At 45.9% G+C, this 121896-nt stretch overlaps 1 protein-coding gene across 3 annotated transcripts; it reads left to right on the top strand.

Annotated features, from left to right (window-relative positions):
- The first annotated feature begins 18271 nt into the window (after positions 1-18271).
- On the top strand, positions 18272-121668 carry REEP1 (receptor accessory protein 1). Of its 3 annotated transcripts, XM_036076188.2 has the most exons (9): positions 18272-18400; positions 67454-67526; positions 81251-81327; positions 87739-87859; positions 90604-90717; positions 106817-106994; positions 111038-111073; positions 116232-116383; positions 118592-121668. In XM_036076188.2, the coding sequence occupies exons 1-9, from the start codon at positions 18369-18371 to the stop codon at positions 118661-118663; spliced, it is 855 nt and encodes a 284-aa protein (XP_035932081.1). In that variant the 5' UTR covers positions 18272-18368; the 3' UTR covers positions 118664-121668. The 3 variants fall into 3 exon arrangements, with proteins under 3 accessions (XP_035932081.1, XP_077912459.1, XP_035932084.1); XM_078056333.1 differs by lacking the exon at positions 116232-116383; XM_036076191.2 differs by lacking the exons at positions 111038-111073; positions 116232-116383.
- Positions 121669-121896: the final 228 nt, after the last annotated feature.

Here is a 121896-nt window from a genome sequence, read left to right on the forward strand (position 1 = left end):
TTTTTATCGTTACATTATTAATAAGAACCGGATCATAACCTCCAAATGCTTTTGCCTCCTCGTTCTCTCCCTAGCACCCAGCCTTGCCTATGGTTAGCAAAATTCTGCTCATTCACTAGCATGACTTGCACACTGGGGCCATATTATCATCTCTACTGTAGAGGGGGCAACTGAGGTGTGCAGTGTATCCTGTCCCTGGGCCCATGATTGAATTTGGCACAGAGTTATTTTCCGAGGGTTACCCCGTGGCTACCTGTCACAAACCCACGGCCCTGTATGTTCTGCTCATGTGACTGTGATTCCCACCTGGGGCCCTGCAGATGGTGCGGGAAGAGACCAGACCACAGAGAATATGGAGACACAAAGGCAGCTCCTCGGGGATTCTCAAGAAAGCCATTCATATTAGTCTCCTAGAGCTGTTTTAACAAATTAGCACCAACTGAGTAGCTTAAAACAACAGAAATTTAGTCTCTCACAGTGCTGGAGACCGGAAGTCTGAAATCAAAGTGTTGGCCGGGTTGGTTCCTTCTGTCCTAGCTTCTGGTGATGGTTGGCGGTCCTTGGCATTCATTGGCTTCTGGATGCCTCACTCTAATCCCTGTCTCCATCATCACGTGACCTTCTTCCTGTGTGTCTTTGTGTGTCCTCTCCTCTTCTAAGAACAGCAGTCATTGGTCCTAAGTCCTAAGACTGGCCTAATCTAGTATGATCTCATCCTAACTACTTTTGTCTACAAGACTCTATTTCCAAATAAGGTCACATTCTGAGGTCTGGGTAGATATGAATTCTGTGGGACATTGTTCATGCCACTACACTCCTTCACCTCCCCATCCCACCAGTGGGGTTGCTACTGATCCTAGGAGGTGGTCCTGGTCCCTCACAGAGAGAAAGAGATATATGGTTTACAAAGCTGAGACTATGCTTAGATTCAAAGAAACACACATCGATGCTCTTTTAATTGGGGAATCCTTGCTAGGCTAGAATATCATATTAGAATTGATCTAATTCTATCATTCACTGATGGATGGGAGAGCAGTGTTAGGGATGAAATGGGAAAAAAACCAAAAACCAGTATTGTGTGACAAATTTGGCCCTCACTTCAGATATTTCTGTACAAACCTCACAGTGCTGACAGGAAGGTCTCCCAAGGATCTTTGAGAAAATGCCAGATAGTGTTTAGGGATATTTGTAGAAGTTCACCAAAGCCAGAGATAGAGGGAACTTGGATAAGATGTAAAGAGGGCTGTCTTGGCTTGAAAGCTTTTCAAATACTGGGTGTTTGAGATGCTGCCTGAATGTTTGAGGTTTATAACTAAGGCCTCCTTGCCTTCTGTATTCTCTGAGACAGTCCCCTTTTTAAATATTCTGCCCAACATCCAAAGCAATATATATATTTGTCAGACTACTGTCCCATTTGGGGGGCATGAAAAGTTACCCAGTCTTTAGCACGTAGTCAATCTTTCATTCAACAAATGGGCACATATTATGTGCAGGCACCAGGGAGCCAATGGGGCTGTTTGGAATACATATTGTCCCTACCCCGGGGAACTCATCAATATCACAAAGGCATAATCATCCGTGGGGGTAGTAGGCCATGAAGGAACCTTCTGGGAGCTCAGAGGGTGTGTGAGGGAAGAGAGCACTGCTCCCATCTGGAGGTCAGGAGAAGCTTTCCTAAAGAGAGAAGATTCTGTCCAGGAAGAAGAAACAATATGAATGGACATGGTATGTGGACAGTCCGTCCGACTAACACAGCTCCCCACTAACCATGAACGGGCAGGGGTGGGGCAGAGCTGATTCCAGGTTAACCAGGGCCAAGTTGCAACAGAGGCTGTGACTACATCCCCCGCCCACCCCTTTCAGTGGCAGGGAAACCAAGAACCAAGTTTTGGGGTAGGGCCACGGGTGAGGCTTGGGGGCCGAGACAAGGGGTTGGCTGGCTTCCAAGCCCATCAGGCCTGGCTTTGCCAGGTGCATCCCCCCACTCTCACTCCAAATCCATCCAAAGAGTAGGGCCCGAAATCTGCATCCTCCCCAGCCCTACCAAGTAGTCGTGAAGCACCACGACGGCACCACACCCCTAGTTTGGGTGGCGGCGGTAGGAGGAGTGGAATGGGGAGCTGAGGGGCATGAGGTGTTAGAGGGGCGTCTGGACAGACAGATACCCCAGACGGTGGCTCACTCTGGAGTGTGGCACAGTTACCTCTATGACATTCCCGGATGGGGGTGGGGGCGGGTGGGTCTGGTGGAGTTGTCGGTGGCATCTTTGAGTCACAAGTAAGCTTCGGATTCACTCCCCGGAACAAGGCCCAGATGCACGCATAAACCAATGTTGACACAAACTTTTTGGGGTCAACAAAGCGTCTGTGGGTCCCAGGTTAACACTCTCTGTTCCAGGGTGGCAACGTACTCTGGAAATGAACATCCATGTACCAGGATCCGTGTCCCTCCCACACCGCAGACTCCCTGCTCCTGGCTTCCAGAATTCGGGCTGGAAACACTCAGCTGCTTTGTGGGTTAATCAGAAGGCAGTGCTGATCCGGACCGAACAGTGTACCGGGCAGTCCAGTTTCCCTGGGCAAATGCAAGCTTGCTTCCACAACAGACTCCAAAGGGCTCTTGCAGCACAAGAGAGTTTGTGATTTGGGGGTTGGTTGTCCTGATGGTAATCCACTTTAATGAGCTCAACAGTAAGAACAGACCCAGCGGCCTTTTGGGGGCCTTTTCTTGTGGCCCTGGCCCTGAGTGTAAATCCTTCCCACCTCCACATCCACGTGTTCTGCAAGCATTGCCCTCCTGTGCCATGGCTAGCCAGCGCTCATCACAATAACTGGACTCCGGTGGATTAATTAGAGTTTATGGTAGTAATTCACCAGCTTCCACAGAACCTGCCTCTGCCTGGAGAGAAAAAGAAATGGCTTTAATTAATTCTGAACTGAAATGACTAGAAAAAAAAAAAAGTCTCTCCAGGCTACCAATGAGAGAAAGCAAACTGAAAATGAAGCTAGCCATTGAAGCCAGAATTTCAAGTTTTACACACTCAGCTGGCTCAAATGATCGATGCTGATCTTATACTTGAGTTAACCTTTAAACTAAATCCACTAAAATATGAAAGCAAAAGATTATTATGTTAAAATAATAGTATGTGATCATGGAATGAAAAGAATATAAACATCCAGAATAAATGTGTGTGTTTATATTCATTTAAGCCACTGTTCATGAGCTTTTCTGCCCCACTGTGGTGGGATAGAGGCTCATTGTGGCAGAGAAGTAGCTGAAATTTAGGGAGCACCTCCCTTGTGTCACCCTGATACTTGCTACCTGATTCATATGTGTTATTTAACTTAATTTTATCTTGTAAACAGCCCTGTGGGAGATACAGAAACTAAGGTTTCCGAAAGCTACAGTTGATGATGATGATGATGATGATGATTTCTACAAAGACTCTTCTGTCCTGGAGAACCTAAATTTTACTGGCTCCTGAAGGTGGGGCATGAACCAGGTTTCTTTTGGTCTAGCAATTTTCCACTTGTAGAATCCACATAGTTCTCACATTTGGAGCGAGAACTACTTGTTTTTCCGGACTTGTCAGCCAGGTCTTCTGGAACAATGGCATCGCGGGGAAGCATGAACTTCCTTCACACCTCTCAGTGGGACATTACCCTGAAATCTAATCAGCTCTCTCTAGGTCTTCACCCAGAGGACCCTGGACCCTTGGGAAAGGAAGTGTGTGCAGTGAGCTCGGCTCAGCATTTGTCCAGCCCAGCTGTCTTAGTCTGCTCAGGCTGCCATAACAAAATATCATAGACTGGATGGCTTAGAAAACAAAACTTTATTTCTCACAGTTCTGGAGGCTGGGAAGTCCAAGATCAAGAGGCCGGCAGATTCTATGTCTAGTGAGAGCCCACTTCCTCGTTCACGGTAGGCTGTCTTTTTGCTGTGCCCCCACGGGCAAAAGGGGTGGGGAATCTCTCTGTGGTCTCCTTTATAAGGGCAATAATGCTATTCATGAGGGCTCCACTCTCCTGACCTAATCACTTCCCAAAGATCCCATGTGAGTACCATCACTTTGGGCATTAGGTTTTGACATGAATTTGGGGGGAACACAAACATTCTGTAGCACCAGCTTTGTGGAGTAATGAATGAACTCCTTGGGTAGTCACCAGGGAGATGCAGACACACTTAAAAGACATCAGAAAGCTATGGGGCACCTGGGTGGCTCAGTCGTTAAGCGTCTGCCTTCGGCTCAGGTCATGATCCCGGGATCCTGGGATCGAGCCCCACATCGGGCTCCCTGCTCCGCGGGAAGCCTGCTTCTCTCTCTCCCACTCCCCCTGCTTGTGTTCCCTCTCTCACTGTGTCTCTCTCCGTCAAATAAATAAATAAAATAAAATAAAATAAAAAAGGCATCAGAAAGCTAAAAGAGGTTGGGTAGAAGGTGGGCATGGGAACAGAAGACCAATCAGCTTCTTCTCTGGGTTTGGTATGTGTACCTGGAGGAATAGAGGTTCTTTCTTCTGGGACTGCCAATCCGGGGAGATGTTAGACTGGGCTGCTGGGGCCATCTGTCTTTGTCTGTCTTTGTGGCCACCACTTCCATGCAGACACAAATATCAGAGTGGCAGAGGGAGACAGAGCTCAATGGGGATGATTTGAGTGGAGAAATCCCGCTCTGGTAGAGTAGGCATAGCTTGGGAGTTTGTCTGTTTTTTCATTCAGTCTTTAATTCATTCATACAACAAATTTATATCGAACAACTGCCACATACTTACCATAGGTCCATGAGCCAAGGAGCCAAAAACCATAGATGGATATGCCAGGCCATGCTCTCTCAGATCTCCCTGTCTACTGGGATTGAAAGATATGTAACCAACTACGAGTCATCTCACCACCACCCATTAGGTGGGCAAAATAGGGAGTAATTAGATTTGCTCTAGACAGGATCGTACAGGATGTATAAGAGGTCAGGGAAATGAGGAAAGCTAGGATACGCTAAGCACAGCCAGGGTAAGTACCAGGCAGATGTTGCTGATCTGTGTGTCGTGGCGAGAAAGCCAGTAATAGGGAAAGCAGTAATAAATTCTACTTATAGGAGGGCACACGCTGTAGATTTGAGCCCCACTCCTCCTTTCCCACTCACTCATTCCACAAATACTCACCGAGGACCTGCTCTGTGCTTGGCACAAGGACCAGGGACGCAGCTAGGAACATAGCAGATTGAATAAAAAAAGACAAAAATCTCTGTCCTCGTGAGCTTACATTTAGTGGTGGAGACAGACAGCAAATAAGGTAACAAAGCATAGTCTGTTTTCTTTATTTGTGGTAGTTCTATAAAGTCGCCACAAACACTGAGTTAGCAAATACTGAACAGCTGCCTCTAGGGGAAATATAGGGTTCTGTTCTTGGGAGCCTGTCACGACACTTTCATCTACCAATCAATATATACCTTGTTTTATGTGTGTTTCTGTGGAAAGATACCCTATTGAATATACACTACTGATTCATTGACTTTGAACTCACGGCCAACAGCATTAGAATTTATGCCTGAATGAAGCTTATCCAACACACATATTTTCTCTGTAAGGCTCATCACAGACTCTTGCACTTAGGAACACCAGACAATACTTCAGCACTACTCTTGGGGCCATTTTAAACAATGAAATCACCAACAAAAAGCACAAAAACTCACTAAATAGAACAGCACTAAGTAGATCACAGAAAGGACACTTGTCTATAGAAGAGCAAAAACAGAAAGGTTAAAGCATTGTTTGTTTGACCTCCATTGGGAATGTGTGCTCTGGGTGACTTAATTTTTCAGAACTCTGTGAGTGTCCCCAAATGACTTGTAACCCCCAAATCAATGCCACATGTGTTGTAGATCTATAAAAGGGTGGGAGGCTGCCCTAGGTGTCCTGGTGGGAGGAGGTAATAGGGGCTGTATCTTCATGCTTTGTAGTTGAGTGCCACTGGAATCACACGATTCAGGCACACAACTCAGTCCTGTTGACTCAGTCTTCAGGATGTAAGGCCCTTCTCAATGACGCTAGTGAATTCCTTAGGATCTGTTCTTCTTTTATGAATATGGACCAAAATTCAAGGTTTCCATATAGCACCTGCCATGTCCTTCACTTCCTGTTCCAAACACCTGAGGGAGTATCACCATGGCCACTGCCCCTGGAGACCATGAGCATCCTACCAAAAATGCTCCCTCCCTGGCTCCCTGCTCATTCGTCCACATGCCAAAGCAGATTTGAGTTCTGTTTGAAGAGGTCAAGAATGCCCTTTCCTCTCTCCCAACACCACACATCTTTACCTTGGTCCCAAACCAGCCCAGCTGTGTCTGGGGTCCCACATAGTCTCTCATTAAATCAGGCCCTTCATCTTGTCCCACCCACCCCTCAGATCCTGCAAGCAACATTCTTCCCCTCACAAAACCAAAAGTGGACTCCACCCTCATCACCACAGCGAGAGGCAACTTCTCAAGGAGAGTGTCTTCTACATTCATTCACAGTCAAATAACATTTACCTACACCCATGCCTTAAAATAAAAGACATACAGAGAGACAGAGAGAAGGGTAGATACTTCCCACAGTTACAGGGTACAAGAGCATACAATTTCACATTCGCAACCAGCAATCTCAAAAGCTTGGATCCATAGGACAGTAATGCCTGCATCTTCCCCAAGGACAGTGTATGCACACTTGCTATACCTTCAGGAAATATAAAAGCCTATCTTGGTCTTTTATCAAGTCAAAGAAACAATATGTCCCAAAGGTTCCTTCATTCAGTACCTGTTAATAGAGTTCCAACCACATGTCCGGTACTAATTGATGGGTGCTTGGGACCCATCACAGAGAAAAACCAACCAGGAACCCTGACCTTGTGTGGTTTCTATTCTAGAATAGAGCTCTAGAGACAGAAAACTTCTTGCAAATATTACATGGCAGTTCATTCTTCTGTCCACATTTGTGTTTTCCCTTCAGAATTCCAGAGATATTTTTTAGCATAGAGTTTTTTGAGATTCATGCATGTTGTTGCATGTGTCAAGGGTTTGTCCCTTCTTAGTGCTGAGTAGTATTCCACTGCATGGATCCACCACATTTTGTTTATCCATTCACCTTTGATGGACATTTGAGTTGTTTACTTTTTAGCTGTTACAAATAATGTTATTACAAACATTTGTGTACATATCTTTTATGATCATATATTTTTATTTCTCTTGGTAGTAGAGTTGTTGGGCCACGCAGTAAGTACACATTTCTTTTTTTGTAAAGACATGCATTTTTCATATTTATGCATTTTGTGTATATATTTCATTTTATAAGAAACTGCCAACCTGTTTTCCAAAGTGGTTAAATCATTCTACATTCCCACCAACAAGGTATAAGAGTCCCAGTTGTTCCTCATGCTTGTCTGCCTTGGTATGGTCGGTCTTTTAAAATTTAGCCATCCTCATGGGTGGGAATATCTCATTGTGGTTTTAAATTGCCTTTCCCAGTTTTAAGTGTTTTAAGTGCTTCATTAACTTACTTATCACAACAATCTTATGAAATATGTACTATTATTATTATTATTATCCCCATTTTGGGGAGACAGAGGCATAGAAAGGTAAAATAGTTTGCCCAAGGTCACGACGTACCATCCAGGCATTCTGGCTCCAGGGGTCGGACTCTTTTTTTTTTTTTTTTTAGATTTTTTATTATTTATTTATTTGACAGGGAGAGACACAGCGAGAGAGGAAACACAAGCAGGGGGAGCGGGAGAGAGAGAAGCAGGCTTCCTGCGGAGCAGGGAGCCTGATGCGGGGCTCGATCCCAGGACGCTGGGATCATGACCTGAGCCGAAGGCAGACGCTTAACGACTGAGCCACCCAGGTGCCCCCAGGGGTCGGACTCTTAACCTCTCTGCTACACTAACCTCCCCAAGAAGTTCTTGGTCTCCGCCATGGGTGGTCCTTCATAAGGAGGCCTGGAAACAGCAGCCAGTCACCTGAAGAAAAGAGGTGTTGCCTAAGACAAAGCTCTATAGCCTAAAGATAGATGTCGGAAGAGCCACACACCAGGAAACAGAAGAAACTAGCCCTACCAACCCACATGTGGGGGTTGGGCCGGGATGAGGGCCAAGAGCCCCGAGCCTCAATCTCAGCCTTTCCTTGCTGAGCCCTGCCAAAGGGCAACATACCAGCTCTGCCTCCAACAGACAGTACGGTGTCGTCCCCCATCCACGCCCTTCTGCTGTTTGAATCCTGTCGGCTCCTGGGGAAGGGCCCTGTCTGACTCAGTAACAGTTACAGGCATCTGGGCTGTGACGGGGAAAGACTATCCTACTGCTTTGAATCCTTTTTGGAAACAGGTAGGGTATAAATTATAAATGAACACACGTGCTAGTCCTATGAGGGAATAGGAAACAACCAAAGAAAACTTAAAACCTGGGGCACCTGGGTGGCTCAGTCAGTTACACCTCTGCCTTCGACTCAGGTCATGATCCCAGGATTCTGGGATCCAGCCTCTCGTTGGGCACCTTGCTCAGTAAGGGGTCTGCTTGTCCCTCTCCTCTGCCCCTCCCCCCAACTCATGCTCACTCCTTCTCTCTCTCTCAAATAAATAAATAAAATCTTTTTTAAAAAAAAGAAAGAAAAGAAAACGGAAAACTCTACAAGTTTCCAGTCTTTCCACCTCTGATTCTGTGACGCTCAAGGAATAGGACAGAACAGTGGCTCCTGGACTTTTGAATTTCAAACATCAGTGAGGCTTAAAAAAAAAAAAACCCAAAAACCCAAACTGAAAGGAGTGACATAAGTTTGGTAACTTTTTACTTTGCCAAGAAAGATATTAACAAAGCAACAATCACTAATTGCTATCACCATTATGTCATAAAAGAAAGGACATATTAATAACCCCAAAGGTAAACAGGATGATCTCAGAATAAGAGATGGTCTTTTAAATGGGATATTAGCTTTATGAAAAATTCACTACATTCTCCTGATTTTTCTTAATGAAAACGCTAACACTGCCAGGTGCTTGTTTTCAGGCTCTACTAGTGAAGTAGAAAGTCCATGGTCTGAAGAGATCAGATAAGTTCAAATCCCAACTCCGCGACTCTACCTGGAGCTTTACATGGCACTAGCTATCTATTGCTGTGTAACAAACTACCCCAAAACTTAGTGGCAAAAAACAACCACCATTTTATTACACTTATATATTCTATGAGTCAGGAATTTAGACAGGGCAGAGGATGGCTTACCTCTGCTCCAATATATACAGAAACTCAGCTGGGAAGTCTCAGATGGCTGGGGTGATCTAATACCTAGGGGCTAGAATCATCTGGAGGCTTCTTTGCTCACATCTCTGGTGACTAGGCTGGGATGGCTTGAAGGACTGCCAACGGGAGTGCCTACATGTGGCCTCTTCATGTGACTTGGGCTTCCTCACAGCATGGTGGCCTCAGGGTAGTCACACTTCTTTTATGAGCCCAGTAGCTCAGTCCAAGAATGAGTAGTAGGTAAGGGAAAAACTACATGGACTTTTATGATCTGGCCTTAGAAGTCATATGGTGTCACTTCCTCTGTAAAATATTGGTTAAATCATTCACATCCTCACCCAGATCCAACAGGATGGGACACAGACCCCGCTTCTTGACAGTAGACATGCCAAAGAATTTGTAACCATTTTTTGAAACCACCTCATGGAGGTTATTGCATTTAATTTTCACAACAACACAAGTTATATATCATTATCCCCATTTTATAGATGGGAAAAAAAATGAAAATCATAAGGGCCAAGAAACTCATCCCAAACTAGTAAAGTACTGAGGTAATATCTGACTCCGTGACCTTTCTTCTGCTCATGGCCTCTCAACATGAACCTTTAGCCAATAGACCACACCCTCTCACCTAGCAGCTGAAGGAGCTGCAGGTGCCCAACACTGCTTGAAGAAAGGTCAGGGACCCACCATCCAACTTGGCTGATCTATTCCCATAAATTGGCTTCCCAGGCTCCTAGTTCTGCCTCCCATTCTTGGGCTCCAATGCTGCTCTTTGGTCTTGGTGTTGGGTTTTGCCTCTGAGTTTTAACTATCTGTTTGCCTTCAAGGACTTTGCCCTGACTTGTCCCTCTGCCTTCAGCAGGTTGGCACATGGGATTGACCCTCTTGTCTGGCACCTGGGTCTATGCTGGCCTAGCCTGTGGCCAGGGGATTTGAATAATTTGAGACATTCAACAGCCATGACACAGGTAAGATCAGAGTTAGCAGTGACTGCTGGGCCATTCTTCACAGAGGTCCCTGAGGAGGTGGGCTGGCCTGGGACCCAGGGCCTTATAGTCAGGGTAATACATTTATTTCTCAGGACCCTTACTTGCAAGTGCCAGAAGCCCACCCTATGCCCAAAGTGAGATGTGTGGTAAGGATGCTTACATAACATGCAAAGGGCAGGGATAAAGCTGGACTCAGAGCTCTAGAACCAAGGTTTTAAATGATGCAGACATTTCTTCCTTACTCTTGTTTCTGTACGTCAACTTAAATTCCTCCTAATTCTGATGGTCTTCTTCCATGCAAATAGAAAAATGAGGAGAGCAGCTTCTGATGCATCCTTCATCAGAGCAGGATAATCACATTTCCCTTATTCCAGCTTGAAAAATCTCAAGGAAGTGTTCTGATTGGCCTGTCTTGAGTCAGGTATCGACCTCTGGACCAATCAACTATAAACAGGGAGGAGGTATCAATAGTCCAGAGTTGACCTCTTGGACTGTTATTGCCAGTCTCCCAGCCGCCAGCCTCTCCTGGAGCCCACTCCAGAGCATTTAACTCATATCCATATCCATATCTGAGTATTTCCCCATGAGTCAGACAGCCACCCTATGTGTTGTGTATTTCAGGATGATATGACCAAAATCCATGGGTATCCTTAGGCAGAGACCACTGACCTTGTCGTATAATATAAGGCTGAGCACTAAAGAAAGGTTGACCATTTCTCAATTCATACTATAGTCATCTTGGTGTCCAGGGCTCCTGGATACAACCTCAGAACAGTGTGAATAGAATGTGAATGGAGTTAGTGGCCCTATGATCTACACCTTACATGGACCTCTGTTCTACTCAGTCATTTCAGCAGGAATCCATTAATGGAATGGAGAAAAAGTCCCAGGGTGTGTTTGGTGTGGTAGAGACAGCTCCATCTATTGGCTGCTTTGAGATATTCCCACTTTCTAATCTACTAGGCAGAGACTCTAAATTGTCTGCTCACTTAGTTCCAAAGCGCTGAGAGGAACTTGTTGCTCACATTCACAAGGTTGACCTGTACGCAACTGTTTTGTTGTTGTGGCTGCCTCATTCTCTGAGCTCAGTATCAAGGAGGGTCCTATGGAAGATGGTGCTGAACTTGTTGCAGTCTCCTGGGCTCAGGTGGGTCTAGAGTTGCCCTGTTAGAGCCTGGAGACAAAAACTAGTGTTGGGTCGGAGGGTACTGAGGGCACATTCAAGACTGAGTTCTTTATATACTCAGGATACTGAGAGGATGAGATGTGGGTCAAGCAGACCAGGTGGATTTCAGGGATGTCTCAGCCAGGGCTAGGGGTCAAGATTAAGTTTGTTCCACCTTTCCTTTCCCCACCATACCCCTGGGATTGCCTCTGTGGTCAGTGCCTTGATGTGTGTCTTTCTAGGTATAGCCAAAAATCCAATGAGTAGCTGAGACCATTGTTGGAAACCACTGACCATCTCCTTTGGCACCACTCCCTTTTTATTATATCTTTCTTCCATTTCTTTCTTTCTTCCCTTTCTTTCTTTTCTTTCTTTCTTTCTTTCTTTCTTTCTTTCTTTCTTTCTTTCTTTCTTTCTTTCTTTCTCTTTCTTTCTTTCTTTCTTTCTTTCTTTCTTTCTTTTTCTTTCTTTCTTTCTTTCTTTCTTTCTTTCTTTCTTTCTTTCTTTCTTTCTTTCTTTCTTTCTTTTTTGTTGTTCTTCTTTTTTTTCTTATGCTCACCCAAACCATTTAATTTTCCCTGTTCTCCCTTCCTCCTTTCTCTCCTAACTTCTTTCCTTCCTTTCTTCTCTCTAAAGCTGCCAGTAGCTCTTAAAGAAGTTACTTTGGTGTAGCTTCTTAATTGTTTTCTGAACCTGGAGGTATGAATTGACAGACAAAGTGGGATTATTTCAAGGAAGTTTCAGAATTGCCATTGGGTGAGAAGTTGATAGGAGCTAAGCTAAGTAACACATGGATGAGTCAAATGCTCTGGAGTGGGCTCCAGGAAAGGCTGGAGGCTGGGAGACTGGCAATAACAGAGCTTCTTTCAGGAAAGCAGGGAGAGTTTTTAGAACATGAGGTATTAAGACTGCCATAATGTGCAGTAGGGTACCTGACTGTTACAGCTGAGGCCACTGGCAGTTTGTGCTGAGGTCTGTCCTAGGCTTTGTTCTCTCAGCACTGCATCAGAGATTTGAATATAGGTATCGATGGTGATTGTTGGGGTTTGAATTGTGTTCCCCCAAAAGATGTTTTGAAGTTCTAACCCTCAGTTCCAAAGAATGTGACCTGATTTGAAAATAGGGTCTTTGCAGATATAATTAGTTAAGTTAAAATGAGGTCATACTAGATCAGGGTGGGCCCTAAATTCAATAACTGATTTCCTTATAAAATGGCCATGTGAAGATAAACAGACAGTCATAAAGGGAAGATGATCACATGAAGACAGAGGCAGAAATTGGAATGATACAGTTACAAGCCAAGGAATACCAAAGACTGCCAGCAGCCATCAGGAGGTAGGAAGAAGTAAGGGAGGATTGCACTCTGGAGTCTTTAGAAGGTGTATGGCCTTGCAAACACCCTGGTTTTGGACTTGCAGCTTCCATAACTATGAGAGAGTAAATTTTTGTTGTTTTAAGCCATCTAGTCTATGGTAATTTGTTATGGCAGCTCAAGCAAGCTATTACAGTGATCTTATCAATCTTGTAGATAAGACATTGTTGGTTGCCCACCCAACTGCCAGTTCACCATTCTTTCTGCCTATCTCAACCCCAATTTTGTTCAATGTCAGATAGCAAGGTGTTCAAGGAAGATGGCCGAGCTCTTGAGAAAAAAATCATGAATGAGTCAAAGCAGAGTACATTCATTCCCCTTTTGCCAGGGATTGGATGGAGTGACCATTTGGCCCTGTTCTGGCCTCTGAAACGTAAGGGGAATTCAGGGTTGGGGTGGGGAGGGCTGCTTCTCGGAAATATTTCCTCCTTATTAAAAATGTGAGAGGCCTTTGGACATGTTTGCATGAACGTATATTACTTGGTGCTGTTGCAGCCCTCTCCTAGCCATGGAAGAAAGGCCAAGTGTATTGCAGAGGGGCTGACCTAAGGCTCTGATGTCCCTGAGCTGTTAAACCCCCAACCTCTGCCGTGCTTCTTGTTATGTGAGAAAAATGGACTCCTATTGTTTGGTTGGGTGTTCTACTTGCAGCTGAAAACAATCTAATAGATACACTAGGAATAATAGTTAATAATACCGATAATCAGATTAAAAATAATTTGATTTGACTGAAACTCTTGCCCCAAATAAAAAAGACAAAATAGAACAAAGATAAATATCAAGTTTCTGCATTAGAGATAAAGATTAATTGCTGTATTAGCATAAAATATAAATGAATATATATTAAAAATTATGCTTGTCAAAAATACAATAGATTTAAAAGGCAACTGGCAGAGTGGGAAAATTCTAGCATACATGACACACAAGAGGTTGGTAACCTTATTAAAGAACTTTTGGAAACTGGTAAGAAAATGGCAAAAGCACTCCAATAGAAAAATGGTAAGGAATAAGAAAAGGCAATTCTCAAAAGAAGAAACATAAATAGCTGACTAACGGATAAAATTCAATCTCACTGTCCACAGTAGGGAATGCAAATTAAATACAATAAAACATGCAGGGGCATATTCAGGCCTGAAACTTTTGGGAGCTGGGTCCTCAAAACTATCCATGCAAAATTAAGTATGAGTGTGAATTATAAATAAAGCTACAATGAACAAGTCTTTGTATGGAGATGTGTATGCAATACTCTTGGCTGAATAAAAAGTGGAATTTCTGAGTCATATATAAAGTATACGTTTAACTTTAAAAGAAACTGCCAAACCATTTTGGAAAAACCATTTCACATTCCCTTGGCAATGTATGAGAGTTTTAGTTGTTCCTCATCCTCATCATGACTGAGTAAGGTCAGTCTTTAATTTTAGCCATTGTTGTAGATGGGTAGTGGTATCTCATTGTGGTTTCAAGTTGTATTTCCCTAATGATGTTGAGCATCTTTTCATGTCTTTTTTTTTTTATGTCATTTGTGTATTTTCTTTGGTGAAATGTCTGTTCAAATATTATATATTTTAAGATCTTGGCTAATTCCATCATTTCTGTCATTTCTTGGTCTGTTTCTATCAATCTTCTTTCTCCTGCTTATGAATCATGTTCTTTTTCTCATTTTTTCATTTTTCTTTAAGATTTTATTTATTTATTTGAGAGAGAGAGAGAGAGCACAAGTCGGGGGCAGGGCAGAGGGAGAGGGAGAAGCAGACTCCCCGATGAGCAGGGAGCCTGACGGGGGCTGGATCCCAGGACCCCAAGATCATGACCTGAGCCGAAGGCAGACACTTAACCAACTGAGACACCCAAGTGCCCCAGTCATGTTCTTTTTCATGCCTGATAATTTTTGTTTGCATGTTGGACATTATACATTTTACCATACTGAGTATTGGATTTTTCTGTTTTTCTTTAAATAATGTTGAACTGTTTGTTTGTTTTTCTGGAGCACAGTTAAGTTACTTGGGATAAATTTGATCTTTTTGGCTCTTGCTTTTAAGCTGTGTTAAGGAAAGTCCAACTCAGTTTTCAGTCTAGAGCTAATTTTCCCCTAATACTTAGTCCCCTCTTGAGAGCTCTAGCCAGTGTTTCATGTATTAAGAGGTCTCTCCATTTTGGCTTGTGTGAAGATAAAATATTCCCAGCTCTGTGTGAGCTCCAGGAATTATTTGGCACACTGCTTTTTGGTGGTTCTTCCCCTGGCCTCCTGCAATTTCACCCATGCATGCTCTGAACAATATTCAGCTAAAGACTTGAGGGGCTCCCTCTGCACATCTCTGGATCTCTCTCTCTCTTTCTCTCTCTCTCTCTCTCTGCAGCTCCCTCCTCTCTGATCCTCTGCTCCCCAAATTCTAGCTGCTCCAGCGTTTCTGAACACTGATCTCTGTCTTCTGAACTCTTTGAGATTTCTGGGCTCTGTTCAGGTTCCCCCTCATGCAGTAATACCTGGAAACTGCATTGAAACAGCAAACAACTGGAACCATTTGCAGGGCTCACCTAGGTTAGTTTCCTTTTCATAGCTGTCACAATCCTGGGCTGCCTGTTGTCCAATGCTCACAACAGTTGCTTGGTATATTTTTTTCTAGTTTTCTAGTTGTTTAAAATATAAGGACCATTCCCATAGCAGTTAATGCTTCATGGATGACAGTGGAGTCTCTTTTTCCTATTTTCAACTTTAAAAATCCTGGGGAGGAACTTTGGCACAGTTTATGTTCAGTGATCACCCATGAACCAATCAAAGTAGTAAGGACACGTGAGAAAATGACGTTTTTAAAGACTGGAGTGTGGGAAGAATCATTCTCCAATACAAAATGGAGAGGCCTTCTCAGAAGAAAGGGGAAGGTGTGGGGGCAAACACAGAAAATAAGCATCCATCATAAGAGCAGTTCATGTGAAAAAGAACATAAAGTGAAACAACTGATAAGGCTGTAAGAGTTCTGTTGTCGAGAAGGCTGTGTCCATTCCCTGGCCTCAAGTTTTCCAGGGTCAAGGACAAACTGGAGGGGGTCTAGGGTGGAGAGATGTAATATATGTAACAGTTGCCCTGAGATAAAATGAAGTAAAAATGCAACTCTCTTCTCTCTGCAATCTTTCCCCTCCTCTGCCTGTTGAAATTTGCTGTGTGGAACATTTTTTCCCAAACCTTGACTGAATTATGGGGTTTGTCCCATTACTTTTCTGGTCTTCTTCAGACAACAGAGAGACCTCCAGATATTTTAATCCTATGAATGGTCTCATTTCATGAATTAAACTGTCCAGTTGTGTGTAACAGTAAAATTCCATTTATAGGAGAATTCCATTTATAGGAATAGGGGACATGCTCCAGGACAGAAACAGTATATGGAGAGATTCTCTTGTTTTTCCACCAAAAGGGTATCTTTGAACCATAATATTCCACTCCCCAAGATTGCTAACAGCATATTCTGACCTCTCCAGGGAGCTAAAGGGCATGGATGGAGGGGAGGGGAGTTCTCAGGAAGGTCCTATTTTCTTGGTGCTATCCTGATCTACCTAGTAGGTATTCCAAGCTTTTTCTTGTGGGGTATTGTTTTAACCGTGTTAGCTTGGGTAAGGCATGGTGAGGTTAGACACAGATCCAGAGAGAAAAACCAGAAAGTTTTACAGTTTTGTTACACTCAAAGTTCCCTGGACACACAGCATGCCATGCAGGGCGTAAACCCTGGAGTACGTTATAAGGCAGAGGGAGAGAAGGAACTGTGGTTTCTGCAGGAAGGAAAGAGCAAGGCAGAACAAGCAGGTTTAGCACTGGCTTCTTTGAATCATTTCAGCGGGCTCTAGGGCAAAGGAGCTGTCTCTTGTTGTCTGGTACCTGGCTCTGGAGCAATTAGGCCTGAAGTGTGAGAACCTGATAAGGAGGTGGTTGGGGGTGTGGACTTAATGGGCTGCGCAAGAAGGGGGAACTGACCAGCTTCTAGCCAGGGCCTCAAAACTGGGTCAAGACAGCATTAAACAACAACAACTAAACTAAGCTAATTACAGGTATTTTATAGGTCCTTTGGAGACCCCTTGTCATAGATGTCTCACCTCAGTCCCCTTATTGTGGGCAAGGTCTTTCTTCTTCCTGCATCTCTGTCTCTGTCTCTCTCTGTCTCTGTCTCTGTCTCTCTCTCTCTCTCTCTCTCTCACACACACACACACACACACACATTGCTAGTACATTTCCAGCCTCTTTCTGTCCAGGTCTGAGGTCTCCATGCCTCTGCTGGGAAGCAAGTCATGTTGGGCAGGGCTCCTTTAAAGGAAGCTTCAAGCCAGCTCTCTCTGGTGCCTCTCCCATCTGACACTGAATTATACATGACACGAGCATCACTAAAGGGGAATAGTGCTCAGGAGAGCACCATGGAGGGGGGCGAGAAAGGCAGAGGCAGAACAGAGGAACAGTGGACAAAGGTTTTCCAGGCATAAGGGAATAATGTATCAGAACTTATATAATTAGGGCCAGGACCAGGGTGAGGAAAGTGAGGCATTTGCCTTAGGGGCAAAATTTAAGGGGGTGCCGTAAAATGCAGTTATCAAGATAAATAATATTTAATGTAATTTAAAAAATATGTATGGAAGTGTGTGTAGGATACACATTTTCCCTTTTGCTTATGGCACCAAAAGCAGGGCCCTGGTGCTGTGCTGTGGCAGCTTCTTACTCCTTCCTGGCCAGACTGAACCCCTGAGCCAATTCCACACAGAAATGCTGGAGCAGCCCCCTAGGAAAGGCCTTCCTCAGGAAATAACCTTTTATCTGAGCCTTGAAGAAGGAGGTGAGGCATGGAGTGTACGAACAGGAGAGAGGGAACAGCACATACGTAAATCCGAAATGCCTCAGTTGGAAAGAGCTAGATGGCTATTTGGGGAATGGTGGTGGCAATGAGTTTGCAGGCAGGGACCAGATTATGTAGAAACTCTTTAGTATTTTAACTAGGGGAGACACATGGCCAGATTTGTTTCTTACGCACATAATGCCTTGTGGGGGACAGATTGGAGGGGCCAGGCCTGAATACAGGTCAGTAGTCCCTGAGGAGGCTAGCCGCAGTGTCCAAGTGAGGGATGACCGCATCCCCAACCAGAACAGGTGTAGATAGATTCCCAAGGTCCAGGTGCAGGCCTTGGTTTCCCCACCATAACACTGAGGGTGGGGCGGCACCCGGGTCTCTGCCCCGCCGACGGGGCCACCTCAGGGTTCCATTTGAGCGGCGGGTGCACCAGGGAGCGCGGAGGAACCGCCCGAATTCAGCCGCGGGCTGGGGCGACGGGGTCGGGGCGGGTCCCGCGGATGCCCGATCCGCTCACCGCCCAATCGCCGCGGGCCCGCCGAGCCCCGGGGGGCTGGGGCCGCCGCCGCCGCCGCCGCCGGAACGTGCCGCGGCTGCGCTGACGCGCGAGCGCCGGGCAGGGCGGCGGGCGCGCTCAGTCTGGTGGCGGCGGCGGCCGTGCGCGGACGGACGTGCCCGGAGCGCCGCAGCCGCCCGCGCCGCCCGCAGCCGAACCGCGCCGCGCTGCCCCGGCCGCGCCCGCCCGCCGGCCCGCCATGGTGTCATGGATCATCTCCAGGCTGGTGGTGTAAGTGGCCTTCCCCGCGCCCCTTCCTTCCCCTCCTTCTCCGCCCCTGGCCCCCGGGCTGCGCGCGCCCCTGCAGCGCCCGGCCCGGTTCGCTCCGGCTATTAATACCCGGCGGCCGCTAAATTTAGCAGGTACAGTAGCTGCCGAGGACGCCTGCAAGCGGGCGACACAGGACGCGGCTGCTGCCCTGGGGCCGGGGACCTGCGGGCGGGGCGGCGAGGCCCGGGGCGCACGGGGGCTGCGTTGGGGGCTGCGACCCGCAGCGCCCCGGCCGCTTTTGTTCCCCGGGTGGGTGGGATTTGCAGAGGCCCCGAATGGGCGCGCCGCGGGGACACGCGTCTGTCTCCTTTGGGAGAAATGCTGGCGGGGTCTCCCGTCGCCGCGCCGCCACGCTTTTGTCGGGTGAAAATGACAGAGCCCAGACGAGCCTGGGGCGCTGCCTGGAGGGGTCGGCGCGGAGAAGGGTGGAGAGATGAAGGCGGGGCTCCTAATGGGATTGCAAGAATACTCCTTTTTAGGTTTCTCTGACAGCGGTAAAGCCAAGTAGAACATAGCGGGACGTGTATGAATCTTGGGGTAGACGCCTCGCGGACCCCATGTCTGATTCCTTTGGCCGGGGTTTGAGGGAGAAATAGGGGCGGGCATCTCCAGGAATTCACGGGAAATTTCGAAGTGACAGACAGCCGCTTGGGTGGTGGCGATGACACCCCCCAGGCCTTGCAGGAGAGCGCAGAGTCATCTGGGGTGAGGCCTGCGTGAAGTCACTGGGGGTGGGTGTGGGGGGCGTTTTTCTCTGTCAAGCCCCAGAGCTGAGTAGACGTTTGAAGAGCTCCTTCCCTCGTGGATTTATTTCCCTTTGGGGATACACATGGCTGTTCCAGTTCCTCTCCTTCCCTAACCATTTTTGCCTGAGTCAGGACAGATTTGCCACCTGCTCAGGGGGAGCCAGGGCTGAAATTGGCCTGGAGAGAGAGGGTGGGAGGTGCACCTCCGGCTTTTTCTTTGTCTGGGAAAGAGGGGCTCCGGACTCTGGTTGATTGTGCACTATCACTCCCAACGTTGTGAAACATCTCTTATCTCCTGCCCTTCTTTACTGATTTTCAAAGAAGCAGCCAGAGGCGGCCTTCTGAAGTCATTCTCAGCTTTGTATCCCCGCCACCATTCTGGGCCTTCTTCCCAAAGCCAGAGTGGATGTGCCTCTTGGCCCCCCATCCTTCATTCCATGCAGGCCTCTCCACAGCTGTTGCGGACTGCTGGGGGTTTGTGCTGTACCTCGAGGTGGTATGTTAAATATTTAGAAGATTTCTGAGGGCAGAGCTGGCATGAACAATACAGGGAAGCTACTGGAACGCCTTGCCCCACCTCATGCCTGACCAAAGCCCGTCTTGCCTTCAGGGTGGTATTTTCTCTCCTGAGCTAATGTGTGATCTTCATATTTGGCAGTGGCTTCTGGAGGGCCCTCAGGGTGTGGCCCGAGACTCTCATTGGCCTGGCTGCAGAGCTCATTTTCTAGAGGTCCTACTGGGCTGGGGCTGGTCCACTGGAGAGTGAGGGCTTTGAGTCTGGGGTCCATGTGACCATCTTTAATTTTATTAGAATCCCCCTCCCATACTGCACAAGGCAGCTGAGGGGGTTGGAGAAAGAGGCATATGTTTGGGAGGGGTCTCAGTGTTGCTGTTACTTTTTAAAACCACGCTCCCCCGAAGTGAAGCTTCAGAGGACATAAATGACCAGGAGGATTGCCCCTCAGGTCAGCCCAGGACCTTCCGCCCCAAGGGAGAATTTGTGGGATTTGGAGTTGTTATTTCCACTGTCAACTCCAAAAGGTCAGAGACACCACCTATCCCCTGATCACTGTCTTTAGAAACCCAACATGGAAGTGTCAGTTGTCAATTATTAAAAACCGATTTAATAAGCAGTACCGGTTTCACATAAATAATAACCTGCTCATTATAGGAAAATCAGAAAGAACAGATAAATAGATTGAAAATCATCCACATTATTACCAAACAGATAGCTAATGGTAATTTCAAGAGGTATATTCTTCAAGATGTTTTTCCTATGCATATATGCACATACATTTATATTTCCAATTCAAGGAATTTGTTGATTCAGCCCAAATATCCATATACCTCTTAGTAAGGAGTGGGGATACTGAATTTGGAGTCAGAAAACCCTTGGTTCAAATCCCAGGTCTGCCTCTTGCCAACAGTTCCCGGTTCACAAGAGATCCTAGTTCAGGAGCTAGTTAACCTCATGTTGCCGTTACAAAGATTTCAAGAACATGTGATACATAAATTGCAGAGCATCTTCCACTACCAGCTCTGGAAGGGGCTCTCAGACTTAATCTACTCCTGTGTTTTTCATCCAGCCTGAGTGGGTAGGCTCTGGGCTCCCAGCCCTGATCAATGGGAGTAACTCCCCCTTTGTTTGGTTTGTGTATTCGGGTTCTAAATGAAAAATAATTTGGGAAATACATGGGTTTTAGCCCTAATAAAAACCACTCATCAGTTCTCCCCTCTCATCTATAAAACTGCAGAGGGAGTGTGCCTTGCCCAAGGACACAGGGTAAGCTGGTGAAGAAAACAGGCTCTGGATTTTTGGTCCAATGCCCTTTCCACCTCTGCCTGTCCTTGACAGTTGTCCGAAATTGATCTCCCAAGACCTCTGCTATGGCATCCTGGGATTTTGTCCACCAGTCCCGTTTCCTATAAGAAGCTTTTTCAAGGCTTTGTAAGCCTCTGTGACATCAAAGAACATTTAAGGAAGACCTATCACTGTGTTCTGAGAATGGAGAGGGAGTGGCTTCCTTCCAACCAGAGGCCTCAAGACAAGCTGATGGCGTCCAGGCACAGCCGGATGGTGCTTGTAGATATGTGTCTTGCCATTGGCTCTGAGTGTTTTTAGGACAGTAACCATGGCTTATTTCCCTCTCTGACCCCTCGTCTGCTCCCAAGCCTCTTTTTTGAAGTACCTGGCACGTTGAGTGCACTCAGTTAAGGCTGGTAATGTGGAAGGAGCTCAGAGGCCCTGGGATAAGCAGGGGAGCCAGGCAGTGTTATCCCCTGGGCATGAAGGTTAGTGGGCATCAGGACAGGCTTACACCCACTGGGCAAAGCTCTTGGAGTGAGAACCAATTGGAGATGCTGCTTTTTTGCCAGTTGTCTTCCTCCTAACTCCATTGGCTCAGCCTAGGAAGAATTAAAGACGAAATATTCAGTGTAGTGGCAAGGTTGGCTTTGTTAGAACCTAGTTGATATCTGCATGGAACACAGGGGCTCATTTATGACTGGCCTGCTTGCCTCCTTTACAATACTTTGTTTTCTTTACAAAGAACTCAAGTCTTAGGCACCAGTGAATTTTAAACTGGGGAGAGAATGTTTATGTGCCCTGGAAGATTCACACAGAGGTTGCTCTCTGCCTTCTTGGGAGAATGCACTATCTTGAAGCATTTATTCCAAGGAGCAGGTGTTGCCTCATTGTCTTTGGACAGAATTTTGGCTGAGGCCCAGAATGTTGGCTAAATGAATCCAGAGCTTCCCCTTTGGTTATTAGGCCAAAACTCCAGTTCACTGTGTGGGGAAAAGAGCGTTCTAATTTTAAAAAATTCTCCAAATAACTAAAAGCTATACAGAAGAAAGCCTTATTTCCACAGTGCACATCTTTTAAAAAATGTTAGTTTTTAGAAGGTCCAGTCTAATGTTTAAGACAGAGTCTTAGTTTAATGGCTGCAGATCTGGCTCTGTCCCAGGACTGTGATTTGGAGCACAAAGTCTATTTGTCCCAGTCAAGGATGTACGAATAGAGAGGACTGGAAGGAATGTGAGTTGTCCTCAAGATATTCTCTAACTATTGCAAAACAAATGGAAATAAGTGAAAAGGCCATACATCCTTAAACATGGGCTTGCCTTTCTTTGGGGCTTGCTTTTAAAAAGTGGAATGCAGAAAAATGATCCCATTAATTGGAGGTTTAGGTTGGCTGAGGATTTATTTCCTGGCACTCTGGTATGGTAGAGGGTAGGAGCTGGGTAAATCAGTTGAATCATGAGAGGGAAAACGTTGAGCTGGAAGTCAGAGGATTTGAGATCTAATCCCAGCACTGGACTGACCCACTGTTACAGTCCTCAGGGTACCTGCTCTCACCCTGGGGCCCTGCTCCTGGCCTGTGAGACAAAGCTGTTGTCCAGCATCACGTTGGAGGTCCTGGCGCACCTCTAGACCCCTTCCTTGTCCCCTCCTCCCCCAGCTGGCCCACATGTACCATGTTTATTTATAAACAAGGGGAATATCCTCAACAAGTGAAAAATACCAGCTTCGATTTCGCTGCTGTTCTGCTGCCTTGGTCTTTGTTTATGAATCCTGCCTGCCTGCTGGGAAGTCGCTTCTGTGCCCTGTTCCCCACTGTGTCTTCTTTGAAGGTTAGCTCACAAGCGAGGGTCTTACCTGGTTAATACTGGCTCAGTTTCCCCTTCCTTCTGAAGTGAGCTGTCTTTTTTGGAGCATGTATTATTTGGAGGAGGAAGAGCCCTGGGAAGAATGACAGAAGAGGGAGTCAGGCCCTCAGTGGCCACCTAGTGAGGCTGCAGTTTTGTATTTTGTGTGTGTGTGTGTGTGTGTGTGTGTGTTTTCCAAGGAGGTTCCAGAGGCGGGGGGAAGACAAGAGTCGCAGCGCATGGCACGTTTGGATTTTCATTGTCCAGGATGAGCCATGCACATGCCCAGCTGGTTGCCAGGATTCTTGGTGTCTGTGAGAATTTTTCCAAGAACCAGCAAGAGCCCAGGGGGTGTGCATCTGGGCTATGAGGACGTTTTCCTCTCACTTCTGGGCCTTGGGTGGATTGGCCCCAATGGATTGGAAGATGGATAGTTCTATATGTTTGTTTTGAACTTTCAAATCTCATCTGTCTTCACACAGAAGCACATTGTTTTCCCCTTGGGTTTTCTTTAGTCACACCCAGGGCCTTTTCTGGGATTACAGAAAAAAAGGAAGCATAGATAAAGGACCAAGTATGTGGCACCCAGTAGGGGTGTCTGAAGGAATCTTTTTTTTTTTTTTTAATATTGTATTTATTTATTCATGAGAGTCAGAGAGAAAGAGAGAGAGGCAGAGGCAGAGGGAGAAGCAGGCTCCCCACCCAGCAGGGAGCCCGATGCGGGACTTGACCCCAGGACCCTGGGATCACGACCTGAGCCGAAGGCAGATGCTCAACCATCTGAGCCACCCAGGCGCCCCTGTCTGAAGGAATCTTGACAGGTAATCTGGTGCAGGCCTTCAAGCATGGCACGCGTACCTAGACCAGGGATTGCAAGTGAGTTTCATGTCATGATTGATAGGAGGCTGCCTGGGACACTATCTTAACAAGTAGGATTCTGGGTTGGACTCCATGGGGTAGGAGTCCCATGAATGTTTCATGCAGGGAAGAGGATAATGGGGGCACACCTGTTGGTTCATCAGCCCATTCCTGATCCGAGAATCCCACCATCAGAATTTTATACACTGCCCTCAGTTAGTAAACAGAGAGCTGCATTCTTTACCTAAGTTCACATCCCCGCCTAACATCCCACCTCCATTAGGCCTTGTCAGTCACTGAAAGTTCTAGACCAAAGGTGTCTTCTTGCCAGTATAGGGGCTGTCTAGCCTGGTGGCTCTCTTATCTGCCTCTTTCCTCTTAGGACCATCACTCATATAGCACATTTTCCCTTTTTTTCTTTGCCTTTCACCAGTCATAGCTCAGTTAAATTCTACCCTGGCCTTCTCTTGTGTGCTTATGCATTCACATCCTTTCTACCTCCTTGTAGGGTCTATGGATGATCCTCTGGGCTTCAAAATGAGTTTCCCTTCCCTTCTTGGCAACATACCCCATCCTACTTCCCTCCACTCAGCCACAGGGGTGGACACGTGACCGAGGCCTAGCTATACATTTCCCTGGGCACAGAGATTGGTCCAGAGGTGGGTATGTGACCTAAACTGAGCCACCAGTTCTTTCCCCAGAGCTTGTTGATTTGGAGCTAAGAGAAAACATCCTTGCCTATAGGGTCCAGAGCTGGAAAGATGTGAAGGTGGGGCTGTTGGTGGCTAAACCCCCTGGCATATGGAGAAGACCTGTAGGCAAAAGGGGAGAATTTGGCAATGCAGAGGTAAACGGAGAGGAGATATTGGTTTGTGCATTTGCCTCTCCTTAAGGATCACCTCTGTTTCTTTATCTCCCTCACAGCTCTTCATGTGTAGTAGGTGCCAGTGAGTGAGTTAGGACCTGGCTACTCAAAGAGTAGTCTGTGTACCAGCAGCATTGGCATCCCTGGGAGCTAGTTAAGAATGCAGAATCCCAGGTCCCACCAAGACCTCATGAATCTTCATCTTAATAAGATTCCCATGAAGCTCAGGAAGTGCTGAGTCAGATATCATCATCTCCCCTGTGAAATGAAAAGAAATTGACTTGTCTAAGGTTCCCGTCATTGGCTGTAGATCCAGAATTCAACCCCAAATGAGCCATTTGTGCTGGACTGTGATTCATCCTTCCTGGTTCTGAGAGGTCACAACCCTGACTTTTTATGAGTTCTGGATGGCATCATTGGCCTCGCCCAACCAAGTACCCAACCACAAACCTTTCACAGATGGGCTGCCTAATTGTGATCTGTGTAAAATTTAGTTTTGCCCGACTTGGGGTTTAGACTGCCAAGACAATGCCTGTCAGATGTGATATTACGCTGAGCGGATCATGCTACTCAGAGGAGAATGGGATACAGCCCATCTTGAGAGAGAGGCATGGTAAACACAGTCAGCTGATGCTGGGGACTTACAGTGGATTTTCAGGAACACTCAGGGACTTTCCTCATGAGCAGAAGAGGCCAAGAACCAGTGGTCCCCATGTGTCCCTCTTGAGGAAGTTGTAAGGATCCAGCAGGATCTGTAACCTCTTCAGGCCAGGCCCTATGTGCTGTGGAATCCAGTTTTATCAGGAAGTCCTCTTGGCTCTCTCTTCAGAATATTCCCCCATCCAACTGACTCCTACTTCCACGCCACCATCATGTTCCAACCCCATTATTGCTCTCCCAGACCATTTCAAAACCCTCTTAATTGTTTTCCCTGCTTCTACTCCTGTCCCTCCAATGATTTGTTTCAAATATAAGACAGGTCATAACTTTCCCCTGCCATTTAAAAATTGTCCAAAGAATTCCTGTGACGTTAATAATAAAATTCAGATTCCTTACCATTCTTCATGAGACTCAGCAAGGCCTGGCCCCTGCCCACTGCCCTGAACTCACCCTGTACTGCTCTCCCCACACTCAGCTCCAGCTTCCCCACGATTCCTGGAAGGTGGCAGGCTTGTCTCACTCAAGGACCTTTGTACTTGATCTTCCTCCTGCCCAGGACACACTCCTCTAGATGGTCCATGGTCATCACCCTCTTTCCGTTTAGGTCTCTGCTCAAATATCACCTCTCTAGGAAATGCTTTTTCTGACTGTCTTCTCCAAAATACATCTCACATTCCACTCTATCCCCTTCCCACTCCCTGAAATTATGCTTTTAATTCATTTGTTTACTGGCTTATGGTCCGTCTCCTCACATAGAATTTGATCTCCATGACTTTTGAGACTTTCACCTTGTTCACAGCTGTTTTCCTGGTGCCTAAAGTAGTACCATGCTCACGCTAGGTGTTATATTTGTTGAATGAATGATGATGACTCAGTATTCCCTTTGGGATGAGAAGATTCTTTTTTAAACCTACGTTCGTAGAACCTTGATTTGTGACCCCTCTAAGCCTCAGTTTTCTCATCTGTAGAATGAAAGATTTGATTTCTGTTTCTAGCAGTATGAAAAACAGTGGTCTGGAAGTCCTTTCATAAAACTAAATTTAAAAATTCCTAGGGACGCCTGAGTGGCTCAGTTGATTAAGCGTCTGCCTTTGGCTTGGGTTGTGATCCTGGGGTCCTGGGATCGAGTCCCGCATTGGGCTCCTTGCTTGGTGGGGAGCCTGCTTCTCTCTCTGCTTGCAGCTCTGTCTGCTTATGCTCTCCCTCTCTCTCTCTGGCAAATAAATAAAATATTTTTAAAAATATAAAAATTTCTAAAAGTTTTGGATAAAATATAAGTGATTCTCTCCATAGCATAGCTGAGCTTTTCAGTAAGGGAATTTGCCAGAAGACAGAACAGAGAGGGTATCATTTTGCAAGGCTGTAAACTAGTCCTGGAGCAGGTGCTTAATGGATTATCCTGAAATGTAGCTGAAATCAACAGCCATTTTGTTATCATCTCCCCTGGCTCTGTGGGTCAGGAGTTTGGACAAGATGCAGGATACAAAACTCATCTCCACTCCATGATGTCTGGGTCTTCACTGGGATGGTGCAAATGGCAGTGGCAGACTGGACATTTCTTTCTTTTCATGTGTTCCAAGGCCTCTTCATGTGGTCTTCCTGTGTGATTTTTCCAGCATGGAGGCCTGAAGACAGTCCAGTTTCTTATGTGGTGGCTCAGGACACCAAGAGTGAATGTCCAAGAAGCATCAGTAGAAACCCTAGGACTTGTTATGACCTGGTCTCAGAAGTCCCAGGATGACACTTCTACATTCTATTGGCCAAGTGAATACTAAGGCCAACCTAGATTTGAAGGGAGGCAGATTAGACTCCACTTCTCAGTGGGAGGGATAGCAAATAATTTGTAGCCATCTTTAATAAACCAAGCAAGAGGATTGGCCTAGCTTGGATTTAATATCTACGTAGCGAAAAGAGGGTCCCTTGGGTCTGTGGAGATGATAAGTCAGAGCTGAACACTTGCATATAGCTGAGAGTTGAAGCACTATTCTGCAGTGTAGTCCTGAGTAGAAGGATAGACCTACAAGCATAAGGAAATGACACCGAAGCTTATCTGTCTTGCCCTGTGTTCTTGGTGGGAGACTTTCAAAAGTCTCCCTTGGGACTTTGAAACCATCCATGGACCTGTCCTCATATGGGTTTGGGGTCTAAATGATTTCATCCTTCATGGTCTGAATACCCATGGCTGAGAGATTAACATGAAAATTGGTCCTGGGCCAGGGTTACTCCTGGATTATCTTGCAGAAATTAATCCAGTTTCTCTAAGGGCCTTCAATACACATTGTACAGAATTAGCTCAAAGAACATGAATCCACACTCCAAAATTACAAAATGCCTGAAGTAACAGCCACCCTTAAGCAGGAGTTAAACACTACCAGCAGTAGGCTTAGCCCTTTAGACATAAATAAATGAATAACACACGTATATTAATTATATATATTATTTACCTACAATAACTATTACTTAGAGTCCTTAGAGTAAGTCTTTCTAAGTGAAAAAATAAAGAATTGAAAATACAAGAAGACAACAGATCCTGGGGCTGAGTAGGGAGAGGAATGGACCCATTGGAAAAGAAGCAATTCTAAAAGTAGAAAATAGGGCGCCTGTGTGGCTCAGTCGGTTAAGCGTCTGCCTTCGGCTCAGGACATGATCCCAGGGTCCTGGGATCGAGTACCCCGCATCAGGCTCCCTGCTCAGCAGGGAGTCTGCTTCTCCCTCTCCCCCCTGCCCCTGCTCATGCTCTCTCTCTCTCTCACACACACACTCTCTCTCTCAAATAAATAAATACAATCTTTAAAAAATATAAAATAAAAAAATAAAATTAGAAAATAAAGTATTGAAATAAAAACTCAGTGGATAGTTTAAAATGATGAGAGATTGAACACCAGGGGAGGAGTGTTTTCCACACTACATCTTAGAGCTAGAAGGCATTTTAGCGATCTCAGGCTTTTGTTTGATTGAGAAAGAAGACAGGACCGGCGGGGTTAGGTCATTTATCAAGGTCCATAGCCTGATAGGCTAGGCCAAGACTTGAGGCCAGGTCTTAGTTTCTGAAAGTGCTTAGTTTTATGTTGTTACTAGGGGTTGGACTAGGGCCAGTGGTGACTAGAAGACAAACATTTGGCTTGATAGAAGGACAGGATTTCTAGTAATTGGTGCTAATGTGAGGCAACGAGTTCTTGGCTTCCAACCCTAAGACCTCCCAACTCTAAAACCATGACTTTAATATTTTCCCTTACAGTGGTAGAGGAAGAGAGAGAAGAGTTATTGGAAAGATTCTCTTTTTCGGTGGGTAGACCTTCTGTCCTTGAACAAGATTGACTGATTGATTCATTCATTGATTCACTGCCTATTTATGGGCCATTTGCTTTGTGCCAAGCTCTACTCTTGATACCAGGAATATAAAGATGAATGGATTCCAGTTCCATATTTGAGAAGTTGGTAAGGTCACATAGCCAGTCAGTGGGAAACTTGGACTTGGATTCAAATGTCCCCCCTGCCCAGCCAGCACTCTTTCCATCAAGTGGGTCTTTTGTGGGCACGTGTGAATGACTTTTCTGGCTTTGGTTGGAAATTGTGAGGAGGAGCCCTTTCAACAGGGGAAGTGGTTCATCTGACATATGAAGGCATTGACCCACTCCTGCATCTGTCTGCCTGGGGAACACTGTGGCATCCAATGTTGGGAGAGAAGAGGCACAGGAGAGGATGTACTGAGTGAAAATGGTCTGGGACAAACAGGTGGGTGAGGTTGAGCATCTTCACCCACTATATTAGTCTATAATTGCTGCTGTAAGAGCTACAAACTTGGTGGCTCAAAACAACAGAAATACGTCTCTTAGAGTTTTGGAGGCCTGAATTCTGAAATGAGCCTTCTGGTGCTAAAATCCAGATGTCGGCAGGAGTTCTGGAAGCTCCAGGGGAAAATCCATTCCTTGCTTCTTCCAGCTTCTAGTAGCTGTTGGCATTCTTCATGACCACATCCCTCCAGTCTCTGCTTCTGTCATCACTTAGCCTTCTCTCTGTCTTCGTATCCTCTTCTGTCTCTCTCCTACAAGGACTCTTGTGATTACATTTAGGGCCCACCTAGGTAATCCAAGATCCTCTCCCCATCTCAAAATCCTTAACTTAACCACACCTGCCATGTCTCTTTTGCCATAGAAGGTAACATTCATAGGTTCTAGGGACGAGGCCCTGGATAAATTTGGCAGGGCGGTGGGGTGGGGGTGGGGGATGTTGTTGGTCCTGCTGTCACTAAGCTGAAGAAAGGTCATCTAAAAACAGACCTAAGAAAGGTGAACACTCTGGGGTTCTAACATCTTATTTTGTCTCCATTTCCAGACTTTCCTTGATTTGTAAAATGCAACAGAAAAGACTGCAAATAAATGGTGAGGGTATAATGGAAAACAATTCAGTAAACACTCCTTTACTCAGTGCCTGTTTAAGAAATAGAACATTACTTTCATTGTATCAGTATACTGCCACTGTTGATGGATGTTAGGGTTCTTTCTAGATTTTTATTTTTCTCTTTCATTCTTGTAAAGAGCTCTGCAATGAACTTTCTTGTATGTGTTTCCAGGTATACCTGTGCACAAATTTCTTTAGGAACAGAATGGCCGAAGCATAGGATATAGGCTTTTTTTCCCTTGCCCAAATAACATAAATTAAATTTTCATTAGATGTGTAGGTCTTTTTCTGGGCTCTTTGTTGTGTCCCATTAACCAATTTGTCTGACCCTGCACCAGGACCACACTGTATTAATTATCATAACTTTATGGAGATTCTTGATATCTGGCCTGGCAAGGCCCCTCCACATCTTGTTCTTCATAAATTATTTTCCAAAATGGTTTTCCTTCAGCTATATATATATATAAATTATAGGAAATTATATATATATATAATATAAATTATATATATATAACATATATATAATTTCAGTTGCACCAAGACTTTACTGTCACTTAATATTGTCACACTTTAGAATTTTTGCCAGTCTGGTGGGTACAAAATGGAATCTCATTATGGTTTTAATTTGCATTTCCCTGAATACTAATGAGATTGAACATCTTTTCATATGTTTATTGCCCATTCATGTTCTCTCTCCTGTGAAGGGCCTGTTCAAGTCTTGCCAAATTTTCTCTTATCCTTACCTTATTAATTTGTAGGAGTTCTTTAAATATTCTGGACCCTAATCCTCTGTCACTTATGTGTTACAAATGTCTTCTTCCAGTCTGTGGTTTATTTTTCCATTTTCTTTATGGTGTATTTTGATGAACAGAAGTTCTTAATTTTAATGTAATGAGTTTATCCATTTTTTCATTTATAGTTTATACTTCTTATGTCCTAGGAAAACCTTACCTACCTGACATAATGAAGATATTCTCCTACATTGCTCCTAGCCATTTCATTGTTTTGCTATTCACATTTAATTTCTTGCTCCATCTTGAGATGATTTTTGTATATGATGTGATTTAGGATGCCAGAATTTGTTTTCTTTTTTTTTTTTTATAAGCAAAATGTTGTCCAAGCACCATTTATTATAAAGTTCATCCTTTTTCTTCAGATCTGCAATGCCCAGCCTTGTCATACATTAAGTTTCCATAGATGTGTGAGTTTGTTTCTGGGCTCTTTCTTCTGTCCCATTGAATAGTTTGGCTCTGCGGCAGTACCACTGTCTTAATGGCCCCAGTCTTGATGTCTGGAATGGCAAGTCCCCCACCTTCAAGAGTGCCTTAGCACTTTCTTCTTTCATATACAGATTTAGAATTATCTTAGAATTATGTGTTTTCACAGACACACACACTCACACTTGCTCTAAAATCTGTTGGGAGTTTGATTGGAATAGCATTGAATGTATGAGCCAATGGAAAGTTGATGTTCTTAAGGTGAGTGTTCTGATCCATAAACGTGGTATCTATCTCTTTATTTAATTATATTCAGTAAAATTTTGTGAGTTTTGCTGTGTCTTGTATGTCATTTGTTAGATTTATTCCCAGGTACTTGATATTTGTTGATACCAGTATATTTAGTATCTTAATAAAATTTTCATCTTCCAGCTATTTGTTGGAAGAATGAAAGCTTGCTAAACTGTAGATTCTTTTGGGATTTCCAGATAAATAGTCATGTCATCTGAGAATATAGCACAGTGTTGTGTCTTTCCAGAAATTATTCCTTTTTTCCCCCTACCCCTTACTGTAATGGTAAAAATCTCTAATGCAAGGTGACTAAAAGTGGTGAAGGCAGGCATACTTGCTTTTTTGTTCCTGATTTTAAAAGGAATGCTTCAACATTCTCCCATAAAGTATTGTGCTTGCTGTAGGAGTTTCAGAAATAAACTTTATCACTCTAAGTTTCTTTCTATTCCTAGTTTGCTCAGAGTTTTTATAATGAATGATACTTTATTTTCTCTAATGCTTCCATTAAGATGGCAGTATATTTTTCTGGCCCTTAATCTGGTAAGTGACAAGTTGTAATAATTATTTTTGCCATTAAGCCAACCTTGCCTTCCAGAAAAAACTGAATTCAGTCACACAGTTTTTCTTTTTTGTGTTGTTAGAATAATCCTGGATTCAATTTGTTAATATTTAGTTTAGTTAATATTTAGGTTTTTTTAAAGTTATGTTTGTGAATGGTATTGGCTATATTGTCCTTGTCTGGTTTTGGTATTAATATTATGCTAGCCTCATAAATGAAGTGGAGGGTGTATCCTCTTTTTCTATGCTCTGCAATAGTCTGTGTAAGATTAGATTTCTTTCTGGAATAACTTGCCAGTGAGACCATCAGGGCTAGGTGCTTTATATATAGGAAGATTTTCAACTAGTTATTCCATTTCTTTAATGGTTATAGGTCTTCTCTATTTTCTTCAATCAGTTTTAGGTGAGGACTTGATTTAAAACATTTTCCCAAGTTATCGTTAACATTGCTTCTGCATCCCATTACTTTTGACCTCTCCTTCTAGCACTCATTAGACATAAGTTAGATATTCTTACTCTGTCCCCATATCTCTTCATTTCTTATTTCTGATTCCTTTTTCTGTCATTGTTGCATTATGAATAACTCCCTTCATGTCTGTCTCCTCAGCCATTTCTCCTCAGCTGCTGAACATCCATTGCTTGTTAAATTTCAGTTATTGTATTTTCAAAATTTTATTAAGTTGTTTCAGAATGGTTTGGACATGTTTTATGGTCTGTGTTCCTTCCATCTTTTAAACTCAAGTTTATTCCTTTAAACATTTATTTTATATTCTGAATCTGATAATTCTAACATCTAAATTCTTTTTGAAGGTCTAACTCAACTATCTCTTGTTTCTGTTGGCTACATTATACGAGGTATGCATTGTATGTTTTCCAATTTAAAATCAATTGTTCTTTCTTTCTTTCCCTCCCTCCTTCCCTCCTCCCTCCCTCTCTTTCTTTCTTTCTTTTTTAAGATTTTATTTATTTATTTGACAGAGAGAGACACAACGAGAGAGGGAACACAAGCAGGGGGAGTGGGAGAGGGAGAAGCAGGCTTCCCGTGGAGCAGGGAGCCTGATGCGGGGCTCAATCCAAGGACCCCGGGATCATGACCTGAGCTGAAGGCAGACGCTTAACGACTTAGACACCCAGGCGCCTTTCTTTCTTTCTTTCTTTCTTTCTTTTTCTTTCTTTCTTTCTTTCTTTCTCTCTCTCACTCTCTCTCTCCCTCTTTCTTTTTTCTTTCTTTCTTCTATAAGCTTGTATTCTTTGGGACTTTATCTGTAGGAATACTTTGAGGCCTGGGTTAAAGGTAAGTTCCTCCAGAGGTTTGCATTTGCTTCTGCTGGGTGTCTAGAGGCACTACCAATATTAGACCCCTGGAAAGTAAATTCTTGAGATTTTTTTATTTGACCACTTGGTTAGTACAAATTTGGGCTGCAAATGGGTGAGGGCGGGCTGTGGTTACAGATTCCCAGGGGCAAGTACTGTTTTCCCTCCGTCTACTATCATGACTGAACAATGGGCATTTTCCTTTTGTGTACGCTCAGGCATGGTGGCAGGCCATCTCCGGTTCACCCTTTGACTGAGGTATGCTTCCTTGGGGTTTCTGTTTGTTTCGCAGGGCTGTTGGGAATACCAAAGTACCACGAACTGGATAGCTTAAAACAACAGAAATGTATTCTTTCACAGTTCTAGAGGCTAGCAGTCTGACATCAGTGTGATGTCAGGGCCATGTTGTCACTGAAGGCTCCACGGGAGAATCTGTTCCATGCCTTTCTCCTGGCTTTGGGTGGTTGTTAGAAGTCCTTGGCCTTCCTCTGCCTCAGGTGTCACATGATTTTCTTCCTGTGTGTCCCTTTTCCTCTTCTTATAAGGACACTAGTGATTTTGCATTGGGGCCGACTCTGATGATCTCAACTTGATTTCAGATGCAAAGACTATTTCCAAGTAAGGTCCCATGCACAGGCACTGGGCTCAGAGCTTCCTTATATCTTCTTCAGGGACACAGTTCAGTCCATAACAGGGTCCAGACTTCATAGAGGGGTGCCCTGAGGCAGTGTTACTCAAAATGTGGTCTGAGGACCCTAGCATCACCTCATCTGGGGATTTATTAGAACTGTACATTTTCAGGCCCCCTCCTCCCCTCAGACTACTGAATGAGAATACCTGAGGGCAGGGCAGGGGAATCTGTGTATTCATAAGCTCTCCAGGCTTTCTTATTCAGGCTGAAGTTCCACAAGTGTTGCCCTTGAGTTTGTCTTCTGTAATCTATAATCTAGATTTTTCATAATTATATTTTATAGAGATTTTATCAGCTTTTATAATCTAAAGCTCAATGCCTTAGTTCAGCAAGTACCCTTCATTTACCTTTCTGGGGCACTCATTTGATTTGGTGTTTGGCCTGTAAGACATCCTTACATTGATACAGTATATCAATATGTTTTAATAGATTCTTTAAATTCATTACTTTTTTATTTCAAAAACTGGGAAACCCATAGAAAACGTGAAAGAACAACACAATGAATACCTGAGTTACTTCAACCTTGGCATACCCACTGCATCTCTTTCTCCATAAACACACATATTTCCCTCCTGCTTAACCCTCTGAAAGTAAGCTGCAGACATCATGCTCCTTCATTCCCTACTACTTCAGCGTGTCACTCAAGGACAAGATTATTCTCCTGTACTAGTGGTTCTCAAACTTGTTGGTTTCAGGACCCCTTTACACTCAGAAAAAACTGGGGATCCCAAAAAAATTTCTGTGGCTTACACTTTTCACTATTTACCATATTAAAAATTTAAATGGAGACATTTTGAAATATGTATCTAGTAATCAATTTTTTAAAATAACAAACACAAGCAGGGGGAGTAGAAGAGGGAGAAGCAGGCTTCCCACTGAGCAGGGAGCCTGATGTGGGGCTAGATCCCAGCACCCTGGGATCACGACCTGAGCAGAAGGCAGACGCTTAACGACTGAACCACCCAGGCGCCCCATGGTTTACCAAATTAAATGCGGATCCTCTAAATGATGACACATTCCATTTATATAGTATTCAAAAATCACATTAATTAGTAACACCATCAAGCTCATTACAAAAGTCTTTAAGTGTTGGGATGTGCGTGGTGGTGGATACAAATTTTCCAAAATTCTAATTTTAGCTTGAATTTCAAATTTTTTCATTGGCAACAAGCACTATTTGTTTTTCTTGAAATAATGAGCTCGTGTTATTTATTTTCTAGAAAATGCTTGTCAGATACCCAAGTCTGAATAACTATAGTCTGTCAGTCATTCAAGCAGCAGTGGTGTTCCATGAACAAAATTAGACGTTCAACGCACAACTCAATGATACGTGTGCTTTTCCTCAAGACAATTGTCATACTTTGGTATGCAACAGTACTTTTTGTGTACTTTTCATTTTGTCGTAGAATACTAAAAATACCTGTACTCAGGAGTCAAGATTTAATAAAATTGATGATTTTTACTGCATTATCAGTGACATTCTTAAGTGAAGCGGGCATTTTTCTCCCTACTGTGTGTCATGGTGGCTGCCGGTAGAGATTGGGGCGCCACTGCCTTGATTGGTGCAAAGGTACCATAGCAGTTTTAACCTTCACTGTCTTTGTACCATCGATGGAAGTTCAACACAGTAAAAAAGGCACATGTCTTAGCATTATTATTAAAACTGCCTGGACCTCATGGACCCTCTGCACGGGTCCTGGGAACCCCCTGAAAGGGTTCTGGGTTCTCCCAGGAGTCTGTGGATCATAACTTTGAGCACGACTGGCTCTTCTGTACAAGCAAAAACCATTACCACACCTAAGAAAATCAACTCTAATTTTGTAGCATCATCCAACATGTATGTGGTCCGTACTCAAATTAACCCCAATTTTTAAAAGTCCTCTATGTATTTTTTTCTTGTTACTCTTCGGATCCAGTTAAAGTTCACACATTGAATTTGGCAATTTTGTCTTTTGACTGATCTAGAACAGTTTTCTCCCCCCCCCCACCCCCGCCCCCAACTTTATGAAGATATAGAGTGTTCTGGATTTGTCAGACTTGTCCTCTTGATGAGATTCAGGTCAAACACCGTGCAGATGGTGAGGTGCACCTCCTCCCGCCTTTGGTCAGGAGGACAGAATGTCAGACTGTCCCATAATTAGTGATACTAAACTTGACCACTTGGTGAAAAGATTTACGACTTATTTCAATCCAGAATTTTTAGTTGTTTTCAGTGGGAGGGTATGTCAGAACATCTTGTTTGATACTGTTAGATGGTCTCCTCTTAATTCTTCATTTTTGAAGTTTGAAGGTTCTATCAGAATTCTTTTGGTTCTAAGAGGAAATGTACAACTCATGCTGGCTTACATAACTTGAAGTCTAGAATGGCACTGACTTCAAGTGAGGCTTGATCCAGTAGCACAAGATTCGTAGCAGGTTCTCTTGGTCTCTTCCCTGCACCCGTGGTTAAAGCTGGCTCCCCTCATGGACCCAAGATGGTTGCCGGCAGCTTCCAGGCGGGTTGAGTTTCTCACTGATGTCCAGCAGAGGAGAGCATCTTCTGTGGGACACAAGGAAGTTTCTTCTCCAGAAACTCCTAGCAAGCTTCTTGCTCTCCCAATTTTGGCCACCCATCCGTCCCTGAGCCAATCCCTGTGGCTGGAGGACAGGATGTGCTGATTTGCTTAAACCAGCCAAGACCCACTCTGGATCTGGGGCTATGGTCAGCTTCTCCAAAGCACAGGGGCTGCAGAGGGCTGGGGAAGGGACACAGGCAAATATCCACCAAGGTTTAGTTTCCACGATAATGTAAAAGACTCTACTGAGCACCTGCTATGTGACAGATCCTGTGCCAAGCCATTCTTTCTTCATTCAGCAAGTGTGCTCAGTCACCTGGTATTTAGTGAGATGCTTCTGTGGGCTGAACGTTGGGCCGCCCCAAGGGAAAATGGAGTCATTGCCATCAGAGCAGTTTTCCTCTAAGGCTCTGTGCTGTCATTAATGCAGGATGAGCATTACTATCTCTCTCCCAAACGATAAACTGAAACCCAGAGAGCTAAGTAGGCTGTCCCAGGTTCCCTAGCAAATTAGCGGTGGAGCTGCATCCAGAGGAACGTGATGTGGCCAGCAGCACCACCTGGCTCAGGCCTGGGTGGGACTCGGGGTATAGATTCTGGTCCCAGCTCTACCTGGAGGGGCTGGATGATCATGGACTTCTCTTCGTCTTTGTGGCATTGGGGGGCACCTCCTGGCATGTAGGTTCCCTGGTTGGTCACACCCCCCCATCCTCTGCATCTCCTAGAAGTGTCGACCGCTCAGAGCAAGGTAGGCCTTCTAACACCCCCGAGTCTCAGGAGCCCTACAGGGTCTTTGATGTTATGATGAGGAGCTGTTGGACAAGAGACTAAGGAGGAGAGACATAGGACCTTCGGGAACTGCCTCCTCCCACTCCTGTGAGGGGAGAAAGGTGGGGATGAGGAGCACTGGATTGGCTGGTGGGGTGTTAGTGCAGCTTCGGCCCCCCCGAACCCAAGAGAATCAATGTAAGGAGCTGTTGGTTATGCTTTTGTCCTTCCTTGGTAGCAGTTTAGCCAGTGGCTGGGTTTCCTGTCCGGGCCCGCACGGCCCCGCCCGCCCGCTCACCACACCTGCGCCCGCCTCATCTCAGGAGAGGCCGGGATCCAAACTCTGAGGTCGGCCTGGGCTAGGCCAGCCCCGCAGTGTCCTCTCAGGCGGGACAGAGGCTCGGCGCTTGCCCGGAGGCGGCTCATCCAGCTTCATGAGGCTCTGGCCGGGGAGGTGGTTTCCCTGCAGGGCCTGGGCAAATCCCCTGGCTGACGTGGGTGCCCAGGTAGCCGAGCTGCCGCCACTGGGCTGGCAGACTGGCGGCCGGATGAGGTCAGCTGTGGTTGCAGCATGCCTGGCACCCGGCAAGGGGCTACGGGGCTGGATGAAGTCACCTGGGGCGGGAGCTCTGGTCTCAGGGGGAGGATTTGAAGACGGCGTCCTGGGTAGCTGAGCTATACCAGTCCCTGAAGGTCAGTCCTTCCTCTACATGCGAGTGCTACTTGCTGGTTTTCAAACTGCTCTCCTTTCCATTGTTGGATACAGGGTCACAAATGCGGTGGCTTCTAAGCTGAGAGCAGCCTGCATGTGCTTGTTTGCCTTGCCGTCTTGTCTTTTCCTTTCTTTTCTTTTCTTTTCTTTTCCCTCTTCTTTTCTCTTCTCTTATTTTTTGCCTTGCAGTATTTTATATTTGAATCCCTTACCAACATTTAACACTGAGAGATGTGGCACTTAAATCTAGATTTCTGTCTCCTGTTGGAAGAAGCAGAAGATTGGGCACCCTAGGATGATTCCAGCGGGGCAGCATCAGCTGAGCTGAGCAGTGGTTGCCCGTGGGGTACGTGCTCCCAGATCTCCTCAGCCTCCGCCTGGCCCAGTTCCTGCAGGCTGCTGGTGGTTACCGTTTCTCCTCTTACACCTGGTTATTTCCATCCCCAGTATTTCCAGAGCAAGTTGGGGAGGTGGGCATTAGTATCCCCATTTTGCCAGTGAGGCAACCAAGGCCCAAACTGGTTTCAACATGTGATGCAGGAAAATAGTCATGGCCCAGTTCAGTCATGCCTCTGCCACTTAATAGTTCTGTGACCTTGAGTGAGTCACTTGCCCTGCCTGGGTCTCAGTCTCCCCATTCATAAAATGAAGTGTGTGAGGGGGGAGGCGAGCAGGTAGCTAAATGCTCCTGGGGTCCAACTTGCCCAGACACCTGTCACTCAGAGTCGTCATCGACAGTGTGCTGCTAGGCGCTGGAGGGACACAGATCTGTGCCTTGTTCCCTTAACCTAAAGGCAAAACCTAGATCCATTTTACCACAATACAGATAAGTGCTTTTATTGACACGACCATACTCTGTATCAGATGTTGTGTTGGCAGTGTGCCCACACTGTTTCATTTACTCCTGACAGTAGTCCTGTGGGGTAGGGGGTACTATTTCCATTTTACAGATGAGCCATCTGAGGTTTTGAAAGGTGAAGGAATTTGCCCAGCCCTTAAATGTTAGAGCCTTGGATCTGTCCTGTATCACGGCCTTTGCTTTGTCTAAGCCTGAGTGTTGCTGTATGCCGTGTGCGTGAAAGGATCATTCATAGCGGAAGGCAGTGAGAGTAAGGGTCCAGTGGGACTCAGGGAAGTGCTGAGGTCCTGTGGGCTGGACGGCTGCTCTGGGGAGGCTGCATGAAAGAGGAGTAAATGGTCATCCAGATGTGCTTTGGTTATCCTTCTGCAGGGAGGGAGGCATGCTCCAGGTGGTATGAGGTTAGGCGTAGGGGTGAGAATGTGCTAGTTGTGTTCAAAGGACCAGACTGGCTTGAGTTGAGAATTAGTGTAGTGACATCTTGGGAGTTCAGATGAGAGAGGTAGATTTGAGGTCAAAATACAAATTTTGCTTTTAGGCAGTGGGGAGCCAGGGAGGGTTTTCGTAAGGGGGAGTGATGTGAGAGCAGTGTGTTGGTGTCAAGCTTGACACAGCTAGGTTGAAGCAGAGCCTGGGTAGTGGGAATGGAGAGAAAAGGGCTGAATCGGTGAATCAGGAGGACGGAAGTAATTGACCAGACCTTGAACTACACATGTGCAGAATCAGAAGGAGTTTTGGAAGCCAGCTAGTCCTATTCTGTTCTGGTGCAAGGACAGCTTTGGTGACATGTCTGGCAGTTGTGCAGCAAGTCACTTCCAGTGCATGAGGGTGGGACAGTTTCTCATGTGGCTGTTAGCTTCTAAAGCCAGTGCGTTAAGGGTGAGGGTTACTCAGTGTCTGCACTGGGGTGGTGTCCCTCCCAAAATTCATGTCCACCTGAGACCTCAGAATAGGACTTTATTTGGGAATAGAGCCTTTGCCAATGTAATCAAGTTTGGATGAGTTCATACTGGCTTAGCGTTGGCTCTAATCCAGTGACTGGTGTCCTTATAAGGAGAAGGAAATTTGGACACAGACTGACACAGGCAGGCAGAATACCATGTGACAATGGAAGCATTTTGGAGTGATGCCTTTACGGGCCAAGGGACACCAGGGATTGCTGGCAATCGCTAGAAACTAGGAGAAGGCAAGGAAAGATTCTCCCTCAGAGCGTTTGGAGTGAGCATGGCTGTACCAACACCTTGGTTTTAGACTTCTAGCTTCCAGAACCGTGAGAGAATAAATTCCTGTTGTTCTAAACCACCAAGTTTGAGGCACTTTGTTACAAGAGTCCTAGGAAACTAATGTAGTACCCATTACCTTGGAAAACCCATAGTCCCTTGCTGGCTTCCCAGCATAAGAGGAAACAATGGCTACCCAGCATGACTTGTCCTTAGAACACTGGTGCAGTCTCCAGTTTCTCGTTTCTTCTTTCTAGTACTCACCATCGTTTTAATAATCCAATATAGAATTTTGCTCTGATGTTCAGGCCCTCCATAATGTAGTTCTAAATGACCTTATTTTTCACTGCTCCTCATGACCATCCCTGCATGTGCCATGAGCTTCCCATGCTCTGACTTGAGTCATTGCTACCTCTCTGCTGAATGGCACTCCTCAGCCCCCAGCTATATCCTATTCATCTTTAAGGCCCACTTTTTCTTCCTAGACCATTTAAGGGTAGATTCTTGGTCCTGTAGGCTCAAGGCACGCTCTGCTAGCTATCACCAGTCATTGGACAATATCCTACCCCGCTGTCCTGAGATATGTTTTTGTATTTCTTAGCTCATAAATTTTTTTTTTAACTTAACCAGGATTGATGACTTGTCTCTTGGGCTCAGGTCTCAGTCCCTTGAAGGTAAGCAGCCTGTCTTTTGCTTCCTTTTCTCCTCCATACACTGTGTACATTTTTTTTTAACTCAACATACATGTAGAGGAGTTTCTAAACAATAATAGATGACAGTTTGCTTTGGGAAAGATTATAAAGAAGAAAGGTTGACTTGAAAGGAAATCTTCTTGACCTTTAGGGTAGAAAACATACTCTGGCTCCTAGAAGGTGATGATATGTCGGCATATATCCTTGGAGTACAAATTCCTTATCCTTTTCTCTGCAAGTCCAGCCTCATTTGTCCAAAAAGCAACAACAGAGTCATTGAATGTTTCCTGTGTGCCTGGTTCTGTGATGGGCCATGGGGAGGTGATAGTGAATAAGACAGGTGTAACCTTTATCCTCAATGAGTGTTTAGTTTTATGTTTTGTAGGAATACTGACAAAAAGGAAATGAATACTTCTTCACCTGCTGCCAGTAGCGTTTCATTCAGGTGGCAAGGTTAGACCTGGAGGTCATGCTAGGCCCTGGCAGCCATGTTTGTACTGAATGACCTGCCCTCTCCACTTGGCTGTGGCTGATTGGATCAAAGTGGACATCTGACTCAGACTGAGCCAGTTTTATTTTTCCTTCCCTGGCAACATAGGAGTGAGATTTCGAGGTAGCCAGTTGCTATGGACTGAATTGTGCTCCCACAAAATTCATAGGTTGAAGCTCTAACCCCAATCTGATGATATTTCGACATGGTGCCTTTGGGAGATAATTAGGTTTTGATGAGGTCACGAAGGTGGAGCCCCCCCCAATAATGGGAGCAGTGCCCTTATAAGAAGAGATACCAGAGAGCTCTCCCTGTGCTACGCGAGGACACAGGGAGAAGGCAGATATTCATAAGTCCGCACCAGAATGGGGCCATGCCAGCGCCGTGATCTTGACTTCCAGCTCTAGAACTGTGGGAGAATAAGTTTCCCTTGTTTAAGCCACACAATCTGTAGTATTTTGTTATGGTAGCCTGAGGTATTCAGTTTCTCTGGACTTGCAGAGAAAAGGATAAAGAATTTGTGCTCCAAGGATATATGCCGACATATCATCACCTTCTAGGAGCCAGAGTATGTTTTCTACCCTAAAGGTAGAATAACTGACACCAGTTATTCAAGAGGCAGGAGCAGTAAAAGTAAGAGTGAGGAGGTGTAGAGGCTGTGTTCTGCCCTGAGGAGCAGGTGAAAGGTGGGCCAGCAGAGGAGGAAGAAGACAGAGATGTTCAGAGAACTGAGGTGGCAGAGATGATGCCCGGCTTCCCAGGACTCTTCAGTCCCTGGTTCCAGACACTTGCAAGGCTCAGCTGCCCTGGGGGTCTTGCACCACCCCAGTGTCCTCCCCACAAATTCCCTTTATTGCTTATGCCAACTTGAGTCAGTTCCTGTTCATTACAACCAAAACATGGTTTTTACATTTTACAGATGAGGTAAACGAGAGCTGTGAGGCCCTGAGCTACATTAGTAAGTGACAGAGTTCAGGCTGCAATTGAGGTCTTCAGACCAGTGGTCTGCCTTTCCTGTCCTCCCAGGCTAACAATGAACTTGTTAAACAGACCCAGGAAGGTTCTGAAACCTTAAGGAGAGATGCTGTTATTCCTCTACTACCAACCTTTTAAAACGAGACTTGTGTTCTGTCATACTGGAAAGTGTCTTTCCAACATCACATGTGTTTGCCCCTTTTTTCTGTAATCCCACAGGGCTGTCCCCACTTGCATTTTTGCCTTTGAACCTTGCATCTAGGAGATTCTTAGCAGCACACACTGGCTGACGACAAAGGTCTTCCCAGTCCTTCATGTGTTCTTTGCATTTGTCTTCCTTTTGTTCTTGTAATCTGAGACACGTGTATATCACGAGCTGGTGATCTTCTTCTGAGCTATATGACAGGGAATGCCTGACACCTGTGCCCTGTTTAGTTTCTATATTTATCTTATGATATAGTTTTAAAATGAGCTCATCATTAAGTGGAAAATATCTGCAAATAGAAAGGAAAAGTTATTAGCATCCGCACCATTTCAGCACAACTGCCAAGAACTAGTAGTTTTCTGCTAATGAACTTAATTTGCAAAACCGTATAGCTGCAATTATAGATACTAACAATTTTGTATTCCACTTTTTCCCTCAACATGATAATGTAAACAGTTTTGTGCTATTTCACACACTGTGTCATTTTTAATTGCTGTATCCATTCTAGGAAGTTGAGCACGATTCACTTAAGTGTATAGCAAATCCTTTTTGGCACGAACGGACAATAAATGTGAGATGCCTCCCTGGGGGATGTTTCGTTTCCTTCTGATTTTGTGTGTGTGACTGTAGGTAACGGTACAGTCTTCGCTTTTGTTTTTCAGATGTTTTCCTTTTGCTAGATTTCATAAAGTGGAATTATGGATAAGCAGATGTGACTCTTTGAAAGGCAATCTTGGGAGTGTCTCAGTGCAAGTAACAGAAATCTGCTTCAGATCAGCTTTAGCAAGAGAGGACATTTATGGGAAGGATGCTGGGGCTCCTGGCATATGAGGGTACAGAGACCGTTGGGACCTCACGAAGGACTGAAACCAGGAGCTGAACAATAGTGAGAATGTGGACAGCTCCTCTCTCTCTTTTAATTCATGGAACCAGTATCTATTCAACTCCTAACTATGTGCTGGTTCTAGGTTACGGTGACGAATTAAAATAAAAACAAAAAACAAAACAAAGACTCCGCTCCTGCACTCATAGAGCATGTCTGTCTGTCTGTCTGTCTCTCTTTGCATGAAATGTTCTTTCTGCTTCTCTGTGTTCCATTCCTCTCTCTGTCTCTGTGACATCCATTTTTGCTTTGGTGAGCGTTTGGCCAGGCGTGGCCCCCTGGCAGCAGCTCGTCTACAGTCTTCATTTTAAGTAACCTGCAGACCTCTCAGCCCTGGTTCTAAATTCCTGCGGGGGAAGCATCTGAGAGGCCCAGCTTGGGTCCGGGGTTGGATGCATCAGCTCCAGCTTGGAGGCGGGGTCCTCGGTACGTGCCTGGGGGTGGGGCTGAGTGGTCCTTAGAGGGGAAGGGGCAGCAGGGCTGTGCCAAACAGTATCTGTTCCACAGCCCACTGTTCTCCTCTTTACTAATGTGACCTGTTGGGCGGAAATGGTTTCTGTTTTCTTTCGTAATGAACTTCTTAACAGCACTCCGACAATGATGTGGCTGCTTCCGGAGGGAGGATGGGAAGGCCCTTTGCGGATTTGTTTGCACTGATTATCAGAAACCTTTGTTGGGGAGGAGCTTGTTGGTACAGAGGGCATTGATGCATTGCTTTTTTTCTTTTGCGGGGCGGGGAGATAGCCAGAGCGTCTGACTCAGTGGGTCTGCAGTAGGGCCCGAGAGCCTGCATTTCTGACAATTTCTCAGGTGGTGCTGTTGCTGCTGGCCCAGGGACCGTGCTTTGAAGACCACTGCCCTATTTCCATCCACGCCGATACCACCATCTGCCACTCATTCAGATTTCTCTCTTTCTGTCCCTTGGCACCCACATAGAGCAGGCTCCAAGCGCTGCATTATCCTCTAAAGTGACTGTCCTGCTCAGTCCTTTCTTATTCCTCTGACCACACTGGCTCTCCTCATCATGTCTGGGGGACTTCGAGAACCTTCTAACCGTCTTTCCTCCCCTCTGCTCTGACCAAAAGCAGCCCACCTTGTACATCATAGACAGACTCATCTGCCTGGGGCCAGTGCTCCTCAGGCCACTCTCCTGCTCGTATCCTCCGCCTATTACGAATAAAGCTGCTGTGAATGGTCAAGTGAAGTCTTTGTGTGGACATATGTTTTCATTTCTCTTGGGCAAATGCTTAGGAATGGAACTGCTGTGGGGACGGGCAGATAGCCTTAGTTGCTCCCCGACCCTACGAGTCTGTGATTGAAATAATAGCGTTTGGGCATCCAAGACTGAAGGACAGGTTCGTGGCTCAGAGACAAGAGAAGAGCATCACAGTGGCTTCTGTGTTCCTTCCTCTTAGTCAGAGTAGACTTATCTTTCATCTAGTTCATGCTGTCTGTGGTGAGTTTGGATGCACCCATCTTTCTTTGCCATGAAATCTGGGGCTTGGTTGCTAATGGTTTTACAGGAATCATCCCTTTGTTGTATTGGAATCTATTGGTATATTTATGCCATAGGGCGTATGTGTGAATGGATCTTTACCCACCTTCCTTAGAAAGGGAACTTCTACTCACTGGTTTCCTTCAGTCTTTTTTTTTTTTTAAAGGCTTTAAAAAAATTATTTACTTATTTATTTGTCAGAGAGAGAGAGAGAGAGAAAGAGAGCACAAGCAGGGGGAGTGGCAGGCAGAGGGAGAAGCAGGCTCCGCGCTGACAGGGAGCCCGATGTGGGACTTGATCCCAAGACCCTGGGATCATGACCTGAGCTGAAGGCAGACGCTTAACCAACTGAGCCACCCAGGCATCATGGTTTCCTTCAGTCTTATAAATTGCTTCTCTAACCTCCTGTCTGCCCCTGAGCCATTCATTAATTCATTCGTACTTAGTGCACGTGCACTGTTCTAGGAGTGGAGTTCTTCCTATTTCACATCTTCAGTCACTCAGGCTTGCCACTGAATTTTCCCTCCCCTCACCCCCCAGCCTTTGGATGGATGCTGGCAGAATGTGCTCTGGGGAGAGAGAGCTCCCTCCAGCTGCACTGAGACATTTATAGCCCCCAACCCATGATGCTGTCTCCTGTTTCTGGGCTTTGCTCCTGCTGTTCTCCTTTTCTGGAATGCCTCCCCACCCCCGTCTTCCTCCCCAATCTACCAACCCTGCTCATTTTTCAGAATCTGCTGGAGCATCCCCTACCTAGGGACATTGCTGATTTAGAAGCTTAGCCTTGGCTCATAGAGCGTAATTGTGGGTGTGATGGTCTGCTTGAGTGTTGTCCAGCTAGACTTGAACTTGGTGATGTTTAGGACTGTCCCAGTCATCTTTATATCATGACACTAATGGATAAGGGATCAAATGCTACTGTGGGCAGTAGGATGGGGGAGAAAAGGAAAGGATAAAGAAGAACATAAAAACCACTCATAATTCCATTACCCGGAGATACATTCTGGAGGGATCCTTAAGACTTTTTGAACACAAAAATTTTATGTGAGGGACACCTGGGTGGCTCATTTGGTTAATCGTCCAACTCTTGATTTCAGCTCAGGTCATGATCTCAGGGTCATGAAACTGAGCCCCGCGTTGGGCTCTGTACTCAGCAGGGAATCTGCTTGGGATTCTCTCTCTTCCTCTCGCTCTGCCCGTGCCCCCACCGTTCTTGCTCTCTCTCTCTCTCTCTCAAATAAATAAATAAACCTTAAAAAAGATTTTATGTGAGGTTACCATGTATCTTGCTTTTCCACGGACATTAATATATTAATATTTTCTTATGTCCTGAAGATTTCTAAAGAGGATTTTAGTGACCTCTTAAAATCTTATAATCAATTCCCTTTTTTTTTATTGTTGGGCATTTATATTATTTTCATTTTTTTGACATAATAAAAAACCCATGTAATGTACTTGTGCCTTAATATTTGTTTGCCTCTGATGATTTCTTTTGGATGGATTCCCAGGAGTACAATTACTAGGTCAGAGGGGTAGCAACAGCTGTTAAGATTTGAAAAATAATGGCAACTTGCCTCCCGGAAAGATTGTAGCAATCTCTGCTCCCATCCGCAGTTTTTGATGGCTAGGCTTTAAATTCTTAAAGAAGATGGAGGCAAAAAACAAGGCACTGATGGCCTTGTAATTGTCCATGGCTTCAATTTGGAGGAAGTGGCAGCTTTTCCTGGTGTCAGGAGCCAAACTGGTGGAGAAAGGTCTGTTGCTGTGCAGAACCTTGGCTGGGAGCTTGGCCTTCCATGACCAGGGCCAAAGCTGTCAGCACAGCTGCTCCATTCCAGGCAGGACGCTGGGACTCAGGAGCCTCCTGGAGGGACTGCACAGGTTTCTGAAGCACGGAGGGAAAGAAGCTGCTGGCTGACCTCTGGGCACCAGGCTCCAGGCCACACTCCGTTAGCCACACATCTATTAATGAGCAACTCAAGCTTCAGGAAGCACGCCTGGTTCTATAAAGCTTATCAGGAATTAAAGGAAAATGGAGTGTGGATGAAGCATTTATTGCTGTTGCTGTGTAGGGAGGTCACTGTTGTGTGTTCTTCTGCGTGGGGCCCCCTGGCCAGTGAAGCCCAGCCACAAATGTGGGTGCTAAGGGGTCAGTCACTTGCCTGACAGGGAACTGGACCTGCCTGGAAACTGAGCTCACAGCCTCTTGGACGTGTCCATCTGTCAAAGTATTACTCATGCTCTGTTGGTATTGCTCATTCCTGGGGACATACTCCTGGCCCTGGTGCCACTTAGAGGGCACTTAGGAAATGAAGTCCAATGAACCCTCATCCAGTTTGTATTTTCCGGCTGATTGTATATAATGAGGACAATCTCTCATAAATTATGTTTTAAAATTATGTTATAAAACTGAGTGACATGGTATTGTCACTTAGCCAATTGAAAACATGAATGAAGATACGTAATGTGAACAGAGTGGGAGACAGTAAACCAGTACCTGGTGAGTGTAAAACTCTCTTGTGTTAATACCCTGGTCCCTTTAAAACTCTCTTGTTCATTTAATCCTTAAGGTGGGAACTACTGTTATTTCTTATTTCTGTAGATGAGGAAACGGAAGGCTTAGAGAAGTTAAGTAACTCGATCAAACTCATAAATTCAGTAAGTGGTAGAAATGAGACGAGAATCTGTCTGTCTGCTCCAGAGCCCCTGCCCTTCTCAGTATTCGGGGTGGGGGGGTGATTTTACATCTGGCTTTGGCGGGAGCTGGAAGAAAGAGCGGTGTAAGCTGGCTACTCTTATCCGCCCCTAGGGAAGCTAGGGCTGCACGCCCCTGGGAAAGCCTGCGTGGCTTCTGCTGGGGCTGGGCTGTGCTCTGAGAGGGGCTTAGAGCCTGTGCAAAGGGAAGACCGATGGAGACGTGGAACGGCTCTCAGCTTCTCTGGCCTGAGATCCTCCCTGTGGCTGCTTGTGTTTCATTGGGGTGATGTGAATTTTCTCGCAAGCATACACTTTTGGTGGCCACCTTATTCAGTCCTGGGTACTGTTGGACTGGATTTCTGGCTCCCTCAACTCAGGAATGAGATCCTCACCTTTCAGTCCCATCGTAAATCGGGTTTGTTGGTGGTACTGAGGTGTGAAGGGCTTTGTGCACATAGATGCATAATCTACCATCAGAGAGGCCTTGATCAGTCCTAGTGGATGTACATTCAGGTTGGAGAGATGAAGGCCAAGGGGGCCTGAGCTTTCAGACATCAGTTGTCAGAGGTCTATCCTATCTTCCCCTATGATCCTCTTCCTTGTTTCTCAAATTCCACATATCAGTGAGATCATATGATAATTGTCTTTCTCTGATTGACTTATTTTGCTTAGCATAATACCCTCTAGTTCCATCCACGTCGTTGCAAATGGCAAGATTTCAAATTTTTGATGGCTGCATAATATTCCATTGTGTGTGTGTGTGTGTGTGTGTGTGTGTGTATGTGTGTGTGTGTATACCACATCTTCTTTATCCATTCATCTGTTGATGGACATCTAGGCTCTTTCCATAGTTTGGCTATTGTGAACATTGATGCTATAAACATCGGGGTGCACGTACCCTTCGGATCACTACATTTGTATCTTTGGGGTAAATACCCAGTAGTGCAGTTGCTAGGTCGTGGGGTAGCTCTATTTTCAACTTTTTGAGGAACCTCCATACTGTTTTCCAGAGTGGCTGCACCAGCTTGCATTCCCACCAGCAGTGTAGGAGGGGAAGCCTGGTGTTCTTACTTCCTCTCCCTGCCCCCAGACCCCAGTCTTACCACTCTGCCTCTCTAGCCACATCTGCTTTATTTTCTGTATGTGTGTGTGTTGCTCTGTCTCCAGATTTTTACTTTTCATGGGCACCCACTGTGGCAGTCAGTTCCCCCTTCAAGTATCCAGCAACTACTAACTCAAGTTTCTCAGCCCTAATACCAGCCCCTGGGAGATAGGACCTGACTGCTCAGGATGCGGGGGAAGCAGATAGTGTGAACCTGGGTGCTAGAGCCCATGCCAGCAGTTGGGAGGGGAAGTTCTTAAACGAGGGGAAGAAGGAGGGCTGGATGACACCCTGTTGAAGGGAAAAAGACTGAGTAGACCAGTATGGCTAAAGAGGTAGAATCTGGATTGGACCAAGAAATGGAAGCTCCCAGGTAACAGATTTCAGGTCAATAGATGAAAGAGCTCTAGACTGGTCCAAGGTGGACAGGCTGCTTTGGGTGATAGCTGAGTTCCTGCATTTGCAGCAGTTCAAACAGTCAGGAGTAGCATCCTGAAGGGAATCCAAGCACATGCCAAGGGGGGTCCAGATGGCCCTCAGGCACCCCTGTGGTCATGACAGTCTGGCTCTGAGCGGTCACCTCTGCCACAGGTACTTCCCCTCTATTCTCTGTGCACAGAAAAAGATACATATACAAGTATTTTATCTGCATACCAGTATTGGAGGGACATACCCAGAATAGCAATATTTTGGCTACTGTTACAGCTAGTGATAGGATTGCGGGTGATTTTTATTTTATTCTTTTCTATAATTAACTTTTTTCTACATTAGACATAAACAAGTAGCATAAACAAGTTATGTTTATGTTAACAATAAGCAAGTTAAACCTAGTGATTGAATTTCCCTAGACCAGTATGTATTGTCTACTCTGGATGGTATTGTTGCCTGTGTAAGATGAACAAAATGTGCTCCTTGCCCTTAAGAAACTTACGGCCTGTGGGGAAGGGCTGATAGAACTGCATATAAATCAAGCTGACAGGAGAACCATATTAAATGCTAGTAGAATATAACAACGCGTGTGGAAGGCACATGTGTATGATATAACCCTCCTTCGAAGTAGCTCAGAGAAGGGTTTCTTGAAAAGAGTAGCACTGGATCTGGGTGTAGAACAGTGGTTCTCAACCAGAGGCTGTTTGGCCCCCAGGGGACATTTGGCAATATCTGGGGACATTTTTGATTGGCACACCTGGGATGGACGGAATGTTACTGGCATCTGGAGCTACTGACATTCAGAGCCTAGGGATACCGCTGAACATCCCACAGTGCTCAGGGCACCCCCCCCCCCAACAAGGAATTATCTGGCACCAAAGGTCAGTAGTGCTAAGGCTTCTAATCCAGTGCATTAGAAACATGTGTAGGATTTGGCAGACAGAGACGGGGGAAGAGCATGATGGCATGGTACAGTGGCAGAAGCACAGGGGGTGGGCGCAGGGATTAGTGGAAGGCACATGAAGCTGGGGGAGGGGCATGGCTAGATGGTGGAGGCCCTCATTTCCAAGGTGAGCAGTTTGGATGTTTTCCAGAGGGCAGCAAGGAGCCATAGAAGGTTTTTGAGTGGTGGAATTGCTCTGTCAAGAATGGTGTCAGTTCTTGTCACCCCCACTTTACTTCCTTGTTTGCTCGTCTGCACACCTCTATTTTCCTGTCTTCCATCCCAGTCCATCCATTCTTTGTTTTCCTCCCATCTGAAGGAAAGCTCTGTTAGCACTCTGCCTTGCTGACCATTGATTCCCATCTGCTGGTGACAAAGGGATACAGGAAAAAAAAAAAAGATCCCCTTTGACCACACTACTTCTTGCTGCAATTTCCAGGAATATACCATAGTGAGAGGTGACTGTCCAGGTCTGTCCTGATGGCCTTGTAGCAGCTTTGGTTTTTGGCTTATCACCATGATATTTGGGTGTGTGCTAACATGCTCAGACTATCTGGGAAGGACAGTTCATGATTAGTCGTCTGGACTGTGCAGGCAGCCAAGCAGAGACCAGGGCCTGGACCTGGGTGAGACTGCAGTCATGGGACGAAAGAATGCCTGAGCCGGGGGAAGGGGTGCCCCAGAACGCCACAGCATGCTCTCCCCATCTGTTCACTGCTGGCTCGCCAGCAATAGAACAGGTCGGGACATCTACTGTACTAGGTCAGTACAATGTGTACCAGTAGGTCAGCGTTTTCTGAATGAAAGAATGAGGAGCCCCAGGTCTGGGAGACAGGGGTGGGGAGTTGTGATGGCTCAAGATCACCCTACCAGGTGGGATCAGAGCTGAACCTAGAACCAGGGTTCCTGACCTGCAGCTGGGAGCCCTTCTCCTATGCCATTTCCTCCCTTCAGTGCACAGGGACCTGGAGGTGTCATCCTGAGGCCTAGTGGATATGGATCTTCCTGAGGCCAGGCCCCTTTACCCATGCTGTATGCTCCAAAACCCTCCTGTTCCTTGAGTTCCACAGCTCCCCAAACCAACCAACTAACCAACCAACCAACCCACCCTAAGAAACAACTTGCCTTCTCTACCTGCTGCCCTGGCAAAGGAGCTGGAGAGCTACTCTATGCTCAGATGTCAGACTGCCAGTTACTTAGTCATACCCCTCAGGGGTATCTCCAGGGATGCCTCAGCCCAGGCATTTCTTGACAGACCAGCTGGGGTGGGGGTGGGAGGTAATAGCCTGGAAGTGCTGAGGTTCTGGCCATCTCTACCATTTACGGTAAAGCCATCTCTACCATTTATGGCCATCTCTACCATTTATGGTAAAGCCTTATGGTAAAGCCTATGGGAAAGGGAGTGGGGTGGACTTGCGAATTGTTTTCTCTCTTTATTTTGGAAGGGACCAAGACTGGTGGCCTCTGAGATCCCCCAGAACCTTTTGGGAAGAGGCATTACCCTGATGTCACACACAGAACCAAGCAATGGATTGGGGAGTAGGATACTTTGATGATTCTCCTGAGACAGTGGGTCCCCACCCCACAACCTCCAAAAAATATCTGTGTTGAAATGTCAGTGTTCTTTTCCCCACACCAACCCCCAGGGAGAATCTGTCTTGTGGGCAGTGGCTGTCCTTGGTCTTCCAGCTACAGGGCATTCTTGGGTCTTACAGGCCTAGGGACTTGACCCAGCACCACCCCAGGGCTAGTTAAATAACTCCCAGTGCCGAGGGCCCTGAGCCTCTGAGGTTGTTCCTGCTTTGCAAGCAGCTTAGGGTGCAGGCAAATTTGCAGCCAGGCCACAACCCCCCTTCACAGGTGCTGACCAGCTCTATGGTCAGGGAAGGGCACTGGGCATTATGCATATGGAAGATCAAGTGGAGCACAGCGCACAGCCCGGAGTGGGTACTGGGGCTGCGTGTCCGACAGGCTTGTGGCACATACTCCCATGGGACGTCCTGAGGGAGAAGTGGCTGTCCCTGACGCGGTCCCTCACCCTTGTTTGCTTGCAGCAGGAACCAAGTTATGTTATGGTTGGCATGAGCCTTGGTATGTGGACCTCTGCTTTGGACGATCTCATTTTTAATTAACAGTCCTTGTGATAACTTAAAAAGATTTCCTCAGCAAAGCCCACAAATAATGTGATACAAGTAATGTGTGACCTAAATATTTTATTGATTTTGTGGCATCAAAAAGGCGGGGACCTCAGTGATTTTAGCACCAAAGCTTTAAAATCTCACACTCAAGTTCCAGCCCTGTCACAGACTTGCTGTGTGACCTTACCCCAATTATTATTTAACTTCTCTGATCCTTATTTCCAGTCTGCGCGGGGGAGACTGTAATCATGCCTACTTCACGGAGTTTTTGTACAGTGCCTAAACCCATGGCCAGCACGCGGCAAGCATTCAGTACGACACTTATGGTTATGATGTGATGTTAACTTGTTTCTTCTGTGAAGCTTTCCTCCTCGGTGTTGGCCCCCTGGATTACAGGATTTCCCTCACTAACCGCTCCCGTAGGCCTGCCCTATGATTGGGGGCCCACAAATGGAAAGAACGCATATTGTTTTCATTCTGAAGCAAACAACATTTCTTCTCTCTCCAGCCTCAAAGCCAACTCTTTCAATCTGGGAATGCTTCTCTCCTTCTCAGTGACCTGGTTTTATCCATTCTTTCTGGATCTACGGAAACAAATGGCACCATCGTTCAAGAGTAGTTTTTGGGGCACCTGGCTGGCTGGATCATGCAACTCTTGAGCTCAGCGTCATCAGTTCAGGCCTCATGTTGGGTGGATCTTACTTAAAAAGTGGATGAGGTGGATCCACCTCATGGTGGATCTTACTTAAAAAAAAAAAAATAAAAAAACCCCAAAAAACCAGTAGTACTCATTATGTGGTTAGGAGGCATATCTCTATTTTCTAAACAAAGCAAACTTCTATTCCAACTTCTGAACTATTAAGTGGTATTCCATCATACCTTGTAGAGCAGTACCAAAGATTACCTTTACAAGCATGGAAAACAGTTATTACTCAGACCGGGGCCTCACCTCCCTCCCTCAGGGCTGGACTGCCCCTGCTGGTGGCCAGAGCCCCGGGAGCTGTGCAGTCAGCACAGCCGGGGGTCCACACTCGCTGGCCATCTCGGAGGACCTGCTTGCATCGTCGGCAGGGCGGGCGCTCCCTGTGCGGGGTGCAGGCTGGCCAGCCCTGGAGGCGCTTCAGGAGAACATCTGCGGGGACCTTTCTCTAGCAACCATCAGCTATGTTTGTTCACTACCTGTCCCTCATAATTAACGTAACTCCCTCGTAATTAAGACATGTGCTGGAGACCCTCCTCTCAAAACTTAAATTTCTCTCCCCGAAGGAAACTTGGGCTGTTTTCTAGCTTGCTTTCCTTTCTCGGGCTGTTGTGGTCTAATCAGGGAGGCATTCTGGGCATGAGCCAGACCATCTTTGTTCTTCCGTGGGCGTAGGAGTCGAGTGTAGACAAGTCCTCCTGCCCCTCCCTCCCCTTCGGGTGGGATGACGTCACTGACTGTACTACCTGCCCCAGACCTTTCTGCGGACAAGCCCAGTGGCCTGGAATCATAATTTCTTATGAACCAGCCTCCTCAGATCCTTTCTGGAACAAATCAAGGTATAAAAAAATAAGTATTTAAAATATCAACAGCAGGAACCTATTTAGTGGTGTAACTTCTGGGTAGAACATAATACACAGCATTTTCTTTCTTTCTCCACGACCAGACCATTTAGAAAATGTATTTGCATTGCTTGTTAATGTTCGCTCATTTTATGTCATAATATCTTCTAATGAATTGAGATGACAGTGCCTTCTAAAATTGGTACATTTTTTTATTTTGAAATTGTTTGACAATTTCAGTGAATTAAATAAATAGCATTGTACCACGAAACAGAACAGACGTAACTTGAAAGGCTATATATTCCATTTTTTCTAAATTTGTTAGAATTTCTGTTAGAATTTGTTAGGATGAACCACTTGTGGATTAAATGAACTAATGGCTTATACAAAGTAAATTCTGTTCTTTTAAATTCTCAAATATGGATGATTTTAACAAATATTCATGTCAAGATTTTTTTGGTTCATAAACATCATACATTTATTTTATTTTATTTTATCTGTGGTAAAAAAACATAACAAAATTTACCATCTTAACCACTTTTAAGTGTACAGTTCAGTGGTGTTAAGTATATTTGCATTATTGTGCAACCAGTCTCCAGAACTTTTTCATCTTGCAAAATTAAGAATTAAAGCTCTGTACCTGTTAAACAACAACTCCCTATTTCTTCTCTGCCACCCCCCCAACCCCTGGCAACTACCATTTTAGTTTCTGATTCTATGAATTTGACCTATCTAGAGTAGTATCTATATAAGTAGTAGATTTATCAGAGGGAGTCTATTCATATAAATGAAATCATACAATATTTGTCTCTTTTGTGTCTGGCTTATTTCGCTTAGCATGATGTCCTCAAAGTTCATCCATGTTGTAGTATGTATCAGGATTTCCTTTATTTTTGAGGCTGAATAATATTCCATCATATTTATGTTAATATTAATACTTATATTTATATTTATTTACCTCACACATTTTATCACACATAAAATCACATTTTGTTTTGTTTGCATCTCTTGGCTCTTGTGAATAATGCTGCTATGAACATGGGTGTGCAAATACCTCTTAGAGACAGAACCATTTTCAATCTTAGCTACATTCTACTCTGTTAACTTGGCTTATTTTAACCATCAAAAACTCAGTAACTTGACATACAGGACCGGCCTCTTTTGGCAGTCTGTGTTCACTTGGTATCATGGAATTGTAAGCCTGAGGAATGCAGCCTCAGTATAGCTGATCGAGAGAGTTGGAAGGACTTGGTTCATACCTGAGCAGGTGTATCTGCCACAGGCCCACATCCTTACTGCAAGGGAAGCTGGAAAAGTGAGCATTAACCATTTTCAGCTTCAGGTATGTTAAGGTGAAAACCTCACTACACAAGGCGGTGGGGGTCATTATTATTCAGGGAGCCAGAAGAATGATAAATACTTGTAACACCAGCTTACCAGCATCTAGAATTTTCACATCACATTAGGTCAAGCTTTGCTACTTGCCTAGAATGGCTTGGTGTGGCTGAGGAGATCACACCGTGACACATGGGTTTGGGGTAGTGGACCTGTGGTGTAGGACCACCAAATTCCTGGTGCTTGTGTCATCTCTGGAAACCCTGGAAAGCCTGTGCACTTTGGTCCGTGCTGGTTCCTCTCTGTGGGTTGTCTTTTCTACCTCTGTCAGCTAGAACCAACTCTTTCCTTTCTGTAGGGTTCCACTTGAGTCCAACGCCTTGGAGCCTGCCATTCTTCCTCTCTTGATCGTTTCTTGCACTTGTTACAGGGATGGGTCTAGTTTCATGGGGCCTGAAGCTTTTACAGTGGAGAGCAGGAGTTTTTTCAGAAAAAGGCATAAAAAATTTGATGAACACGGGGATGCCTGGGTGGCTCAGTTGGTTAAGATTCTGCCTTCGGCTCAGGTCATGATCCTGGGGTCCTGGGATCGAGTCCCCCATCGGGCTCCTTGCTCAGTGGGGAGCCTGCTTCTCCCTCTGCCTGCTGCTCCCCCTGCTTGTGTGCTCTCTCTCTCTCTCTCTCTCTCTCACAAATAAATAAAATCTTTTAAAAAAATGTGATGACCACATTGCTAGGATTCCTCCCAGGCCCTTGCAGTTGAGGAGGCCTGAAGCTTTAACCTGATTAGCTTCATTATAAATCCACTTCTGCTTGTATTCATTATCCCCCCTCCCTTCTTTTTTCCCCCCATTTTAAAAATTAGAAGGGACATCTGGCTGGCTCAATCGGTGGAGCATTAAGCTCTTGATCTCGGGGTCATGAGTTGGAGCCCCACATTGGGTGTAGAGATTGCTTACATAAATAAACTTTAAAAAATTAGAGTATAATTTACATACAGTAAAATTCACCATTTTTATTGTGTAGTTCTATGAGCTTTGAAAAATGCATATAGTCATGTAGCCACTGTCACAATATAAATATAGAACAGTTCCATCTCCCCCAAAATATTCCCCAGGGCCTCTTGTAGTCTTCTCCCACCCCAGCCTCTGGCAACTCACCTGTCTTCTGTCTTTACAGTTTCGTCTTTTTCAGAGTGCCATGTAAATGGAATCATGCAGCATGTAGCCTTTTGAGTCTGGCTTCTTTCACTTAGGCTAGTGCATGTGAATTTTGTCTATGTTGTTGTGTGCATTACCTGCCCTGTGCCCAACACTGGAGATGCTTAGATGGAGAAAGCCCAGTCCTTGCCCTTAGAGAGCTCTTAGTCTAATGGAGGAGGCACTTGGGCACATCATCACAGGCTTTTCCTTTGATACTTAGTATATACACAGCTTTGCCCTACTGCCTGTCTTGTTCTGATATACCTTGGCACCCCAATCATTTTGTGATCATCCTGAGGATAAAAATCTCCGACCTTCTCTAAGTATTTTATTGGACAGGAAAGAGCAAGGGGTTTGAAGCCAGGTGGACTTTGAATCCAGCTCACCCACTTAGCAGCTCTGTGACCTTGTGTTGGACTCAGAAGTTGGCACAGAATGTACTGAATAGACATCTGTTGAATGAATGAATGAAACCTCCTTAAGTCTCAGGTCCCTCCTGTGTAAAAAGGGAATAATAGTCGCACTTCACCTGATTGCTGTGGGGATCAGTGCCCGGTACACTGCCTGGTGGGCATCACTAAAGATCTGTTCCCCTCTCCTTCCTTAGAGCCCTATGATATCCTTCCCCAGACAGGCACATGCACGTTGTGCAGACCTCCAAGTGGGCTGGCAGGATGACACCAGCACCTGCTGGGGAGCCAGGAAGGGCACGAGCTGAGCAGACAAGTCCCCAGGAAACCCCCACAGGTACCAACCCCGCAAGTCCAGCTCAAAGAGTCCCTCCCACTAATTCCTGGATCTCATCAGTCCTCCTCTCACCAAATATATTCCTTGTAGGGGGATTCAGATGAAATTCACAGGAGGAGAAAACCATAACCCTTTACCGGGGGACCCCCTGGCTGAATGTCAGGGCTCTGGCTCTCAGACCCAGGGCGGGGGAAGGGGCATGAGCTGGGAGATGAGTGGCCACAGGGTGGTCATTGTGAAGAAACCTGTCGTCTCCTTCAAAACATACTCAGCAACACTCAACACAATGATTGTTATCTATCAGTTATTTGTATAATTACCTGTGTGCTGGCTGCCTTCCCTACCAGAGGACCCAGGGCACATACTGGGAACTCAACAAATATTTAATATTGAACAACAAATATCTTGTGGTTAAGAATTGGCATTTGAAGTTACTATTTCTATAGAAAGAAAGGGAATTAATATTTGTCATTCATCTGTGGTGTCTCTGGCACGTGAAATCTTTACCTACAGTCTCATTTAATCTGCATAGTGGCTATTGAAAATGGGTATTTTGATCTTTACACTCAGGGAAACTGGCTCAGAGTCATTAAGAAATGTGCCCTCAGTCCCGCAGGTGGTCAGTGATGGAGCTGGATTCAATCTTAGGTCTGATGCCAAAGCTCAGCCTCTAGATTTCTTAAGAATGGAAATCTCTACAATTTAGACTTAAAAAAAATATTCAGACTGATACTTGAGCAGGATTTGAGTGGGTTGGATTGCAGAGTTTAAAGCTTAACAGCATGAATTGAAAATTTGCAGAGTGTTCCATTTTGTGCTTTTCTAAATTGGGTTTGGGAGTAATTCTGTAATCCAATTTAAATTGGGGTTTCTATCACACCGATTACAAACAACTCTAAATAAGCAGTAAACCCCCCTCTTTGTGCTAAGGGAGGCAGTGTGGGCTGGAAAATGTTTGTGGACTTGGAGGCAGGAGGCCTGGGTTTGAATCTTGTTGGATGGGGAGGGCCTTCTGCAGACCCTGGAGCACTTTAAACTTCAGTTTGTCATTGTTTCGTTGTCTTCATGTTCACTGCTTATCCCAGAGAATTGTGGTGTGTGTCAAACAAGCAAATAAGCAAATGAAATGTTTGTGAGGGGCATAACCCCAGGAGGAGTTTTGTACGTGTCATTTGTTCCAAATCTGGACAGGAGTAGGGGTGAGGGGCACCGCGGGAAAGAAAGACTACAGAGAGAGGTCAGCAGAATCACATGTCAGGGAGAGAATGATGTGGCTTATTTTTGTTCTGTGCAGATCAGCTTGAGTTGAAAGAGAGAGCCTTGTTTGTGTGAAAAGTGTATGTACTTGGAACTTGTAGTTATATTGTGTCAATAAATATATAATACAGGGCCAGAGTCAAATTCTCTTAGGCAAGAAAGCAGGCAGTGTTCTCTCTCTCTCTCTGGTCCTCATCAATCCATCCATCCATCCATCCATCCATTCAGGGATCACTGCAGGCTCTGAGCCATGCATTGCAGTCAAGTCAGTAAACAGCAAATCATGAACAGTAGAGTCAGAAAGACCTGGATTTGAGTCTGGCCTCCTCCCCTGACTAATGTTAAACTCAGTTATTCAGTTTCACTAAACTCTAGTTTCCTCATCTGCAATACAAGGAAAACAGTAATACTTGTCTCATAAGGTTATACGAAGGTTAAAAGTGATAATGCTTATAATGAAGTTTGCACAGATCTTGGCATATAATGAACATTCAATAAGTAAATGGTAGCTTATATGTCTTAATATAACTGCCAAGAAGCCAAAATGCATAATGGGGAAGTTCGGCTGTTTTCATATTTTCTCCTCTATCCTCTTAGAAGGTCACAGTGGGTAAGCAGAAGCAGAGTCCCAAGGGTTGGGACCCATGGCAACCAAAGCGCAGGTGGTTTTCTGTGCCATGGGAAACTTAAGCTGTGCACCCAGCCTGAGCAACTCTGCCCAGGTAAGCTTCTGGATAACCACTGTGAGTGAGGATGTTCCCTGCAGTGGCATGGTAAAGATCAGGCTTGCTCAGTTGTATTTGGAACCCAGGCCCATGTTACATCTTTCAGGGCTAGAGTATTAACAGGCCCTGGAGGTGCATTATGGTTTTTGCGAGTCCTTGTTTCATTACATGTGGACCCTCAGCCATGAGGAAGTTGTCTCAGAGCTTGGAGGCTGATGCCCAGGTTGGCTTTATCCACTTTTGGAGACACACACACATACACTTAATGTGTGTGAATTCCTCCAAATGCTTTTTTTTTTTTTATTTTTTTATTTTTTTTAAAGATTTTCTTTATTTGACAGAGAGATAGAGAGCACAAGTAGGCAGAATGGCAGGCAGAGGGAGAGGGAGAAGCAGGCTCTCCGCTGAGCAGGGAGCCGGATGTGGGGCTCGATCCCAGGACCCCAGGATCATGACCTGAGCTGAAGGCAGCTGCTTAACCAACTGAGCCACCCAGGCGCCCCCAAATGCTTTTTTTTAAAAGGCCATATTTATTGAGATATAATTAGTAAAAGTCACTCTTTCAATGTGATTTTTCTTTTAACTGTGAGTTTGAATTCTAAGTTTTAATAAGTGGATACAGTGTGTAACCACCACGACAATCAAGATGTAGGATAGTTCCATCGTTTCCCCCAAATTCCTTCACTCTCTTTTGTAGTCAGTCCCTCCCACCCTTAGCTCCAACAACCACTGATCTAGTTTGTTTGTCTCCATACATTTTCCTTTTTCAGAATAGCATATAAATGGAATCATATAGCATGTTGACTCCTGAGTTTGGCTTCCTTCACTTAGTGTAATGCATTTGAGACTCCAAGTGCTTTTGATTGCAGCAGGATTAGTGGTTCTGAGCTCAGCATGGAAAATCAATAACATTCCTGTATGCCATTAGTAACCAATAGAAAATCTAATTCAAAAATTCACAATACCACCAAAAATCCCTGAAGTACTTAGGAATAAATAAAACAAAACATGTCCAAAATCTTTATGGAAAAAATTTATAAATACCATGAAAAGACATTAAAGATGACATAAGTAGATGGAAAAGATGATGTTCATAAAGAGAAAACCTGATAACAGAGATGGTACTTCTTTCTGAGTAAATCTATAAATTCAGTGCAATTCCAACCAAAATCTGAGTAAAGTTTTTCATGGAATTTGGCAAGCTATTATGAAATTCATATAGAAAAAAGCTGAGAATAGGCCAGACAATTTTAAGAACATTAAAATTTATTATAAAACTCTGAGCATCAAGACACTGCAGTCTAGGTGCATAGTTAGGTGGTAGACCAGTAGAACAGAATGGAGAGATGAAATAACACCTGAACACGGTGGAAAACTATACATGTGATGGGTAGCACTGAAACCCAGTGGGGAAGGATTCAGTAAATGTTACTAGGACAATGGGGATCCATACAGAAACGAATAAAATTGAATCCTGAACTCACAGCATGCATAAAGATAAATCCAGGTAAATTAAAACCTAATAGTGAAGAAGCAAAAGTTAAACACATTTATGGGAAAATATATGTGACCAGGATTTCTTTAACAAGATATAAAAACAAGCTATAACCACGTCAAAAACTAATGATGTATTGTATGGTGACTAACATAATAAAATAAAATAAAATAAAACAATTACCAAAAAAGCTATAAAAGTAAAGATTGATGTATTTGTCCATATAAAATTTAAAACTTATGCAGCAGAAGGGGCCACAAACCAAGTTAAAAGAGTTTTTTTTTTTATTGGAGAAAGATGTTTGCAATGCACATGTCCAAGGAAGGATTTATACCCAGAATTCACAAAGAAGTCCTAAAAATCAGTAAGAAAATATAAGCTAATGGGGGATAGAAATAGGTCAATTAAGCAGGCCCAAATGGCCAATAGGTGTAAAAACTGCTCCACCTCGCTTATAATTGAGGAAATACAAATTAAAACAGGCATGAGATGCCATTTCACACGTAACAGATCAGCAAAAATTTTAAATCTCTATCAGTTTGGCAAGAATGGGGAGCACTGGAAGTCTTCTACACTGTAGGAAGGAGTAGAAACTGGCAGAACCTCCTTGGCGAGTGGATTTGCATTGTATGGTGGACGGTGCTGTACCCCATAATTCACATTATGTATCTACCCTAGAGAAGGATGTGCACAGGAGACGTGTATTAGAATGTTCATTACAGCCCTGTTGAAATTGTAAAAAATTGGGAAGTACCTAAATATGCATGAATAGGTGCATATTTATATATGGATAAACAATTTGTGGTACAGTCACATGGTGAAATATCACATAGTGGTTTAAAATGATCTAAAAAGACTTGTATCAACATGGACCAAATTTCAAAAACACAAAGTTAACATATTTCAATGGAATACATGGAGTATGATTCCATTTATATAATGTTTAAGCAGGAATAACTTTTTTTTTCATTTATGCATGGCTTACGTAGTTAATAAAAACATGGTGAGAATGATAAACACCAAATTCAGGATAGTGGTTATTCTGGGGAAGGAGGGAGTGGGATGTATCAGGAAAGAATATATAGAAGACTTCAAATATATGTCATGTCAAAGTTTTTTCATATTAAAAATTATTAGTGTATTTATTTAAATGCCAGTAGGATCTCAAAAACCAAGGAGCATCCTTCTATTAGAGTGGACTGCAAAAATGGTCTTGGGGATTAATTCTCATAGAGAGTAATAAAAATTGATTCATAAGCTTTTAGAAAAAACCTTCAGAGAACAGCAATTAGATATTACATTTTTTTTTTTTACTAAGAACAGAAAACACAAAATGTGATCAGTATAAAATTTAATAGCCTTTTAATGCTCAAAGGAAACAGTATACCTTCATGACTTTGAAGATCTTTCGTGCAAATTCATTTTTTTTGGATATGGGACATCACTTTTAAAAAATTATAAAATATAGGGGCGCCTGGGTGGCTCAGTCATTAGGCATCTGCCTTCGGCTCGGGTCATGATCCTGGGGTCCTGGGATCGAGCCCCTCATCGGGCTCTCTGCTCAGTGGGAAGCCTCCTTTTCCCTCTCCCACTCCCCCTGCTTGTGTTCCCTCTCTCGCTGTCTCTTTCTGTTAAATAAATAAATAAAATCTTTAAAAAAAATTATAAAATATAACATTCACATACAAAAAAGTGCATAGAACATATGTGTACAGTTTAATGTACATTTGTAATTACAAAGCAAAACTCTGTGTGATTACTGCCCAGGTCAAGAAATTCAGCATTCCAGAAGCCCCTGTGTGGTGTACCATTCCTTATATTCAATTTGTTTTATCATAATATGAACAACTGTACAGTAGGCCTGTTATTTTTCTTACATTAAAAAATTAATTTTAGAAAAAAAATGTTCCTAGCATTGATCTTTAAATTTTTCAAAACAATCTGGGGGGCACCTGGGTGGCACTGTCGGTTGAGCATCTGACTCATGGTTTCAGCTCGGGTTGTGATCTCAGGATCATGAGCTAGAGCCCCATGTCAGGCTCCACGCTGAGTGCGGAATCTGCTTGGGATTCTCTCTCCCTCTCCCTCTGCCCCTCCCACTCGTGCTCGATCTTACTCTTTTTCTAAAATAAATAAGTAAATCTTAAAAAAATTTTTTTTCATCATATTTTGGGATTGGGAAAAGTTAGTCCAATACTAGGATGCCCGAGAAGACTGTGGAAAATACTGCATTTCATTGTTTGCAGAAGTCTTGGCCAAGGTTAGCAACTGCCTGTGTTCCAGCTTGTATTGAGCTGTAGGCCAGCGATTGCCCCCCTGCAGGCTCCGGGAATGGTAAGCACTCCTCCTCGGTGACTATAACTGCATTGCAGTTATGGTTTATTCATGTGAGCAATACCTTTCTTCTCTTGGCCAGAGCTCCAGGAAGTTGATAAGTAGCTTCAGAGTTGTGTTTTTCCCTGACATTGACCAATGGGGTAGGTATGTGGTCTTTGCCATTTTGGATTGTCTCCTCCTATCTGAGCATCTATTGTCTTGCCTGGGACACTGGGCATTTTTTAAAAAACTCCTGGGAGCAGGGGGTGCCTGGGTGGCTCAATCAGTTAAGCGTCTGCCTTCGGCTCAGGTCATGATCCCAGAGTCCTGGGATCAAACCCCACGTCGGGCTCCCTGCTCAGTGGGGAGCCTGCTTCTCCCTCTCCCTCCTTGCTCTCCTCCTTGCTCTTGCTCTCTCTCCCTCTCTCAAATAGATAAATGAAATTAAAATAAAATAAAAACTCTTGAGAACAGATTGTCCTTGATGATTGAGTGAAGAATCCATGGCCAAGGACTGGGAAATAGCTCACTAGACCAGGGTTTTTCCACTCTGCACTTTTGAGGCTGGATAATTCTTTGTTGGGGAGGGGGGTGTCCTGTGCACTGTAGGGATGCTTAGCAGCATCCCTGGCTTCCACCCACCACATGCCAATGGCACTCTCTCAGCGTGGCAATCAAAGTATTTCCAGACGTCACCCAGATGTCTGGGGAGATGAAATCATCCTGGCTGGGAACTCTTGCCTTAGAAGATGAGACTCATGGTCCCTTGTCAATACTACAGCTGTGGAAGTGATGGGGGAGGCAACCCCTGGATAAAGGCCCCTAACTTGGAGCAAGAGAAAGAATGAAGGGCAAAGATAGGAGAAATGTGTCAGGCAGGTAAATGGAGCCAGTAAGTTAGGAGCGGGGGCTCCAGGGTAGCAGTACATGACAGTGGCGAGAAGGGGGGGGGGGGGAGTGCAGGGCTCTGAGGCTGGGGGATGCGGTGTGAGGTTCTGTCCAGTAATAACTGGGAGGAGTATGTTAGCCAGAGCCTGGTCTCCTCTCCAGAGGGAGGCACCCCAGACTTCCACCGTCTCTCTGCTGGGGCCAGCCTTGAGCGCTTCAGGACTCGAGATCCTCTTAAGTATTTTACTGCTTTCCTCCTGACCTTGTGGGGAGAGATATGTGAATCTATCAAGTGGGTTAAGCTCCTTGGAGAGAGATTGCAATTCTTTGATCTTTTTTCACTCAACAGACATTTAGCAGGCACCCACTTGGGCAGGGGCTGTGCAAGGCACTAGGGACCCCAGCAGTCAGACCAGAACTGCATGGTCTGGCTGGGGAGACGACTCAGCCAGCACAGGCCACCCTGGGAGGAGAAAGAAGGCAGGCCCTGTTGTCAGGCTGCCCAGGTCCACATCCCACCTGTGCTCCTGGCTGTTCCATCTCCTTTGGCCTCAGTGTCCCAGTCTGTAAGATGGAGTAGTGAGACGTCTTCTCCCAGATGGGTATGGAGAGGCTGGTACAGCAGCGCCTGGCATTAGTGAGCACTCAGTGATCCTACTGTCCTTATTGTTAATGATTCATTATCGAAACTACTACATAAAGGCTATAGTAGAGTGCCCAGAAAATTCTGAGGGACAAGTGATCAGAGATTCACAGAAGTGGCTTTTCTGAGCTGGGTCTTTTTTTTTTTTTTTTTTTTTAAGATTTTATTTATTTATTTGACAGAGAGGCACAGCGAGAGAGGGAACACAAGCAGGGGGAGTGGGAGAGGGAGTAGCAGGCTTCCTGCCCAGCAGGGAGCCCGATGTGGGGCTCGATCCCAGGACCCTGAGATCATGACCTGAGCCGAAGGCAGATGCTTAACAACTGAGCCACCCAGGCGCCCCGTCTGAGCTGGGTCTTAAAGGATTAGTGGGACTTTATCAGGAAAAAGTTGTGGCATTGTAGAAAAATCACGCACTAAGATGCAGGCAGGAAGTCACAGATTGTGAGCAAGGGAGCATGGCTTATAGGGGACAGCTACTGGCCGTGAGATCCCGAGCCTTGGGCAGGGGTGGGGCCGTCAGGCTGGGAAGGAAGGCGGGTGGGGTCACTGGAGAAGGGACTTGGTCTGAGTGGACGTAAGTGCCCAAACCCTTCGGCTTGGATGTGCTTCATTTGTTACTTCTTTTTGTTATTTCTTTTCTCCAGAACAGATTTGGAAGAACTTGCCATTTTAATCCCATTATCCTTTCCCTGAAGTGCTAAGTGTGCTCCCTTACCGGGAGGCATCATTAAGCCTTTAGAAACCGAAAAGCAAGTCCGTCTTGCTGTCCCCGTGCTGTCAAATATGGGGCGGGAGGCGCGCAGGGGGACACTGGCAACCACGTCACATCAGGAGCCCGGCAGACGGACCACGCCGTCTCTTGTCTGGGCGCCCTTGAGCCTTTCTGGATGGTGTTGGCGTGCTGTTCTACTCACTGGAGTACACAGAGGAGCAAATCAACCAGCCAGCCTCGGGTCATGATGCATTTTCCACCTCTCTCTTTTCGGAAGCTCCCACGCTGCCTCAGGGCAGGGGCTGGAAACCATCCTGGCAGACGTGGCTAATAACCGGGGCATCTGTGCCAAAGGAGCGGCGTGTTTATTTCTCCGGAACCTGTGGCACCGTGCCCGAGGCTTTGCTGAATCAGCCTGGTGCCCTCTGGCGTCCCCCTGGATGCTGAAACCTCAGTCCCAAGGTCACAAGTGTCCCCTGGATGGCTCTGGCTTTTGCTTCACCACTCTCTGAAACTTCACACAGTGAATATGTACCTATTGAACTCTTGCCAGGCCCACGGGGTGATTATGAATGAGAAAGATACCATCCTCGGCTTTGGGAGACACATAGTCTCATGTGAGAGACAGACATTGACTAGACCATTGCAGGGGGTGTGGATCAGGGCTAAGAAAGGGGAACGTCCAGAGTCACGGCGAGAGGAAGCTAGTCTGGGGCGTGGGGTGTGACAAGGTCAGGAAAGGCCTCCTAAGAAAGTAAGACTCCCTGAGATCTGAGAATGCTTGGCGCTGGGGCAGGGTGGAGTGGTTGGAGGGCCCTCCCTCACCAAGCTGGCTCATGACTGAAGCCAGTAGACTCCTCCACGAGGCGTCCCCCTCTGCCCAGTGCCTTTGAGACTGTTGCCTTCTTTCTCTTTCTTAAATTCCTTTCCTCCCTCCCCCAGGCTTACTCTCTTCCCCGTCCTTTCAGACTACTCTTTTGTCCCCTTTGCTGGCTTCTCTTGCGCCCCACACATAAACTCTGGCCTTCCCAGAGGATGGCCTTGTGCTCCAAAGCAGTAGACGGTGGTGAGAAGCCAGGCGTGGAGGAGGCCAGCCTGGCTGGGTCCTAGCCCCCTGCTTTACTCCTTATGGTGCCACCACCTCAGACAAGCAAGTGACTAACGGCTCCATGTGGTGGTATCCTGTCTATGAAGACGGTTCCTTTTACCAGGCCAGTCTGAGGACTGAGGTGATGCCTATAAAGCACGTAGTGCAAGGCCCGTGTGAGTCAAGGTTGTAAAACCCTTTCTCTTTCAACATCAGAAACTGACTCAGTTCCATTCACTTTCTGTTTTTCCCTGGAAACCTGATGAATATGGAAGGTCAAGGTGTCACCTGGCCACAGAGCTAATAGGAAAGCTGACCCCTGTGTGGTACATTGAATCTGGCCTGGGAGTTCTCTGTATGACCTCTAAATAACCTGATGAGGAAGCCATGGGTTTGGGCTTCCGGAATGTGGTGTCTCCTTGCAGGGACCCTAGAAGCTCCATCTGTGGGGCTGTTACAGGAGATGTTGGCTCCTGTTGGGGCCTGGGACCAGGGTGGCTCTGTTCCCAGTCAGCTTACACCTGGGAGGTGACCTCGTCTCTCAGATGAATGGATTAAATTTTTTTAAAAATCCATGCAGCTCTAACATTCTGTCAGTTCATTCACTTAAATATATCCATTGAGAGCCTTCTATTTCATAGGCACTGAGAACACATTGTTGAACAAAACAGATTCATTCCATGCTCTGAAGGCCCTGATAGTTCAGTTGGGAGATGTTGTCAATCAGAGCATGACAGCTAGTAGTAAAAGAGCATTTTGGTAATGTGTACATTGTGTCGTAGGAGATTTGACCTAGTCGGGGCGGTCAGGAAAGTCTTCCATGAAGAAGTCATGATGGAGCTGGGATCTGATGGATGAACAGGCATTAACCGGCAAAGAAGGGAAAGGGAAGATTCCAGAAAGCGAGAACAGCAGAGGCAAAGGCTTTGAGAAGGGATGGGGCAAAGGGGGAGAGAATGAGGGCCTGGAGAGGTCTGGGGCACGGCTGAGAGTCAAACTATTTAATGACCTCATGCCACAGTGGGCATGGTCACTGAGAGCTGATACCTAGACAGTCACGCTGCTGTTGTTATATTTCCTTCTTCTTCTTAAGAGCACTGAGAAGCGGGTTAATGCGGGGTGGGGATGTGTGTCTTGGGAAGATTGCATTTACAATTTGAAAAGCTGATTCTGGCCGCAGGATGCTGGAATCAAGTGTGAGGGGAGTGAAATTTGAAGGAACTTTAAGTGGAAAGGTTTTTTTTGGAGAAGGAAGCCCAAGGTGTGGGCGGGCTTTACAGAGCATCAGTGGGGATTAGCAGCAGGAGAGGAGAGTTTGACCTTTAATTTCAGAGGTCACGGTGGTTCGGCTTGGCTTCCCACCCCCACTCTCACCCCCATTTTTGACTTCCATGACCCCGAATCACTCTTTTACGTTGCCAGATCACAGGCTGAAGGAAGGTGGGTGTGCAGCCATAGCAGGAGACAGAGGTTCCGAAGCACGGCCCAGCCACGAGAAGAAACCTTCAGGGCATTCGTAACGCTACATCAAGCCACACAGCAGCATCTTCTGTAGCTTGGAGAACTGCTTGTGGCATTGAAGACAGACATTTTCCATCAAATAGGATGAATGAAAATCACATTTCTCTTTTCTCTCTCTTTTCCCTCCAGGCTTATATTTGGCACCCTTTACCCTGCGTATTATTCCTACAAGGCTGTGAAATCGAAGGACATTAAAGAATATGTAAGTAGCACTGATTGGTGGGGTCCCAATGGTTGTGGAGAAGCTGGGTGTGAAGTAGTGGGAGAAGGAGGATGCCCTGTGTGGTACGGGCACTGGGAGCAGGGCAAAGGAACCCCTCCTGTACTCTTCTTCTCATGAGGCTTGCCTTGAGGCTTGCCTTGCGTGGTCCAGGAGTCCTCCCCGCGTCTGGACCCCTGTAGAACCAGAGAATGGAAGGGAGGTATGGCAAGAGGAAATGGAATCAGGGATCAGAGGCCACCCAGGCTGCCACATACCACTGTGTGGCCTCGGACAAATGACTTTACCTCTCTGAGCCTCAGTTTCCTTGTCTGGAAAACACTGTGTAGACCACCGTTACTGGGAGATAGTCCGCCATGGGGGACAGGAGCTCAGGTCCTCCTGCCTCTGTGATTCTGGCAGTGATCCCTATTCCAGTTGTGTGATTTGAGTACCCCACGATTTAAACCCTGTTGCTTTATAAGCTTTTTGAGAACATGGGCTGGTCATCATCTTTCATCTGGTTCCCCAGCACCTAGCAGAGGGCTGAGCACGTGGGAAGGGAAGCCAGAGTACTTACAGGTTGGAGGATCGTATTATTGCTGGTTGGCACCATCACAGCCCTACATGTGCTGGGCACCTCTAGGCAGGAGAATCATCAGGCCACCCCTGATTGGCAAGCATCTACATGGGTTGGCTGATGAGGAAAGGGTGCCCCATCTCATGTAGCACAGAAACGCAGGTCAGACTACAGAGGACGTGGATTTGGGCATCAGGAGTCTGAAGTCAAGTGCTGGCTCTGACATTTGATGGATGCAATGCTGGAGAAGAAGCTTAACTTCAAGAGCCTTGGTTTCCTGATCGGAGGGGTGGATATCAGCAATCCTGGCCCCTAGTGTTGTGAGGGACAAAGGGTCTTTGCTTTTCTTCCTTTACTCGGAAGTCACTTTGGAAGTTTGCCACAGGTAAAGAAATAAAGTGTATTTGAAAGTCACTTTCTTTCTCAGATTTTCCAGGATGTCTTTATGATGAAAATCAGCCACCTCCAGGTCAGCTGCAACCGGAACTCACCCCTCACCCCCATCCACATTTCCTCAGTTTCCCTGAGCTGCTTGTCTGGGCTTGCATCTCCTAAGCAGGGGATCCAGACAGGGGTGGGTTCTCTGGAGACTGGATCCCTGGTATATTCGAGTGAGTCACAGAGTGTGAACTCTAAATAGCTGTTAAGTTGCACGCACAGAACCTCATGATTCTCAATTGGCTTGGCGCAGGGATAAAGCATGAGGCGGCCTCTCCCAAAGTCTCTCTCCTGACCCCTTCCAGCCAAGGGTGCAGGGAAGCTGTGCCACGTAAGGAGGCATAATCAGGGTCACCATGGTTCAGGGTCTGATCCTCCGCTTTGCAGGGGCAGAAACTCAATTCTGTCAGCTCATCTGGGAGAGATCAGACCCTGGTAAATTGTTTTGCTCTGACCAAACTCACAGGAGCCTGGTTTATGACTAAAATGGCAATTCATTAATTTAGAGTGAAAAATATAACTGACAAGCAGAGCAGCTGTTTGTGTTGGCTAGTGAGCACGAGTTTTTCCCAGTAGCGCAAGCTTGAGAGTTAAGATTAGAAGGTTTCTTGGTAAAAATTGAATTGAAAGAAAGGACCTGAGTAGTATGAGAAGAGATCTGCCTGCTTTTCCTGCACTTGCTCACACGCACGCACACTGTCACTCACTCTCTCACACATGCTCTCACACGTGCTCTTGCACACACCCTCACACTTGCACACACATGCTCTCCAACACTTTCTCACACTCGCATGTGCTCCTCACACGTTTTCTCACTCACACACCCATAACTCGCTCGCATGCTCTCTCACACACTCACACTCACATATTCTCTCACACATGTTCTCTTACACACACTTCTCACACTCACATGCTCTCTCACTCCCACACACACTCACATGCTCTCTCACTCACATTCACATACTCTCACACATGTTCTCCCACTCACAAACCCCACACACTTCTCACACCCACATGCTCTCTCACTCACTCTCACATAGTCTCACACACACACTCTCTCACACATTCTCTCACACTCACATGCTCTCACACACACTCACACACTCTCATGCTCACACACTCTCTCACACACTTTCACACTCACCATTACACTGACCTCTTTCCCTCATTTTGACCAATAAACCCATTTGTCCAAGACAGAAACCTGGAATTGCCTTCAACTTCTGCCTCCCCCTCACCACCCAACCCCATACACACACCCAGTTGCTGACTGTGTCCGTCTCTATCCCCCTAATAGTACTTCAAACCAGGTCTCTCCTCCAGTGCTGCCACTCTCTTAAATGTGGTTCTTACCACGTTTTCCCTGGAATGCTACAGTAGCCTACTGTATTTGTTTTTTTATTGCCACTGTAACAAATTACCATGAACTCAGTGCCTTAAAACAACACAAAGATATTATCTCCCAGTTCTAGAGGTCACAAGTCTAATGGGTCTCACTGGGCTAAAATCAGGCCGGGACACATTCCTTCTGGAGACTCTAGGGGAGAATCCATTTCCTTGTCTTTTCCGGTTCCTAGAGGCCATCTGCGTTCCTTGGCTCCTGCCCCTTCCTCCATCTTCAGAGCCAACGGGTAGCATCTCTGACCATTCTTCCATAGTCACATTTCACTTAGATGACAGCCTCTTGGTGACAGCCAAGTTCACATCACAGGAAAGCTCTGGTGAGGAAGGTGCTGCCAATGTCACCACCAGGGACACTGGCTGCCAGATGTCTGTGCCTTTGGAACAGTCCCTGCAGATTCAAAATCCTAAATACGAGCATTTGACTTTTCTAAGCCTATATAACGGGCCTTGTCTCCCACGAAGATCCTCATGCTGGGAGACTCTCCCCAAATTAGAAGGTATTCGATGTTGGTAGTAAAAACAAATAAATATAGATATAGATATATCTCTACTACAGTTACTTCTGTGGCTGCTCAACACCCACATTCACTCCTTAGCCCATATTTTGGCTTTAAAAAAACTTTCCAACGAGAATTCTATATGATTTATGTACTTGGCAAATCCAATTTTTTTCAGCTGAGTCCAGCACCAATCCAGTATCTCTGGCAAAGTCCTCTCCTCCTCTGGCTCTGATCTTACTATTCAGCACTCTAAAAATTAAATTGTCAAGTGAACCATCACTGACATACCCCATATACTATATTAGGGAGAGAAAGAGAATACGTAAAAATAAAACTAGTTAAAATATTTAAATCTATACAGAATACAGAAAGGAAGAAAATATGGATAGAAGCTGTAGTCCTTAGTCATGCAAGTAGTCATGAGTTCATAGCTGGTATTCATGTCTTTTGTTAAAAGATAATTTTTTTTAAAAGGGTAAAATCATGACTCTTATACAAAAATAAAGTTGACACATGTTGAAAGTTTTACTTAACTCATTAATTAATAAGGGAACCAGTAAGGTGTTAAAAAAAAAAATTCAAAGGAGACTCCAAAGAACAGATGTATCTGAGAAATCAGGAATGATTAAATATATTTATTAATAGATATTCAGCTGATTTTGGAGGAGGGTGGGGAGATCCATTGGACAAAATTTATTTGCACTTCTATGGACAAAATCATTTGCATTGCAGTCAGTTTTCTATAACTTACAAAGTTGTAAAATATCTCAAAGATTTTGAAAAACAAGACACCTGTAGAATCAAGATAATTCAGAAGGATGCTCTGGGCAGCACCTAGCATTTTACAGAACATCCATTCCAGACTCTTTCATAATTTTTCCTACTACTTCCCTCTTCTACCATCTAATTCAAGTTCCTCTTGTCTTCAGTTAGAGCTTTAGTGAGTGGGGTTCCCTACCCAGGGGTGTGGCCTAAATCTTCATTTGTGGGCAATCTGAGACCTTAGTAGTCTTGCCTCTGTAAGGTTGTAGTGATGATCCATTGACTTCTACCTCCGAACAAGGCGGTACTCACTCACGCAAGTGATCACACTCAGATCCCCCCCTGAGGATTCTTAACTCCCATCCACCCTCCTTCCTGCCACATTGTGTAGCAGCCACCCTGGTTCCCCTTGATAATCAGGATCAGTCCTTTACTATCTGTTTCCTAGAGGCATTGTGGTCCTGAAATGGTCAGGTGGGAGTGTAGTTTCTGCTTTCATGTCATTGGAATATTTTGTATCCCTGGTGAAAGCACCCATCCCTCAGGTACTAGAAGTATTAAAAAGCAGAATGCAGAGATTTGAAGATAAAAAACAAACATGTTGTGAATCAGACCAGTGATTCTCAAGCTTCAATGTGCATGTAGAATGAATAGAGGATTTTATTAAAATGCAGATGCTGATCCATTATGTCTGGGGTGCGTCCTGAGGTTCTACATCTCTAAGAAGCTCCTAGATGATTCCATCTCTAAAAAGCTCCTAGATGATTCCAACAGTGCTGACCCATGAACCACAATTTGAGTTGCAAGAAGCTGGTAATAGGCTTACCCATAAGAAACACCGCTCTCATTTCCTTGGCCCCTGAACCTTTAGATTCTGGCTAAGCTGCAGAAGCATGTGTTAGTTACTGGTTCATGGAAGAAACTGCATCCTCCAGGGCAGTGCATCAATCACACAGAATGCTGACTCCCCCCTGGTTCTCTTTCTGAACTCTCCTCAAGCTGTTGCAACACCCTTTAAAGCTGACTGCCTCAAGGTAGTGGGGGGTGGGGTGCACAGTAAGATCAGAGACTCCCCAAAGTGTCAGCCTATTGTCTTGGATTTCTTTTCCTATTAAAGAAGGTCCTTTGTTAGAAGGAGTGTTGGGTGGCATGCATCAAAATGAAAAGGACACTGAGTCTACAACTTATTCTACAGCTGCCAGAAACATGGCAGCAGGAAAAGCAAGTCCACATGCAGAATAAGTGAATATTCCAGAAAAGATTCTGCTGCCTTTTCTGTGAGGGAAGGGGCCTGGTACGATGAGCCTGATCCCAGGAGTTTGGCTGGGGCCATGAGATATGGTACCATCATAGAGATGCTTGTGCCGCTGCTGGTAACTTGGTCTCTGAGTGGTGGTTTGGGCAGGTAAGCCTTGGTGAGAGGGATTCCACATTGCCAAGCCCACCTGCTACCTCTCTCCCTTCCACATGGCCACTGGTACATGAACACATTGAACATGCACTATCATCCTGGGGTAAGTGTCTAGCTGACATCCACAGGGCTGGGCATCTCATCTACTTGATTACAAAAGCCTCCTCTGCCATGGGGACCTTTTGGTGGGCAGAAGCAGAAGCCACCAGTATCTAAATTCCACGGGCCTATTCACATCATTCCCAAACCACTTCAATGCCAGTCTCTCCGTCTTGTCCCTTCCAAGTACCTCACCATCTAGCCAGTCCCTACCTGGTGTTTTAAAATGTCCCTGGGTTTTGTTTTAATCAGGTATGGTAAGGTATGCAGACACAGCAATGACTGTCATGAAGGAAGAAGTTCTTACGGTTTTCCCAGAAGTAGGAGACACAGCATGCCATGGAGGGCCACATGGGGGAACACCCGGGTCTGTCAGGAGTCAAAGGGAGCCACACTCTTTATTGTGGTGTCTGTAGGAAAGTCAAGGCTAGGCAGTGTAAGCAGGTTTACGATTGGCTACTTTGAATAATTTCAGCGGGCTCTGGGGTAATTAGGGCTGGGGAATATTGGCTCAACCTGTGAAAGCCCCATGAAAGAGATCATTTAAGAGTATGGGTTCTGGACTGATCGGTTTGCCTATGAAAGGTGTGCTCCAGGGCACGTCCTTTGCTATCTCTAAGACTTGGTTAGTCCTGGGAGGGGCAGTCTCTCCCCAGCCCGTGAAGCCACAGATGCTAGAGCATCAAGAATACAGAAAATAAGAAAATACAGTTAAGATACCTGGTGACAGTGTAAAGGCATTACCTCAAGACGTTTCTTCTAGACTAAGTGCACTGTTCAAAGTTCTGCCTGCAGGGGACTGTCGCTTTTGCTACTCTCTCTACCCCTGACTGTACAGCGGTCCACGGAGCTCATCCCAGCAGATGGTGCAGAGTCATCTGTAAACCAGGCTCATATTTTTTCTTTCTCAGTCATAGGCAAAGTTAATTCTCTGTGAGGCTGAAGCATGGCTCAGATGCAAAAGAGTGTGAAAGACTTAAGAAATATTAGTGTGGCTGGAGAGATTAGGAGAGATAGGAGAGGGTCCAAAAGGGAGGTGAGGCTAAGGAGGTGACTACACCTACACCTACCTACGACCTCCCCAGTCCATGGACAAGACCTTTTGCAGGCTGCTAGGAGCCCTGGGGGCAGAGTCTGATGAGCTGTGGGATCTCAGCCTGCCTCTGGGGTTCATGAAAAGTCTCCAGGCTCTGCCTCCCACCCTCTTGCTGTGGTTTAGGGTCTTGGATTTTCTGTATCTCCTCACTCCTGGATCCTGCCCCTGACCAGCTGAGAGGGATTTCCCAGTCATGCTCTGGATTTGCTCCTGGATATTACTCCTTAAATCAGCCATAGCTTTCTCTCCCGATCCTGGATGCTGGCCTACCCAAGCTCCCCTTCATCTTATAGGAAGCGTTACATAGAATCCCTCAAACTTGGCAAGTTCTATTTCAAACATTGGAAAAAATAGGCATTATTTGGTTTCTGTGGGGCATGATGGGGAAAACCATTTCCTGGTAATTTATGTATGGTTTCCATCTCTGAGTCACATATTCCATTTACCCTGTTAGGCTCAGCAAATCATTCTCAGACCCTTCTTTCTGCATGACAGTATTTAAAGTGAAGGAGTGCAAGATAGAAACTTCTTTAGGTTAACACTTCAAGCCTCCTCTTTAGCATGGCTCCCTCATCTTTGTCCATAGTCTCAACCTCCTTTCTGAGATTTGGTCTTATCTTTTAAGTGACCTGTTAGGCATTCTTTGTGAATGTCCTGAACCCTCAGGCTCCCCTAAGCCTTATGGTGCTCAACCTCTTCTCCCTAAATCACCTTTCTTTATACTCTTGCTGGTGTGAGTGGGTCCATATCACACTATGCCCCAACTTCAATAAGCCCCTTTCCTCCTGTGTATACCCAGCCATCCATTCAGCAGGCACTTGTGGGGAACATCTGTTGCCCTGCAAGCTGTCTAATTTTGCCTTTCTTCTCAAAAAGCCACCTAAACCAGTATTTCCCAAAATATATTCTTTCTCAACATTTAAAAACCATCCTTTCTTTCCCATTCACAATGTCAACATTCTAATTGAGTCATTCAAAACATATTCCTTGAGTACCTACTATATGCCGATAATTGTTTTAGGTACTCGAGATATGGTGATGTGCGAGAATAACTTGTCTCCACTCTCAGGGAGCTTACAGCCTAGTAAGAAAAGCATCGGAATAAACAGGTACTGTCAAAGCAGAGTAAATAAGTGTCATGACAGGGAGCATGTATGAGACACTGTAAGAGGAAGAAAGGAGAAGGTACTTACCCAAACTTTGGACACTTCCTGGAGGAAATGACATTTAGGTTGAGATCTGAGGGCTGAATTCTGGAAGCAGAAGAAGATGCGCTGTTCAGAGAACTGAAAGAGGTTCATTATAACTGGAGTGAAAAATTCAAGAAAGTATTGGTGTGGAGGAGTGCTTTTATGGAGATAATTGGGGTTTTGTTCATGCAAGGACTTGCAAGCCAATTTAAGGGATTTGCGCTCCATCTTAAAAACAATAAGGAACTGTTGAAGACTTTAGGAAGGAGAATCATCAAATTTGGATTTAAGAAGATCATTCTGAATGGAATGTGGAGGACAAATTAGTAAGGGGTCAGAGGTTTAGAGACCAAGCTAAAGGCTATAGTTCTATTTTATAGGAGATGTTCGTGGTCTGAAGTAAGCAAATGACAGAGAGGATAGAGAGAAGAAGATAGGTTCAACAGGGTGGAAGTGACAGAACTTGGTGATTGATTGGCTGTGTTAGGTGAGGAATGCAGAGAATACATTCTAGAGTTAGAAGAGAATGTCTAGAGGGCGCCTGGGTGGCTCAGTTGGTTAAGCAACTGCCTTCGGCTCAGGTCATGATCCTGGAGTCCCAGGATTGAGTCCCACATCAGGCTCCCTGCTCGGCAGGGAGTCTGCTTCTCCCTCTGACCCTCCTCCCTCTCATGCTCTCTGTCTCTCATTCTCTCTTTCTCAAATAAATAAATAAAATCTTTAAAAAAAAAAAAAAAGAGAATGTCTAGAACAAAGCCTTGTGGAGAATATCTTGTCTAGAGTTAGAAGAGAATGTCTAGAACAAAGTCTTGTGGAGGAATTGATGAACCTGAGAATTAGCCAGAAAGTCAAGAGGGAAACCAGAGCAGTTGAGGTGTTGGGGGAGCTTTTCAGGAAGTGATAGTTTCCTATCCATCTGAAAGTCAAGCAAATCAAGTAAAAAAAAAAAAAACACCAAAAAACTTAAAAAAGGGTCTTGAAGTATGTCACAAAATGGGATCCTCAGTGAGAGCAATATTAATGTAATGAATGCAGTGCACTGAGTAAGTGGGAGACGAGGAGGTAAACTGCATATATAGATGACTCACTAGACAAGTTTATAGCTAAGGGTTGTGTCAAGGAAAGGGATTTTTTATTGTTGTTGTCATTGTCCTTTTTTTGTTTTTAAATTTTTAAAGAGATTTATTTATATATTTGAGAGAGAGAGAGAGCATGAATGAGGGGGAGGGGAAGTGGGAGAGAATCTTCAAGCAGACTCCCCGCTGAGCAGGAAGCCCGACCATCACAGGGGCTCGATCTCCTGACCCATGAGATCATGACCTGAGCTGAAACCAAGAGTTGGATGCTCAATCTACTGAGCTACTCAGGCTCTCCATCACTGTCCTTTGTTTTTAACTGATGGTATTAGAGCATGGTTTAAATACTAAAAGGAAAAAGACAATAGAGTAGGAATTGAGGCTCCTGGCTGTGTATCTGAATACCAGTGTTGGGAATTCCTGGATCCTGGGCCCCAACATGCCACGAAATGTATAGTTGGAAGGACCTTCTTTGCCTCCTGCTGAGGAGCCTGTTCTGCTGCAGGTAATCTTGGCAGCATGTGGTCTCTCAGACAGCAGTTGCTCTTGATGGATTAAAACAAGATGGTTTCCAGGGGACAGTCTTGTTTTTCTGAATAAAGAAGACCTCTAAATAATCTGTTGAGACACATGTTTCAGAGTTACAAAGACAATGGGCATTCACCAGAGCTGCCTTTATTTTTGAAAGATATTTTTGCTGGGAGTAGAAATCTAGGTTGACTTTTTTTTTTTTCTTTCAGCATTTTAAATATGTTATTCCGTTTTCTTCTGGTATTCATCATTTCTGATGAAAAGTCATCTATTATCATTCCCCTGTATGTAATATGTCTTTTCCCCCTCTCTCAACATTTTCTTTCTTTTTCGGCAATTTTACTGTGATGTGCCTGGCTGTGGTTTTCTTGTATTTATCTTCTTTGGGATTTTCTGAGCTCCCTGGTTCAGTGGATTTGCTATTTTTGATCAATTCTGGAAAATTTCAGTCATTATTTATTCAAATAAATTTTCTGTCCCATTCTCTTTTCCTCTCCTCTGAAATTCCTATTCCATATATGTTAGACTGCTTGATGCTATTCCACAGGTATTGAGCCTCTACACTTTTTTCCATTCTTGATTTCTGTCTTATTGACTTTATTGTCTTCAAGTTCACAGATTTTTTTCTTTTGTTGTATCCAGTCTGCTCTTAATTCTGTTCAATAATTTTAAAATTTCAAATATTGTATTTTTCGATTTTAGGGTATCTTTTTTTCTTTTTAAAGAGTTTCCTTCTTGGGCTCCTGGGTGGCTCAGTTGGTTAAGCATCTGCCTTTGGCTCAGGTCATGATCCCAGGGTCCTGCGATCAGGTCCTGCATTGGGTTCCCTGCTCAGCAGGGTGTCTGCTTCTCCCTCTACCCTTACCCACTGCTTGTGATACCTCTCTCTCTCTCTCTCAAATAAATAAAATCTTTTTTTAAAAAGTTTCCTTCTTGGGGCGCCTGGGTGGCTCAGTCGTTGGGTGTCTGCCTTCAGCTCAGGTCATGATCCCAGGGTCCTGGGATCAAGCCCCACATCGGGCTCCCTGCTCCGTGGGAAGCCTGCTTCCCCCTCTCCCACTCCCCCTGCTTGTGTTCCCTCTCTTGCTGTGTCTCTCTCTGTCAAATAAATAAATAAAATCTTTTTTAAAAAACGTTTTCTTCTTTCTCTTGAAATCCCCCATCTCTTCACTCAATATGTCTACATTTTCCTGTAGCTTCATTAACATATTTATACTTTTTCAAGAAAAATAATATTGAACCTGCCCCTGTGTTCTTAGGATAAGTGTCTTGTTAAGTGGTGACAAAAGAAAAATTTAGATTTTTATATCCAAAGCTTTGTTAATAAGTTGTTATATATCTGTATATCTTTTTTGGTGAGGTGTCTGTTCAGATCTTTTGCCCAAATTTTAATTGGGTTGTTTATTTTTATTACTGAGTTTAAGAGTTCTTTGCGTATTTTGGATATTAGTTCTTTATCAGATACATGTATTGGAAATATTTTCTCCCATTCTGTGGCTTGTCTTTTCGTTCTCTTACCAGTGTCTTGCAGAGCAGAAGTTTTTAATTTTAATGAAGTCCAACTTATCAATTTTTTTCTTCCATGGGTCATGCTGTTGCTGTTGTATTAAAAAACTTATTCCCAAGCCCAAGGTCACCTAGATTTTCTTCTATGTTATCTTCTAGAAGTCTTATAGTTTTGTATCTTCTTTTAGGCTTATGATCCATTTTAAGTTAATTTTTATGAAGGATGTAAGACCAGTGTCTAGATTCATTCATTCATTTGTTCACTCATTTTCTTATTCATTTACTGATTTACTTATCTGTTTATTTATTTCATGTGATGTCCAGTTGTTCTAGCACCATTTGTTGAAAAAACTATTCTTTCTCCATTAAATTACCTTTGCTCCTTTGTCAAAGATCAGTTAACTATACTAATGGGGTCTATTTCTGGGCTCTCTATTCTATTTGTATTTTTTTTCAAGATTTATTTATTTATTAGAGAGAGAGAGAAAGCGGGGGGGGGGGCAAAGGGAGAGGGAGAGAGAGAATCTCAAGCAGATTTCCCACTGAGTGTGGGGCCTGATGTCAGGCTTAATCTCATGACCTGAGATCATGAGTCAGACACTTCACTGATTGAGCTACGCTGGCGCGCCCTCTATTTGTCTATTCTAAGAACAGATCTATTTATCTATTCCTTAAGCAATAACACTGTCTTGATTATTGTAGCTTTATATTAAGTCCCAAAAGCAGATAGTGTCAAGTCTACAACTTTATTCTTCTTCAGTATTGTGTTGGCTATTCTTGGTCTTTCACCTTTCCATAGAAACTTTAGAATCAGTTTGTTGGCATCCACAAAAGAATTTGCTGGCATTTTGATGTGGATTGCATTGAGTCTCTAGATTAATCTGGGAAGAAAGAACTGACGTGTTGATAATACTGAGTTTTCTATTCATGAACATGGAATATCTCTCCATTTGTTTAGATCTTTGATTTCTTTCATCATGGTTTATAGTTTTCCTCACATAGACCTTTTACATATTTTGTTAGACATATTCCTGGGTAATTTATTTATTTTCGCTGCTAATGTAAATGGTATTTTAATTTCAAGTTCCAGTTGTCCAGATATGTAGGAAAGCAGTTGACTTTTTTTTTTTTTTTTAAGATTTTTATTTATTTATTTGACAGAGAGAGACACAGTGAGAAAGGGAACACAAGCAGGGGGAGTGGGAGAGGGAGAAGCAGGCCTCGACCCTGGGATCATGACCTGAGCCAAAGGCAGATGCTTAACGACTGAGCCACCCAGGCACCCCAGCAGTTGACTTTTTTAAGACTTCATTTTGAAGTAATCTGTACCCCAATGTGGGGCTCAAACTCACAACCCTGAGATCAAGAGTCAGATGCTCTACTGACTGAGCCAGCCAGGTACCCCTGACTTTTATATATTAACCTTGTATTCTGCAGTCTTGCTACAAGGTCACGTTACATTCTTGTAAACAATGTTGAGTTTTGTTCTAGTACGTAGTTAAATTCTGTAGATCATCTTGACATTGTGGCAGTTAAGTTTTACATTTATTGGGGCAGGAGTATTTCAGTTTTGTCCCTTAGTCTTAGAGCTGATCTCTTAGTCCTGGGATGTAATTTTTATTACTAAGATATGGCCTTTTAGATGTTTCAGTGAAAATTCCCAGATGTTTACCAAGCTCCTCCACTTGACAAGACTTGAACTATAAACTCTATTTCTACTACAGTGGGAAGAAACTAAATTTCTGCTTAACTTTTTCAGCTTTCCAACTTTTTTTCTCAGCCACCTTGGAGTATTTCCTGATTCTGTGCAATTCAGGGGCCAGGCAAAGACTTAAAGGAATTTATATATGGATTTTGGAGCCTGCCCCCTTATAACTTCCCTCTTTGGGATTTCCTCTTAATTTCCAGCTTCTCTAGCAGTCTCAAATTTCATTCTCCAGATCTACAGACACGAAGACTATAGGTTTCTTTTTGAGTTCTCTCTGTCCCATGATTTGCAGGCTGGGGATTGTCCCCAGCCATATCAACATGGATCTATCCTGGTGTGGTTTCCTTCCAGTTTCTACCAGCTTTTGATAGCTTTCTAGTGCCTTCAAGGAGTTGTTTTTAAATGTTTTGTTCAGAGTGTGTTATTGTTGTTGGTGGGAAGGTTAGTCAAATGCCTTACTCCACCATCACCAGAAACTAGAAGGAGCAGGCTAAGGAATTTGGACTTTATTCTGCAGGCTGGAAGATTTTAAATCAGGGAGTAGTTTGATAAGTTCTTGGTTTGGGGAGATTAGCAAAGGGGTGGTTTATAGGATGAGTTGGTGAGGGGGAAGCCAGGAGACAAAGGAAGCAGTTAGAAGACTTACAGTAGGGATGCCTGGGTGACGTCGTTAAGCGTCCACCTTCAGCTCAGGTCATGATCCCAGGGTCCTGGGATCGAGCCCCACATCGGGCTCCCTGCTCAGCGGGGAGTCTGCTTCTCCCTCTCCCACCCCCCCCCCTCGTGCTCTCTCTCTCTCATTCTCTCTCTCTGAAATAAAATTAAAAAAATCTTAAAAAAAAAAAAAGACTTACAGTAGTTCGAGAGACAGGGGTCCAAGGCCTCTAATGGGGGAGAGAGGCGGTTGAAATGGAAAAGGTTGGTCACATGGGAGAGATTAAAAAAAAAAAAGATCTAGTTTCTGTGAGGGGATGTGAGACTTTTTCACAGGAAAGCATTCCTAAGTGACCACCATTCCATTCCAGAAAGTCTGGTCTGATTAAAGTTCATTCCAAAGTATATCTCTGTTAAAGCCTGGAGAGTTTACTAACCTGGTGTTAGTCTTGGTAAAATGACCTAACTAAATCCTGAGTCTCTCCTGGTCTGCTGGTCTCCCTGGCTCACGTGAAGGCTACAGATAGTCACCCAGGATCTACTTTGACCTTGAGCCTGGGTTATTTGTGGAAACAGCCTGTTTGCCTCCAGCCCCAACGTCTGGAGTGGAACTGGAAACAAGCTGTGGAAGGACAGGGAGAAGGGGAAATGCAGTATACACTGCCTGGACATGCCTCGGCATCCACTGTCTGAGCTTCTTGTACTTGATGTTGGGCAGCCAGCCATTTATCCTTGACCTTTTCTACTAGTGTGTTGCTTTCTCTTTCAACAGGTCAAATGGATGATGTACTGGATTATATTTGCACTTTTCACCACAGCAGAGACATTCACCGACATCTTTCTTTGTTGGTAAGTACTCCAGGACTTGGGACTTTTCAAGGGAAGATGTTGCCTAGTATCAATGGAGAGGTGGGAAAGGTCTAGAAGCACTTTCAACCTTACTTCAGAACAGAGAAGCAAGTACAGGGATGTTAACTGGGATAGTTTTAATAAATTAATTTATAAAGTTGCTCTTCACGTAAATATTTGTTCAATGACCTTATAAGAGCAGGTATTGTTCTTATAATATAATGATATAATGATGGACAAAATAAATACAGTTCCTCAATTAATGTAGTTGGCAAGGAAGTATTCATATATAAAAAAAAAAAAGGAAAGAAACAGTACACACAAGTTTCCCTTTAACTAATAAAAGTAGGTTTCTCTCAAACACCATTCACTCTCACCCTAACTCCTATTCACAATTGTATATACTTTTAACATATTTATGTGTATATATACATATACATATACACATATTTTTTCTTTTTTTAAATGATGGCATTATAGTATACATAACAGTTCTCATTTTGTTTATTAGATTTATTTTTAAAATACTTTCATGTAAGCATAGTAGATCTACCTATTTTTTTTACATGGCCACATGGAATTCCATGGTATAGATGGACCATAATTTATTTAATCAATCCCCTTTTGATGGAAAATTTTTTTCCTTATAAACAATGCCACTATTATAGCAATGGAGCAAGTAAAAATTATAAGCTAGGTCCATGTATTGATATATTGCATCTTTTAAGGTGAAAGAGGCTGTGAATAATATATAGCATCTTGTTTCTATTCAAAGGGCCTGAGTTTCCCTGTACACATGTGAATGTATACTAAAAGTAGTTTGGAAATACCCATCCGTTAACCAGAGTTATTTCTGCAAGTTGGAATCATGGGGTTGGTTTTGTATTTGCTGTGTTGTATGAATGTTTTACCGTGATCAGTTATCATCAGAGAGAATAATAAAAATATTTCCATTTTGGAGAAAGCCCTTACCCAAAGAGGATCAGTATGAACTTAACCTCCAGAATGTCATAGGCCAGGGATGAGACCTGAATACCACTTCTGTGAATCCGGTTTTGGATCAATGGTTTTAATGCCTTTAGTATGTAGTTTTCCCCCCAAAGGAGGCTGGCTTTCATCTCCACTGAGAAATAGATGTCTCAGCTATTGTGGCCTCAAGCTCTAGGGAAGAAATGTGGATTACCTAATTTAATATGTTGGTGCCATGTACCCAGATAAACAACAGACTCAGGATGGGGCTGAGTCTCCAGGAGTCTCCAGGAGTAGAGAAGGAACTCTGTTGAGCCATCCTTTGTCTTCCCCAGGCCGCAGGGGCTGGTACTAGGAGTCAGACCCCATATTGTGCAGAGCTGCGTTGGGGAGGTTCCTGCTCCCCACGTTGATGAGGAAAACAGGCCAGGCCCAGTGAGGATTGTGTCGTCAGTTAAACATCATGGCCAGTCCTCACGTCCTCCAGTCTTCCCTCTGAACAATGTCCTGTGTGTGGCGCTGGGTGGCCTCTTGCTGTACCCCCATCCCTCCTCGTGAATATCATGGGGGAATAGTGTTAGTCTTATGAGCTCTTTCCCAGGGATATCGGCATTTCTGTCCCACTGCTTTTGGCTAAGTGGAAATCTGGTCTAATAATGGATGCGCCCTCCCTGGTAGCTGGAGTATGTTTTTACTCATGGCCCTGGAACTTTCGAGTTTCATACTTAATAAATGCTTATCAGCTATTTCTGGAGTTGATTTGATTTTGATTTTGGGGAAGTGTATGAGCTTTCCATTGCTGCCGTAACAAATTGTCACAAATTTAGGAGCTTTAAAACAACAGAAATGTATTATTTGAGTTTCCGTGAGTCAGAAGTCCTGGTAGAATCAACTGAGTCCTCTGCTCAGGGACCCACGAGGCCAAAATCAGGGTGTTGGCCAGCCTGGGTTCTTATCTGGAGACTCTGGGGGAGATGCCACTTCAGGCTTATTTGGATAATAGGCAGAATTCAGTTCCTTGTGGCTGTAAGACTGAGGTCCCCATTTCCTTGACATGCGCCTCCCGCTTCAGCTTCAATCCAACAATGGCATGTCAGATCCTTCTCATGCTTCAGATCTCTGCCTTCTGCTACCAGCCAGAGAAAGAGCTCTGCTTCTGCTTTTAAGGGATCATGTTATCAGATTAGGCCTACTCCCAATAATCCAATATAATTTCCCTATTTTAAAGTCAGCTGATTAATAATCTAAATTACATCTTCAGAATCCCCTTTGCCATGTGAAGGGAACATATTTGTGGGAGTAACATCAGGATGAGAAGGTCATGGGACCAAAATTCTGCCCACCACCGGAGGGCCTCTGATACCTGGTGTTTGGGTGCAATCCCCCTCTTCCTGATCCACGTGGAGGCCTCATCTGGCCCATCTTAGTGGGAGCTGTCCAGCGGGTTTATGTATGGGAAGTGAGGGTCTTGTCCATCTTCTGCAGGGAAGAGGTTGGGAACCTTCCCTGCCTGGTTTAGCCCACAGTCTGGTCATGCCCTCAGCCTCCTTTCTCTTTCCCCGCAAGCCTGAAGGTATTACAGGTCAAAGTTGTCTTCGGGCAGAGTCTTCCCACTCCTTCCTCCCTCTTGCTCTGGGAATGGCATGGAACAGGCTGATCAGACAGACAGTACCCTATTCCCCTCCTTCCAGGGACACGGACACCAGCTTGGCAGCTCTGCACTCTCTTTATAATGAGAGAGAGAGAAATTGAGAGATTGAGAGAGAGAGAGACTGAAGCTTCTGTTATTCCTGGAAGCGCCTTCTGGCTTCCTGGGAAGCATCTTTAACTTTGGTTCACTTCCAGGATTGGAGATTGCCCCTCCCCTTTATATTCCCTCCCTCCTCACTCCTCGCTCATCCCCACTGCCCTCTTTCCTCCACTCCCCTAGGGCAGTTCTCTCTTCATAGTTAACTTTTTTAAAACTTTCTATTGAATATAAACAGCATTCATATATGGTCACAGGAGACAGGATGGTGGCTTGTCCACAATATGGCAGCCAGCCATTTATCCTTGACCTTTTCACTTAGTTTTTTAATATTTACAAAACAATTTCACTTAGTTTTTTAATATTTACAAAACACTATATCATGTGGCAAAATGAAATTGAAACAATACACTAAAAAGTAAGGCCCTCCTCCCCCAGGCCTTCATTCTCTTTCCTCTCCCCAGGGATATGACTGTTAAAAGTTACTTGTGTTTTCTTCCAGAAATTTTCTGCACACATTAATTGCATGTGTTTTGACAATTTCATCACGTGTCCAAACCTTTTAGGAAACAGTTACCCCTAGGGAGTGTGAAGGCATAACATCAGAAGGGTGGGAGCCTGCACCTCCCCATGCACCCTGGGGCTGTGCACCTGTACCTGGGGGAGGCTAATACATCCTAGAGGTCAGGACAGTTCAAGGGCTTATCATCAAGGAATGAGCAGGGTTCTTCTCCACTTCTTGGGTGAAGGCTGGGGCAGCGGTAGGTCAGGTGGAAGGTGACTTGATTGGCGGTGATAGCATTGGTAGAGCCAAGCGAGCCTAAGGCCTCTGGGAAGTACAGGGTCTGAGTGGCTCAAATGGGAGACCCTTATGGTACCTGACAAGGGCCTGGTCCTGGGGTGATGATTCCAGGGACAGTTTGAGATCATCCCCCCAAGTATACTGTTGTGTGTGTGTGTGTGTGTGTGTGTGTGTGTGTGTGTGTGTGTGTGTGTGGTGGGGGAAGTGTGGTGTGGGGAAAGGGATTATAGAATATTACCATGTGTGTTTGGGGGCTGCTAAAGGAATCCTATATACCCACTTGATTGTATATCTTAGGTGTATGAAGTCTACTACTGATGTTTTTGCTTTTGGAAAAGGGACTAAAGGTCTGGGATGGGAAGAAGACTCTTTGTTGTATACTCTTTTGGATATTTGAATTTCTAAAATGTTATGCATGTATTACCTATTAAAAAAACATCTTTTACATAAGCAATAAAAGTGGTGCTGTGTGATAGATCCCTTGGGATTATGTGTGTATCTTGTATTGATGCCTGAGCTTGCTAGATTCATTTGCTTTCCCCCTGGGGTTGGTAAATAGTTGTTCTCAAGACAAAATTTCCTTCATTATTAATCACTGGAGGGTTCCAGTGTAGGAGAATCATGCCTCTGTTCCTTCAGCCTCTTCTCTGGGGTGGCTGTGAAAATTAAACAGTCTTGACATGACAGTGTCCTGAAGTTGCTGAGGGAATATTCGGGAAGAGCCTGCCAGAGGCAGAAGGCAGCGGACCCGGGACCTCGATGAGGAAAGCAGAGTGGGTGGAGCTGCTGATTTGGGGGTCTGTGTGAGAGTTGAAGGCTCTGAACTGACTTGCCAGAAATCGCTCTTTATTTTCAGCTGCGTTATGGGGGGAGACAGGGTGAGTGGGAGGAATTTACTTTTCTGAGTCTTCAGACTAGCACAGGTGTCCTTTTCCCTCAGAGCATCATGTTTTAAGGGTACCCGCGATTTGTTTTAATCAGGTATGGTAAGACACATAGACTCAGAAATGGCTGTCTTGAGGGAAGAAGTTTGTTAAACTCACAGATCCCTAGAAACAGGAGGCACAGCAGGTCAGTCAAGAGGCAGAGGTAGGAAGTGTGGGCAAGAACCTTTATGGTGGTTTCCATGGAAGGAACGGGCAAGGCGGGGTAAACATGTTTGGGATCAGCTAGTCTGAATAATTTCAGTGGGCTCTGGGGTGTTGGGGCTGTTGCTTGGTGGCCGGTCCCTGGCCCTGGGGTGATTAGAGCAGCTGGAGAGTGGCCCAGAGTGTGAGAGCTCATAAAGGAGGTGTTTGGGGTATGGGCTCTGGATTGGTTGGTTTGCATATGAAAGGCTTGCTTGTGGGCTCGTTGTTTCCTATCTTTAGGAATTGGCTAACCCAGGGAGGGGCAGTCTCTCCAGAGTCAGGAAAGTCCCATGATGCCAAAGCATCAGAATAAAGAAAATAAAAAACATGGCATTAGTACACAGCAGGACAGCCAAATACCATTGCACAGGTTGTACATAGCACAAGATATCTGGCCAAGGTGGGAGGTGGGGCTGAAATTCAAATGAAGCCCCGTTCACTAGTCCCACGCTCGCAGGACTACGTCCAGGTGAAGGGGCTGGCTTTTTCTTACACATACAAAGGCACCGCGTGGGCTGGCAGAGGCCCATTGTGACACTTGTCTCAGGTTGCTGTTCTATGTCATTTGTGATTATTTGATCAATCTCTGTTTTCCTGCTTGGACCATCAGTTCTAAGGATGCGAGACACTCTTATCTGTTTCCCACTAGACTGAAAGCTCCAAGAGAGCAGGGATCAGGTCTTCTTTATTCACCATTGTGTCCTCAGGGCTCAGCACAAGCTGACACGTGTTGGTGCTGGTACGTGTTTACATGATGAATAAATGAATAGTACATAGGACTTCTGACTCCAGAATTGTAGGTTACCTGCACCCTGAACTCTTCTCTTGGCACCAAAAAGATCAAGTTCTGTTCACCTAGCATAGAATTGATTAGGGTGAGTAGCATCCTCTTTGCTGGCAAGAGTTGGGCTCCTGTCCCTGCCTCTTTTGGGACCGAAAAGACAGCAAAGAAGGGGAGGCTTTTTATTCTCAGTCTGGAGATTCTCTGTCAGCTCCTCCCTATTCCAAATCCTCCAGGGGTTTGTGCCTTCTTGGCCACCGCTGAAGAGTGAGTGACTAGGTGTAGGGCACAGAAGGCCATGGCCTTCTGAACCTGCAGGCTGTGGCTGGAGCCCCGGCTCCAACCTGAACAAGTGGAACCCTGCAGGAAGCCCCAGGGGTGCCAGGCATGGCCATAGGGTGATTGCTGGAGAGAAGCTGGATCCCTGGCTTGCTCTGACAAAAAGAGAAAACAAGAACCTGCTTTCAAAAGAAGCCTTGGTTGCGGGGGCAAGGGCGAGGGGGGGCGGTTGCTGGCTGGCTGTGACTCTTGATCTTGGGGTTGTGAGTTTGAGCCGCATGTTGGGTGTAAAGATTGCTTTAAAAAATAAAATCTTAGGGCGCCTGGGTGGCTCAGTTGGTTAAGCGTCTGCCTTCGGCTCAGGTCATGATCCTGGAGTCCTGGGATCGAGTCCCGCATCGGGCTCCCTGCTCAGCAGGGAGTCTGCTTCTCCCTCTGACCCTCCTCCCTCTTGTGCTCTCTCTCAAATAAATAAATAAATAAAAATCTTTAAAAAAATAAAAAATAATAATAAAAAACAAAATCTTAGAAATCTTAGAAAAAGGAAAAAAAAAAAAAAGGAGGCCTTGGGCTTTTGCTCTGTGTTTACACTTCACCGGGGGCCTGCAGCTAGGTGCTGGCAGGAGAGGTGTCTGTGCTGCTGGGTCTCAGGGCCGTGTTGCCGAGAACCTAACCGAACGTGTATTTTCTCATCTCTCTCCAGGTTTCCATTCTATTATGAACTAAAAATAGCATTTGTAGCCTGGCTGCTATCTCCCTACACAAAAGGCTCCAGCCTCCTATACAGGAAGTTTGTACATCCCACGCTGTCTTCAAAAGAAAAGGTAATTTATGCTGCTCAGCCTTTCATTCCTTCCAGCAAGTAAAAAATTTAAAAAGCGATCAGTAAAATGGACAGAGTGTTTTATTATAGGAGACCCTAGAGTGTCTATTTGCCTCCAACAATTTGTTCCTTCTAATCTTTTTTTTAATGTATTTTTCTGACATGTTTAGAAATGGTGGTGAAATCCTCAAAAAGATGTTATGTATCATTACTTGTTGAAAACCACTTCCATAAATTGAAACAAAAGACAACAAAAGATTCACTCATAATTCAACTCCCCAAACTGAATTTCCTTCCTTTCAACATGCTCAGCTCCTGTCCTTTTATAGATGTGATTTTTACGTAGACTATTAAAAAATACTTTTAAAACATACCATAGGAAAACGGAAGCATAAAGAGATTAAATGACTTGAACTAGTGCCCAGATAGCTACCAACAGACACTGGAAGATAAGAAATTTCTTGTACAGTGTTTGCTTTATTGTTCAGTGATAAATATATGCCTACCAATGGAATCCCTGCTATTTTGGTAATTATCAGTTGGTAAGTACTAATGATAGCAGTCATAAAATTTGTTTCATGGCTATTTACCTTTTGTATTTATTTTGCTTCGAACTACTTCACAAACATCTTTGCAAGGAAAATATAGATTTGTCTAATGCCAGAGATGGGAAAAACAAGATAGGGAAAAATTACAGGAAAGGGTCAGCAATAATTAAGAACTCAAGTAAGAATTACAACTTACATCTCTTAAAAAGAAATTTAATTCGAGCTACTTATAAGATAATGGCACTGTCTGTAAAATGATTTTTTGCTTAACATCTCTGCTGAACTTAATTTGCTGGATTTGCTTTCACCGGATTGTTCTTTTTTTTTTTTAAGTTTTCATACAATAATAAATGCATTACCTTGTCTTACTAGTTTGCTTTGATAACTTTGTTTTTTATGCATACCAGTCTATAAGTCTTTCTTAAAATAAAATTCTAAGTGTACCAAAAAAACCCCCCAAATACCAAAACATGTCAGAAACACTTAATATAGATACAATATTTAAATTCTGAGATCTTAAACATGTTTGCACATAACCCATTTGTACTTGATCTTCGTAAAGATTCATGAACACCACAGTACATAGAGATTAATTTCTTCTTTTGACTTATTGTCTTAGAACAAATTGCCAAGAGCATGATTATTGGGTCCAATATTGTATAATTCATTAATTATATTACATGATCTTCTAAGCTGATTGGGATATGATTTTTAACATAAAATAGGAGCACTGTAGATGGCTTTATATGTAAATTTCTATTGTTTCTGAAAGTTGAGTACTTTGGACTTCTTGGGGGAGGTTTTAGGGGAACATATTAATTGGATGAGCAGACTACTATAGACATTTCTGAGAACGCTTTTAGGAACTAGGATACAGCACTGCCTATCTCAGAAGGGTGGGTTTTGAGGAATGGGATCTCTCTCTTGACCTGGTTGTCAAATACCTACTCTTGGCACTTCCCTTTCCCCAGACGCTGGGCTTACCCTGAAGCCACCAATGTCATTTCCATTGAAGTGAAGGTGACTGACTCTTACGAGCTGCCAAGAATCCCTACCAGAGTCAGTCAGGGGTCACAATGAAAACTTAGTGTGGTGAATTCCTGGGGAAGTCTTAAACAAGGAATGCACAGGGGTTGACCCTCTCACTTGATACCTCAAAGCAAAGGAAATGCACTGATGTACTGAACTTCAAATGAGATCAAGGCCAAGTGTCATTGTATTACTGAACTCTGAAATGAGCTACTGTGATGTACAAAACAGCTGTTCTTAAAACAGTGACAACAAAACAACCCAACCCAACCCAAACAAAAAGAATAAGCCAGAGTTGATGCAAATTTGAAGTAAACCACTCTTTTGGTCCCTGAAGGAAAGAGACTTCAATCCTCTTTCCAACCTCCCTGCTGACCCTGGGGATATTGTTGAATGACTTCTCATTTCTGCTTTTATTTCATTATCTGTAAAATGATCTCACTTATCAACAAAAATAGCACTATCTCTTTCTGTGTCCTCATCTCTCCCCTTGATACCTACGTGGGAGGGATTTGGATATAGTATGAAATAGCTACAGAATAGTAGAATTTCAGAGCTGTCAGGGCCTGACCCCCTTGAGATAGGAAGATGACAGTGGTTCTCACTTATTGAAACCAGCCACTGTGCTAGATGCTTTTCTGGAATGGTCTCATGTAATCCTCACTGGGCTCCACGAGTTAGGTCCTGTCACTGTCCTCATTTTTCAGAAGGCCAAACACTTGCTGAGGCCTGACAGCCAGTTAGTGGCAGGTCTGAGGTTAGATGCTGGATTCTTGGTATTCTCTCCACCTTCAGTTCCTTCAGTGTCTTAGAGAGTGGCTGTGTGTAGAATGGCAGGATCGTCCACATCCAGGACCCCTGGCGCCTTCCTGGAAGGTTAGAGGACTTTAGGAACAATCCTAGGGTATTGCTCGAAGAAAACCTTCCTGGATCAGTAAGTTGCTGTTTTTTTGAAATTCCTCTTTCACTTCCCTGGATCTCTTCCATTTCCCTCCCTCCTCCTGTCTACCCTCCCCGCAAACACACACCCCACAGTGCCTATGACTTTTCAGTCCCAGCGAGAATCCGTGATTGGGCAAGCTGCCAAGCCCAGTGCTCAGAAGGGAAGAAAGAACAGAGCTTTATTTGAACCTTCCAACTCAGTGTGCCTCTGTTTATCCTTCAACAGGAAATTGATGATTGCCTGGTCCAAGCAAAAGACCGAAGTTACGATGCCCTCGTGCACTTCGGGAAGCGGGGCTTGAACGTGGCGGCCACGGCAGCAGTGATGGCTGCTTCCAAGGTACTCTGTGTGTGTGTGTGTGTGTGTGTGTGTGTGTGTGTGTGTGCGCGCGCGCGCGGGGGGGGGGGGAAGGGGGGGTAGCCTGAGCACCACAGCCGCGTGAGCATCTCCACCCCTCCAACCCGCCCTCCCACCCTGCTCATCACCCACGCAACTCGCATAGGACAGGCATAGGACCCATCAGTGGTTCCTCATCTTTTGGGGGTCCCTTTGAAAATCTGATGGAAAAATTGGTGAATCTTACCCCCAGAAGATTGTGCACACGCACACACACACACACACACGCTCACACACACAAATGATGTGTGCAATATTAAGAGGTTCCCAGAGCTCCTGAAACTCATGATGGGTCCCAGATTAAGACCTCTGAATTACTTGGAGCTTAAGCCTGGGGGAAAGAGGAAACGAAAAGGGAGGGAATGAGCTCTTCTCTGCAGTTTCCCAGGGTCACTGGGAGAGACCCCTAAACTCAAAATATAGCCAAGTGGGAACACGACCTGAGTGAGTGGGTGGCTCTATGCACACATGGCCCAGCAGACCCAGGGGGAGGAGCCCTGGGTCCCAGAGGAGGTGAGTGTTCAGACATGGAGGAGGAGGATGTGTGTAGTAGCGGCAGGTAGAGCTGGAAGACGTTTGAAGTAAACACTGGTCGCTTGGGACATTGGGATGTAGACCTCACTTCCTTCTCTTTCCATCCGGTCCCCTTCATGTCCTCTGTGGTCCTTCCTAGCTTCTTCTCACGTCACCTTCTCCTTGTCGTTGTATCAGTTTCTCATTGTGGGCTCAGCCCTGAAAAATTACATTGGTAGACACTTCCCCCAGAGGAAATCCAGCAGATTGCCTTGTGTTTCCTGGTGACAGTCTTTACCCCCAGTCCAAATGTGGAGGAGGGGTCTACCTTCAGCTGGGGGTGGAGGAGAGGCAGTTATACTAATGTTTGGGGAGACACACTGGCTGGGAGGTGAGTTGTATGAGCGAAGGGAAGCTGTATGTCCTAGGTGGTGACTGAGGGTTTTAGGCAAGGAGGGGCAGAGTTGTGAAAGGCCTTGGAAGAGGATGTTTGATATCGACCTTGGTGCTCCTTGGGCTCTGAGTGGATGGTTGGATGGAGCGTGTCGACAGGCAGCTGGGTCAGGGGACCGAGTCTGGTTTTCTGTGCCCTGAACCAAGAGAAGCACATTAGGAGCATTTCTGGAAGAAAGACTTACCCCTTGGGGCTGAGCGTTTGTTTAAAAAGTACCATCCACCTGAAGTCAAGGAGTTCTGCAGACAAAGGCTGAGAGAGAGAGAAGGAAACCCAAAGGGAATGATTCCTATTCAGAGAAGGACCAGCTCCTTCTGTAACACAGAACTGTAGTGAGGTGTCCCCCCTCCAATAGCTGCTGGCAAGGTGATGGATCCCAGTGAGTATCTTTGGAGGGGACATTCCGTTTTGGTATCCCAAGGAGATGTATCAGGATTTACAAAGAGCAGTGAATGCCGAGATCCTTCTGTTTGAGATGTAACCATTTTGTGCTTTTATTTTTAAGCTGAAAGATAAGAGAACTCAGAATCGCTAAATTCTTAATTCATCAGGCCAACTTTGCAACACAAAGCTACAGAAACCTTCTCCCGGCCTCTCTCTCTACCCCATCTCTTCTGCTTCTGAAGCCTGAAGGAAGATGGGTTACTGCTCTTTGCTCCGCTCAGTCACAGAGCGTAAATGTGATGTATTTATCAGGGTGGCTCAGGATGGGTCTCCTGGCCATACGGCAGCATGTGTGTAAATTTTATTCTGATGGTAATTCTGTAGGGCTGTCCTTTTCCAGGTCTGCCTCAAGCTGGAGCCTCCAGAGTCTTGATACCATCTTGGCCAACCCCTGCCAGCCCCTCAGACCACCCGGGGAAGCCCATGAGCCCAGGCCTCCGGCCAGGCACCTTACAACACCTAAATGCTGAAGAAGCTCCAGACAGTCTGAAACTTGCCTCAGGAAATAACTGCTCATTAGTTCTTTCTAGTTGTGCTACCATAGTGAGGGATTCCCGCTTCCTGTTGAATTTGGTTTCAAATGGGAAAGTTTTCTGCCTTTTGGGGGCTTTGCTTTTCCTCTCTAAATATAAATATCTTGAGAGAGAAAACACATCTTCTCTTCCAAAAATAATGCCCTCTATTTTTGAAACAGATGTGTACTTAAAAAGAAGAAGGAAAATCCAATCTGGCTGAGGGGTAAATCCATGGTTTCCACAGCAACAATGGATCACTCCAGTCAGGGGTCAAAGGATGATGACTCACCAGTGAGTCCAAATCTGGCTTTCATGTCCAAACCACCTGGGAAGCTTTGTTTTCATTTTTTAATAGATTCTCCGATGTGCTGATTCAGAATCTCAGGCAGTAGGCCCAATCTCTATTTTTAACAAGTTCCCCAGATAATTTTTAAACAGCCAGCTCTGTAAAGGTCACTGCCTGAGGCCCCTTCCAGAACCAGAAGCGCCCAGGTGATTAGGGTTAGAGCACTTCATTTGAACATCCCTGGGATGCAGAATTAGCTTCCTAGACGTGTTAATGTTGAAAATGAGAAAGTGAGGTACGTGTGTTTCATTTCCTTAAAACTTCATGCCAGTTGGGACATATTATGGTGGGAAGACAAATTCCTCTCCCTCTTTGTAAGGCTCCAAAGAGCCTAGCACAGTGCACTGCACCCAGCTGAGCCCTGAACAACCTTGGGATTCCCCTGGGGGGATAGTCAGAGCAATTTTGTGGGGGAAAAAAAAGAAAGACAGCCTGCCAAGTCACCCATGACTAGGGTGACCATATACGTTAATGTCCAAACCAGGTCACATCTGAGAGGGAAAGGGGTGCTGGAATAATTACACCAGGAATAGGTATACATGAGGCCTCTTCCAAGCAAACCGGGACTTAGGGTCACCCTACTCGTGGCTCCATTTAACAATTCTTGGGCCCTGCCTCTGTCCTCCCGGAAAACACCCTCAACTCACAAATCCGTTCTCTAAATATCTACTGTGTTTGGCCAAATGGACGCACAAGAGAGTGTGAGGTAACTGAAAGACTCTTACTTCAGACAGATTAGGGGTCAGGTGCCTGGATGAGGGCTCACTCCTCCCCTATCTTCTGCTCTTTTTTCCATCTTTTGAAGGCTCCCCAGAGGGGAAGTATGGAACTTAAAAGATCTTTTGGTTATGCTTTTGTTTCTTTCCTTTTTTTCTAATTGAAGTATAATCGACATGTAAGATTACATTAGTTTCAGGTGTACAACATAATGTGGCCACACTTTGAGTTAATCCCCTTTTTTTTCTTGTAATGCTGCGCCCTGAGCCGTGTCCCTAAAAAAAAAAAAAAAAAAAAAAAAAAGAATGTTTGCAGGGTTTTTGCATCATCAGGAAGAGTGAAGAAACTTTGTACACTATATTGTACCAATGTAAGCTGTTACTAATGTTAACATATTTTATCTTAGAACTGGAAAAACAGAAACAACACAATTACACATGGGAAAGTCCTCCCCAGGCCCACTAACCCCCTCCCTCTCCTAGTTTTCCCCAGGGTCTCATTCCTCTCTCTGGAAGTGTGGATGCATCTTTTCTTTCTATGAAAACTGCTCTGTCTCCTCCCTGAGGACACCCTTCTGTGGGACCATCTGTCTAAACGTCCCTTGTCTCTGAGTTGGCTCTGAGCCTAGATGTGGGGTGTTTCCTAGCTGGTAATTCCAGCCAGAGGGAAAATTGAGCCCCACTTTTTTTTTTAAGACTAGAACTGGAAATCTCTCTCTCTTCTTAAAAATAATACTCTAGAACCGGCAAAACACAACCTCACACACAAGAGAAACCATAGTAAGAAAAACCAATTGATCAGAAGTTGGAAAACGGTGAGGTGTCCAAGGCCACCCTATGGTTCTTGAACTTGGAAGCACATAATAGGTTTCTTCTACCTGCCCGGTTCTTAGACCTGGTAAACCAACCTTGCTTTTTATTTGTCTCATAACTTGAAAAATAATGTGGTTTTACTCCCCCTAGAGATCCTATCCCTAGAACAGTTCCACTGGTACCCATACCATTGGTAAAGTCACCTGGTTAAAAACACTGCTCCGGGTAGTGCTGATGTTCTGTGGATTCGGGATTCTTCTGCCCCAGATTGTGTGTGGGCTTTTCTCCCTAGAATCTGATATTTCCTATTATATCGTTAGCTTCTGGAGATGAGGGGCTCTAGATTCTTTTCCTTTGTTTCTTGCTTAGAAAAAAAACAAAACAAAACCAGAATAAAGAACCAAACAGTGCCTACTTGTTCAGTGTTCTGCACACATAGCTACTCATCAAACCTTGCTGACTGATCTGAAGAATAAACTTTTTTGATTCTCTAGTCCTGCTCTATCCAAGCGGCTTTTTACATTTGAATTAATTAGAAGCAAGTGCATTTAAAATGCAGTTCCTCAGTCATACTAGTCGCATTCCCAGTCCTCGGCGGCCATGGTAGCAGGTGGCTGGCACGGACGCAGAACGTTTCTGACGTCACAGAAAGTTCTCTTGGGCAGCACTGCCCCAAGCCGTCTCTGAAACCTCTTGGGTTCTCTTTGCCTTGTTTTCACCCCTCTACCTGCAGTGCCCTGGCTTTGACAGGACCCCTCCCTTACCCACTCAGCAGTCTGGGGCCTCTGTATATGAGGTTCACCAGCAAAATAGGGAGATGGAAACTCAGCTTATAACATCACCCATGGTGTTGCTCTCATTTCTCCAACGTCTTCCCTGGTCCAGCCCCACTCTCACACCATGACTCCATTTCCCCAATTTGCCCGCACAGTCAGCAGCCACCAGGGGATAACCAGGTCTTGGTTACAGCCCTAGCATCTGAACAGCTGGGCATGAGCCACAGAAAGACAAATTGTAGTGTTTTCCCACTCATTTTTTAAATTCCCACTCAATTTTGCCTTAAAAATAAAACTCTACGAAACAGTTCAGCATAGTTTTTTTTTTTAAAAAGTCCTCTCCCTATTATCCTTCTCTTTTATCCATCACTGCTTTATCTAAACCTCTTGCTTGAAAAAAATACTGCTTTTAAACCTCCATGAAACTTTATTTTTGGAACCAGAAGCTCACTCCCAGAAGCTCATAAGACTGGTGACTTGGGGCTTCTGGACAGACTGGAGTTGTTTCCTCTTGCCTTTGCGTTTTTTTCCCTAGCTACCTATTATATACTAATTAGTTGTAAACTACCTGTTTACAATGAATCAGAGGGCAGGTATTGATTTCCCTTTTATAAAACTTCCCTGTCTGGGCTCCTGCTCAGAAGGTATTTCCAAGGAACAAGAAAAGACTGCTGTCCCCTTCAGGTCCCTGAGTCTCACTTCACTGTCACACTCTCGGAGCTGAGGAACATTCCCGAGCCATTGTGCTAGGGTTACATCAAGTTAGCCTTCTTTCTTCTGTTTTAGCCAAGGACCATGTGACATAAAATTAATATTTAGAATTCACCACTGCAACCGGTTTTAAACACCAAGATTTATCTAAACTGTTATGGACAACGGCTGAAAAAATTTGGAAGTATCGCCTACCCTCTGGGTCTCCCACACAAAGTGACTTGCATCCCAGCTGAGCTTTCCACAACTTGTCGAAGCAGAACCACTCAAGACTTCCCGCCAGAGCGGGTCTACCATGTTGGCCTTCGTCACTCAACAGTCCATCTTCCTGGATTCCTCTTCTCCTGTGTTTCTCCCAGGACTGCTGCCTCACCTCACCGCACCTGGTAGATGGTTAGGGAGAGGACAACACACAGAAGATGCAGAGCCACCAGTCTACTGAGGAGGAAGGGCTGGGAACTCACGCAGATGTCTCTCGCCTCCTCTCTGTTCCAAGTTTCCCTGTGGAGGTGATATGTAGCTGGATGTCTAAGTGGGAAGAGAGAAGCCTGCCTGCTTACCTGGTCTCTGAGAGGAAGTCTGAGAAAGCATTTTTGAGATCACCTGTGAGCAGGAAGAGCTGCTTCTTTGCTGTGGTGATGTGGCACCTTCTTGGTCATCTCCACCTCCCTGACTCTTCTCTCCTGCTCGCTTCATTCCTCCTCCCGTAGCCACCCCCCTCCTCACAGCATTGGGTGGGATTTCTCCAGGACCCCACCTCATTCTCCTTTCCCTCCCAGGATCATCTCATCCTCTCCCTCACCTTCAGCCATCCCCCTGATGCACTGGTTCTCAGATTGACTTCTCTGCTGGGGGCTCAAGTACAGCGTTTCTGATTCTCTGCTGAACTTCTCCTCCCTTTGTCTCCTTGATACTTTTAGTCAGCATTTCCCTAACTCTGAATCTGCCCCTCCTCTTGTGTCCCATCTTTGTCTGATGACAATGAAATCACCATCCACCCTCTCAGGCCTTCAGGCTCCAGATTTCAGTCATCTTTGATGCTCCTCCTTCTTCCCACTTACTCTTCAAGTCCTGCCCATTTGACATCCCTTCCCTTTCTCCAGGCTTTCTTCCCCACCCCCTTCCTTTCAGGTTGGACTATTGCAGTAGCCAGGCAAGTAGTCACTGCTCCTCTCCTCTCCCTTGGTTTGAGCCCCATCCCAGCTTTTCCTCGTCTTGTCTCTCCTTACCTTTCTGGCTCCTCTTGTACTGTACTCACAGCACCACCTTCTGTCCTATTCTAGAAATAGCAACTCTGTGTGCTATTTCTAGACCTTTCTCTTTCCTCTCTCCTCCTATTGGTCCTTCATCTGTCCCTGTTGCCACCTGTTTGAAATCCTGTCCACCTTTCAAGGTCAAATGCCACCTTGTCCACGGAAACCTCTTCTGATTCCAGGTGGAACTTTCTCTTGCTTCTTGGTCCCCACGTGGCACTCTGTTGTGATCATTATAATTCATGTCTTACTAGTAGGTGCTCAGTCAATGTTAAAGGAATGAAGAACTGTCGTACATATTTTTAGCTGTGTCAGCTAATAGAGCAATGGTTAGCATCACGGGTGGGCCTTGGAGGTAAGCAGAGCCAGATTAAAAACTCCAGCTCCCACACTTACTGCTTGATCTCTGTGAGTCTCAGTTTCTTCACCTGCAAAATGGGCATGACCATGGTGCCTGCCACCAAACACTTATGAGACAGTGTACCTAAAGACTTTGCAGAATGCAGAGCTCATACTAAATGCTTAATAAAGGTTGCCTATTATTCACTTCTCCTGTATGTTGGTTTGATCTTGAGGCTGATCATTATTCTGTTGAGCAGAATAAAAGAAACGTCAGATGCTGGCATTGGGCAGCCATTTACAATTCAGCCTCTCCTGGAGAGGAAGCTGAGTTTCTCTCTCATGTGGATCTAGACTCTCTTCCCGTCTTTTCTCTGTGGTGTGGTGGTGTGAGCACAGTATCTGGTGCTACCTGGGCTCTTGTCCCAGTCAGCCTTGCCTGTGCTGGGTCTCCCGGGGCAAGCCACCCTCCAGCCCTCAAATTCAGGTCCCTCATTGCTCTCCACCCGACTTTCCATACCATTGTTTCCTCCTCCTCTTCAGCCTCCAGGTGAGTGGGTCCCTGGGGTCAGCTTCCAACTGTGAGCACCTGCCCTCCCCCAAGAGAGAAGGAATGTCAAACCTGTGGGTTGCTAGAGCAGGCAGGAGCCTTAGATGCCATCTTTGTCACCCCCTTACTTCACAGGACTGGACACTGAGACCCGGATGTTGAGGGGCGCACCCAGGGTCACACAGCTGGGAGATGCCAAGCTGGGTTCCCAGTGAGACTTTCTAGTTCCCAGTCTAGCATTCCCCGCATCACTGCAAGCACCCCCAGGCTCCTTCCCCAACCCCCCCCCCGCCCTTTCCCCCATGCTGGGCTGACACTTCCTGACCATTATGTGCTGGGGTCACATCACCAGTCCCCGAGAACCCATGGCTGAGTCCCGGAGAGATGACTGTCTGCCACTGAGAATTTTAGAGTCAGTCACAGCCCTGGATACTTCTCAGGTTGTCTGCCTGCTCTTGTGACCATTTTATATCAAATGTCCCTCAGAATGAAGAAGGTGCATTAATATGCATAAGGCAGCCAGCAAATGGAACCAGGGCAGGCTCCCTCTTTGCCCTGAGGCAAGGCTGGGGCAACACTTAAGTGCACGATGTGGTACATACTAGGTTGAAGGAATTTGGATCACAAATACATGTTACTGTAAGATCTAGTTCCTTTAAAGCTTCATCATTTATGATAATGTGGGCATATTTGCAAATATAACTGTAGCTCTACTTCTCACTAACAGTGGAACAAATGGGTCTTGGGATGCCCTTCCCCCTCCGACCCTAGTCCTTTCTCCCCCTCATTGTCCTTTGGCAACATCCCTCCCGTGTCCCCTCCACTCCCCGCTCAGGAAGAGGGATCCTCTACCACATCAACCTCCCCTCAGGACCTTTGCGTCTCCAAGGAGGAAGCTTGGACAAGGCAAAGCTTCACAGCTGGGACTCGGTGGTGGACTCCTACATGTGAGGGCAGGGACATCAGCTGTGTGTGGAGAGTCCTTCCTGGTGACCCCGAAACGCTATTGCCAGGGTGCAGGCCTGATTCAGATGGCCAGGCCACAGTATCCTTCCCCTTTCTTTCGGATGATGCAGCCCTGGCTTCACTCAAGTTCGAGCTCCACCAGGTGTCAGCCAGCTGCCCTCTCTCCCTCCCCTGAAAGTCAGCCCCACGATGTGTCATCTTTATCATTTGCTGCCTTGTGTGCATTTGTGTCTAGATGCCCCGGGCTAGACTGTGAGCTCCTTGGGAGTAGGAATCGCGTATTGTGTTTCATATTCATCTTTGTTCCTCTGTGGGGCTTCACACGGAGCTTTGTAAACACTCCCTCTGCATCCCCTGCGAATGGAGGAAGGAAGAAAGGAGTGAGTGAGCGAGTGAGTGAGTGAGTGAGAAAGTGAGCGAGTGAGCGAGTGTCCTAGGTGAAGACAGCATGGTGCCCTTCAACCTGGTTTTGTAGGCTTGGTGCCCATGGCTTTTTTTCTTTTCCCCTTTGTCAGGTGGCTCGACTCTTTCATTTTGTCTCCTCTTTGGACCTCAGAGAAGGGCAGGTAACCCCGTTGAGAGGTGTGACTAACTCCAAACCGATCCAGTCGGGTAGAGAGGCCAGCAGCCCCCTCTGCCCGCCACCAGCCCATGGTCTGGATCCGAGCCAGGTGTTTTTTCTCCCGGCACCTGTGTGTGTATGTGTGAATTAATCCCAGAGCCAGTCCCACTTCAGCATCCTTCCAGAGCCTCTTTTTTGTGTTAATTTGGTAGCATCTAACATGTGATTAACTTACTTGGGTTTTTTTTTTCTTCTTTGTTTAATGCCCGGAGAATGAGTTGAATTTGATGATTGATGCTGTTGTGGGAGAAATCCTATCTCGTTCTTCCGTTGTTAATCTAATGTTATGTCACAGTCAAGGCCACCCGTCTTCATCCAGCATGTCGGAAAGGAGCCTGCTTGGCGGCGATGTGGAGCATGTGTAGTTCTAGAGGTTAGCTCTGTCAGCGAGGTGGGTGGCCCTTTAGAAGGAAGCACTAACTCTCTTTTTGAATTACCAGTGGGAAATGTGGATATGCTGGTGGCTTTCTTATCAATTGCCTGACTCACTAAAACCTGCTGTCTTTATTCTCTTTGTCATCAGTTACAGGCATTCGATATCTGCGAAGGCTCTGCTGGAGCCTTCCCCTGTGACTTGGTGTGTGTCTCTGGTAAAGAGGACCTCATCAAGGGCTTGCAGCCAAGCTTAGCTGCCGTGCTGAATCTGGGCTCTGTGGGCCCTAATGGCAGGCATCCTGTTAGTGGTAAATTGTTTTACTTGGAATGCCAGATTATTAAAGGTCTGGGTTTTCCAGGAACACACCCCCTCCCCTGACTAAGAAAAACATCAAAATGGGCACTTAGCTGGCTCAGTCCGTAGAGCATGCAACTCTTGTTCTCAGAGTTGAGAGTTTGAGGCCCACGTTAGGGGTAGAATTTACTTTAAAAAAAGATAATTAAAAAAAAACCAAACATCAAAACATACAGAATTTGGTGTGTGTTGGCTAAGTGGCTTTCTCATTCCTTACCGATTGAGGGACACATTAAAGATCTCATATTAATAGAAAGTTCAGTGACACAGTTTACCTCTTGAAGTCTTATTTTCTAAGAGTTTTAGCTAGAAAATAAAGATTAAAGAATTAGGAATGGATTACCCTCCCTTGTCCCCAGGCACATCTGTGGGATTTCTGGGGGTTCTAGGAGCACCGATGAAAGAACCCCCAGGCCATATTGTGTTGACGTGCCCAGAAAGCAGCCAACTGGGTCTGTGAAAACAAACAACATGTAAACAAACAACAATAACAAAACTGGGTAGATGTGCTTATAACACTATAGGGAATGAAGAAGTCAGGAGTACAAGAGATTATAAGTAAGTAAGAGATTTGTTCTCATGGAAGGCTGAGTATGTCTCCCTTCCCAGTCCCATGATGACAGGCTTTGGAGAGGCTCTTCCAGAGGTGGGCTGGTAAGGACAGTGCTGACATGTGGTATGACAGCCCCAGGGACAGGCTCAGATGTACCTGAAGTAGGCTGACCTAGCATTCTTAGCTTTTCTTAGCTTTTCCTATGGCTCATATTCTAAACTGAGTGTTGGCTGGGGAGGAAGTTGATACAGGACTTTACACACACACACACACACACACACACACACACACACACACACACACACACACTGGAATCTATTCATCCATCAGAGTTGCCATGGGAGACCCAACTTTTATTCTAGAGATTTTCAAATAATTCTAGAATCCCTTATTTTGGAATTGCAATCAGAGCCAGATAATGAGCCACAGAAGAGGGTCATAGATTCCTGAACTCAGAAGTTTCCAGTTGGACGGGAATCTTGTTCAGTGCTTTAATTTCTCAATGAGGTTGCAAGGCTGAGAAAGACCAAGGTGAACTGGTCAAGGCCCCTCATAGCAGAGTTGAGTCTAAGCTCTCGGAGCTGGACAGTGAATACATTGCACTGTCTAGAGACACCACTTCTTCCTTCTCTGCTCTCGTTTATTTTTTTAAAAATAGTTCCGTGTCATTCTTTTTTGGTCCAGATGGCATTTGTCAGCATCACGCAAGCCCTGTATTTACAAAAATGGGTCCTCAAGGCGATCTTGGGAAAGTGCTATGAGTGTGCTGAAAATGAAATGGTAATGATTTCTTAAAGGTAATACACGTTTATGGTATAAAATCCTAAAAGCACAGAAGAGGGCATGCAGTGAAGAGTAGGTCGTACTCCTGCCCCTGTCCTCCACTGGCCTAGCTGTTTTCAAAGAAACCTGTGACCTTTCAGCAGGCACTTTCACCAATGCGTTCATTTGGCCATTAACCCAGTATAAGGGTGATAGCCCCATCTCCTTAGCAGACAAAACTGCACAGACCTCCTGTGGCACGGAATGAAGTGGCAGCTCTGAGTGCCGGGTGACTAAGAAATCTACTTCTCCTTCCACTTGGCCCCCATCTTCACCTACCCACGTCCTCCAAGGCCAGGTCATGTGTAGTCTCCTGTGGTAAGCCTGGCCCCTCTGACCTTTGCACCCGCCAGCCCTCTGGCATTTCTCATACACTCCTTGAGGACAGAGGTCGAGTCCCTGCTCCACAGGATGCTCCTTCAGGTCTGGGACCCTGGCCGATGCAGTGGGTGGAGGTGGGGATTTCCTGTTGCTGCACGTTACCGAGGGGATTGCTCAGTAAACGGCCGTATGTTCCTTCATTCAACTCCTTGACCCCTAATGTGTATCAGACAGAGTGGCAGACACCAAGGCTGCACTAGTAAATAAAACAAACAGTCTGGAGGGGAAGACAAACCAACAAACAATAGCAGTAGTTAAATATAATTGTGTGAGGTGCTACCGGGAATCCCAGACTGCACTGAAAGCCTATGTCAGGTTGCTGAGCTGGTCAGAGAAAACTTCACAGAGAAGTGCAACCATATTGCATTGAACCTAAAATGCTGTGGTTTCTAAGATACATTGTTATCTTATGTACCACTAAGGAAGAAGATATTGCCAAGTAAATTAGGACAGAATGCTTTTGCGCTTAGAATTTTTACTTCTACTTACCAAAAGGACTCTTTTAGACTAGTTTAGACATAGATTCTTCGTGTGTCACTTTTGTACATACATTAAAAGGAACATATAAGCACAGTCAGTTGGTTGAGGTCTTCCCAAACTAAGGTTAGACTCACTTTCTGAATCACTTTTCAGCCGAGCTCCTCCATATCCCTTTATGACCACACCGTATCACTCTCTGCCTTCCAGAGCACTGGTGATACAGAGCTCTTGTCTCTGCGATTTTCATCCACGCTGCTGATATCCATTCTGCCAGGTTGGATGCTGCCACTTTCTTGATCTTACCAGAGGTGTCAGTGGAATGTGTTTCAGACAACCAGGACACATATTTCTTCTTCAGGTGGTTCTTAATGGTTTGTGAATTGAACACTCAGTTCAGTTCAGTTGTCCAGTCCGTGCCATGAGGAATGACAACCAAATGCATTCATATGTAGATAATGACAGTGATAGATATCAAGGCAACAATAATTGTAAGACACACCACCATCTCAGAGATGAGAAAAATATATATGTCTTGAAATTGATGAAAGTCATTTACAAGAAGTCTAGGAGTAAGTGGGTGCTGTCATTATTCTAGTGAGGGAGTGATGTCAAGGCTCTGGATGGATGTTTCTATGAGTCTCTTAGTCACAAGATGGCAGCTCCACCATACTCAGAGGCAGAAAACAGGGAGCAGGGTCAGGCCTTTCTTCTCTTAGCAAGAGAAAATACCTTTCCTGGAAATCCCTTAGCAGATCTCCCCTTACATTGGGCAGAATTACATCACATAGCCATCCATCGCTACAAGGGGGATTGGGAAATCTGTTTGTTTTTTTTTTTTTTAAACATATCAAGAATGGAGTTGGGGATGACTTTTGGATGGTCAACTAACAATATAACCCACTGTGGGCAAATTCGTTTGAGATACAGTAAGTTAACCTGAAACACTGTAGGACCTCTCAAAGCCTTTAATACGGTAATGTGGCTCATTGAATTATGGAGAATATGGCATTAAGCTTTAACAAACTTAGGGGATCCAACTTTATTTTTGCAAAATAGGGAGCCCAATTTTGCAGAGTACCAGTGAATAATTCTTGGTTGTTCCCAGAATAATAAAATGGAGGTTCTTCAGAGCAGAGCCCAAGTGGCAGGGTGGATTGGGGTTTGTGGAAAGCGAATGGGAGTGAGGTTTGGAGAGGAGACTGAGCAGAGCTGAGAGGTTTACAAATGAGAGAACCATATCAATTCTAACCATCTCAGATTGTTTTGACAGATAAAGGCTAATTTGTTTTCGAGATCCTTGTATCCATGCCGCTGTGATGTCGCCTGAGTCAGGACTGTGTTGATACAGAGCTATTATTATCCCTTTTTCTTTCCTAACCTCTGCCACTTCCAGTCTTCATGATGCTAGTGATATTGGAGCTAGGCTGGCTGGCTGGCTTCTGGGAGTGGAACTGAGTGCTTTGCCAAAAAGGACATGTACGGTGTCCGCTGCTGCTTGCTCTCAGATACGTTGCTGAGCATTTGCAAGAGCTGCTAGACACATTGATGGAGTTCGTCCCTGGCCATTTATTTGGGCTTGGGGTCATGAAGCCCCTCCGTGTCCTTTTGGCCGGATGTTCTCTTTTGATTTTTTATTTCGACAGCAACTTGTGTGTCTCAGGCAACAGTATCCTCCTCACCATCATCATCATCAACATCACCATCATAACTGGCATTTTTTGAACACTTACTATGCATTGGGCTTTATAATGGATAGTGTATGGGCATAAACTCATGTAATCCTCATCATGTGGATGCTCCTTGGCAGAGGAGAATATTGAGGGGTGGACAGAGGTTAAGGTCACCCAGCTATTAGTGATAGGACTGTAATTTGACTCTAGTCTGACTCTAGAACCCTTGCTCTTAATCTTCACTTTCTGTAGCTTCTGGTATGGCAGCTCTGTGTGGTTATTTGTACATTTGTCTTTTTACATTTTGTCCGAAATCAAGCTGTATTTTTGGTTTCCTAATAACACCTAGCACACTGTCTTGCCCAGAGAACTTGTCCTTGATAAATAATTGTTGAACAGAAGTAATTGAACAGGAGGAAGACTGAAAGCGAGCCAGTGAGTGGTCTTTCTGGGCGTGAACCTAACACTGAATTACTCCATTGTCCATAGCAGTATTTCTCCCCTTTTCAGAGTCCGTTTTTGTTCTTTAGTCCTCTCCTTTCTTCTAAGTTCTCGATGTCCCCTAAAATGCTTCCAAGTGGGTCATTGGCTGATAGATTTTGGAGGGGATTATACTGGGCAGCTACTCCCACCTGGGTTTTGTGGCTCAGACCACCCAACTGTTAATGTCTAGAAGGTGAGCCCTCAGACCCCTTGGCCGCCATCATGCAGTGTGGTATCTGAGGCTACCAGGGGGATTTCCATCTCTTTTTTACATCAGACACCCCTTTGCCTGGATTTACAATTTGAATTGTATCTGTTTAATTATTTAAATAGTTTTCTTTTTTGCTGTTAGTTTCCTAGAGACGTTTTTATATCTTTGGTAGAACTGAACTTTTTCATATTTTCACGCATCTTTGTTTTATTCTGACGTTTCTTCTAGACCTGTCTGCAAGCTCCTTTTGTTTCCCCCCTTCCCCTTAACGAACTCATTCTGCATTTGCTCCTTTATCTGACTGGCTCTTTGACTAGTCACTTCTATGGACTGCTGTGCTTTGCTGGCCTTTTTCATTGCCTTTTTTTTTTTTCTCCTTAAGTAAAATGAAAAAAGTCCTCCAAACCCTCTGCCATGTTGAAAGTGTCCTACTAAGCTGTTGTGGTCCTTGTTTGTTTCATCAATCCCACCCCCAACCCAGAGCCCTCTTGTTAGCTGTTCTCACTGATTTTGTGCTGATTTGTTGGTTCTGTTCGATCTGTTGTGCTTTATTGTCCCCAAGTCCTCTAGCCCTCTAGAACCACTCTTTCCTTCATTATCCAAATAGAATACCTCCTCCCCCTTCCCCTGCTGTCCCATGTACCCTCGGGAAGTCTGCAGGCCCTCCAGTATTTCTGACGACACCGAACTTCATCCATTTGCTTGGTGGTTACTTGCCTGTCTCCCTCTGCTCCAATCCCAACCCAATTCTCAATAACTCCAGTCTCCTACCAGAGCCCAGTCCCCTCTCAGGTTCCTTCTCCCCCAAACACAAGCTCCCTCTCCAGCCCCTGAGGTGCCCCTGAGGGAATGCCGCTCTCCCTGAGCCTTCACTGTGATCCTTTTCACTCTGACACAGATTCTCTCACCCAGACAGCAAGGACCTTCCCTTTCATAAGTATAATGGATTGATCTTGCTTTCCTAAACAAAAGAACTATTTTCCCCTGAGATGACTTCTGTGACTCTCTCAGAATATGAAATGGTTATAGTCAGCAGGTTTTTTTTTTTTTTCTTAGTATCATTTTTTTTCCCTTCCTGATTCATTACCTTTTGGGTATTTTATGAAGCTCAAATGTGAGAGTGGAAGTAAATGTGCCTCATAGTAACATGAACAGATAAGAGAAATTGCTGTTGTCAAACATTTTAAAAAATACTGGCTGAATATTATTTCCTTGGAAAAGAGTAAGGACTGAGCACATAGATTATTAGGTTTTGCTCTTTCCGACCAGATTCTTGTGTACTGGGAACTGAGCAAAATGTGGCTATGTAGGGATTTTTATTTTTGTCAAGCCAGAGAAGCAGCAAACGACCCCTCAAGAGCAGGAGCTGCAGGCAACAGTTATCCCCTTGGCCCTGGGTCTGTCCCCGGTTCTAGCTCATCCTGCGATGGGGGGCGTCTGAAGGACATGAAGGAGCCGGGAGCCAGAGGAACAATTACTGAGACCCACAGGAGGCCCTGGAACATTCTGGGCCTTGACCCTCTCAGTGCTTCCAGCAAGTCCACCAGGGACCTGCCCCTCTGCAGAGTCCTTCCAGCTCTTGAGTTCCACCTGGCTGACTGTCAGAATCCCCCTTTGTGGTGTCTGCCCCCCACAACTGCCTGTGCAGTGTGGGGCAGGCCTCTGACGTGTGCCCCCTCCTGTGTTGTATCCAGGGACAGGGTGCCTTATCGGAGAGACTCCGGAGCTTCAGCATGCAGGACCTCACCACCATCAGGGGTGACGGTGCCCCTGCTCCCCCCAGCCCCCCACCACCGGGGTCTGGGCGAGCCAGCGGCAAACACGGCCAGCCCAAGATGTCCAGGAGTGCTTCTGAGAGCGCTGGCAGCTCAGGTAGGTGTCCTTTCACTCCTCCCCCTTTCCGGTTTCTAGGCCTTGCTTTCGCTGTGAGCAGCCCAGTCCACACCATGTGGCGTGTAACCTGGAGTTGCCGTCCACACAGATGTCCGTCAGATGGTGCCAGGCCTGCCGAGAGGCAGAGCACCACTTGGGCCAGGATGGGAGGCTGGCCTGAGACTCTGATCAGGGGCAGGATTAGGCCACCTGCACCAAAGGGTCTTGCCTGCTCCATCTGATGATCTGAGGGTTTGGGGGTGGTTGGGGAATAGTGCCTGAACCAAGCCTGGAGGCAACGGGCATGGCTGGCCCTGGGCCAAGGCAGCTTTCTCTGCTCTCTTCCTCTCTGACCCTGTACTCCCAGGAGGGCTTACCTGCACCTGGGTGTCTCCTCCTACCCACCCAGGGCTTAGGGCTCTTGTGGTCCCTTTTCCCTGCATGAATGTTTCCTGTCCTCTCTCTCTCCCTCCACCATGTCCTCCCATCCCTGAGCCCATTCACCATGCACACCCTCAGCCACTACGTGCCAAGGGCCGCACTACCTCCGAGGTCTGATTCCTGTGGAGGCCACGGCTTTATGGAAACCCCACCTGTATCCCCGACGTCTCAGGTTACTTGTATTAGGATTGACCTGGGGGCCTCATTAAACATGCAGAGTCCTGGGCCCATCCCTGGAGGTCCCAGTAAGTCTGGGACGAGGCCCAGATATGTGATGGTGGTGAGGTGCAGCCACATTCGGAACCCACTGGTGTCTGATCCATTAGTGGGTTTCAGGCTTATGGAGGGCAGGGGCATGGATTAGGGGTAGGGAACTGGGCCAGGATTCACATCTTCCCAGACCATTCCTTGGAGACCTTCCAGGGCCCTTGGCTCTCAAGAGCTGAGCACTGCCGGGTTAATGGTGAAGGGGTTACAGGGGCCGGTTCTGGATTGCCACCTCGACTCCTCACCCTTGGTGGAAAATTGAGCCTCCCGGATGGGAATCGGACCACCCTTTTGGAGCCTGTGGCTGTGACATATACCTGGTGGCTGCCCTGCTCTTAAACATAGAAACAGGGCCACGCCAGCCACCTGGGAACCTGCTGGGAAGTGCAGCCTGCAGGGGGCGTCTGGGCCCCGAGCCTCAAGGACTCCACCGGACTTTTGGGGGTCTTGGACAAGGGTGGGAAAGAAGAGGTCCTGCGGCTGCCCTAGGAATGAGGACTCATGTGCCCTGCCAGGGAGAGGAGAACAGCTCAGAGCCGGGCCAGGTGTCCATCAGTTTCCTCCTCTCTGAGGAATATCCCACTTTACCCTGGCCCCATGTGTGAAGATTGTGGCTTTTTTGTTGGAGGGGAGATGGTTTAACTCTGGCGGGGTTGGGAAGGTAGAAGCTTGGCCGTAGGGGTGAGGATCACCTCAGGGCGGGGGGTATCTCCTAAGTGAACCCTCCCAGGGGAGTTGAGAATGGAATCCCAGAAGGCCAGGCAGGAACGGACCTTAGGATCGTTCAGTCTAACCCTCGGGTTTTACCAATGAAGAGACAGAAGCCCAGCAAAGGGATCTGTCACCAGGGTCGCCCACTGATTGGCGTTCTCCTGGGCCTCCTGACTGCTGGACCAGTGCTCTCTGGGTGCTCACCCTCTGGCCATCTAGGTTTCCTTGGGCATCTACAGCTTCTGACCTACTGGGCACTGTCTCAGAAATAGGGCTAGGAACTGGAATTAGGTATCACCTCCACCTTTGGTCAGCTCATTGACTGTAGAGCTTCAAATGAAAACTGTTATTTGGAAGAAAAACAGGCCCCAATTCTGTGAGGCTCAGAGGGCAGAGCAAGAACCAATGGGATAAAGTTGGATAAAGTTCCAGGGGGACAGCTGCTTACTAGCTGTGTGACCTGGGCAAGCTCTTACCCTCTCTGAACCTCAGATTCCGGATCTGTACACAAGGGATGACAACACCCATTTGTAGGGGTGTCTTGAGGATTCAAATAAGATAATCCATGTGAAAGTGCTGAGGCTCACGCCTGGTCCTCTATGCAGTAGCTGCTATTATTGTTCCCATTGTTATCTAACTCACCCATGAAAGCATTTTCTAACAGGAAAGTGTCCAGGAGAGAAACGGGCTGCCTTGCGAGGTCCCTGACATTGGAAGGGCCCAAACCAAAGTTGAATGGTCATGTACTGAGGCTCTAGGGAGGTCTTCCTGCTTGGAGCAGCAAGTGGGCCTCAGTGGCCCCACAGTCCCTTGCCCTCTAAGACTCTATGTTGTCATTATCAAGTGAACCGAGTAGAGGAAGTAGGCTCAGAGAGGTCAGGTACTGTGCCAAGGCCACACAGGACCAGATCCAGGCCTCCTGCCTAGACCTCTCCTTGGTGCATGATTCAGGGCAGCCTCAGAACGTGGGAAAGGGAGAAGTCTGGTAAGGTCTGAAGGCGATGGAAAGCATCTCCTGGGCTTTGACCATGTCCCCAGACCAGCACTAGACAGACACGGGTCTGGGATGCTTTGTTTCGGCGCTGGCCCCGCCGCCTCCCATTAGCAGCGATGCCCTCCGCCGCACCCCGGGACGCAGGCTGAGCCCGTGGAGCTCACGGAGAAGCAGAGAACCCGCGATGCTGCAACATGATGCTGCGCTCCCCACTGCTCGCCCTTGGCCGCAGCACCTGTGATTCCAGGGGCCAGAGAAGGGAGGTGCTGACCTAGCAGGGAGGGCAGGGACCATGTGGTACCCGCTCCAGCTGTTTAGGCCCCAGGCCTAAAATAAAAGTCCTCTCAGGAAGAGAGACAGGTGAAAGATGACCCAGCGCCGGGGCATGGGGTAGAAGCACCCAGATCAGAGGCTCCGGGGGCAGTTGGGCATCGAGGTGCCTGGAAGGAAGTCTGGCAAGGGAGGCCCAGCTACAAAAGGCTTGTGTCCCCTCGCTCCCCGGGCGTGGTCGGCTGGGGCCTGAGCCTGGGCTCCCACCCTGACAGGGCGACCGTGGGCCTGTGTAGAGCAGCAGAGGTAGTGCGAGCGAGGCAGACCTTGCCAGGCAGTTGCCACATTTGTTCACCCGGGGCCTTGGTTCGGCCTCCGACCCTTTCTCAGAAAGATACCCCAGGCAGTCGCTACAGGAGAATTTGACCTGGGCACGGAAGACGAGCACAGTTCCCTTGAGCTTTCTCCTCTGAGAAGACGGTACCGTAATCCCTACTCAGCCTGTGTGTCAGGGCTGGGAGGAGAGCACACAGGAGAATCTGCAAACCCCGGATGGGCGGCAGCTGTTGAAGGCAGCCTGGCAGCGGGACAGGTAGGAGGCGGTGCTGGACCCCGCGGAGGTGTATGCAGCCGTGGGAGGCCACGGTCTCAACGTACATCCAGGCAGATCTCGAATACGTGATGCCTCGTGAGAAAAGCACAAAGCAGAGTGAGATATTATGTAACAGCGTATGTAAAATAAAATACATGCCCGTGGTGTAGAATAATAATATGGACTCTCCAGGAACACATCGCCCTCCCGACAGAATTTTGTTAGGCCCCGTTCATTGAAAGCTTGGCATTGAACCCCAGGAGGGGTGCAGAGGGTGTTAAAAGAATGATCCTTACCTTCCATGAATGTGGAGACAGCATGCACTTAGTAAGCACCTACTGTATACCAAGCCCCAGATGAGCACCGAGACCAGTGGAGTTTGCAAGGTAACAGCCAAATGACTGACACTAAGCACTAAGCACTCTGGAGAGTCAGAGGTCAGTCTGAGAAGGTTTCCTGGATGTCATTCTGAACTGGAAGGCGTCGAGAGGAGGACAGGTGTGTGGGCAGGTGCGGTGGGAATTGTTTCTTGGAGGACATAAGGCAGGGCCCCTGTGGGCCAGGCAAGGGCATTTTCTAGCACCTGAGAGGAAGCTGAATCTGGAATGATCTCTTCCCCAACCTTGGTGTCTCTGCAGAGACCCACATGCCTGGGACCCCTATATTGAACCCACTGGAATCCCCACACCTCCCTGGGGCCTCCCTGTTTCCTGGGGCTGGTTCCTGTCGAGTGAGGGATATCCCTGATGATGTCCCCCATCCCCACAGTGTGTACCTGCTGCTCCACCTGCAGGACCCGGAAAGGTGAGTAGGCCGCCAGCCTCTGTGCAGCGCGCTGGACGCTCGCCTCAGGAGGAGGTTCTAACCGGAAGCTGGCGCCTCACCCTGGGGCTCCCTTTCAGCTGCGTGGTCTGTGGGGAGGAGTCAGGAGGTTAACTCCCTAAGATGACAAACCTGTGTTATCCTACAGTGTCTGCAGACTAGGAATTCAGGAGCAGCCTAACTAGGTGGTTCTGGGTCAAGGTCTATTAAGAGTTGTAGTCAAGATGTCGGCCGGGGCTGTGGTCATCTGAAGGCTTGACTGAGCCTTGAGGATCCACCTCTAAGATGGCTCTCTCGTGGCTGCTGGCTGCAGGCTCAGTCCTTACCACATGAGTCTCTCTGGGGCTGCTCGAGCGTCCTTACGACATGGCAGCTGGCTTCACCCAGAGTGAGTGATCCAGTAGAGAGAGGACACGTAGAGAGAGGACACGCGGGAAGCCACAGTATGTTTTAGGACCCAGTCTTTGAAGTCACACACCACCACCTCGGCCTTCTTCTGTTTGTTTGTTGGAAGTGAGTCATTAGGTCCAGCCCCCACTCAAGGGCAGGGAGATTAATCTCCACCTCTTGAAGGAAGGAGTATCAGAGAATGTGTGGAAATATTTTGAAACCACCGCAGGGTCATATTTCCTGGTGCTCTGGGGATGAGGACACAGGAGCTTACCCAGGTCCTGGGAAGTGACAGAGCCCCGTAGTTCCAGGGGTCTCAGTCCAGGTGCAGCCAAGGGAGCCCTGGTCCTGCTTTGCCACTTACTAGCTATGTAACTGTGCGTGAACCACCTAACCACGCTGAGCCTCGATTTCCTCATCGTAAAATAGACGTAAAGATCCTGCTTCCCCATCTCACTGTGTGGTTGTGAAAAGGCTTTTTGTTATAGCCCACAGCAGCCAGGAAACCTCAGGGAGCAGGGAGGGGCCTGGGGTGTCCCAGTCCTGGACGGGGACTCCGGCTCCTGCCCTCCCTGTGAGCGAGTGATGGCTTGGTGCAGCCATGGTCAGCCCGCGGTTGGCCATGTTCTCTCCTGACCTGCTCCTGCTGTTCCCCTAACCTTGACTAGACACATGAGGGACTGGAGGTGGTGCTGGACTGGCTCAGCTCCCCTCTCGTCTGCCATGGAGGGCGCCCCCCGCCCCCAGGGAGGAGCTGCCTTTGGCTCCGAAGGCAAAAGGCCACCCCTCCCGTCGCTGCTGGCTGGCGTGAGGGGAGGAGGAGGGAGGCACTGGGGCCCCTGAGGCATGGCCATACCTCCCACAGTGCTGAGAGCGGAGGGCGTGAGCTGGTGTTAAGAAGTGTCCTGTTTTCCCTTCATTTCTTCACTTGTAAGACTTCTCTAAGGCTTTTGAAAGTCCACATAAGACCTGGGGGTTTTGGAGACCATAAACCCAATGTGAACTGACCGTCAAAAGAGTTCTGAGCAGGGGAACAGTGGAGACCAGTGTCCTACCCGGGGGTCTAACTCTGACCAGCTCTGTGTGCCTCAGAGGCCTCCAGTCCACATCAGAAACAGATACAACTAACTAAAAAGGGAGAAATGAATGGAGGGCTGCATTGCAGTGCTTAGAGGCTAATACTTGGCCTTGGTGGACATGGACTCATGGGAAACAACTGCGAGGTCCCAGCAACCTCAGGTGACTGTGGTTATTTCTAACTATTCACCAATTTTGAGTCTGTAAATTTCTGTGAGCCATTCTGAAAGCCTCTAATTCTGGGATATTACTCCTTGGGGGACCAGGAAGAAGAAAGGCTGCCTTCTCCATTCCTTCCTCATGGGACGGCTCTGTGCTGTTCTCTGGGAAGCCCTCGCCTTTCGTGACTGCTGATGGTTTCCAAATCAGAGGCTGCATTCCCAGTGCGTTGAAATAAAATTGCAGTTGACTGCAGGGATTTAGTCGAGTTTGCTCTCCCCAGGCCCTGTGGGGACTGGGTAGCGGGCCGGGCTGGGTGGGGCCTCAGGTGACTCTGCTCAGAGCTGTGATCTGGGAGGCTTTGCCCCAGCCCTCCCTTTCTCATGCCCTCTAACACCCACTGCCCCAGAGTTCTCCCCACACCTCCCAGTCTCCCCACGGTCTGCTTGCAAGGAGCCAGGCTGGTCTACACCAAGTCCCTCTGTGCTGGTGGGAAAGTCCCTGAGCTCTGCAGGCCTCTGTCCCCTCCTCCATAAAGTGTGGCCAGCTCTGCAAGTGAAGGGTGCCAGGTGTGAAGTGTCAGCAGATGGTGTTGGGGGGCTGGAGGCCACCTCTTGGGCAGTGACACCATGCGAGAGGAGTTCAGGGGGTCACAGACACTCTGGTCAGAGGACCCCTCCTAGTCCCTTGAGATGATTTTCATCTGTGCATCTCAGACCCCAGAAGAACATTCTCTCCCGACTTCGGTTCCATTCCTGCCCCTCTGTCAGTCGATTCCCTGCTGTTTCTGGCACGGGTCTCTTTCTATTATGATTATTATGATCTCTCCTTCCTGCCTCTTCTCTCTACCTGCCTTGATGTAATATAGAACTCAAGTCTGTATGACTGCTCAGAATTAGTCATAGAGGTGTACGTTTTTCTTTAAAAAAAAAAAATCCAGGGGCGCCTGGGTGGCTCAGTCGTTAGGCGTCTGCCTTCAGCTCAGGTCATGATGCCAGGGTCCTGGGATCAAGCCCCGCATCGGGCTCCCTGCTCCGCGGGAAGCCTGCCTTTCCCTCTCCCACTCCCCCTGCTCGTGCTCTCTCTCTCGCTGTGTCTCTCTGTCAAATAAATAAATAAAAATCTTAAAAAAAAAAAAAAAAAATCCAGTGTGTGGGACATCATTTTCAAAAGCAGAGTCATGCCTTTTACCCCCCATCCTGAAAGACGGAGAGAGAGAATTGCATTGGCCGTGAGCGCGGCCGGGCCGCGCGTTGCCTCTGGCAGCAGCAGGAGCTGTCCGAGGTTGAGCGCGTGAGGAGGGAGGGAGTGTACGGCTGTGCGTGCACCCGCGTGTCTGCACGCACGCTCACACGTGTGTAAGTTGCATCCCCAAAGACCCTTTCCCTAACAGAATATTGTCTTCTTTCTCCTCGGTGGCCGTCGGGGACGCGGATGTAAGTGTTCCAGATGGGTGTGCTCTTCTTCAACACGTTTGCTGACTTCCATTAATGGCTCCCGCTAGTGTGTGCTGTGTGGGATGTGTCTGCTAACCTGGGGGTTGTTTGGCACTACGGGAGGCGGGGGGAGGCGTCGGGCTCAGTGCAGACGCATCTAGCATCTACTCAGGCCTCCAAGGGTTCTTCCTCCCTGCCCTCCCCACAGGGAGAAGAGGTGGAGCACCCGCTAGCCTCCTTAGTCCTGCTGACACATTTGCTAATACAGAATGTCAGCCGAGGCTGGGGTAGACAGCAGGGACTCCTGCACTTTCCTCGAGGCTGCCCAGCCTTGGGCACTAGGGTGGCAGCTCTGCAGGCTCAAGGCCTTGGCTGCCATCACCGGAGGTTTGGAGGTGGTGGCTGTGGCCATGAACTTACATGAGAGTCACTCCCCCCAAAGGTTGTCTCTGGGAGTGATGAGAGTATTAAGGAGTGGATAGCAACAGCACAGGGAAAGCCCTGGACCAAGATTTGGAAGGAACAGAGGCACAGACTCAAACCAGTCCCCAAGCCCACTCCCAGGATCCAGTTTCGTGCTGGGGCGGAGCTGGCCAGGCTGCTTCTGTGGTTTCTGCCCTCGTCTGAGGTCTTTGGGCTCTAGGCAGGCCTGTTTCTTTTTCCTCTTGTCAGGCAAGAGGTATCTGTGTCCAGAAGGAATTTCTCTGTGGACTGTGTCAAGGTCTGACTTGAGATGAGAACTAAGCTCTCAGATGATGTCAGGATTCCACCTAGGATGGGACCGGAGGACCCCCCAGGTTGGGGGGTGCACAGAGCAAAGAAATCAAAGGAAGATTAATGATCTAAGTCTTGGCCCTTAACAAGGCGCTCGCTGTCGGAGCAGGCCGTTCCCCGCCTACAAGACCGCTTTGCAACTCCTAGCTCTCGTGCTGCCTCCTGCTGGCTGCTGGGGAGTACAGCAGCAGGACCTGGCAAAGCGGCTCAAGGTTAGGGTCTGTTGTTACTTTTGCTTAAAACACCTGGTTAAATCGGGTGCTGTGTTATAGTCTAGCGAGTCCCCTGTTATAGTCTAGCAAGTCCCCTGTTGATGGAGAGGACACATTTGATGGCTCACTGTGTTTTTAGGAGCAGTAGCAGGGTGTTCTAGAAGGAGATCCGTTTTCTTTCTACAGGCCTTCAGGTGGTTGACCAGATGATCTGAAGGCCCCCTATGTCTACAGTCTGTGATTCTAAGTAAAAACAATATATGAAACATAGAATGCTATCTCTTTGAGTGTCAGATAAGCTGGGAATGTGCTGACCACCTGGCCAGATGACATGGAATATGCTTAAGCATTGAACGTTTTAAAAAACACTATGCATTCAATGACATGAATTAACTCTGGAGTTTTTCCTGTGGATTTAATCGTGGTAGACTAAAACAGGGATCTTGCTGTCGGCCGGGGGGGGAAAGATTCTCTTTCCACTAGGCTTCTTGGCTTCTCTGGGACTTGGCCTTTGAAATGAAAAGCTCTACATAACTTTGCCTAAGGTTCTCTCAGTAAGGCTTCCTGGCACTTGACATCCTGTCTCAAAGAAGGCTTGGAGCTGAATATGCAAGTGTAAGGAGCTGCCAACATCGCTTGTCTGTGGAACAGAGGAAGCTGCCAGGCCCTCTGAAATCACTGCAGTTATCCGTTCTAGAGGAGATTCTTCCCTGAGCATTCTTTGGTGTGGCATCACAGGTCTCAGCCGCAGGGTTTGACACCTCTCAGCTAAGGCAGCGTCCTCCTTCCCCCCCCGGGGCAGCGGTGCCCCCACGTCCCTTGGTAGCTCCTCAGTAGGTTCTGGAGCCTCTGCTTCTTCCTGTGCACAGTGCCTGCTGGTTTCCAGTGGCACGCTCACAGCCCGGGACCGCCCTGCAGCGAGGCCCAGAGGATGCTGGCTGCTTCTCCGACACCGGGACCTCGGCTGTCCTAACAGGCTTGTTGTGTGGCGTGCTTAACCTCGACCTTGCCTGGCCTTCCTTGCTCCTTTCTACACTGATCCCTCCCTGCTGTACTTTGTCTCCTTTGTGTAGATTGTAAATGGACATTAAGTGGTTGAGGGAGATGTGAATGAGGGTGGTGTGAAGGCTTGGGAGCCCCACCAGGTCCAAAACCCATTGGCATTTTCGGACGAGGAGGAGGAAGATCTGCTGGATTTCATGTACAAGTATAAGGCGCCTCGAAAGACGGAGTTCTCCCTGGAGGTACACGGTGTCTGGGGCTGCAGGTTGGAGCATGTGTTTGCACAGGGGCTTTGCCCTGGAGGTCTGGGGGTCTCCTGAGTGCCTGGGGTAGGAAGATCTCTCCCCATCAGATAGGACAAACTGCTAGGTAGCATCCAGATCCTTGCCAAGGGGCAAAAAAGACTGCTCATTTTACTTAGAAATAGGAGAAGTGATATAGTACCTGTAATAAAATTTAAAAATTTGCAGCCACTAACCTAAGATGATATGTGAATGAAAAGCAACCCAAATGTGTGTTTTAGAGGAAGAAAATGTGTTATTTGACACGTTTCTATAAATGAAGCTGTTCATCACTATATCTCCAAGACACAGCACAAAGCAGACACCGATAAAATGTTATTGAAAGGCCACAGCCCTCTAAAAGGACCCAAACCAAATATACCTGATAGATGTACTGTGGCCAGTTGTGGATGTGGGTGGAGTTTTGGCAGCAGGAGGGCCAAGCCTCGAGCCTCAGGGGCCTTGCTTTGTGATGTGGATCGGGAGTCGCCAGCCTTGGGCCCAGTTACAGAGCTGGCAGAATTGGGGACTCCTGAGTCTTCCTCTCTGCCCCTCACGTCTCCTCTCCTGGGCCCCATCTGCCGAATACTGTGGCCTGAGCGTCCATCTGAGGCAAGGTGGGAGTCCCCCTGTCCTCAGTGTAGGGAGCCTGTGAGCTTAGATGAGGGAATGCACTGAAACGTTCCCCTACTCAAGCACCTTGGCCTATCGACCCCTTTTCGACTAGGACTGTGGTTATTACCACTGGGTACACATGAGTTTATCAGATTCCTTTCCAGGGTGGGGCACACATGGGTCAGTTTTGAAGTTAGAGGTTTTGGTAAGACTGGGTTTGGACTCTGCTCAGGCACTCGGTCATAGCCTGGGCAGCCCCATGATGGGGGGGGAGGGGCTCAGCTCTCTCAAGGAAGGTGCCCCAAACATTGTAGGGCCTGAGGGTTTGTGCCATTTGGGTTTGGTTTTGTTAAAGCTGCACAAGCCGCTTTACTGTTTAAACAGCCCGAGGCAGGTAACCAGAAGTTAGGTTTCTCTGATTCTTCTCTTACTCATGTCCGGGGGTGGCTGGGAAACGTTTCCTAGTCAAAAAAGTGTCCTGAGGACTCAGGATGCGGAAGGCCAGAGCTTTCTATTTCCTGCTTTGTTCTCTCCCTTTCTCCCTCCCTCCCTTCTGTGTGCCTTCCAGGCACTGAGCTACTTACTGGGCAATGGTGAAGGTGGACATGCCCCCCGGGAAGTTCACAGTGAGGAGGGGGAGACAGGGCGCAGAGTCCCCTGATGTCCTCTCGTGTGCATGTGCAAAACACTAGGAGAACCAAGAAGGTGACCCTGCCTATGTGTGTCTGGGCTGTGCGGAGAGGGGTTTCAGGAGTGACTTTTGAGCTGGGTCCTAAAAGAGGACTATAAGTAGCAAGACAGAGAAGGGAGGGAAGGGCTTCAGGTCAGAAGGAATAGAGGTGTAGAAGGGTGCCATAGAAAAAGAAGTTAGTAGAGAGCAGTGGACAGAGACAGGGGTTGAGGGGAGCTTGGGACCAGTTGTGTTACTGCCCCCACCTTCTGTCCCTGGCCTTGAGTGCTATAGCAGGACAAAAATTTCCTTTTCTTTCATTGTAGAAGTAACTTCTGTGATTTGTGTGTTCCATGGAAGGAGGGCTTCCCCGCCCGCCCCCGCCTTGATAGCCACTTGTAGGGGAGATGAGGTGGAACCCTTTATCCTTAAGGACAATGTTTCCCTTTGCTGGGCGGCCTGCTGTGCCTTCAACGATTTCACATCCAGAAAGAGGACTGGGAACTTGGTGATGGAAATTTTAGGCACATACCTGGAAACAACTGGCTGGTTTCCAAAGGAAATAACAAAGACAAGGGAAGAGACGGGGAGGCATTTCTCTGTGCTGAGTCACTTGTTAGGATCATTTTGCTCCCAAGGCAGAAACAAGAGAGGTGTGTCATCCTTCCGTGCAACCATTTGCTTGGGAGACCCAGGGACTTAGGAGAGTTGGCTCAGCATGGGACGCTTGGGATGTGACCCTGATTCCCAGCCAGCTGCCTCACACACGTGTGCGTGTGGCCAGAGGAGCTGTGTGTCCCAACACAAACCCACACAGGTGCTCGCCTCAAAAGGTTCCACGCTTAAGCCAAATTGAGGGATGCCTTTTCTGTTTTCTCTGCCAGGCACCGCCTAGAGTTCTTCGATCCCGCTTTAGGAAGAAAAGTACCTCATCCTCAGCCACTGAAACCACGTGAGTGAGATGAGCCAACAGCACCGGACCCACAGAATGTTTCTTCTCTGCCTTAAAGAGCTAGTCACTAATAACATAGAAACCCGCAAGCTGGTGTGCTTTGAGTGTGCAGCCTCACAGACACGGCCTTTTCTCTCTCCCCTCTTACACTTTTAAGACTTTTATTTTCCTTTTCTTTATGTTGCTGGGGAGAGGCTAAAGGGAAAGGTAGTGGGGGGGGGGTGACCTTTAAGTCTTCTGAGGTTAGTAATTTTCCACAATTGGATTGTCAGCAGTGTGTTTTTAGAAATATAAGAGATCACCCTCACACTGCTGAGATGTACATTTGTAATTTATTTGTTGCATACTTCGTTTTTAGTCCTGTAAATGCAAACAGAGCAATTTTTTTAAACTTTTTTTTGTTCTTGGTACTAATACTTTGGACTACGATGTACATATTTATGGCTTTTGGCTTAATATGATGGACTCACAAGGGCTGCCAGAGGTTCTGATATGTAAGAAAACTACAAGATATGTAAAAAATTATTTTGATTCTAGAGAACGTCTCAGATGTGCTTCTAAAGCTTCTAAATACAACTCCAGTAGAACATCCCTTTTCCTGCAGGACGATGGTCCATCTTTTTCAGACAGATGTTTAGTCAAAACACCAGAGATGCTTAGCATGAAGAGACAATATTGTAATGACAGAGATGAGTGCAATGAGGCCAGGGGAGCAGCCCAGAATAAGAGAAATCACAAGAAGCTTGTCTCCCCCTGGATTCTGGATTAAGACCTTCTGAATCTTTTCAAGGGATTTACCAAAGCCTTAGGCAGGTGGCTGACCCTTGGTAAAACTTCCTGGGGATGTGAACTCACAGGCCTGTTGAGAGGAATCATTTTGAGTGTTCCAAAAGTGCTGGACGAATGACTGTTTCTGCTTCATAGTAACCGGTTCCGTGACTTATTTCCCCAGGTAGAGGAGCCTATAATCTGAGCACCTTGATTTAAGAAAACACTAAGCAAAAGCCAACCAGGCAACCCAAACCAAACCAAACCTAAAACTATGTTTCAGATATGCCATCAAATACATCTGAGACACCTGTCAAAATGCTGGGTTCTAGAAAGGTTTCAGAGGTTGAGATCTTTACGGACTGACTTGCTGCTCAGCCCTCTGGGCAGCCGGGGCTCACACTCTTCTGTTCCCTTCCTGGCTTGCTCAGAATGTGAGCGAGAAGTCGCACACTCATGGGCACTCCATGTCTCACTGGACGTCTTATGCAAGCCAGGATCGCTTAGTAGAATAGAGCACTAGCTGAGGGGACTCTCTACTTAGACTGAGAACTTTATCTGAAAAGAAGAATCTGGTTTAGATAGCGTTTTGGCCCGAGGTAGCTCCTCCACCCCCCGGGGAGAGCGGAGCCTAAATGTAGGACTTGTATATTTGTGCTTAGAGTTGGTGTTTTCTTTCAGTGTAATGCATGCAGTGGTCACAACCCAGTTACTTATAATACTTGGATTGTGTTTGTTCATAGATATGCCCTGGAGACTAGAGAATTAGTGTTATGTACCACATAGAACTTACTGTCAATCAGCTATAAACAGGCCCGGTTCAAGACTATTGCGTTACTGAGCTCCGCGAACACACATCAGTAGTCTCGGCTGATGACACACTGGCTGGATCTTAGCCACCTGAGAAGGGGTTTTACCTGAAGTTGATTGTTGCCAGATATGCATATTTAAATCCCTTCTTCCCACAATTTCCTTGAAAGGTGACTTTGTAATTTACAACAGGATTTAGGAAAACAAACCTAAAAGCAAATTTGTGGTTCAGAGGGCTCTTCATTGTCTGTGCCCCACACCCACCAATACCTAGACTCTTTAGCGGGGGGGACAGAACATCTGTTTCTTCAAGCTCACTGAATAGTTTCAGAGGAAAAAATATATGCTTTAAATGTATTTACCTGTTAGTTGGGAGTACCCAGAATTATCAGAAACAGCTTCACTTAAGCAGCTTTTTAGCAAATTTTTTTTTTTTGCCAGAATAATAAATGCCTTTAGCAGCAGAGATCCTTCATGAACAAACTATATTTTCACCAATTTACAATGTAAAGTTTTAACAAGTACAAGCTACCACGTTTGCACTCAACTATGCCAAAAACAAGTTTGAAGCACTCTACTCTCAGACACGCTGTATTACTTCTCATTCAAGATTTAAAAAATATAAAGGTATCCAAACTGCTGTCTTAATGTAAATGTAACTATTTTTCCTTCAAGTGTTGATTAGGGGGTTGGTTTCTCTCCTAAAAACACTCACTGTACAAATGAGAGCAGCTTTCATATTTCTGGCAAAATGTGTTTACTTACCCAACGAGCTGTATATTTGTGTATGGACTGCCATAAAATGTGAACGCCTCCAAGTGTACATGTAGTGGTGTGCTCTTCTGTCTAGAGGATATAACTGAACATTTTTAATTTGCTGATTTACAGACACAGGCTGTTTACAAAATGCTAGCTCGGAAGTCTGTAATTTTCATGTAATAACTCTTAGTTATTTGCCATCGGGCACCTGGTCCGTTTCTGAGGGGAGGTGGGGTGGTGTACTTAGACCCCGGAGAGCTTCGTCATAATCCCTCCTGGCTTTGTGTGAATAGCTTGCTCACTCCCCTGGCCTCTGAAATGTATGTTCTCTACAGTAAACTGTCTGTGTGTTTGTGGTAACAGTGCTCGTCTACCATGATCACAGCTGAGTATCTCCCTAGTCCTCACCGTGCACAGTATTTGACATGGCAAAAGGACGTGCTTCCTTCTCCAACAGCACACACTACGAGAGCTGACCTTCCAGATGCTGACTGTGCAGTTTCCCTAGTTTATTCCTGTAGTCCCTATAGAATGATCTGTAATAAAATAGTATACTGGACTGTGCATCAAAGGGTGTAAAATTACAGTATTCCAAAGGTTGAAGTTCTGCTGTTTTGTTATAATGCCTGATATATATCTTGAATAAAGTCTTAACATTTTTCTTTTAAAAAACATCTTTGTAATGTTGAGCTTATGAGGAAAGGGAAAACACTTAAAAAAAAAAAAACGTGGAAGGTAGCAAGGATGAGAAGCTGAGTGGTCAGTCACTAACTGGCCTGGTGCTGTGGCCCCATGACTAGGGTCTAGAATTGTTGCGGGGCAGTGGGGGGGGGGGGGGGAGGGTGGATCAAATGAGTGTTTTGCAAACCAGTTGATCACATAAATATAAACCTGGTAGTA

The sequence above is a fragment of the Halichoerus grypus genome, chromosome 10 (genome assembly GCF_964656455.1).
Source record: "Halichoerus grypus chromosome 10, mHalGry1.hap1.1, whole genome shotgun sequence".
NCBI lineage: Eukaryota > Metazoa > Chordata > Mammalia > Carnivora > Phocidae > Halichoerus > Halichoerus grypus.

Excerpts from the sequence above, each read along its gene's own strand:
- REEP1 (XM_036076188.2), top strand. The coding sequence starts at position 18,369 with ATGGTGTCATGGATCATCTCCAGGCTGGTGGT. Across the intron at positions 106,995-111,037 it reads TGAGAGCGCTGGCAGCTCAG|TGTGTACCTGCTGCTCCACC; the intron begins GTAGGTGTCCTT and ends CCATCCCCACAG. Across the intron at positions 116,384-118,591 it reads AGACGGAGTTCTCCCTGGAG|GCACCGCCTAGAGTTCTTCG; the intron begins GTACACGGTGTC and ends TTTCTCTGCCAG.